The following is a 135916-nucleotide window of genomic DNA, read 5'->3' on the forward strand; positions in this document are numbered from 1 at the left end:
CAGACAACCGCGAGGGATGGAGGAGGCTGGTTGTGTGGTGCCCCCACGGTCTACGAGACTACGGGATAGATAGATAAAAAGACCAAATAAACGACGTCTCGTTCAGACCACACAGACTTTAAATCGGTTCATGATCATGGTGAATAAGCGTCAAGGTTGGTAAATGTGACTTGAATATTATAAAATGTACTTGTGACTCATGCACAGATACGTCATTATCGTATATGGGCAACACAATTAATAACTGTGACTTAAGCCGATGTCACAACACGGCAAAAACGTGACAACTCCTTTATTTGACTACACTGCAAGAACCATACTGAAAGCAAAACAATTCATCTTTGTGTTTCTTCGGGTTATACACACTATCCAATAAACTATTTGTATAAAAAGCAGAAAAAATAATTATTTTGACCTTGGAATTTGACTTTATTGTGGTTAATTTATGATTTCATGAAAAAAAAACCCAGCTTATCTCACCATGAAATTCTTAATGCGGATCTTTTCAAGCAAATATTCCATCATAAGTTTCAATGATCAGGCACCCAACCAAAGTCACTGAAATCACTGTGCACAGAGATTTGCCAGATTGGCGGACAGGCAGACGGACAAACGTACAAACAGTTGGTCATACTCCAATGGGTGTATGCAAGATTTTGTTGCACACGAACATTTTCAAGACAAAAAAGAATCAGGACACAACCAACAAATGGAGTCGTCTTTCATTACACAGAAGACGGTAAACTAAACAACAGTGTTAAATTCCTTTCATACGTCCGTTGGCAAAAGGGAGACCAGACGGAAATAACTGACACTGGTATACTTAATCTGTCTATGGATTAAACCGTTCCGCCCCATCCACCCCTTTCTCTGTCTTTCTCTTCCGGCCGACCCCAACCACCACCCGGCCACCCCCAACCACCACCCGGCCACCCCCAACCATCACCCCTTGTTCCTGTCCTGTGCGTTTCAGTCAGGTCTGTTTTGCTTGTTCAAAATGTGCACGCCTGACTGAGCGAAAGCACACAATTCTGCGGCACTGTCCATTATGTTTTCCTTGTTACATAGGTGGATTGCTTTTATACGTGGATCTACATCACACACACACACACACACACACACACACACACACACACACACACACACACACACACACACACACACACACACAGAACGTAAGCACGCACACAGCACTCATAAACAAGTACACATACACACGCGCGCACTCGTACGCACACAGACAGACACAGACACGCGTGTGCGCGCTCGCACACACACACACATCTCAAGCTCGCACACCACACTCACACATGCATGCACACATACGCGCGTGCGCGCACGTTCGCAAGCACACGCGCACACACACACCTTCAGAGCGCACTTTTCAAACAGCACTATCGTCCCATTTGCTTAGAATGAAATGGATCCATACACATCATGTTTTAATTGCTACCCTTTGTATCACATACCATAATTGTTCTATTGGTGATCAAATCAAGCATTAAAAGAATTACCTGCAAGCTTATCCAGGACCTGACCATGTCATCCCTCACTCACCAATGATTGTGCCTACAATCAGCGCGATTCCAGACACCAGTCCCACACTTTTCTTCATCTGCACGCCGCCATCTTGCTCTGAGTGAGTGCTGTCCACGTGCACCTGATCATCCTGATTTGGGTCAGTCTGTCAGACACACAGCACGTGATTTGGGTCAGTCTGTCAGACACACAGCACGTGATTTGGGCCAGTCTGTCAGACACACAGCACGTGATTTGGGCCAGTCTGTGAGACACACAGCACGTGATTTGGGCCAGTCTGTCAGACACACAGCACGTGATTTGGGCCAGTCTGTCAGACACACAGCACGTGATTTGGGTCAGTCTGTCAGACACACAGCACGTGATTTGGGCCAGTCTGTCAGACACACAGCACGTGATTTGGGCCAGTCTGTCAGACACACAGCACGTGATTTGGGTCAGTCTGTCAGACACACAGCACGTGATTTGGGCCAGTCTGTCAGACACACATCACGTGATTTGGGCTAGTCTGTCAGACACACAGCACGTGATTTGGGCCAGTCTGTCAGACACACATCACGTGATTTGGGTCAGTCTGTCAGACACACAGCACGTGATTTGGGCCAGTCTGTCAGACAAAGCACGTGATTTGGGTCAGTCTGTCAGACACACAGCACGTGATTTGGATCAGTCTGTCAGACACACAGCACGTGATTTGGGCTAGTCTGTCAGACACACAGCACGTGATTTGGGCTAGTCTGTCAGACACACAGCACGTGATTTGGGCTAGTCTGTCAGACACACAGCACGTGATTTGGGCTAGTCTGTCAGACACACAGCACGTGATTTGGGCTAGTCTGTCAGACACACAGCACGTGATTTGGGCTAGTCTGTCAGACACACATCACGTGATTTGGGCTAGTCTGTCAGACACACAGCACGTGATTTGGGTCAGTCTGTCAGACAAAGCACGTGATTTGGGTCAGTCTGTCAGACAAAGCACGTGATTTGGGTCAGTCTGTCAGACAAAGCACGTGATTTGGGTCAGTCTGTCAGACACACAGCACGTGATTTGGGCCAGTCTGTCAGACACACAGCACGTGATTTGGGTCAGTCTGTCAGACACACAGCACGTGATTTGGGTCAGTCTGTCAGACACACAGCACGTGATTTGGGTCAGTCTGTCAGACACACAGCACGTGATTTGGGTCAGTCTGTCCGACACACAGCACGTGATTTGGGTCAGTCTGTCAGACACACAGCACGTGATTTGGGTCAGTCTGTCAGACACACAGCACGTGATTTGGGTCAGTCTGTCAGACACACAGCACGTGATTTGGGTCAGTCTGTCAGACACACAGCACGTGATTTGGATCAGTCTGTCAGACACACAGCACGTGATTTGGGTCAGTCTGTCAGACACACAGCACGTGATTTGGGTCAGTCTGTCAGACACACAGCACGTGATTTGGGCCAGTCTTTCAATCTTGCAAACACATAATACATGACGTGACTATTATCAGTCGTTCAGCTTGGAGAGATGCTGTGTTTTTGCCCTGTGGTGCAGTCAGTGTTCGTCGTGTCGTGTCGTGTCGTGTCGTGTCGTGTCGTGTCGGTGTCGTGTCGGTGTCGTGTCGTGTCGTGTGGTGTGGTGTGGTGTGGTGTGGTGTGGTGTCGGTGTCGTGTCGTGTCGTGTCGTGTCGTGTCGGTGTCGTGTGTCGTGTCGTGTGGTGTGGTGTGGTGTGGTGTGGTGTCGTGTCGTGTCCGTGTCCGTGCCCGTGTCGTGTCGGTGTCGTGTCGGTGTCGCCCACTGGGAAAAGGATCAGGCGACAACGTGGAAACCCATCAAACAATTATATCAAACTTAAAGGAACAGTACATTCAGAGGTCATCAGGGACGAAGGCATGGTTGGCTGGGTGGTTTGGGAGTGGAGGTGCAGGGTGTTGGTGTTCTTTTTTTTTTTCTTTTTTTTTTTTTTACTGAGGCAATTAGCCACAAAACGTACAGACGTCTTAACCGTATTTCTCTGTAGGTCGTTAACTGCAGTCATCTTCACGAAAGTGTCAACTGAAGGTCGCTACCACACAAAGGGCATGCCTGAGATATCTTTTTCACACGGGTTGCGTTTCCATCTTTCCTCCTTTCCTTCCTTTCTTTCCTATTTTTTTCTTTTTTTTTTTTCTTTCGTTTTCTTTCATTCCTTCTTTTCCCCCAAGCTGGTTGTAATCCACAGGTGGTGGACCGTTGTTGTCAACAAGCCAGGTCGTCTTCATGGCCCGTTGTTTGTGTGTGCGTGCGGTGTGTATGTATAATGTGTTTTCGTGTGTGTGTGTGTGTGTGTGTGTGTGTGTGTGTGTGTGTGTGTGTGTGTGTGTTCGTGTGTCATTTTGTATAAGTTGTATATGTGTGCGCATCTTTCCGTTTTATCAGCTCCCAAGTTCTGTTACACCCCTCAGTCCTCCGGCCCGCTTAACAACATTTAAAAAAATCTACTTTTTAAAATTTGCCGCTAAACGTACATTTTAATATATGTTATTCTACCCGTCAGTGAAGTTTGATACTGAAACTTCCCCGACCCTACTCCCATAAACACGTGCGGGCTTAATGGGCACACACACACACACACACACACACACACACACACACACACACACACACACACACACACACACACACACACACTATTAATTATATCAAAATAACCTCTGCTTTCTTCCGTATAAAACTTGATGCGCTGAAGACAAAGTATAGTAAAAATGTTACATGCATCGAGCGGTTCAGCTTGCATCATTGTTTGTTTCACTGTCAGCAATTACGTACCTTCTTGCCCAAGTATTTCAAAGAGAATAACTATTCTGCAGATAATTTTTGGAAAGTTATTTCTTACGAGGTTCTTATGGTCGAACTTTCACAGGCATTAGTTCATAGCGCTATTTCTACATTCCTTTAATGTACTTCAGAATTATGTTAATGGTTTCTGATTATTATTATCATTATTGAATTGTTACTGTTAAATGTAATTGCATGTTATTTATGCATTTTTGGTAGTTTTCTAACCTTTTCTGTTTTCCTCTTCCCTCTCTCCTCCACCGCCCACCGTGTGTGTGTGTGTGTGTGTGTGTGTGTGTGTGTGTGTGTGTGTGTGTGTTTAGTTCTGGCAATGATCGGTGTACCCCACCCCAACCGCCTCCAGAAGACGCACTGTATCGGTTACAGCGTGGAGCTCTGTGCAGTTCGCCCTGGCTGCATGATGTCCCGTGTTCAGTACAAGGTGAATGAAAGTGGGTGGGAAGGTCGGAGAGAAGAGAGAGGGAAGGGGAGTGGGCAGAGACCGAGAAGGAAGAAACAGAAGACCACACACACACACACACACACACACACACACTTGCATACGCTCGCATGTCTAAGAGAGACAGACAGACAGACAGACAGATCGAGACAGAGACAGAGAGACGGACTGTGACAGCCAAGATAGAAATAGAGAGGCACAAACGTAAATCAGGGAGACGGAATTGTATATAATAATATGTTGTCAACACACACTATGTTGTTTCCTTCACTGGCCAGGTTTCCAATGTGGGTGGAAAAGACAGAGCGCGGTGTGATGTTTCCACACTACACAGTGCTCACGCTGCATCAACACTCAATTCATTAGGTAAACACTTTCCGCGGACGGTTTTTGTTTGTTTTGTTTTTCTATCAACCAGTGCGGACTTTATCCTGATCGGCTCAACTTCATTCTGAACATCGTTGTCCGTACAACCGCCACCACTTCTACTACTACTACAACCACCACCACCACTACTCCTGCTGATAGTGCTGCTGCTGCTGCTGATGATGATGATTATGACAATGACGATGATGATCATGTGATGATGATGATGATGATGATGATGACGATGATGGTGATGATGATTCTACTGCTTCTTTTGCTGCAAGACTATGACAACTCGACCATCTTGTAGTGGTGGTGGTGGTGGTAGTTGGTGGGGGGTTGTGGCTATGGTGGTAGTGGGTTTGTTTTTTTTGTTTGTTTTTTTGTGTGTTTTTTTTTCTTTCTTCCTTTTTATCAACTAACAAGAGTTTCTGAACTGAAACATTCAAAATGACAGCATCAGATCTCACTGCGCGATTCCTGCTTCCAACGACTGTCATCCATACCAGACAACAATAACAACAACAAAAATAATGGGGGCAATACCCAGCATGCAAACTCTGCTTTCAAGACAACGTGACACACCTTGACTTTCTCACAACCAGAGGCGATGAACGAGCAGTGCACAGTACAGACGTCATGAGTGTCAAACAAGAAACTACATCAGGCATGCCAAGAGCAGCCAACCTCTTGTGGGCCGTGTTCCTGACAGAGCACTTCCCTTCGACATGTGCAGTGACCCCATCAATCACATGCATCGGAACAGTCTTCTGTCTCTCGCTCACTGATTTTTGTATTTGTTATCAGTTGCATTCAGAATCTAAAAAGCTACACAGCAGTGGTGAAATAAATAACCCTTTCTGGATCCGATGCACGCGTTTGAAAAGGAACAGTATCCCCCCCTCCCTCCCCCAACCCCCCTCTTCCTGGCAAGTGATATGGAGACAAAACAATCCTACTAGTATTTGGCATCAGCCAGTCTGTTCCGGCCAGGAGGCGAACAGTTGCACAGCATCATTGCCACACGACTTCTCAGTAAAGTTCTCATGAAGGAAAATCGCTATTGGGCGTAAACACACACGCGCGCCCCGCACGCACACACTAACACACACGCCCCGCACACACACACACACACACACACACACACATCAAAACACAACCCAACACAACACCACACACGCGCGCGCGTTCATCTCATGTTGGGAGAGGGAGCACGGAAGTGTGGGTCAGCAGTCATATGTACGACCCTAGACCTCCTCCACTGTCACGATCCACATACGGATGATTCAACTTCAAGTTTCTGCCATGTTATAACACATACCTTGTACCTTTTAGTTTTTGTTTTTGTTGTGTCTATAAATCCTTTATTGATGGTTTTCATGAAAATAGATAATTATTCTGGTTCTTCTTCAGATTCACACATATTTACACATCCACACACCCAAACATTCACACACACGCGCGCGCGCGTGCGCGCGCGTTTGCTTGTATTCTCGATTGCACACTTGCTTGAAACTATCCTGTAACTGATTTCAGTATCATCGATGTGGACGAAGGAGGGAGGGGAGGGGGGACCTGACGAGTGAACGTACCATACATAGAACACATTTCAGACTGTTTTCTTCTTTCCATTTGGCTTGTTCTGGTGTGAACTGAACTGGCCCGTGCTAACTATCTGAATGGATGATCAAAGGAAGGCATAAATGAACAAGAAAAGAAGCGAATGAATGAAGGAATTAGTGTTATGCAACATCAGCATGTAGTCAAATTAACAACTTCATAGCTGTTCAGATCAAACACGTCCTCCAACTGTAGCCGCCCCCACGTGCACCATTCTTGTGGTCCCTCCCTGTTGTCCACATCACCTCTCATTAGCCAGTTTGAGGAACAACCGTCGGTAAAGGGTCAATGATTTGGACAGGATCCCAAATCTACTGCGAAGTACACAGATGTTGCACGTGCACATCCAGGCTGTAAGAAGATACAGAGGGAGGGTGGGGGGAAACTACGTCTGTTTTTTGTGATCTTCAAAGTTCCTTCACAACCACAGGCTTTGGAAGACAAATCCGAGCTGCTGCTCTCTGGTTGATACAATAATGATACGGGGTTTTGTTGAGCGCGGTATGCCTCTCCTTTCGCCGCGCTTTACATTGTAGTGTGAAACGACGTAAAAAATAAATAAGTAAATGTGTGTGTGTGTGTGTGTGTGTGTGTGTGTGTGTGTGTGTGTCTGCATTTGTTTTTTCTCTCCTCTCTTGCCCAAACATCACACACACACGCACGCACGCACGCACGCACACACACACACATCGACACATCAACACACACACATCAACACACACAAACACGCACGCACGCCCGCACACACACACACACACACACGCACGCACGCACACACACATACACACGTGCGCGCGCGCGCATCAACACACACAAACACACATACGTACGAATACGCATACACACACGCGCGCTCGCGCGTGCGCGAACGAACGAACGAACAAGGGGAAACGAAGACAGACCAAGGGGGGAGGAGTGGGGTAGGGGGTCATAGCAGATAGACCGAGATGCAGAGATCAATACGCGATGGCCTGAATATTCCACGTCAATATCCTTTTCCGGCAAGTATACCAACTGCGCACATCTGAACTGAGGGGAGGGGAGAGAGGGGGAAAGGGGGTCGGGGGGACATTTCTAACAACATTCTGCTGACGATGACCAACAATCACGATGAGGATGGAGATGACAGTGTTTATCATCATCATCGTTGTCGACATCGTTGTCAACATCATCATCACTACTATGACCACCATTTTCATCATCAGGGTCCCATGAAACAAACATAATGGAATGCACACAATATTCTGAGATGCAGGCCTGCAAAACATGTGTTCACGTTGCATTCTGTTGACACTATTGTGTATTGTATTCCATGTGGGGCGTGAACACGGCAAACTATCCGTTGACTGTTCCAGTGGTTGGCCATCGTTTCACTTTGATGTGTTGTTGACGGCAACATCACCAGAAAATCCGCGTGCGCCGAACGACACTGCATTAAATAAAATTCAAAGAAAACGTTTGGCGCTTTATGAAACCAGAGAACCAACAGAAACTGGCTTGTCTAGTTTTCCAGAACTGACAGACCGACCAATATTTGCGTGGGTTGTCTTTCTGAAAATGTGTGTGTGTGTGTGTGTGTGTGTGCGCACACGCGAGTGTGTGCAAGTGTGTGTGTGTATGCGTGCACGCATGTGTATGTGTGTGCGTGCGTGCGATTGCAAGCAAGCGCGTGTGTGTACTCTCTCGTGAGTCGAGGACAAACTGGGACTCTTCAAGCCAGAAGCAGAACGGTCCTGAAATGCGGAGAAGAGGAAGACAAAGGGAAAGACGATGTGAGGTTGGTGACTGCGGAGATTACGGGAAGACGTGTCGTGAAGTGCCGAGTCCCAGCAAAGGACTTCTAAAAAGAACTCAAGGAGACAAAACAAAAGACTCATCATGTAGAAAAACATGATCCGATTTACGGCCATTACACTGCATCGTCAACTTGCAAAGTCTCTCTCTCTCAATCTCTCTCTCTCTCTCTTGAATTTGTGTTCAGTTTAATTATTGTGTTCTCCGCACTTTATGCTATAATGTATTATGAACTGTTCACATACCCCTTCATTAGGGACCATGGCCTGAAATGAATAAATCATTCGTATCTGAAGTACGTGTCATTCGTTGGTTTGAACGTTCCATACACTCTGGGTTTGAGTTGTTGCTCAGAGCAATGGAAGGCTGTATAAAAAATAAAACGAAAATCGAGCGACAGAAGAGAGGCTGAGACAGGGGAAGACCGAAAGAGAAAACACGGGGACACTGCCGAGAGACAGAAGGTATAGAGAGACAGAAGGTAGAGAGACAGAAGGTAGAGAGACAGAAGAGAGAGACAGAAGAGAGAGACAGATGGTAGAGAGACAGAAGGTAGAGAGACAGAAGGTAGAGAGACAGAAGAGAGAGACAGAAGGTAGAGAGACAGAAGAGAGAGACAGAAGGTAGAGAGACAGAAGGTAGAGAGACAGAAGAGAGAGAGACAGAAGGTAGAGAGATAGAAGAGAGAGACAGAAGGTAGAGAGACAGAAAGTAGAGAAACAGAAGAGAGAGACAAAAGAGAGAGACAGAAGGTAGAGAGACAGAAGAGAGAGACAGAAGGTAGAGAGATAGAAGAGAAAGACAGAAGGTAGAGAGACAGAAGAGAAAGACAGAACGTAGAGAGACAGAAGGTATAGAGACAGAAGGTAGAGAGACAGAAGAGAGAGACAGAAGGTAGAGAGACAGAAGGTATAGGGAGACAGAAGGTAGAGAGACAGAAGGTAGAGAGACAGAAGAGAGAGAGAGACAGAAGAGAGAGACAGAAGGTAGAGAGATAGAAGAGAGAGACAGAAGGTAGATAGACAGAAGAGAGACAGAAGGTAGAGAGACAGAAGGTATAGAGAGACAGAAGGTAGAGAGACAGAAGGTAGAGAGACAGAAGAGAGAGACAGAAGAGAGAGACAGATGGTAGAGAGACAGAAGGTAGAGAGACAGAAGGTAGAGAGACAGAAGAGAGAGACAGAAGGTAGAGAGACAGAAGAGAGAGACAGAAGGTAGAGAGACAGAAGGTAGAGAGACAGAAGAGAGAGAGACAGAAGGTAGAGAGATAGAAGAGAGAGACAGAAGGTAGAGAGACAGAAAGTAGAGAAACAGAAGAGAGAGACAAAAGAGAGAGACAGAAGGTAGAGAGACAGAAGAGAGAGACAGAAGGTAGAGAGACAGAAGAGAGAGACAGAAGGTAGAGAGACAGAAGGTAGAGAGACAGAAGAGAGAGACAGAAGGTAGAGAGACAGAAGGTAGAGAGACAGAAGGTAGAGACAGAAGAGAGAGACAGAAGAGAGAGACAGAAGAGAGAGACAGAAGGTAGAGAGACAGAAGAGAGAGACAGAAGAGAGAGACAGAAGAGAAAGACAGAACGTAGAGAGACAGAAGGTATAGAGACAGAAGGTAGAGAGACAGAAGAGAGAGACAGAAGGTAGAGAGACAGAAGGTATAGGGAGACAGAAGGTAGAGAGACAGAAGGTAGAGAGACAGAAGAGAGAGAGAGACAGAAGAGAGAGACAGAAGGTAGAGAGATAGAAGAGAGAGACAGAAGGTAGATAGACAGAAGAGAGACAGAAGGTAGAGAGACAGAAGGTATAGAGAGACAGAAGGTAGAGAGACAGAAGGTAGAGAGACAGAAGAGAGAGACAGAAGGTAGAGAGACAGAAGGTAGAGAGACAGAAGGTAGAGAGACAGAAGGTAGAGACAGAAGAGAGAGACAGAAGGTAGAGAGACAGAAGGTAGAGAGACAGAAGGTAGAGAGACAGAAGAGAGAGACAGAAGGTAGAGAGACAGAAGGTAGAGAGACAGAAGGTAGAGACAGAAGAGAGAGACAGAAGAGAGAGACAGAAGAGAGAGACAGAAGAGAGAGACAGAAGGTAGAGAGACAGAAGAGAGAGACAGAAGAGAGAGACAGAAGAGAGAGACAGAAGAGAGAGAGACAGAAGAGAGAGACAGAAGAGAGAGACAGAAGGTAGAGAGACAGAAGAGAGAGACAGAAGAGAGAGACAGAAGAGAGAGACAGAAGGTAGAGAGACAGAAGAGAGAGACAGAAGAGAGAGACAGAAGGTAGAGAGACAGAAGAGAGAGACAGAAGGTAGAGAGACAGAAGGTAGAGAGACAGAAGGTAGAGACAGAAGGTAGAGAGACAGAAGAGAGAGACAGAAGGTAGAGAGACAGAAGGTAGAGAGACAGAAGGTAGAGAGACAGAAGAGAGAGACAGAAGGTAGAGAGACAGAAGGTAGAGAGACAGAAGAGAGAGACAGAAGGTAGAGAGACAGAAGGTAGAGAGACAGAAGGTAGAGACAGAAGAGAGAGACAGAAGAGAGAGACAGAAGAGAGAGACAGAAGGTAGAGAGACAGAAGAGAGAGACAGAAGAGAGAGACAGAAGAGAGAGACAGAAGGTAGAGAGACAGAAGGTAGAGAGACAGAAGAGAGAGACAGAAGGTAGAGAGACAGAAGGTAGAGAGACAGAAGGTAGAGACAGAAGAGAGAGACAGAAGAGAGAGACAGAAGGTAGAGAGACAGAAGAGAGAGACAGAAGAGAGAGACAGAAGGTAGAGAGACAGAAGAGAGAGACAGAAGAGAGAGACAGAAGGTAGAGAGACAGAAGAGAGAGACAGAAGAGAGAGACAGAAGAGAGAGACAGAAGGTAGAGAGACAGAAGAGAGAGACAGAAGAGAGAGACAGAAGAGAGAGACAGAAGGTAGAGAGACAGAAGAGAGAGACAGAAGGTAGAGAGACAGAAGGTAGAGACAGAAGAGAGAGACAGAAGAGAGAGACAGAAGGTAGAGAGACAGAAGAGAGAGACAGAAGAGAGAGAGACAGAAGAGAGAGACAGAAGGTAGAGAGACAGAAGAGAGAGACAGAAGAGAGAGACAGAAGAGAGAGACAGAAGGTAGAGAGACAGAAGGTAGAGAGACAGAAGAGAGAGACAGAAGGTAGAGAGACAGAAGGTAGAGAGACAGAAGGTAGAGACAGAAGAGAGAGACAGAAGAGAGAGACAGAAGAGAGAGACAGAAGGTAGAGAGACAGAAGAGAGAGACAGAAGAGAGAGACAGAAGGTAGAGAGACAGAAGAGAGAGACAGAAGAGAGAGACAGAAGGTAGAGAGACAGAAGAGAGAGACAGAAGAGAGAGACAGAAGAGAGAGACAGAAGGTAGAGAGACAGAAGGTAGAGACAGAAGAGAGAGACAGAAGAGAGAGACAGAAGGTAGAGAGACAGAAGAGAGAGACAGAAGGTAGAGAGACAGAAGGTAGAGACAGAAGAGAGAGACAGAAGAGAGAGACAGAAGGTAGAGAGACAGAAGAGAGAGACAGAAGAGAGAGAGAGACAGAAGAGAGAGACAGAAGGTAGAGAGACAGAAGAGAGAGACAGAAGGTAGAGAGACAAAAGGTAGAGAGACAGAAGAGAGAGACAGAAGGTAGATAGACAGGAGAGAGAGACAGAAGAGAGAGACAGAAGGTAGAGAGACAGAAGAGAGAGACAGAAGAGAGAGACAGAAGGTAGAGAGACAGAAGAGAGAGACAGAAGGTAGAGAGACAGAAGAGAGAGACAGAAGAGAGAGACAGAAGGTAGAGAGACAGAAGGTAGAGAGACAGAAGAGAGAGACAGAAGAGAGAGACAGAAGGTAGAGAGACAGAAGGTAGAGACAGAAGAGAGAGACAGAAGGTAGAGAGATAGAAGCTAGGGAGACAGAAGAGAGAGACAGAAGGTAGAGAGACAGAAGGTAGAGAGACAGAAGGTAGAGAGACAGAAGGTAGACAGAAGGTAGAGAGACAAAAGGTAGAGAGACAGAAGGTAGAGACAGAAGAGAGAGACAGAAGGTAGAGACAGAAGGTAGAGAGATAGAAGCTAGAGAGACAGAAGAGAGAGACAGAAGGTAGAGAGACAGAAGGTAGAAAGACAGAAGGTAGAGAGACGGAAGGTAGAAAGACAGAAGCTAGAGAGACAGAAGGTAGAGAGACAGAAGGTAGAGAGACAGAAGGTAGAGAGACAGAAAACAAGGCGGTGGGGTGGACCGAACAATGTCTAGCTGACGAATGATTAAACTGATTATCTACATTTTACAATCTTTCCGTTGCAAATGCAAAACAACCCAGAAATTATGGAGTCAGTACCACTCATAGTACTACGGAATGGGGCGTTATAAAAAGCCGAGCTGAACCAAGATAATGACAGCAAAAGCAAAGGAAACAGTGACTGAGAGAGAGAGAGAGAGAGAGAGAGAGAGAGAGAGAGAGAGAGAGAGAGAGAGAGAGTGAGTTAATATATATATATTTTTTTTTTATATAGCAAACCCAGTTCTGGTTTCATTCAAACAGCAGAAACCAGTACAAATGCAGACTTACACTGGGATCAGCCCGGAGCGGTGATGAATCCCCCACTCCTGTCCCCTGCTTCATGCTGTCGGAACTAATCGCTCAGGACTCAGCTTGTCACTCAGCGAGCTGGTCAACACTCGATCTCCAAAAGGAGGTGAAAGTATTCCGAATCGTTAAAAACCTGGAAGGTGATGCAGTTCATCCATCCATGATCACTCAGCTCTGAAGTTAGTTACTCAGCCATGATTCCCTTCTTCAGTACTACCATTAACTTAACGTAGGACGATAAACTTTTCGACAAACGATGTGACTGTTGTCATTACTGGAATCCAGTGGACAGTTATGTTGCAGGTTGCTGTCACACCACGTGTTTTACACGGCTCACCCACTGACGGCGACACTCACTATGAATGAAAGCTGTGAAACACGTTCCCCTCAATGAGCATTGACCTCTTCCACATGCCTCACCTGGCCAGCCAGCCAGCCAGCCGTCTAACACACACACACACACACACACACACACACACACACACACACATTCTGGGAGAAAAATATCAGTGTAAAAAAACAAAGTGTCCACGGAGATTTCCTATGCCTATAAACAAATAAATATTTATATGTCAATAAATAAGCAGAAAGCAAACGAAAAGAAGCACTAGGTGCAAACAGTGATGAGGATGGTGAGGTCCCACCACTCCATTCTCGCGTGCGACGCTGTGCTTCACAGACTTAAGCCTACAGTGCACGGCAGAGGGCATGACGTGCTGCACACTGCGGGCTGTGTGACGAGGAAGTCATTGTAGAGAACCAACCTGTCTGTCACCCCCAGCAAGCACGCGGCGCGGGACAACACAGATTTGGACCTTACCAATGTTCTCTTTTCCTTTGGGTTATTCAGTGTGTGTGTGTGTGGGGGGGGGGGGGGGGGGGGGGGGGGGGGGGGATGAGTGTGTGTGAGTATATTGCAATGCAGGCATGAAGTATAACTTAAATAACAATCATTTGAATTTTGTCATCCATTCGGAGTAGGTAAACTGTGGTGTAAATTGCCTGAAAAACCACCGTCATAACCCCTTACTAACGCAATAACGACATCACACGCTCTCCCGTAACTGCAATTTTGGCTCCAGGAATTTAGGATGCTAAAATTGGATATTACCGTGTGTCTGTTTGTCTGTGTCTGTGTGTACGATCTGCATACCGTATCCCTTCCTGCAAAGAGGGAGGTCCGCATACTACATCTCTCATACCGTAGCTATTCCTACAGACGAAAACGGAATAGTGTTACCTACATGGCAGGTAAAAACGGTTGTACACATAAAAACCCACTCAAGTTGTACACACTAGTAATCGTGGAGTTGCAGCCCACGAACTGGACGTGTAAGGACAAGAGGAACCAAGAGGATATCAATACTGTATCTTTCATGCAAACAAGTGGATCTGCATACCGTGTCCCTCATACCATATCCATTTCTGTAAACAGGAGGGTTTACATACCATAACGTTAATGCCGTATCCATTTATGCAAACAGAAAGATCCGCATACCGTATCCATCATACCGTATCCCTTCCTGTATATATGAGTCTGTATTCCGTATACCTCATGCCGAATCAATTCATGCAATGACGACAACTGGAAAACAACCTTTTACTTGGTCACCTGTATCACTAAAACAGAATGAAAAGAGAACACGATTTCGTGACGTGAAGCTGTATGGCGGATTACACATTGGTAGACAGAACAATGATGAATCCAATCCAGTGAGCCACAAAGGAGGACAAAGGGAAAAGGAGACACAAAATGAGGCAGAGAAGGAGCAAGAGGAGAAGAATTAGTGGAAGAAGAACAGTGTGATGATGATGATCATGATGATGGATTCGAGAAAGAAGAGTCAGAGGAGACAGATTCGGAAACACACACACACACACACACACACACACACACACACACACTCATTCATTCCAAGAAAGCTTATTGTCAATTAACACATTACTTGAAACTGCACTCTGTCCACAAATTCCACCACACAGTCAGTTTCTTTATGCCAGCAGAAAGGAATCAGGATGAAGGATTTCTGCAACTACTGACGTAATTAGGCCCTGTGTTACAATAGTATATGTGTTGTATATGTAGCATTGTACCCCTAGGCTGCCTATATGACGAGATAACTCGTCATGGAAAGCATGTACGCTTCGTTGCCACAATGACGAGATAACTCGTCATCGAAATATTCTGACTTTTCCCTGCTTTGCATTCAGTTTGTTGACAAAAATGCTGGTAGCTTTAGCTTGGGGAATCTTTCTAGATTCTATTCATAGCTAGAAACACCATCTGCGTCATAAGGCAGTCTTTTATTTGAACGTTTTGGTTGGGTTACTGGCCGCAGTCTTTGCCTGGCTCCTCTCCTCGCTCGCTCAACAAAATGTCGGACTGACTCCGTGCTCAAGACATGCGATCGTGGCGAACTAAATCAACCAAGATTATTTTCTTTAGCTGATGCTCAGAAAGAATTGGAGCATAAATTCGAAGGAGAAGAGAGTGGTGAACATTTATAGGACGATCTGATAGAAAATAAAGGGAGCAATCAAGAGAGTGGCCAAGATACGACTATCTGTGAGTGATGCCAGCTGTTCAGCTCCAGCAGACGACAGAAGTCACCGTAGTTTTAGCAGTGTGAGCTATTTTCTTGGCACTCAGCCAACGCGGTCTGATGAGAACTAGATGAAGTGACCGTGTGAAAGGGGTGAAGAGGAGGGGGGTGGAGACTGAGGGGGCGTGGCCTCACATCCATATTATCACTTGCAGAAATCACAATGCATTATGTATCTATTTCTTTTTCAGTTTTTTTTATATTGTGGTTGTTCTAGTATGATTTTGTGTGTGCAGATATCCATTTGTCCAGAAAATATGATATTTTGTGCAAATTACCTGACTAATGTTTGTACTGAACAAGTTGAAAATGTGACAAAAAACAAAACACTGATTTCAAAACAACAGCATGTCACTAAAAATACATAAAATGGGAACACATCATGTGTTTTGTATTATTTATTCATTTCCCTTTCAGAAAATATATGCTTTTATGGGTCTTTCTCCAATAACAAAGAGTACAGAATCTTTTGAAAATTTATACCCGTTTTTTGTGAACAAACCCTGGCAAATAGATTTCACTTAAATCTTATTTCCTGGCAGCAACAGTCTAATTGAAATGGTTTATGGCGCAGCCCACCGCAAGGGCCATATTGTAAGTGAAAAGGAGTGTGTTTTTTTTTGGGGGGGGGTTCCCTTTGCCAATACAATTTTTATATTTCCTTCCTTCAAACGATATATACCTAAATGAACTCCGGGTTGCAACCTGGTTACTATACCACGATATCCACAATATGAACTTACATTCGTTTTGTTTTTTGTTTTGTTTTTTACTTTTTTTCGTTTTGTTGTTCTTTTTACACTCGTTTCCTTTGCATAGACACATTCTACATTATTCACAAGAAGGATAACTGGAATCATACATCAATGTAGTGACCAAACAAAGGAATGCTAAGACTGAGAAATATGATATTCGATGTGTTCACAAAACCCGTACAAATTTTGAAGATTACATGATAAAATTTGCAAGAAAGTAGACATTGTACATATTTCACGGACCCTGTTACAAAGACTTTACAAAGGTCAGGCGTATTCTTAAGTGCATACACAGTGAAACATTGACATCGGGACAGAAAGCTGAACAGAGAAAGGATACCAAAACAGTTCCCAAGAAAAAAGACAAATTCCATTGCAAGCTTCAGCTGTTTTATTTCCAAACGATTGCTGCATCATATGTGACAAAGCGAGGAAATGGAACCCAGTTTCTATAGACCACAGCTATCAAATGGGGTAAGGTGCGACAAAAATTGCTGAAGACTCGATCAGACAGGGAACTATTCTAACCGTACGTGACAGATCTTGTGGCAAGGGAAGCACACAAGCACAAAGTCTTTCGGAAGTGACTTGGTTCTGTGGCATGTGGATAGACATGGAAGAAGAGACAAATTGTTTACAGAGCAAAAGGGAAGCCCACAAGGACGCTTTAACCATGTGTATGAGTAATTGGAAAGAGCATCACAGACGAAGACGAAGTAAAATGTGTATGCATCAATTCTGCCGAGAGACGTATCACCGGTCAGTTACTACACTCATCAGGCCTACACACAGGCCAAACCATTGAACGTGCTTTTGCTGCTTCTGCATCAGAGGATAGAAGCTTGAAATAGGCAGTCCTCACTCGTTGTCTCATCATCATTCAGGGTCACAGAGAAGCTCTAATGAATCCATTGCCACAACAGTGGCAAACGATTTGACTGAAAAACAAGAAGCTTCTGATTCTGCAAAGGACTTTCTGGAAAGTGTTCTGACTGGAAAGAAACATGCTTCTGAAAGGAAATACAAAATCACTGCCTCAAATTCGGAAGATATATGTATTGCTGTCCCAAGTGGAAAGTGGAAAAGCCAAGACACATCGTTCGAGGCACTGCAATCCGCCACCTAAGAGGAAGCGATAAACCTGTCAGCATATATATTTTGAAATACTGTGGCCGTCATCCTGTTATTGTCATGTTTCCTTGTTTCTCTATGACTCAAAAGAGTCACGGTAATGGGAATGAAATTAAGACAAGCTCAATTTCAAACCGTCATAAATCATATTTATATGAAGGAAACCACCACATATTATATGTTTTTCAATAGGGTCATTTCTATTCGAATAAATATCCAGATTCAAAATATCTTCATTCTTTCACAGTTAACTTGAGGTTTGTATTGGCCAACTATCAAATCTTCGACGAATTAACGTAACATTTTTCGGTTGTTTTATTTCATCACTTCAATATCACTCTTTCCGAAATTATTTTTTTATACAGAGACCTGCAGGGGTTTTCTAGAAATTATTTCAGTACGTTTGGATGAACATTTGACCCTTTCAAGTTAGGGATTCACACTGGTCGAGTTGCTTCCCCTACATCCAAAATGCTGTTTTGCCAGGAATCGCCTTTGAGTCTCAAAATCGTGTTGTCTTTTTGGCTAACGCTCACATACGTCATGTTTCTCTACTTCAGTATACAATGAATACTGATTTGAAGAATTTTCGTTCAAAATACATTATGTATATCGTGCAAATAAGCGATAGTTGTCAGGACAATGAACTTTACCCACCGAGCACCTACCACTCCCCCCACCCCTTACACTCACAGGACTAAAGCAGACTGATTTTAAACGTGTTTAGAGTGTTCTGTGATTATGTCACAATTGTTTTCCTTAAGAAGCCACACGATTTAGCATCTTGAAGGTAATTGTGAGGCCATCGTGGGGCCAACCTGATCACTGATGTGTTCTGATGAATGTAACAAGATCTTGTCTATCTCTCCAAACCTCAAACAGCAAATATTCAAAGAATGTATTTTATGGGTCATCACACATATTAAACCATAACATTGAGAACGTGAATACCCCTCCTCACCCTACCACTCAAAAACAAAACAAAGAACACACATGCAATACTGACATTGACCTAAGCAATGAAATAAATGCTGGCATAAGTTTGCTGTAGCATTAAAAAAACAAAACAAAAACGGTTGCACAGTTTGGGTATCAAAGAAAAATAACAAGGAACAATCGTTTCCCCGTATATTTGATCACACATGCCCATCAGTGCCACTGATGGCTCACTGGATTGTGAGATGATGATTATTTCGTGTATACAGCAACTACACTGAACACCAAACACTTAATACATGGCAGGCAAACAGAACACACACACACACACACACACACACACACACACACACACACACACACACACACACACACATTCTCTTGCCGCCTTCTTGTCACCCTTTTCCAACTTCAATTTTGTGTTCCTAACGATATGATCAGGGGAGGAAACCCCACTGGTGTTCTCGCAAACCCACCCTCAATAATTATCTTTCTTTTCTCTGGCCTGATCCTACTTTGTGCTAAATACACCGGCCGGGCTGGATGTTTAAAATATGTAACTACTTAATTCCGAGCAAATCTGAAATAGTATTTCATCATTATAGATATAGAGCATGTAATGATAATAATCTAATTTGTCCATTTGCATGTCACCGTCACCGTCACCGATCCCTCAGATTCCGAATCCTTTGGGGCGCCTTTGAAGCTTTGTCATGAAGCATTTGCATGTACTCGCAAGAAAATCAGTGACTACCACTGAATGGCTCAACTTGACATCGGGACTGAATAATCGAGGGGTAAAATATTAAGCATATTAGAAACAACCGCCTCTGTGTAAATCTAGCTAAATCGAGATTTCATCCTCTTCCGAAATCAGTCGCTTGAAAGCTATCTTTGTACTTGGATAGAATCTCAGCCAGTCACTGATATTCCGAGAACCGCCGGTTTACTAATCAGTGATTTTTCTACATGGCCTGTCGCACAAAGCGCAAGAGAGTCTACATTCGTGTTTGATGTTGTAACACTACTATTTTTCACAAACATTTTGTTTGATGATTTCATTATATCAGAAGTTCCGGCACACGTCCCTTCATAAGGGACCCTTCTATATAGTGGGCTGCTTGATGGTGCCAAAGATTGGGAATGCACAGTTGACCTACCAGAGGGGAAGAAACACCCAGAAATCATCAGCAAGAGCAGCATGAGACCTGACATAGTACTCCACTCCAAGGCAACGAAACAAGCGATTCTGATTGAGCTCACTGTGCCATTCTACGAAAGCACAATGGACTCGGAGGAAGCCCACATCTACAAGACCGAGAAGTATGCTGATCTAGTCAGCAGCCTGAGAGAATCTGGCTTCCAAGCCAAAGTCCTCGCCATAGAGATTGGTGCAAGAGGGTCTGTGGGCGAATCTGCCTACAGCCTCCTGAAACAGCTGTCTATTTCTGGCAGAGAGAGGACATGGCCGCTCTCAAGGCAATGGCAGAAGCAGCAGAAAAGAGTTCCAGCTGGATCTGGTCGAGGAGGAATTTCCCTACTGAAACTAGGCGTACGATTACTCAGTCACGGTGGTTAAAACGTCTGCCAGAAAAGGTGACTCAGTCCTGAAGTGGCGACCACCCTGGAGGCGCGGGTTCGAAGATGCTGAGGACCAGGAAAAAATAAACTTGAAAACAAAAGGCGGCAATACAAGGGCATCCAGGAGTCATGACCTGGGTGCGGCCCAGCCCCCTTAGAGCGTAAGGAGTTAAGGGCCGAAACACTTGACTGAGGGGGGGCTTCTTCTCTGAAGACCTTGTACTGTCCAGCTCTCCCTAGAGTTTCTTAGCACTTAAAACGGCAATCTGTGAGTCTCCGAGCTCCCGCTCTCTCTCTTCTAACAGACAGTGCCGCGCATACCACAAGATCGAGACGTGACCATCTCTAATACTGCAGTTAAAAAAAAGCCTTCCCGGGTCCCCACTGCAGAAGCGGCGTGGCGACAAGATTTCAGTTTGCATCGATCAACTGAGTGTCTCATCCCGGATGAGAAAAATACCACTTCTCAAATCAGACATTTCATATTATGTTGATGTATTTGTATATCCGGCTATATCGTGTGATTGGTGATATAAGGAGTATGTGTCGGCTTAGGTGATTTTGTATTTGGTAGGTGTATATCTATCTATATACTGATATACTGATATATACTATATATATATATATATATATATATATATATATATATATATATATATATATATATATAAACACAAACTAATTTACCATGCATTCACTTCTAAAAAATTACAGAATAATAACTTCATCACTCTGTTCTCAGTGCTTCACAGTATTCTTTTGTATCTTTTTATTTTTTCCAGATGTTTACTGACTCTTCCAAGAACAATTACCCGGGGCCTGAAGTGACTGCATGGTCTGCCGGCTGCAGATGTTGAGTTTGTTGTAGCAATTACAGTCTCAGTATCGTATCGGCGACACAGAGCCGCAGTGTCTCATCCCGGGCAGACAATAGAACATCTGCTGCAGTCCTGCCCGCGCCACCAAGCGCTCCGAGAGAAAACCTGGCCCGACCCAATCCCAGCGGCCCGCCGGGAAGCTCTACGGAGGACTGGAGGACCTGCGCAGTCGAGGAGACGGGGGAATCCATCTGATAAATGACGAACGAGACAACAAATTATTGAAGTTCTCACTGCAGTACCGGGGCAGAAGACGCTGCATGAGATTCAGAATCGTCAGACCTGTCGACTGATATATTGTTTTGCTCCTTAGTCTTTTACTGGACTCGTCTTCACCAGTTTGCCGGCTTCTCATTATTATTTATTGTCATGTCCCTATCAGTATCAGTATCAGCCTGAGTAGCTCAATGAGGAGGCGCCGTCACTGCGTTCGGTCAAATCCACTGATATCCGCTACACCACATCTGCCAAGCAGATGCCTGACCATCGCGCTTAGTCAGGCCTTCAGAAAAAAGAAAAAGAAAAAGTAAAATAAAACAAATAAAGTAAAAAAATAACAAAAAATGAAAAATAAATAAATAAAGTAAAATAGAACAAATAAATAAATAAATGTAAAACATGCAGACACACGTTCACGACACACACACACACACACACCGTCACACACCGTGGCACACACACATGCATAACAGATATGCAACAAACATGCAGTTTCACAGATATGAAATCACGATCAAATACACTGCATAGACGTACATGAACACCAACACAACACACACACACACATTACCATGCCCCCCCCCCCCCCCCCCCCCCCCCCACCCCCACCCCCAGCCCGCGTCCTCCACACACTCATTTCTGAGCTACACATCGCAGCTCGGCCACGGCACACACATGTCCCAAATTTTATTGTAACTCAAACTTGAAAAGCTCGCCGGCAGTCCGAGGCTATGTAGACTTGTGCTCTTTGGTAACGTGCAGCCGACACTGGAAATCTAAGTTGTAGGTTTCTTCCAGATTGAGTTACTGTTTCATCTAAAAATAAGTTTACTTTTGAAGCTTAATCCTATAGGTGGCTGCAAAGGAAATGTAGTTGACAACCGGTGAGAATGATGCCGGTCCCCCTCCACCCCCAACACCGTATGATCTTATTTTTGCATTTCCGAAAAAAAAAAGAGAAAAAAAGAAGAAAAAAAGTTCCCTTCTATCCTGCCATGTCGGGGAAAATCTTATTTCTTTCATTCTTCTTTACAGACGTACTCAGCAACGCATGGAAAAGTTGTGTGGCGGAGCACAAAGTTACGTTAGCCTGTGGTCAGTAAATACAGGGGCTGACCCCACTGATCTAAAAATATAAAACTTTCAGATCAGTGAGCTTACCCGCAGTCTGTGGGTCTGACCACTGAAATATATATATTATATATATATATATATATATATATACTATATATAATTATGTCTATGGGGTTGACGATCATAAGGCAGAGTGGAGTTTAACGACCTATCGGCTTTACGCCCTTAAGGTCAATGGATCATAAATACAATGGATCTATTTATAGGTGCGTGGAGCTGTCTGAACTGCAGAAACCTGGGGATTGAACTCACTTCCGCGAGGAAATAAACTTTGACCTTTCGCGATTTTCACGCACGTTTCAGTTGAATAACATAATGGGTATAATGATTATTGATGCAGTTCGTCCACTATAATACGACAGATTCGTCTTGTATAATGATTTTCATGCTTTACCGTTTTCCAGTATTACCTCTCGACGGACCGAGACAGGGTTTGCCGCCATATTTAGAACTTCTCAGAACGAGTTTCGATTCTTGCGTTGGGCATGATCTGAATGTAGGCTTTTGGCATTTTTTTTTTCTACATGGTAAATTGAGGTAATTTAAAAACTCTTTTTAGCATATGAGCCTCGACCAGGTTTATCAATGCAGTCATGAACAACGAAGATGGAGTTGGTTCGTCAATGAATAGCACCGATACAAGTCGGCTCTTGCGAGAACTTGAGTATCTGAACAATAGTGGTGAGTTTTTCGAAATCATATTGTCTTTTGATGTAATGTGACGTCCTGGGAAAAGGATTGGGGGGGGGGGGGGGGGGGGGGGGGATTATCCAAACATGATGTATAATGTATCTGCTTATAAAGACCTGTTTTGTCTATATGTATACCGTTTAGAATAAAGTGAGTAGACTAGTGAGTAAGAAACAAGTTTCTTCTTCCTTGGCATGGATTGGGTTCTGACGAACGTGTAGGGTAGGTATGGGTAAGCGCGAACAGCGTATCGCCCCACCTCGAAGCGTTATTAACGGTTGCATTTCACAATTTAACGTCTGCTTCTACCTTTATCTGTAGCCTTATCCATTTCCAGGAAGAAGAACCAGTCAAATGATATATATGATAATTTTGATATGATATCGTTGCAGACCTATATTTAGGCTTCTCAGCCTTTAGTCTGGTCTTAGTACTCGGAGTCTTTTTATCATAACGTCCAATACACTTTTTCTTGTTTCTTTTTTCTTTGTACATGTGGTCTGCCCAGTGATTGTCCAGCCTAGCTTTGACAGCGTTGAGAGAGGGGGCACTGACCACAGAATCTGGTAGGGCGTTCCACAGGTTCACCGCCCAGAAGGAGAAGTAATGCTGGCGCATTTGTCCGTTGCCTGGCCTCTCCTTGAGCCTCAGGTTATGCCCACAGGTCTGTCTGTCACTGTTTTCTAGGACCAGGGGGCTTTCCACTTTATACAGTCCATGGGTAAACTTGTACTTGTAGGCCTCAGTCATGTCTCCTCAGTCCCTACGGTACTGCATGCTGGGTATTTTCATTCTGGCTAGGCGCTCCTCATATGTACTATTTGCCAGCCCGGGGACCATTTTTGTTGCTCTCCTGAGAACAACCTTGATGAGGTCTTTGTCTTTCTGGTAACGGGGTGACCACGCAACATTGGCAAATTCCAGGTGAGGGCGTATCAGTGCAACGAAGAGCTGTCTCATTGTGTCCATGTTTTGGTACTGGTATGACCTTCTGATCAGCCCTAAGATCCTGTTGGCCTTGTTGACTTGTGTCTCAATGTGCTGTCTGAACTTGAGTTCCTGGTCCATCAGTAATCCCAGATCCTTCTCGCCTTTTGATGATTCCAACACCACTCTCTCATCGCTGTTGTGTAGTCTCATGTTGTACTCAGCTTTGGGGTTATTGCGTCCTGGATGTAGGACCTTGCACTTTGATGCATTGAAGCGCAGTTGCCAGAGATCGGTCCAGCTAACAAGGTTGTCAAGGTCCTATTGGATCCTATCTCTCTTACTTTCCATTTCCACCGAGTCGTACACTTTCGTGTCGTCTGCGTACATTTCACAGAAGCAGCTGACCATTTCCGGCAAATATCAGCTATATTTGGCTATAATCCACGCTCTTTCTTCTCTTCGCACACTACTGCTGACCAAGATTACAAACGTGCTCTCGAAGTCCTAAAATCAAGGGAAGCAAGTTATAGGACTTGAAGTTGTTGAACTTTAAGTTTGACACAGTTTGAAATAGTTGATTTGATCAGATATGTTGAAGCGCATTACCAGTGCTGGGAGAATTTTAAAGAGCATATCGGGGACAGATCAGAACGTCAGTATTGAACCTGCAAAATAGTGTTGTTTGCAATTAGACCATATGATATTTTGACGTGAGTCTGTTTGCGAAAGATGCTGCACAGTTTGCTTTGCACTCTCAAAAGCCTGTGTTTGTGTGCAGTATGGGGTGTGTTTGTTTAAATGTCTGTGTGCATGTGTGATCAAACCAACAATATATACAACAGTTTGGTGTGATGTTCTGATAATATGTCTATTGAGTTAAAGATCTGCTTCTGTTTTAATTATTAACATGTACCCAAAGCCATAGTTCGCAATTAAGACTTGCCTGTTTGCATTTACCCACAGGCACCCCTGCTATTTCAAACATAGACAAAATGTTGAAAAGAGTGAGCAGACAAACTTTTCCTGGTTCAACCAGTTGGAGAAAGCTTTCAAAAACAAAAGAAGTACATTTGACTATCGTACAACATTTTATCTTTACAGCATACACGTTGAGCTGCTCGCTTTGACTTGATCGTTCGCAATTAGGCATACCTACCCTATAGTCCAGCTGTGGAGTCAGCTGAGCTAAGTGGCTATGATAAATGGGTGACCCATAGCTTAGAATAATTTGTCTAAAAGGTAAAGGCTAGTTGAGCAGTCTTGATATGGCCCTGTGCAGTTTGCTGGACTATGAGCAACAACTGTCGGTTCTTTTTTTTTAATGTACAAGTGTGGATATGCAACGTGTACAGATGTGACCATTGGCCTCTCATGGAAATAGGACATAACTCATAATAATCATTATCCATGTGTATGACTGAATTTAAAATGTGTCACAGAAGAGTATTAGTGTCATAAAAATATATGAATTAAGTCTGCCATTGATGGCATAATGGAGCATTGGAGAGTTCCATGCTTATGTGACTTATAGAGGCATGGCATATGATCTGTGCTCTTGAAGTTGATTGGCTTTCCGAAATTTCTAGCAACAAAGGTGATCGAGAGAGGCAGAACGTGCGAAACAGCAGGCTTCATTTGGTTTTTTTTGCTCTGTTTTGTGTGTGCATATGATGACACTTCATTGACCAGAGTTTAGTTATAGCAATGGAGGCTATCAACTGAAGAAACAGCAGGCTTCATTTGTTTTTTTGCTGTTTTGTGTGTGCATATGATGACACTTCATTGACCAGAGTTTAGTTGTAGCAATGGAGGCTATCAACTGAAGAAATGGACAGCACATGTTTGCTGCTTCAGTCTATGTTGATCACCTTTGGCATTGCTTGAATTTCAAGTAAAAGTTTGATGCGTATGCGCAAGATCCAAGATAGCCGCAGAAATTTTCAGAGGTCTATTTTTGAGAGATAATTATATTTTTTCTTTATTCAGGTTCATCAGCCACATTACAGGGAACAGTGAATTCTTCTGAAATGTAAGTGTGTGTGTGTGTGTGTGTGTGTTTGTGTGTCCCTGAAGACAAGCTCTGTGTGCTTTGTCCACTTGCATTTTGATAATTACCATAGTAAATAGCAGTATTTATCTTTATTTACAGAACTAAAAATTTATTAATTTTATCTTTTCAGAATTTGATATTTCATTATTTGTTTTTTTTAAATTGAGTGGAACTGCATTGTAATTACAAAATACAATGCATTTGGCAATGGATGAATGGTTATTTCATTTCTGACCTTTGGACGACACAAAATTACTGCATTTGCCCTATCATCTACCCCTATGTATATAAACAGCTCTTGATGAAAAATTCCATCCTGTCAGCAAACTGTGCTTGTCAAACATGAAACTGAATAGCTTTTGTATGTGTAATTTGTTTTTGTATCATTGTACACTCGTTTTTTTGGGTTTTTTCCCAGATAATTTGTATGCAGTCATGAGATAGAGATATGTGTGTGTGCAGAACCAAGTTTAGAGGTTTTTGTTTTTGTTTTCATGCTTTTTTGTTTGTTCGTTTTACCATCAGATGTTAAGAATTTTTTTTTTTTTTTAAAAGGTTAGGTTTGTGTTGACTTGAGAGGGAGCGAGAGACTCAACAGTCATTTATACTGGAAAACTGTGCAAAACCCCCCAAAAAAACAACAACAAAAAACGAAGAAAAAATGTGATTTTTTTGTTGATAACTTCTTTCTTGTCTTTTAATTTTTAACAGTGATGAGACATGACTTAAAATCTGTTTACCTTTTTTTTTTTTATCTCTGTTTTCTTGACAGTGGTGGTTCTGGAGATGCAACAATAACTCAGCTGATGCAAACCATGTATAATCCTCAACCAAAACAAAAGATGTAAGAAAACATTCTTACTATGTTGATAATATGGATGCTGCCATTTCTTTTGTTTGTGTTTTTTTTCCTTTCTTGCTAGCATTATGGCTAAATCTAGCAGGATACTTAACATGAAGTACAATTTTGTAGTTTTGCTTGTTTGTCATATAATCCGTTTGTATGTGAACAGTAAAGACAGGAAAATTAACACATGGAAAAAACTTCCACTGCAAAGGTTTGTGAAATGTTAAAACTGGGTGACTGGAAAGCAAAGAAGATGTGCACTGTCCTCTCCAAATGAAATTTTGTGTGAGCTTTTTTAGTGTGCTGTCCTACAGGCAGTGCACAGGTAGACAGTGGTGTTGTATTGTCAGTGTGTACCTGATTGAGTGATTTATTTGACATGCTCCATGAAGTGCTCCTTTTGCTGTGACTGTCATTGTCTCCCTTGCCTGTAACACTTTCCTTGCATAGGATTTCAATTTTCTATTTCTAATTGACTTCCACCCTTTTTTTCTTTTAAATTTTTTGAACAATGCATTTTATGTTGATGATATGCATTTTAGTAAAACTCAATAGTAATAGTGTATGTACCAAGTTTGGTGTTATATCATCTATTTTGATTTGAAATTTCCATTTTGTTACTCTGATAACAAAAACATTCCTTTTATTTTTTACTCACTTGTGTAAACAAAGTGAGTCTATGTTTTAACCCGGTGTTCGGTTGTCTGTGTGTGTGTTTGTGTGTGTGTGTGTGTCCGTCCGTGTGTCTGTGTGTCCATGGTAAACTTTAACATTGACATTTTCTCTGCAAATACTTAAACTTTAACATTGACATTTTCTCTGCAAATACTTTGTCAGTTGACACCAAATTTGGCATAAAAATAGGAAAAATTCAGTTCTTTCCAGTCATCTTGTTTAAAACAATATTGCACCTCTGGGATGGGCAGAAAAAAAAGAAGCCTAATTATATGCAAACTGCATTTACTTATATATTTATATTTTTTGTATTCTCTAAACTTGGCACTTTGACCTCTTATTCTGACACAACAACAAGAGGAGTCATTATTATCATTTTTTGTTCAAACAGGAACTTCTTTTGCTAAGCATGGAATTTTTATTTATTTTGCAAACGTTTTGGTGCAGATAGTAAAAAAGGGAAATTACTCTGTAATTAATGCTAGGGGACTTAATTTATCACAAGTGAGTCTTGAAGTGAATGACGGTGCCAGATCTCCTCACGACAGCTGCCAACAGAACGGCGTGGCGAGCTATGACATCTTCCTCATGTCCCCCCAACGACCCCAGCGGTCAAGGGAATGAAGAAGAAGAAGAAGAGTCTTGAAGGCCTTGCCTCTCTTGTATGGTTTTATTTTTCTAGCACTGTAAAAGAAAAAGAGAAACAGCCATGTTTTTTGTACAGTGTTGTGTACTTCATGGAAAATAATTACTATGATCTGCACCATGTATGCTATGCTTTGTTCATATAAATTGATTTTGTATGCTGTTGTTTTATGTTTGTGGTATTGTTGCAGGGATGAAAACATTTATCAGAAAAATGTTCTAGCTCCAGCACTAGAATTTAAGAAAGTAGAATGTCCTTTCCTGAACACAGCCTTCAAGATGATTATGTTCACCAGCTGTTTAATAAAATGATTAAATGCATGTTGATGGTTTGATGTTTCTCGTAGAGTATTCACAGGCAATGATGAAGAGGAGAACAGTTTTGGAGTGTATGGCCAGGAGGTGGACATTTATGTGGCACCGTCTGAGAATGAGGACAATCTGCGTGCAGGCAGCAACAAGGTGAAGGTCATATACAGGCATCTGTTGAGTCAAAGAAGCCTTTAGTGGGACACTCATTTTTCTAAGATTCAGAGTTCAAAACATTCTTCAAGGGGAATATAAAAAGCTCTGAGTCATACCTTCATTTTGAATTTATTCCATGAGAAAAATAGTACCATTCTGGTCAGTAAGACATTTCTGTATGCATATAAATTCTTAGGCTTACCCCATGAATTCTTCAAAATTTTATGAAAAAAATCAAGAACAAGGCACACTCATGTACTAGGCACAGTTAAATTATGATCAATCTTATGAAACTTGAAAGCAGCTTAAAGGACTAAAAAAAAAACAACAAACCATGACTGAATGAAACATAAACTTTCAGTTGTCATGTCTTGTCTGTCTGGCTCTCTCTCTCTCTCTCTCTCTCTCTCTCTCTCTCTCTCTCTCTCTCTCTCTCTCTCTCTCTCTCTCTCTCAACAAGAATGGCCCAGTTATTATTTCTCTCTGTTTCATAACTCTTGTTCCTATTAAAACTTCTTATTAAGATACATATATATATTTCCCATTTTGCGTTCAGGAAGTGACATACATTGACAGGGTAGGTGATGGAGTTGCAGGTAAAGTTGTTCAATGTGAACTGTAATGTAGCATGTATTTGATAGGTTTTTGAAAGATAAACAGCTCAGACCATTCACAGTCACTTGTTTTCAACAGGTCAAGATCAAGACAGTGGTGACACACATGTGGGAACAGCGTTATTACTATGGCAACCTGGTGGCAGTCCATCAGGACGGGGACTTTGTCGCTTTCTCCATCAAAAGTAAGTTTAAGGACAGTGTTCCAGTCCTTTTTGTTTGGCTGTACATTGATCTGCAGATAAGTTGTCTGGTTCTTGAGAATTTCAGAAAGAAAAATTTACAATTTTTTATTGGCAAATAGAGATAAAATTCTGTTCTGATGCGTAAGAGCTGTCCATATTGAGTTTCAGAAGTACACATATTACAAATTATAAATGTCTTTCTCCTGGGATTTCTGATGTGTGTAGTGTTTTTGTTTGTTTTGAATTGTGACTGGTCTTTCATGTGTTACACATTTCTGTTCAGTTTATTACTTTTCTTCAACAGAGTTGGGAAATGTGATTCTACATTTTTCTGTTTTTATTATTTCATGTTCCCACTATATAGTATATGCATGTGTGTAATGAATAAAAGAAGAGAGATTTCAACATAAACATACTTTCTTCCTGTAGTTTTGTTATTTTGTTGTTGTTGTTGGTAAAAGACCTAACTGCAAGAAAATCAACAAGAACCTCCACCATACAAGATAAAGCGGGAAAGTGCTTGACAGAAGAGGAGGACATAATGAACAGATGGACGGAATACTGTGATGAGTTATACTCCCATAGAGCAACTGGAGATTCTGAAGTGCTGAATGTCCCACCGTCATCTGAAACAGCCTCATGTAGTTTACTGAGAGAGGAAGTTGTAAAAGCAGTCTTATCTCTAAAATTGGGAAAATCTGCAGGTGTTGATAATGTCCCAGCTGAAATGGTGCAAGCAGGAGGTGATCCATGTATAGACGTACTCCATCGAATCTGCAACAAGATCTGGCAGACTGGAGTATGGCCAAAAGCGTGGACACAATCCCTTATAATAACACTTCCTAAAAAAGGCAACCTCCAACAATGCCAGAACTACCGCACCATTAGTCTCATCAGTCACCCAAGCAAAGTGATGCTGAAGATCTTACTGAACAGGCTTAAACCACAGGCTGAAAGAATCATCGCAGAAGAACAAGCTGGATTCAGACCTGGACGCAGTACAACAGAGCAGATCTTCAACATCAGACTCATAATGGAAAAATATCTCCAGCATCAACAGGACCTCTATCATGTCTTTATCGATTTTAAGAAAGCATTCGACAGAGTTTGGCACGCTGCACTGTGGGCAACTATGAATCTCTACAACATCAATGCCAACCTAATCAGAGTCGTACAGAGCCTCTATGAGAATGCAACAAGTGCAGTGTTTCACAACAACAACATAGGTGATTGGTTTCGGACGACGGTCGGTGTGCGCCATGGCTGCCTGCTCTCCCCTACTCTCTTTAATCTATTTCTTGAGAGAATCATGGAAGAAGCACTAGAAGAACATGTAGGAACAGTGAGCATTGGAGGGCGAACAATCACAAACTTGCGCTTCGCTGATGATATTGACGGATTAGCTGGTCACAAGCAAGAGCTAACAGACTTAGTGAACCGCTTAGAAGAAAAATCAACAAAATTTGGTATGGAAATCAGCGGGGGAAAAAACAAAAGTGATGACAAACAGCAACTTCACATCAGAAATCAAAATCAAAGACCAGAAACTTGAAAGTGTTCAAAGATTCAAATATTTGGGATCTATCGTGACAGACGAGGGATCAAAACCAGAAATACTGTCAAGAATTGCCCAGACCACAGCCGCAATGACCAAGCTCAAACCCATCTGGAGAAACAGAAAAATCGCCATCAGTTCCAAAATCAGACTGATGCGTTCTCTGGTCATGTCAATCTTTTTATATGCATGTGAATCATGGACCCTCACAGCGGACTTAGAGAGAAGAATAAGAGCTGTAGAAATGAGGTGCTTCCGAAGACTCTTAGGTATCTCATACAAAGACCACATCACGAATGAAGAAGTCAAGAGACGCATCCGCAATGAAATCGGGCCCTATACTGACCTTCAAACACTCGCCAGACAACGAAAACTGAAGTGGTTTGGTCATGTCACACGCTCCTCTGGTCTTGCTAAAACAATCTTACAAGGCACAGTGAGGGGAGGAAGAAGAAGAGGCAGACAAAGGAAGAGATGGGAGGACAACATCCGAGAGTGGACAGGTATGGAGCTGAGAGACACCCTGAGAGCGGCCGAGAGACGCGAGGACTGGAGAAAGGTGGTTGACAAAGCTTCAAAGGCGCCCCAAAGGATTCGGAATCTGAGGGATCGGTGACGGTGACGGTTGTTGTTTTGACTTGTTTGTTTTGATATAATTCCTCATTCAGTTTAAATGCATGTTTTATGACAGTGACCATAAAGGACAAACTTACGATTAGTCTCTGGATTGTTGCTTCAAAATTTAAGTTCTTTGTCTTGTATTAGAATGGTAGGAGGACTGTGGGAATGGTTGCAAGAGAAAACACCAAGGCATGTAATATTCCTCTTACATTTTAATGCTTTGCGAAATAAATGCTTTGTTCAGAAAGATATATAATATTGTAAAAACGTATGTTTTAACACATGACAGTATACCAGGAAAAGCTTTTGTTCTTGTGTACAGCCAAAGATGGAAGTGCCATACGAATTATGCACAACACGGCTACAGATAGAAAGCTGATCAAGGGGTTTGCTGGCAACGTGGTGGATGTTTCCTTTGCACACAGCCCTGAAGCCATTGTGGCTGCTGTAGATGACCTGGGCAGCCTGCTGGTCTTCTCCTGCAAGTTGAGCCAGCAGGGGGTCATCATGTATCCTTCAGCAGTGTCAGGAATTAAAGCAACTGGACTTATGACAAAAGGACTACATGGACAACTGGAGGACAGTTTGGGAGCTCTTTCAGTTATACTCCCTATCTTCTGGAAAATATGTGCTAGAAATTTCCTCTTTCCTATCACTCACTTTGTTTTAGCCTTTTCCATTTTTCTTTACTCTCTTTCTGGTCCGCCAGCTATATTTTTCCTTGAAAGTCTTTATTATTTTTGGTCTGCTTCTTGACTTGTATTCGTTTATGTGCTGAGAATGCTAAGTAAACTTGCCCAGTGGTTTTGTGTTTTTTTAATAGTTTAAAAAAAAAAAAATTTTGTAAGGCTGTTTTTACATTACTTTTGTGTTTTATGTGAACTTGTTTTTGTGTTCATATTCCATTCTTTTAAAATTGACAGATTGGTTCACATCAGAGGCATTTCCTAGTTTCCGTGCCTGAATATCACTGTGCTCATCATAGTGGGGTGTTTTCTGGTATGGCCCAAAGGAGTCAGGTTGGCTATAATCTACAATGATCTGAGGATGTGGTTAGAAGGTATGTGAATGGGTGTGGTTTGACTTTGTGATGATTGATTGTTCAAACAAGAGTGTTTGAAGGATGAACTTTCCATTTTGACAGTTAATGGATTGGGGAGATCTGTTTTTCAGGTTTGACTTCAGGAGGCTAAAGATTAAATTGAATTTTAGATTTGTTTGTTTGGCAGATGGTTTAAAAGTACTGGGTGATTGGTTTTGTTTACTTTCCTTTTGTGGTTTTGTTTACTTTCCTTTTGTGCAGTTTTATTTTCATTTCATTTAGTGGTTTTATTCACAAGGAGCTACATTTGATTAAAAGTTATATTGACGTTGCAAGAAAGGCTATAGTTTACCTTGTATCAAAGGACTATTTAGAATACTTCTTAACTAGTTTGAAGCCCCACACCACTTCTGCATATCAAGCCAGCTGATGACAAAACATGTCAATACAACCGAGTGATCTGGTGTCCATACTGGCCGGAAGAGGTGGATGAAAATGATACTGACATGCAGGACTCTTCAAAGGTCTTGGCTTGCACCCATGGAGGACAGGTGAATGATATTTTACTTGACCTTTTGACGGGTTACCATCTTGTTTTGGTCCACAGGACTGTGGAACATCAAATACAACCATCAGTGTAATATTTGTGAAACATTTAACTTCTTGACAGCTGAACCTTGATGTAGTTACTGCATATTGAAATGGAACAGGCAAATGATTCAAGTCATTGTCACTGGTAGTTTTCATTACCTGCAGAGTATTCTATATTGATAGATCTACCTAGTGAAATGATTCCTTGGAAGTCTTAATGGGTTAACATCAGTGTCAAACATGTTTCTGATATGACTCAGTGGCAAAAGGTGTACATGATGACAGTGACTCTTTTAAAATGAAAATGAGAAATGTTTATTTTTAATGACTTTTGTGTTTTTCTTTGTGGAATGGGTGTGAAATTGAATAAAGACATCAGTGAATTTAAAGCGCTGCCTAAACCTGTGTTTGATTTATATCAATAACTGTTGAATTTTTTTATTTCCAGATAGGAAAAGCAGACACCACGATACCGGTATTCCTTGGTTAAACTGATTGTGAATGCAGTACATGTAAACAAGATTGAAAATATGGATTATCATTATGCTTGTCAAACCTTAATTTCAGGTGGAGAATACTTGAAGGGACCACAGTAAACATGCATTTGCATTAACTCTCTTACATTTTAGCCTGCTGTATCCTGCTGCTTCTTTAATCTCGCTGCAGCCCGCTGCTTGGGAGTCAAGCATGGTGGGTAATTTCCATCATGGACTGACCACGGCCTTGAACACACACATAAGCCATGACTGAAGATTCCCGTGAAAGTCCGGATAAACCAATCAGGGCTTGACATTAGCAGTTGCCCGACTGCCTGGGGCAAGCAGATCATACTGTTGGGCAAGTAATGCCCTTTTTTTCATTTCGCGTCTAGCAGACGATGTTTTGAGTCAGGTTTTGACAGGTATCACCGGAAAAAAGAGAGAGATCATGCAGCTCTAAAAGGTGATTCGCCATTGGTTGCTATTTTTAAAGAACCAATAGTGATTTTTCTTACAGCATAGATCATCTTCCGCCCACCACACGTCACATAACTCAAAACCACAATGCAGTGGACTCATTAGTCATGCCACTTTAACCCCTAGGCTGCCTATATGATGAGATAAATCGTCAGCACAAGCATGTACGCTTCGCTGCCACAATGACTAGATAACTCGTCATCGAAATATTCTGACATTTCCCTGGTTTGCATTGAGTTCGTTGACAAAAATACTGGTAGCTTTAGCTTGGGGAATATTTCTAGATTCTACATCAAGAGGCAGAAGAATATTTGAATGTTTTGGTTGGATTGCTGCTGCAGTGTTTGCCTGGCTCTTCTCGCTCACTCAACAAAATGTCGGACACCATGCTCAAGACATGCGATCATGATCATCAACCAAGATTGCTTTCTTTAGCTGGTGCTTAGAAAGAATTGAAGCGTAGATTCGAAGAAGACAGTGATGAACTTTTGTAGGACGATTTCATAGAAAATAAAGGGAGCAATAAAGAGACTGGTCATGATGCGTCTACCAGTCAGTGATGCAGACTGTACAGCTCTAGCAGATGACAGAAAGTGACCAGATTTTTGGCAGGACACTGAGTGATTTTCTTGGTACTCAGCCAACACGCTCTAATAAGAACTGGATGAAGTGACCGTGTGTGAGAGGGGTGAAGAGGAGGGGGGTGGAGACCGAGGGGGCATGGACCACATCCATATTATCACTTGGAGAAGTCACAGTGCATTGTGTGTGTCTTTTTTTTTTTTTTTGTGTGTGTGTGTGTGTGGTTGTTCTTGTATAATTTGTGTGTGCAGGTATTATCCATTTGTCCAGAAAATATGATATTTTAGTGCAAGTTACCTGATTAATGTTTGTAATGAACAAGTTGAAAATGTGACAAAAAACAAAACACTGATTTCAAATCAACAGTTTGTCACTGAAAATACATAACATGGGAAAACATGGACCACGTCCATATTATCACTTGGAGAAGTCACAGTGCATTGTGTGTCTTTTGTGTGTGTGTGTGTGTGTGTGTGGTTGTTCTTGTATAATTTGTGTGTGCCGGTATTATCCATTTGTCCAGAAATATAATAATAATAATAATAATGGTATTTATATAGCGCTGGATCTTGTGCAGAGACAAAGCGCTTTCGCACCAGTCATTCACATGCATGCATAACTCTAATACTGTAGAAACTAAAGACAAGGAAGGGCAGGCAAGGGAGGCTATTTTGGGAAGAGGTGGGTTTTAAGGCCAGACTTGAAAGAGCTGAGTGTGGAGACTTGACGAAGCGAAAAAGGAAGTTCATTCCAATCGCAAGGTCCAGAAACAGAGAAAGAATGGCGGCCAACAGTCGAGTGTTTGAATCTGGGTATGCGTAAACAGAGTGGATCCGAGGCCGATCGTAGTGAGCGAGATGGAGTGTAGAGGTGAAGGCAGCCGCAGACATAGGAAGGGGCAGTTTTGTGAATGCATCTATAACATAGAGTGCTGATCTTGTACTTTATTCGGTGTGAGACAGGGAGCCAGTGGAGATGTTGCAAAAGAGGAGTGATGTGCTCAGATCTTTTCCTTCTGAGGACGAGTCGGGCAGCAGAGTTTTGTATGCGCTGAAGGGACTGAATGGATGAAGCAGGCATACCAGACAATAGTTACAGTAGTGAAGGCGAGGAGAATGAGAGAAACGACAAGCAAATTACCTGATTAATGTTTGTAATGAACAAGTTGAAAATGTGACAGAAAACAAAACACTGATTTCAAATCAACAGTTTGTCACTGAAAGTACATAAAATGGGAAAACATCATGTCTTTTTATATTCTTTATTTATTTATCTTGCAGAAAATATATACTTTTATGGGTCTTTTTTCCATTATCAAAGAGCACAGAATTTTTTGAAAATATATACCCGTTGTTTGTGAAAAAAACCTGGCAAATAGATTTCACTTAAATCTTATTTTCTTGGCAGCAAAAGGGTTAAAAACAACAACAAAAAAAGTTTCTATGAGACAGTCGATCGCCATGGATGAAGAGCCAAAACAGAAACGTCATAAACAGTGGAAGACTGTCTACAGAGAGGAGAGAAAATGCAGTTTTCAGCAGAAATGGGCGAGAGAATTTCCAAGGCTGACAGTCAGCTGCGAAAACTTATAGCTGTTCAAAACAACATTGATTTTTTGTGAAAAACAATAAAACAAACATAGTTAAAGGAAAGGGTCCGACAGCTTCTTTCTGTGTGTGTACACGTGTGTGTGTGCATGCACATATGTAAGTTTCTGAAAACAGGGCCAATGCAAAATCTGTTTATGCAAATGAATTTTCCAGTGACTTGCCTGACTGGACAAGTGGGGAAAAAGGTAAATGTTGAGCCCTGTCAATGAAAGAATGGTGCTACTTGAGGCACTAAACAGCCACCCCATTGATAAGAATTTGGCTCTCATCTTGCCGTTTCATTTACATACTTTCTCGGAGCTGAAAATGGTGGCCAGTACAGAAAACTAAATGTGGGAGGATTACACAAAAGAAGAAGTTGAAGCTACTGTGCGTCAACTGGAGGAGTTTTTCTGAAAAAGACGCATCTGATTGTGACATAGATGTAGTTGAAGACGGAGATGAAATAGGAGAAGATAGTGAAGTGGAAAGTGATCCTGAAGATAATGTTCCACTGGCATCATTGCAGATCACATGGCAAAGCACAACTGCACAAACACTTGCAAGGTTCGTAGGGTCCTTTCAAGTCCTTTTAAGTCCTTAGGAATTGGATTTTGGTCAAAAGGCCTTTTAAGTGCTTTGATTCAGCAAGTTGGTCCTTTTAACTCATCAGGAGGTCCTTTTAATTTTTGAAAGGTACTGTTAAGTCCTGTTTTATGAAGAGAAAGAGACTTGAGAACGAAACTGAAACACCTTCGACACCAAAACCGCAAGTTGCAAAGCGCGTTGAAAGATGCCGACGCGATCGTCTGAAACTCAGTACTTACTGTAGGAGGATACAGCCTATAGGCCTAGGCCCTAACGGTAGTGCGCTTTCTGCTTGGTGGCAGACGTGAAGCGTGGTACAGTGGCTGTGAGTCACGCCTGCTGCTGCTGCTTTGCTTAGGCCTAGCCTACAGTGACATGAATTGCAAAGACTAAATACGACAGTCAAATGGGATTAGCTGTTCTTCCGTTTATGAGAGGTAAGTGTCTGCTGTTCTGCATGTCAAATAGATTGGGGTGTACTGTAAAGTCATGTTGGCAAAGGTCCTTTTAAACTGATTTGAGGTCCTTATAAAGTCCTTTAAAGGTCCTTTTTTGGCTTCATGCCCACCACCTGGGAACCCTGACTTGTCAAGGAATTTGTACAGCCAATTGGTCCTGTTCATACTCTTCTGTTGAACGCAAAGCCATTGGATTATTTCTTTTTATTTGTGACTGATTTTTTTTTCAAAGTGAGGTGAATGAAACTAGCAGTTGTGCAAACAAAAGATGGCTGCGAAAGGCTTAGCCACAGATAATTTGTGGACTGACACGACAGCTGATAAAATTAGGGCTTACACGTCCCGTCATCGATCCTTACTATGATGGGAATCAAGCATCTGCCTAAGATGCACATCTACTGGTCTACTGAACCGAGTTTTTCCAATTCGTGGATCAGTGGTGTCATGATTAAAACAAGATGATTTTGTAAGCTCAACCAATACTTTAACATGAAAGACACCACCGACACACCTGGAAGTGACTCCTGACTATGACCCCCTGTACAAGATTAGGCCCTTCCTTGACATGATCCAGTCCCTGTTCAAGACACATGTAACCCAAGCCATGTCTTGTGCATTGACAAATCCATGACAGGCTTCAAGGGGAAGCTGTATTTCAAATAGTGCATGCCAGCAAAGCCGACGAAATGGAGGATAAAGGTGTGGCAAATGTGTGACGCAGAATTCATGATCCAGAAGTATCTTTGGAACCAGTCAGTGCCATTCAGCATGAGGTGAGATTTCAGTTGGTGGAAAACGTGTCAAGCCAGCACAACCAGTATTTCATTGCCTCTAAATAGATGGTCATCTGCTTTTTCATTTTCTTTCTCGTTTGCTTTTTCATTTTCATCTTTGTGTGTGTTGACTTGAAATGATTACATATTGAGGGGTGTTGGTATTGTGGGTTGACAGGCATTGTGATGGCTGTTCATTGTGCTGTGTAGATTGACCTGTTAGCAGTGGATGTTGTGACCCGTGACTGTGGGCCTGGGCCTCTCAACCCAGCAGACATTGAATCGGGCAAGATCACACTTGTGCCTCATACAGAGGTACTGTCTACTTCTATTCTAAAGGAGAAGTTTTTAATTGCAAATTTATGTGATCACCAGATAGTGATTGTCAGTGCATCCGTTCGTCTGTGCTTATGGGCATGTCTTTAATAAACATTAAATGTTGGCATTTGTTTTTGGCTATCACAGATGGTATAGGAACCAGAATTGCCAGAACTGGTTGGATGATAGGTGTAGATAAGACCACTTCAGTCATCATAATATTCATATTTATGGTGGGTAAGGGTATGAGAGATTGAAGTCATTATTTGACAATATAGAGCTCATGTCTTAGATCCAGTGCTGTCAGACTTCATGCTGTGGTTGGCCATGGTGATAGCATAATCCTCTTCAGTTTCAAGTTCAAATATCAAGGTGGTGACATTGCATATGATTATAGGAAAAGCTTGTAATTGGAAATAGTCTCGCAATTTTCATCAAACTTAGAAATAAAACCCTATTGAATATTGGGGTTAGAGTTTGCGGTCACAACATGGCATAATGGAAAAATGTTAAAGTGTGATAAAGCTTGGGTGTTTAATCTGGTTATTTTTTTGTTTTTTTAATGAAATTTGTTACTGTTACTGGTTATGGACAAAGCAGGGTCACCGGCATTTGTGATTTACAATTTGTTTAGAGATGTTAGGCTTTAGAGTGCCATTTTTTTTCTCTGTGTTAATCTTGAAGGCATTTCTTCTCTTGTTAACATTTTATATATAATACTGGTTTGCACAGCTGATAGAAAACTGAAAACACATTCAGATTTAGAGATCAGTGGGAAACATATGGACTTGAATTTATCAACTTGTTTTCCTTTGCTCTTCCACAGAGGTGGTGAGAGAAAAATAACTTTTGTCTTTGCAAAAACCATGCAAAATCTGACCTGTGTTTTTGATTACACAAGATGTTTGTGATTTTTATTCACTTAAGAATACTTTCAGTGTAATGTTTTGAGTTTACAACTATAAAAATATGACACTTCTAGAGGTGTTACTGTGTTGTTATGGTGGTGTTATAACTGTGAAAAAACTGTTTGCACAGCCTGTGGTAGAGGCTGTGTTCTCACCTGATGGTTCAGCATTGGCCTCAGCATCACTGGATGGAGAAGTCAAGTTTTTCCAAATCAACTGGACTGGCAGTGCGGATGCCGCTGAGTATGTTTGTGTGTTGCATTCATGTGTGCGTTTGTGTGTGTGTGTGTGTCCATGGGACATTCGGTTGAGGCAATAAACAAAGGTCCTATGTGCAGCACACATTTTGCGCACTGAAATAGAACCCATGGCTACATAAAGGTTGTCCTCTTGCAAAATTATGTAGACTAAATCCACTCTGATAGGTACACAAATATACATGCATGCACTCTAGGCTTTCATACATTGGGTCATGCTGCTGGTCAGGCATCTGACGTGGTGTAGCATATATGGATTTGTTCGAACACAGTGGCACCTCCTTGAGAAACTGAAACTATACATGCGTGTGTGCGCTCCATACAGATGTATTCGCGTAAAAAAAAAAAAAAAAAATTATCGTAAGAAAGAAAGACAGTTTTGTTGAAAATTTGCCCCAATATTTTTTGTAGACTGTTCTGTTCAAGAACATAACAAATGCAGTCAAGGAATAGCTGCATGCTGCCTGAAAATGGAATTGCATTTTGGGAAAATGTTTTTGTACAAGATTCTGTCTGTGGCTAAGAGGTTTCAGATTTGATAAACTGCAATAAATAAAAGTATGTGTGTTTGCACACTTGTACATGTTTGAGAGAGACAAGACAGAGTACATAATTCATTTCTTTTTGCATTTGTGATAACTGTTGATATAAATTTGCCTGCCTTTCTCTCAAACATGCAAGTTTACATTTGTGTGCATGGTGTTTCCATTGTTTCGACATTTGTTGTCTGACAGATGCGCATGTATGAAACTCTGTTGGATTGTAAAAATGAATATATAGGTTTTGATTGTGCTGGAATTGTAGACTGGGAGAATGTTTGTGCTTAATTTCTTTCATAATTGAATGATTTGGAAACATTGTGTCCATCACCACCACATTTTTGTAAAGATTGAATGAGCCATCCTGTGAACAGTGTCATTAGTATTGTGTGTATTAGCCATGTTATTCCCTCTAGTTAACTGGTACCCAAGTAATGTGGTTGCTGACCAAGTTACCTTGATGTGGTTGTTGGTCAGGTGTCTCCACGAGTGGAAGCCTCACGGTGGTCAGCCCCTGTCCTTCTTCACCTTTCTGGATGATCTCAAGAACATGAGTCCAGAGTGAGTTGTTTTATGTAGTGGAAAAACCTGTCTTGTTTGCTCCCCCCTTTTTTTTTGTTTTTTGTTGTTTTTTTTTGCTTTTTTTGTTTTTGTTTCTTTCTTATTTTTTTGACAGTATACACTCAGATTCCTATCTTTTGTTGTGTTTTTTCCACCTCCAGCTTGCCATTGTAGTCTTGTGTGTGTGTGTGTGGAGCCTCACTTTTTGACTCACTTGTGTAAACAAAGTGAGTCTATGTTTTAACCTGGTGTTCGGTTGTCTCTGTGTGTCTGTATCTGTGTCTGTGTGTCCATGGTAAACTTTAACATTGTCATTTTCTCTGCAAATACTTTGTCATTGGCATAAAAATAATAAAAATTCAGTTCTTTCCAGTCATCTTCTTTAAAACAATATTGTACCTCTGGGTTGGGCACACACACAAAAAAAGAAGCCAGAATATTTGCACAATAAATTTACTGTTTTTTATTCACTATACTTGGCACTTTCATCTGATATTCTGACACAGCATCAATAGCAGTCATTTTTATCATTTTTTGTTCAAACAGGAACTTCTTTTGCTAAACATGGAAGTTATATTTCTGGTGCATCTCTTTGGTGCAGCTAGTAAAAAAGGGAAATTAGTCTGTAATTAATGCTAGGGGGTTCAGTTTGTTTTAAACTGATCTTTTTTATCTTAAACATTACATTTTAAAATTATGCTCAATACATAAAAAGCTTGTGTGTTTTACTCTGTGTACAGGGCTTTCACTATATTCATTCGCCCAAGTGGTCTTTTTTGGAAAACACTAAAATCAATACTACAATTGGACTTTATAGACATATTGGCTGAGCCCTGAAGGTCATGGCCAAAAACCAATTGCGTACACATATTTATACATATTCAAAGCGCGTGCTCATATTCCTCACGACCACAAAGGACATTTTGTTTCAAGTAGTTGACCTGCCCGTTCAATCCAATATTCAGTCGACAATACATGATAACATGTGATGGAAAGCTGGAGAAAGAGACCGTTAAATATTTATTCAGAGAAAGATTTGTGAACACCTCATCACTTAATGGATTATGTCCCAAACTGCCATAAAAACATCAACAAAATCAGTCGGAATCGCCAATTCTTTTTCAGTTAAAGATATTAAACCATGAGAGTTAATACACTTGTTGAAACGTGAAAAATTTGCAGTTTTGACTTTTCTCAAAATTAAGTCCTTTTCACTTCATACGATGTTTAGAAGTACTTGTACTTGGCTCTACATGTTATTAGTTTAACAAAATACTCAATTTTCATATCAACTTTAAAACTATAAAACTAGATGGTAAAATGGGGCGTCATTTACCCCGAGACTGATGGCACCTAAGTTTGTCATGCCAGTAGCAGACGATGCTTATTACACACACTGTGTTCGACAACAACGGCAGAGACAGCAACCACTGATGAAGTCAGTCAGCCATCCACCATAAAAACTGACCAGTCTGACAACTCCCTACTGGCTCAGCTTCTGCAACAGCAGCAGACTATCGCCTGCACTGTGACAACAACACACCGAAGTTCAAAATACTACAATAATTCACACACACCATACATTCTCATTCTGCGAACTGCATTACGTTATTCAGTGTATAATTATATATATCAGATCTGTGCAGATCTGCATATGTGTACATGTGCAGCAACGTGCGTGCACACATACACACACACACACACACACACACACACACACATCTCTCTCTCCCTCCATCTATCTCTCTCTCTCTGTGTCTCTGTCTCAGTCTCTCTCTCTCTCTATATATATATATATACAAAGAGAAAGGTGGACATTTAATAACGCTGTGATGCCTGTTGTAAATGCTTATAAATATTTAGTTATAATCTTCTCTACTAGACTTAGTTTCATAGCAGCATGTGATGATCTTACGAGTAAGGCAAAGAATGCTTCACTGGGTATAATGAAAAAACTTAATCTACTTAAAAATAACAGCTTAGATTTATTATTGAAACTGTTTGATTATCAAATTCAGCCAATTGTTCAGTATGGTTCAGAACTATGGGGCCTTGACGATGCATGCTGTCAATGTGAAAAAGTTCACTTATTTGCTCTGAAGAAATTTTTAGGGGTTGACACACGCACGCCCAATGATTTAATTTATGGCGAAACCAATAGATATCCTATTTACATAAACTGTATTATACGCTGTATCCGTTACTGGCTGAAATTGACTAGGTTGGAGGAATATAGGTTGCCACGTAGAGCTTATGGAATGTTACTTGACCTAGATGCAAGAAATAAGAGAAATTGGGTCTTGAATGTCCGTTGTAAATTGTTTCAGTTTGGTTTTGGATATGTATGGGAAAATCAAGGGGTTCAAGATGTTAGATCGTTTATAAATGAGTTTAAAGACAGATTTATTGTATGCAGATGGCAAGAGTGGGACTCTCATATTAAAAGTAGCGATAGATTTGAAATATATCGGAACGTTTTGTACTGTTCATGATATTAAATTGTACCTGCGAATGGATTTAGATAGACATTTGAAATTTGTCATGACTAAGTTTAGATTTGGTATCTCTGAAATTGCTCAACATCGATTACGTTATAGTAAGCATACCGAAAAAGATTTAGTTTGTCCATTATGCAAAACTGGAAAAGAAGATGAGATGCATTTTGTTTTATATTGTCCAGTATTGACTGATGTGAGAACACGATATATTCCATCAAAATTCTATAGGTATCCAAGTCAACTACGGTTAAGCTTACTTATGGCTTCTTCTTGTATATATACATTTTTACCAGTCTGGGTATTTACCAGTGTTTTTTACATGGAGCAGAGCCCAAAATACCAAGAGAGTGTGACCAAATTGTGTATGTGTGTGTGTGTGTGTGTGTGTGCGTGTGTGTACTATGATTATGTTCATGGATGCATGATATGAAATTTGCAATCACCACATTAGAAACTATAGATCAGACGTATTTTATTGTGTTTGAATTCTCTCTCTCTCTCTCTCTCTCTCTCTCTCTCTCTCTCTCTCTGTCTATATATATATATATATATTGTGTGTGTACCAGTCATAAACTTTTAAGTTGGCATAGGAAGCGAACTTGACAGGATGAGGATGGCAGGTATGAATAAGACCCTTAAAGTCATGATTATATGGTAGACAAGATGAAATGGTCAAGGTCACTACTTGGCAAAACAGAAAAATGTAAAATAGAGAGCGTGATATGAATTCAATTTTAATCAACGTTGGTCTTGTGACTGGTTATGGGTGCAGCATAATCTCTTAGGAAATTCAAAATCAGAGGTTAAGGGTCAAGGTATACCTGGCATATGATATTGATTGGAAACATTTCTGCGTGCAAGAGAGAGGTCTTTTGTATTCTTCAGCAAACTTGGTACAATGATTGGTCATGGTGACACCTATGAAAAGAAGCAAAGTCAAAGATCAAGGTCACAACATAGCCTATTGGGAAAAAGGATAATAGAACTTTGTTTCTTCCATCCAGTTTTCATTGGTATGCTGCAAGAATTACAGAGGCATCTCGCTTCTCAGCATTGTAGGCAAAGTCTACGCTCGGGTCCTTCTAATCTGCCTGCAGAAACTGGCCGAACACGTTTACCCGGAATCACAGTATGGTTTCTGAGCAGAGAGATCCACGGTAGACATGATCTTCTCCCTTCGCCAAATTCAGAAGAAGTGCAGAGAGCAGAGGATGCCCCTGTATGTTGCATTCATTGACCTCACCAAGGCCTTTGACCTAGTCAGCAGAGACAGCCTTTTCAGGGCTCTTTGAAAAATCGGCTGCCCCCCCACCCCCCCCCACCCCCCCCCGAACTGCACAGCCTGATCGAGTCCTTCCACTCCATGAAAGGGACGGTGCGGTTTAATGTTTAATGGTAACCTCTCAAAGCCCTTTGACGTACGCAGCGGTGTCAAACAAGGCTGTGTCCTCACCCCCACCCTATTTGTAATCTTCTTTGCTCTTCTCCTGAGGCATGCGTTCAGCACAGCACAAGAAGGGATCTTCCTGCGGACCAGATCAGATGGCAGGCTCTTCAATCTCGCCCGCCTCAGAGCAAGGACAAAAGTCCACGAAGCCCTCATCAGAGACATGCTCTTTGCAGACAATGCTGCAGTTGTGACCCACACCCAGTGGGACTTGCGGTCACTAATGGACCGCTTCTTCCAGGCCTGCAAAGATTTCGGTCTGACCATCACCACTACCACTGACAACCTCTCCCTTGACACTGAGATCGCCAAGAGGATCGGGAAGGCAGCCACAACACTAGCCCGCTTCACACAAAGAGTGTGGACAAATCCCAAGCTGCCCACAAAGACAAAGATGGCTGTATACAATGCCTGCGTCCTCAGCACCTTGCTGTATGGCAGTGAGGCGTGGACCACACATGCTCGTCAGGAGAAAAGGCTCAATGCCTTCCACCTGAGAAGCCTATGGCGCATACTTGGCATCTCCTGGCAAGACAAGGTGACAAACACCGAAGTCCTGACTTGCGCTGGCCTCCCGACCATGTATATCATGCTGAGACAGCGTTGGCTGCACTGGCTGGGCCACATCCCAAAAGACATCCTTTATGGAGAGCTTGCCACAGCTGAGATACAAAGACGTTTGCAAATGTGACATGAAGGCGCTTGAGATCACCACTGAGTCCTGGGAGGACCTTGCAGATGACCGCAACAGCTGGAGAAACACTCTCAAGAATCAGCTACGGATTGGTGAGGACAAACTGTGAGCTGCTGCAGCAGAAAAGCGAGCTCGGCAGCCAACAGACCAGCATCAGCTTACAGATGTGACCACTGCGACAGAGACTGTCTCGCATCGGTCTCTACTGTCTACAGTCACAGGTGACGCTGCTTGGTCCTGCAGACAGCCCAATTAGACATTAGGTTGGATATACTCTATCCATGGTCAGCCATGACCGAAGGAGGCCTACCTACCATGTTGTTGTTTGTTTTGGCCAGAACATCAATGCAATGCAAATTTAGATGTCTAAGGTCAATGTCACATCAATGAGTCTTTTTGCCAGATTATCCCTTTTGCATGTTTTTCTCTCTCCATAATTCCTCTGTTTGATAAAGTGGGTATCACAAGTGAATCTTGAAGGCCTTGCCTCTCTTGTGTTTATCATATCATTGCCACGAATTTTCAAGACTGATTGTGAAGTGCAGAAATACAGTCATGTGTGCAAACAAAATTAAGCAAGAGACTTTTGTATGATTTTGTTTACATATATGCCATGAATCGGTATTTCTTTCAAACTGTGTTGTTTTAAAAAAAAAATTGCCATTGGAATTTAAATATTATCAGGATATGTAGTGGTGAACTGATTGTTATTGTGTCATTTGTTCCAGTGCTCAGTTCTGGAAGTTTGCCATCACAGGCTGCAACAAGAACCAAGAGCTGAAAGTGTGGAGTTGTGAAACCTGGAACTGCTTGCAGACTGTCAGGTCAGTCCATTGATCTGATTGCACCGTCTTGTCATGGGAAGTGTTGGCCATGTTGAACTACCTTCACTACCTGCACATTATTCTAAATAAACTGATTTCGCTTTAACTCATGTTCACTTTAACTCAGTCTGGATGAATAGTTTTCTCCACTTGCTTTCCCCTGCATATGACCCATTTGTTAGGGTTAGGAAAAAAAATCACAAAAAATACAAAACACAAAGTAACTGAATGAAACTCCTTGCACTTGACCCACTGATCCCTCTCCTCATGTCGTGTGTATGCCCACCCCCCTCCCTCTCTTCACAGCCCTCAGAAACTGAGTCACTGTCAATACCTTCTTGCTGGTAGCTTTCTTCACTGCAGATACTTTATTCTACATCTTCATCATCATCATTGATGTCAAAACCTTCAGTTTGCAGTATTTCAATCACTTCAGCAGCAGTAAAAAGCCGCTGTTGTGATCTAGTTTGCTCCAAAACTTACCACTTGTATCGCCTGCGATGCCATTTTTGATATGTATGCAGATTAGCTTGTCATGTGGGGTGCTGAACTCAAAGACTCAAATGTCATGGAAGCTCACGAAGAAACTTTCCATTCGACCCTTGACACGTTCACAATGCCCGGCGTAGCTGCGATTTTGATGCTTCCCCATGAGGAAAACTTGAAAAAAAAATTTAATTGCGCAACTGTTATAGCATTCTGTCGTCCGGAATGCTACCTTAAGTCATATAGCGTTCATCGTCCAGAGTGAGTTAAGATAAGAGAGAGAAACACACACATATGAGAGGTTGTTAGTAATCTGTCATGCCATTTAGGTAGCTGAAGATTGGACTGTCTGCTTGTTCTAAATAGACTGACTTCGCTTTGACATATTTTCAATTTAACTCTTAGTACTGCCATTTAGCTTCCCTGACTTTCCACACAGATGACCCATTTGTATAGGTAAGAAATAAAATCAACAAAAAACAAATGTTCATGGGTGCAACTCTTCCATCCTGAGATGGATCTCAGTTTTTAGGTTTTTGTCATAAACAGAACATCTGTTTTCTGGAGAGAAAACACACACACACGCACACACACACACACACACACACACACACAAATGCCTATCGGTTAGTGCAGTCAGTCAAAGAGAGCAACGTACCGAATGGCTGTGCCCACCTTTCTCCAACCTTCCTCCACCTCCACCTCAACCTTCCTCTCCCACTGGCAGAGCTGTCAAAATCACTGCAGTGCTTCCCCCCTCCCCTCACCACCGTCCCTCCCCTCCTGTACTTCGACTGCAATCTCTCTCTATCTCTTCCCATGTCTCTCTCTCTCTCCCCATCTCTCTCTGTGTCTCTCACCTCTCACTCCCCCTCATCTCAGTGTTAAGCGTTCACATTGTATGAATATATGTATGTATTTGTGTATAAATATTTGTGTGTGTGTGTGTGTGTATGTAAAAAATGGTGAAGGGTCACATTACCTGAGAGGGTAGTTGGTACAGACAGCTGTTACATAATCTACACGAAGGTAGCTTAGATAAGGGACTTGAGTGTAGAGTTTAACAACCTATTGACATTATGCCAAACAGGCCACTATTTCCACAGTGTCGTTCATATGTGTGATTCCTTCATCAGAACCGGACTCTGACCCCCCAACCCATCCCCACCCCCAACTCTGCCCTCATCCTTTCTGCCTTTCCCGTTTATTCCATGTAAAGGAGGGGAGGAGGGGGCTGAGGGGAGAATATGGGAGGTAGTGTCTGGTGGAGGGCAGCAAAAGGAATGAGTGAGGGGTGTAGGTAGTCTAGTGAGCAGACGAGAAGGAAAGGAGAAAAATTGAGGTTTCCTTTTTTTTATCAGTACACGGGACCTTAAAGGATTTTGGACCTAACCCATTTGCATTTTAGCAGCTATTTGATCTGCATTCATTGTTAATGTGAGATATTTTCCACCATTTGTGTATTTGATCTTAATTCATGGTTAAGATGAGTTATTTTCCACCATTTAAGGTATTTAGTTTGTGTTCATGGTTTTATCACTTTATGTCTATGTTTGTTTGTATAAATTGTATTTCTTTTTATCACAACAGATTTCTCTGTGTGAAATTCGGGCTGCTCTCCCCAGGGAGAGCACGTCGCTACACTATAGCGCCACCCATTTTTTAATATTTTTTTCTGCGTGCAGTTTTTGTTTTTGTTTTTCTCTATTGAAGTGGATTTTTCTACAAGATTTTGCCAGGAACAACCCTTTTGTTGCCATGGGTTCTTTTGCGTGCGCGAAGTGCATGCTGCACACAGGACTTCAGTTTATCGTCTCATCCGTATGACTAGCGTCCAGACCACCACTCAAGGTCTAGTGGAGGGGGAGAAAATATCGGCGGCTGAGCTGTGATTCAAACCAGCGTGCTCAGATTCTCTATTCAAAACTATCTACAGCCCCAGTCAGGGTCCTTGGTCTGAAAAGGTTGTAAATAGTAGATCAGGGCCCTTCATCCGGAGTGAGTTAAGATGTGAGAGGGAGAGAGAGAGACAAGTACAAGAGGTTGTCAGTAACCTATAATACCATTTAGGTAGCTGAAGATTGAAGTCATAGAGCTGTTTTCCAATTTTCTTTGTTGGCAATAATTGTTATGAAACTTCAGTCAGTCATGTTCAATGCATTTTCTACCTTATTGTAACAGGTGTCAGGTCAGGGGCATAGCCCTTGCTACTGGTACCATGTAACCCAGTACTACCTGCCACATGTGAAGTCTGCCAATGACTGACCAGGCAAAGGAGGAAACCTTTCCCAACGGCTGTGAAGGCGGAAGAGGATGACCAAAGGGCAGGGGGAGCTCTTATCCTTGGCTGGAAGTCCTCCTAGGAGACGGAGCTCCGAAGAAAAACCCTGCACCTGCTGAGGCCGTCCTACATGTGGCAGTATCTGCACCTATGGGACTGAGCGTCGGTAGGCGAGAGAGTGGGGAAGGGACTGCACAACTCTTCCTCACTAAAAAATGTCACCTGTGCTGGGCAGGCAACCAGGCCAATGTCGGAATGACGAGCTAGCCTTCAACACCCAGCTTTCCCAAGCCCTGCGGCGATGGAGAAGTGGTAACAGGGACAGGCAGAGGATGCTGTTGGCAGTTCCTAGTCACGACTCAGCATGCAGGCGGCTGTGGGGTGATGGTCGTCCGCCTTAGACTGGGGCAGATGCGGCGCCTGTATCCTCCCACAGTGTCAGATCAGCCCTTTTTAGGGACAGCACTGCTCTCCCCACATGGGAAAGGGGAGATAAAAGGATCCCTGAACAAAGCCTGCCTCACCTAGTACCTAGTAGGAAACCACACCTACTTGGACATCCAACACTATTTGTTGAAAACAACAGAAGAAAAGAACCAGGAGTCATGCCCTGACTCTGGGTGCCTGGAATGTTCGCACCCTACTCGACAGAGATGACAGACCAGAAAGACACACAGTGCTCATTGCTAGAATACTTGATTCGCTACCAGGTGGACATAGCAGCCCTGAGTGAAACCAGGTTTGCCGGTGAAACCCAGCTGGAGAAAGTTGGAGGGGGCTACACCTTCTACTGCATTGGGAAGCCAGATGGCGCCCCAAGAACCTCAGGAGTGGGCTTTGCCATACGAACCAAACTTGCATGACAGCTTGACAGCCTTCTACGTTGGATAAACGATAGGCTGATGACCCTGCGTCTGAAGCTGTCCAAGGATCGCTTTTCCAGTCATCAGCTGCTATTCCCCGACGATGACCAACCCTGATGACATCAAAGAAGCTTTCTACGAGGAGCTCAGCCGCACCATTTCAGCGGCAGACAGAAAGGACAGGCTGATCATCCTTGGGGATTTCAATGCCTGCGTCGGTGTGGACTTCTCCTCATGGCCAAAAGTCCTGGGAGAGCACGGCACTGGCAAGTGCAACTCCAATGGACTGCTTTTGCTCTTGCTCTGCGCGCAGCATGGACTGACCATCATCAACACCCTCTTCCAACAAGCGGACAAGTACAAGAACACATGGATGCACCCCCGCTCCAAGCAGTGGCACATGCTGGACTATGTGATTGTCCGGCAGAGGGACAGAGGTGATGTTTCCATTACACGCTGCATGAGAGGAGCAGTCTTTGGTTGGACCATCACCTGGTGCGCAGCAAGATGAACATCAGACTTGCATGCAAGCTCCAACCAGCCAGGCAGAAACCCCCTAGGAAGCTGAACATCCACCGCCTCCCTATCAGTATCACCAAGGATGTGCTGCAGCAGCAAATACAAGCAGCTCTCCAAGACATTCCTGCATCAGCTGATGTAGAAGAGGTATGGAGCACCTTTAGAGATGCTGTGTACACAGACCACCTTCCTGACGGACAAGAAAGACATCCTTGCCCGCTGGGCAGAGCACTGCAACACCCTCCTCAACAGGGACTCGTCTGTATCTGACGAGGCAATTGCAGCCCTCCCACAGCTACCAGTCAGTCTATCAGGGAGAGAGGGGAGGTCCCCCAGGATTTCTGGGATGCTTCAATTGTCCACATTTACAAGTGGAAGGGAGATAAAACATCCTGCGATAACCACTGTGGAATCTCTCTCCTCTGCATCGCCGGCAATATGTTCGCCCGCATCATACTGAACAGAATGGTTGACCATGTCTCCAACAATCATCCCTGAAGCACGGTGCGGCTTCCGCTCAGGCAGGGGAACATGTGACATGGTGTTTGCCATACGCCAGATGCAAGAGAAGTGCCGTGAGCAGAACAAGGAGCTCCACGTGGTCTTTGTAGACCTGACTAAGGCCTTCAACATGGTGAACCGCCGTGGTCTGTGGAAGATCCTGCTAAAGTTCGGCTGCCCAGTGAGCCTAATCCAGCTGATTGCGTCATTCCACGATGGCATGCAGGAAAATACTGACATGTCGGATCCATTCCCTGTGGTAAATGGAGTGAAGCAGGGCTGCGTCCTGGCACTCAAACTGTTCTCCATTCTCTTCTCTGCCATGCTGATTGACGCCTTCCAAGACTGACCGGGGCATCTACATTCAGTTTCGCACAGATGGTAAACTTTTCAACTTGTGACAACTCCATGCCAGGTCCAGGGTGTTTGAGGCACTGTTGAGAGAGTTCCTCTTCGCTGATGACTGTGCTTGCTGCACACACCCATGAAGATGACACAGAGATCAAGTCAGTCGACCAGTTTTGCTACCTGGGCAGCACCATATGCAGCAACGGAACCCTTGATACAGAAGTGATGCTGCGCATCGCCAAGGCCAGCTCCGCTTTTGGCAGACTCAACAGGCTGTGGAACAATAAAGGCATCAGGCTCAGCACCAAAATCAAAACCTACAGAGCTGTTGTGCTGACCACCTTGTTGTACTGCTGTGAAACATGGACGACGTATCGATGTCACATTCAACAACTTGAGCAGTTTCACCAGAGATGCCTACGAAAGATCCTCAGCATAAAGTGGCAAGACAGGGTCTCCGACTCCAGGTCCTAGAGAGGACCAGCATCGAAAGCCTGCTGATCCAGTGCCAGCTACGCTGGACAGCACACGTTATCCGCATGACAGACAGCAGGATCCCGAAGATCCTTTTGTATGGCCAGCTGAAGGAAGGCCACCGTGAACTTGGAAGACCCTGCAAGTGCTTCAAGGACACCTTGAAGACAAACCGCAAAGCCTGTGACATAGACATCACTTCCTGGGAAACTGATGCCCTTGACTGCTCTCGCTGGAGGATACTGTGCTCTAGTGGCATAAAGACGTTTGAAAACAAGAGAACATTGGCCATTAACTCTTTCATCCCTGCAGCACGGTTTTCCGGTTTAAAGGATTTTTACCCTTCATTCCTGGAGGCCGGAAAACCGTGCATCAGAGAATTCCCCCTTTCCTTCCTGCAGCCCGGAAAATCGGTTCTCGCTGTAAGCGCTTTGAACTTCCCGTGAGTCGCGTCATCAGTGCGCGTCATCTATCCTTGACCGGGTCACTAGCAGGGTAGTGTTTATGAGTGGAATGGATGCCAGACACCCCCTTCCCCCTTCCTAGGCCGTGGGAAAGTGGGCGCCGCTACATTCTTGCTGATGTGCTGTGTAGACACACGGACACAGAAAAACGGAATGTGTAGAAAGTTCGGACTGTGACCAGTTTTCTGATGATGAGTTTTGCAACGCTCTAACAGATAATGATTTCGATCTGTTTCAAATGAATGACAAGGAGAGAGTGCAATTAGCTGTTGCTACAGAAGCGCAGATAGCGGGTGATGAAAAGTAAAAAAAAAAAGTAAGAAGTGTGAAAATTGTGGTGTACACTTGTGCAGTAACTGGCATGACTGCTTCAAGGCATATCACACACGTGTCACCTTTGTGTGGCATATTACGTAATGATTGTGACATAGACGTGCGTATTTAGAGACAGTATCGTTTCTGAATAGTTTTTGTTCAATAATTGTGTAGATAATGATCTGATTCTGGCTCAGTGACTGCTAGTGTAGTAAAAGGCATATATTCTCTTTGAGACAAAGTTCAAATCATTCATGTGATAAGGACAATAGTAGTGACAATTGTGACAGTTTTTCATGGATATGACTAGCAGTGTGGCACTGAGATACATATGAGGCACTACTTGGTGAGTACCTGCATGATGTGCATACTCTTTAAGCAAAACACTGTCCTGCATGTGGTACGTACTTGTATGCATTGTGTTTGACCCCAAAGTCACCTGTTTTACACCTGAGTGTCACCAGAGATGTCACCCTAGTGTCAACAGGGTCTCAGACAACTTCTCACATCAATTCTGAACACAACAGTATATGACAATCTTAGTGTACTGTAATGAGCCGCGTTACCGTAAGCCTCCAAAATAAGTACCCTGCTTCATACTTTCTTTCTGTTCTCTAAATCCAGGAATGAAGGGAATATGCGAATGGTAGGGATCTCGGAACAAGGGGAAGTAATGGTTCATAGAAAAATAGGAACGAAAGAGTTAAGGAGAAGCATTAGCAAAGGAAGCAGGGCTCAATTTCTGGAGACGTTTTCCCTTACAACACCTGTGGGAGGTGCAGCGCATCCAGAATCGGCCTCGTCTCCCATATGAGGATACACACCGACAGATAAGCCTACCTGCCTACTCATCTGCCAGATGTCCAGCTGTTTTTATTAATTGAACAAATAAATCTCTGCCAAGCACTTTATATGCTAGGGTTTGAACATGATTTATTTACTATGTGTGTGAAGGTTTATGTGTGTGCATTATTAGTTTTTGTTTTATTGATAAAGATATGTGGCATTCCTTCTTAGTATGTGTGACTAATTATACAAAAAATTACTTTGTTGGTATTTGTATTTATTTACAAGTCTTTATGTCTTGAACGTTGATCATTTGCTTCAGAAATACTAATAGTGCTTTGGATTTTTCTTTCCTTTTCAGTAAAGAAGTGTTCTGTTTGGTTGGTTTTTTGACTCACTTGTGTAAACAAAGTGAGTCTATGTTTTATCCCGGTGTTCGGTTGTCTGTGTGTGTGTGTGTGTCCGTGGTAAACTTTAACATTGACATTTTCTCTGCAAATACTTTGTCAGTTGACACCAAATTAGGCATAAAAATATTAAAAATTCAGTTCTTTCCTGTCATCTTGTTTAAAACAATATTGCACCTCTGGGATGGGCACAAAAAAATAATAAATGAAGCCTAATCATATGCAAACTGCATTTACAGTTATATTTATATTTTTTGTATTCTCTAAACTTGGCACTTTGATCTGATATTCTGACCCAACAACAAGAGCAGTCATTATTATCATTTTTTGTTCAAACAGGAACTTCTTTTGCAAAGCATGGAAGTTTATTTATTTTGCAAATGTTTTGGTGCAGATAGTAAAGAAGGGAGATTACTCTGTAATTAATGCTAGGGGAATTAATTTACTTTAAACTGATCTTTCTCATCTTAAACATTACATTTCGAAATTATACTCAGTAGATAAAAAGCTTGGATTTTTTTTAAAGTGTATCACAAGTGAGTCTTGAAGGCCTTGCCTCTCTTGTTTTTTATTTGATTGACTCACTTGTGTAAACAAAGTGAGTCTATGTTTTAACCCGGTGTTCGGTTGTCTGTGTGTGTGTGTCCGTGGTAAACTTAAACATTGACATTTTCTCTGCAAATACTGTCAGTTGACACCAAATTAGGCATAAAAATAGGAAAAATTCAGTTCTTTCCAGTCATCTTGTTTAAAACAATATTGCACCTCAGGGATGGGCACAAAAAAATTAAAAAAGAAGCCTAATTATATGCAAACTGCATTTACTGTTATATTTATATTTTTTGTATTCTCTAAACTTGGCACTTTGATCTGATATTCTGACCCAACAACAAGAGCAGTCATTATTATCATTTTTTGTTCAAACAGGAACTTCTTTTGCAAAGCATGGAAGTTTTATTTATTTTGCAAACATTTTGGTGCAGACAGTAAAAAAGGGAAATTAATCTGTAATTAATGCCAGGGGACTTAATTTGCTTCAAACTGATCTTTCTCATCTTAAACATTACATTTTGAAATTATACTCAATATATAAAAAGCTTGTGTTTTACTCTCAGTATACAGGGCTTTCACTGTGTTCATTCGCCCAAGTGGTCTTTTTCGGAAAATACTAAAATCAATACGACGAGTGGACTTTATAGATCTATTGGCGGAGCCCTGAAGGTCATGGGCAAAAATCAGTTGCGTACACATATTTATACACAATCAAAGCGCATGCTTATATTCTTCGTGAACGCGAACAACACCATTTTGTTTCAAGTCGTTGACCTGCCCGTTCAATCCTATATTCAATGGACAATACACGATAACATGTAATGGTAAGTTGGAGAAGGAGACTGTTAAATATTTATTCAGAGAAAGATTTGTGAACGTCTCATTAGTTACTGGATTATGCCCCAAACTGCCATAAAAATATCCACAGAATCCGTCGGAATTCACAGTTAAAAATTGTAAACCATGCGAGTTAATACCCTTGAATTGATGAAACGAAAAAATTTCCAGTCTTGACTTTTCTCAAAATGAAGTCCTTTTCACTTCATACGACGTTTAGAAGTACTTGGCTCTACATGTTATTAGTTTAACAAAATACTCAATTTTCATATCAACTTTAAAACTATAAAACTAGAATGAACATAAAATAGAAATTGAATCGACTGTGTCGTACTACATTCCCGGCGGGTGTAACTAAACTTGTACATCTATCTAGATTTAGAGAAAACAGCTAAATGTTGCAGTGTGATTGCAGCGATAGCCACGTCTCCTTTACCGCAGACTTGAAAAGAATTTTTTATTGCCCTTAAAGATTTTTTGAATGCCCAAGATACACCAGAATAATATGATTTAAACAGCCTTCTCACTGCGAATACCGCAATTGATTTATTGCCCTTTAAAAAAGTATGTTAAAATATTAAATTTTAGAACGTCAGCTAAGGAGCTATGATAGTGTAATGGGTAAGACAGTAGGGTAAGACCGTTTCTTCTCACCCAAACACGCGGGGTTCGAATCTGGTTAGGGCTTCTTTTTTTTTCTTTTTTTTTTTTTATTTACCCGAAGCTTTATAATAACAAATACAGAACACATTTTAACGATTACATTTTTTTAATTTTTTTAAGTGTATCACAAGTGAGTCTTGAAGGCCTTGCCTCTCTTGTTTATTTGTGAAGTGTCCTGTTTGGTTGGTTTTTTTATTTGAGAAGTACTCTGTTTAGCTGCAGGTTCACTTCGCAGAAAGACTGACCATTGAAAATGAAAGCATACAAATAGAATTATATAGAATACCAGTCTGGAGTCAGTTCCCTGATCAGAAATGGAAATTGTATGTGGGGAACAGGAAAAATCTCCAGCAGTCAAATAGAATGGAAAAAAAAAATGTGGGGGTGGGGTGTGGGGGGGGGGGTGGGGAGCCAATGTCAGAGGTCAAAGAATTGAAAAAGGGTTTCAAATGCAACTGTCAGGTTTTTTCAAAATTGATAAATTGGATGGTTATGTCTAGAGCATTGAGCCTGTTAAAAGTTAAGATCAGATTGCAAAGGTCATAATGTCACAATGAAAATGTCCCATTGTGATGGTATGTTTTGCTTTATTGGGTTCCCCAGTTCGCTCCCTTACCATCTCGCCTCCCCTACCCACACTTCCTTTAGGGTTGCGTTTTTCATTTCTTATTACTGAATTTATTAGATATGTGAACTGTGCTTGACTATGTGTGTATACATATGTATGTGTACATAGCTACATGCCTGTATATGAATGTGTATTTGTGTGTGTGTGTGTGTCTGTATGTGTTTACCTATGTGTGCGTATGTGTTGAGGGTAGCTGTTAGGTACACATGTATGTTAAAATGTATGTATGCAGTGTGTGTGTGTGTGTGCGTGTGTGTGTGTATGTGTGTGTGTGTGTGTGCGTGTGTGTGTGTATGTGTGTGTGTGTGTGTGTGTGTGTTTAGTCACTTTTTGGTGTGTGAATGTAACATTGATGTAATGTGTTATGTAAATAAATGTGTTTTTGTAAAGCACTTGGAGCTGATTTCTGGATATTATTATTATTATTATATTATTATTCATGAGACTTGGAGGTGGAGATTGACATGTGTATGTGGATGTGAAATAGGTTTCTGGCCCCTCCTGATGGCCTGGAAATGGAGTCCATCACATTGAAGGCCTGCATTGACCTCAGTGCCCGGTACATCGTACTGTCCGACAAAGCCAACATGGTGAGTGGCTGTCCATTGTTGATTAAGGTGTGAACATAGCTGTTAGCCAGTGTCTACAACACGAGTTTTCACTTGTCATTTTCGCTTGCCCAAAACATCTCTGTCTTACCGTGTTAGTCACAGTGGCAGAAGATAATTTTTTTTTACTTACTTGTGTGAACAATGTGAGTCTGTGTAATAACCTGGTGTTTGTGTGTATGTGTCTGTGGTAAACTTGTATGGGTGTGTGTGTGTGTGTATGTCTGTGGTAAACTTTAACATTGTCATTTTCTCTGGAAATACTTTGCCTGTCAGTTTCAATACCAAATTTGGATTGAAAATAGTTGGGCGGGAAATTCTTCACAGTCTTACCTTTTATAGGTTGTAAGTCTTCCAGGTTAAACTGTATCTCGCAGGGCTTGACATTGACTTCTTTTTTTTTTACCATTTTCCCAGTCGGGCAAGTCACTGGAAAATTCACTTGCCCTGACAGAATTTGCACTTGCCCAACTTTCAGAAACTTACATGCATCACCAAATGCTCACATGTGCGTGTGTGCGAGCGCGTGCGTACACACACACACACACACAGAAGTAGTTAAACCCTCTTCTTTAACTGATGTTTGTTTTGTTGGGTTTCACCAAAGATAACTGTTGTTTTGAACAGCCAAGACAAGTTTTATCTCAGTCTCACTTGACAAAAACTGCCTTTGGCATGTTTTTTCAGTTGACTGTCAGCCACAGAAATTATTTCTTTTTTTAACCTCCACTGCAAACAGCAACATGCAGAGTTAAAAAGAAAAACCAGCATTTGCACTGTGAGACAGTGTCAGGATTTACAGATCCAAGTACAATTCTGTTGGTTTTCCTTTGGCCCCCGGCATTTCTGTCTGTCTACTATGGCCACGGCGTCAACAGTCAACCCGGTCTTTTTAAGACAAAAAGACATCCCAGATGTTGACAACAATCGGCCGACAGTGCTAGAAATGGGTCTGTCTTGTGTGTGTGTGTGTACGTAATTGCTTAGGTTCACTGTATCCTTTTTGTTGCTGTTATTTTGTTCCTTTTTTTTTTTTTTAAATATTTATAAATAAAACAATGGTCAACCCAAGAAAGTCCGGGTAAAAAAAAAAAAATTAAAAAAAAAAAAAAGTACAATTCTGTTAGATGGGGTCAACGGTTACTGTTTCTCACTTGCCTGGTCGGGCAACTCTGTTGAAAATTCACGGAGTCACAGTTCCAGAGAGGGAAGGTGGTACAGCTATCGACATGGAGGTTGCTTAGCAACAGAGCTTTCCACAGTGTCCTTTGATATGTGTCCATCCCCTCAGCGAAACAGGACTTTGACCCCCTACCCTGCCTCCATCCTTTCTGCTGTTCCCAGTCTGACCATGTAAAAGAGGGGGTTGGGGGGGTAAGGATAAGTGATATGGGAGGTGGTGTCTGGAGGTGGGGACAAAGAGAAAGTCAGGGGGAAGGGGGGGGGTGAAAGAATGAGAAGGGGGAAGGATTATGGAAGTCATGTCCGTGTTGACTTGGTTTAAGTTATGATTCCACAGAATGGCTGTTTCCTTTTTGATAAACCAACTGGACCTTAACATTGAGATGCAAGGGAGAGAGAGATGAGAGAAAGAGATACTGAATGAGGCAGAAACTGAGAAGGCAGACAGATCACGGTCAAAGAAATGGAGGGGAGGGTGGTGAAGGGATAGCGCAGCAGTGATTTTGACAACCTTGCCAGTGGAGGGGTGAGGTATAGGTGGAGGAAAAGTGGGGGTAGGTGGAGGAAGAGTGGGGGTGGGTGGGGGGGAGGAAGATGGATACAGCCATCCATGTAGGTTGCCCTCTTGGACTTCTACTGTTGTTATTTTGTTTGGCAAGATTAGTTTGATTACTTTGTTTCTTTTCTTGTCTTTGACACCCTTTAGAAACATATTCATCACATTTTCTTCAGAAACCAGACTGATGTCCTGTTTCATAGAATGACTTATATTTTTTGTGTTTTAGCTCATTGGTAAAAGAACAGATTAAAGGTATTTTGAAGCTTATATAATTTAGTAATGACAATGTATTCTTATAAGCTATAATACAACCAGAAGCAAGCTCTAAGCGCTTTAAAAATCAATGGATAATTGAATAAGTACTATACAGTAAAATAGAAATTGAAAAAAATTGTAAAAGCAATAGAAACACATTCACTGGTTCTATAAACGTACAGTTGACAAGACCGACTAGTACTTCCTAATTGCAGCAACTCTTACACTCCATCACACGAACACAAAAACCTAAGTAAACAACTGATATAAAATCAATCATAGTGAAAATGTCTATACATATATTAAAGAATGGTTATATCTTCTCTTTTTTTTATAATTTAAAAATCATCTGTCATTAACCATTCAGATCACACCACAACCCCTTTCCCAGACCCTCTCCCCTCCCCTTTCATGCCCATTCTCTTGAATCCATCATCTTTCACACTCATATTGCCATGAACTAAGACAGTGATACAGGTAAGTTATGGCAGATATTTTTTGAAGAGATAAGTTTTCAGATTTGCTTTGAAGGTGGAAAGATTAGATGTTTGTCTGAAAGCAGTGGGCGGAGGGTTCCAGGTTGTTGGACTGAAGACAGAATGACCTCTTTCTACTGGGGTTTAGGAAGTATCGGGGGGAACAGTTAGCTGGAAGGAGTCAAGTTTAAGTGTGATACCCTGTAATAAATGTTCTGATGTGTTGAACAGGTGATGTACGTGCTCCAAGTGTACCAGGATGCGATGACATGCCGGGCACACATCAGCTCTGTGGCCTATTTCCCTCTCACCCAGTCCTGTCTCAGTTTCGCCATCATTGACGCCTCAACCAAGAAGTTCAAAACTTCTCTCAATGACTCTCACCTGGATGACATAACAACAGGTAACTTAGATTGTTTACCCTTAAGTGGTCCCGTTAAAGGAGGTGTGGGGGTGTGCGTATGTTTAGTCTTTTTATTTTGATTGAGCATTGCATTGGTGTAATGCATACAACTAGGGCAAGTCTATTTTTTCTTCTGTAATCTGTTTTTTTCTTCTTCAGACTAAGATATTGAGGCAAAAGAAAAATTGTGTTGTCTGCATTTATAATTAACATATATTAGTGATTTTGAAAAGATATAAGGAAATGGATGAAATGCACGAGGCATTTGTCAGTTACACACATGCATGCACACACAGTGTACACACAGTACATACCCATGCTTTCAAAGATGCACACATAAACATACTCATGCAAATGCATTTTTTTAATTGAGTGATATGTTCTGACTGCAGGTGAGCTGGACCAAGAAGAAGGTGACCAGTCTCAGAACAACACTGAGGACGATGCAAGGGAGACAATGATTGGAGTACAGATCCGCCTGTATGCTATCCACCCAAGGTCAGCCGTGAGAAATGGAAGAAATGACATTTCTCTTTTTTAACAAAGTGGTATTTTAACTTCTTGTTTTTTAACCAGTTTTCAGATGTAACTCTCGATAGTTTGTTTAAAATCATGCTAGATGGCAGTATAAATTAGCAATTTTTCATGCATGTTACAAACCTGCACATATGTAGATGTTCACATGACTTCAACAGACAGATGCAGGTGTATGCAGGTATATTAGTCACTCTTTTGGCTGAATGACAGAGAGGAAAACCTGGTCTTAGTTTGCTTTCTTTGACTCGCCAATGTAGGAGCTTGCACCAGTGGGATTACTGTCTCATATGAAATATTACTTCTGTTGTTATAGTGTCAGGTTATGGTTTACCACCTCCCCCTACACGGCTGCTCAGCCGAGCACAAAATCCGGCTCTTTAGTTGGCCGAGCAGCGTCTAGCGTCTTGGGTCAAACATTTTTTAATGCCAGACTTTCCCACCGCACTCTGCACTGACCGGCACATTCGCCGCGGTATTTCTGGCCCCGCGCGCCAAACTGGGACACTGCCTTCTTTGTTTCACTCAGCCCCGCAGCCCCGCCCCACTTTTCCCACCTTTTCACAGCATCCACACATTTCCTGCAGCGATTACAGAAAGTTGAATTATTGCTATTCCTGGTTGTATTATTGGAGTGCAGTTTGATTTGATTTACACAATTTCATTATTTTATCAACATCATCGTTTCATTTTTTTTTTTACCTTAAAAATCTTCGTCTTTCTCGTGGAATGAAGGGCACGGCAGTGCCATAAGCCGACAGACACTCACCCCGCTCTTCATCCCCCTGCTGCTCACTCTCACCATGCTACAGTGTGTTCATTTAAACATTTGTTGTGCTGCCAAGAAAAATCACACAACTCAAAAGGTAAGCTGATCTGCATGCAGGCATGCTATATGTTCTGTGTGTATTTACGATGTTATTGTGATAAACGCCTGTTTGGTGTCATATACTGTACCATGTCAAACTGATGCAAACTAGGCCTATTGGTTTGCTCTGCTTGGCCAAATTTCGCGCGGCTAACAGTGAAAAGATGGGCCCACCCGCTCTCAGCCAATCAAACGCCTCTAAAAACTATAAGCGCTTAATCATTCCTTTGGCCAAGGCTCTCCACGCCATCTTGTCAGGTTTACGCTCTGTCTCGTCTTACGCTTTTTTCGGCTATTCAGCGTATCCTTTTGGCCTTATTTTGTTGCATGCGGCCCCTCCTTTTTCTTAGAGAGGGATTTAAACTTAACGATTTTTGCGATCATGTTTCTGCTTATCCTTCTCTTCTCTTTTTTCATTTATGTTTCAGCCGTTGCCGCAACAACCGCTATGTAAGAAAACATATTGTGTTTGGAGTCAATGGAAAGCTTATTTTGTGTTCTTTTTAGAAAACCATTTCTTTAGTCGTTATTTCTGATCCATCCGAGGAGATGATGCGCAAAAGAAACAAAGCAGATTTACCGCCGAACAAGCGTACAGCGAGTGCCGCTGGTGCGGCCTGTTTGTCAGCCGCGTTTATTTATATCCATGCCCTACTTCCTGGGTTCATGAACTTTCACAGGGCCAACTAAAGTGCCAGCACTGAACACCCGTGCCTACTCACACCCTCTTCCCCACCTCCTCCCCCACTTGAGACTGTTGGTCACAGGAAGTCCTTTCCCTCTCCACCACCCCACCCCCCCTCCACCCCTCTCTCCCAGCCCTGTTCTCCCTTGCTAAGCCCACCTGCCTGCTCTGTTGTTAAGCCAATTGCAGGCACCTCACAGTCTAACATAGCCAGAACAATTAGCCTCGCAGACACCATTTCAACTCCCTCCTCCCCCACTCTCCTCATTTCTCTCCCCACCCTTTCCCAGCTGAAGTGGTTGTCGGGATTAGGACAGTGTGTGTGTGTGTGTGTAATGCATCCCTGCCATCAGTCATCTTCTTGTGACCAACCAGAGGTGTCCGTTTGCAACATTTTATACACATGGCGTGTTTACAATCAATCAGGTGATGTTGTGCCTCTAAATCCTAGACACAGACTAGAGTGTGTTGGGACCATTGTTACGTTGGTTTGTACCAGTTGGGAAAGCATGAATATAAACAGCAAGCTCACATGGCTACAGCCTTTTCCCTGCCGTTAGCAAACTAGGGAGCCAGAGTGAAAGACTGAGGCTCCACTGAAAAAGACACCTGTTGACCAGGATGGCTGTGTGCTGCTAACTGCTAAGTTAGGATGTGTTGCTAAGTGCTGTTTTAGTTAGAGAAAATAAAACACATCAAATCATCTTACTAAAAGACCCTGCTTGTGGTATGAGGAGAGAGTAGAGTGTGCACCTGTCCTCTACCTGCAATCCTACCATTGTGATACCGTACTTCCTTCTACAGTTACTCCACACTCCTTTTACACTGTAAAGGAAACAAAACCTACAATTTGAAAACATACAAGTGAATCTGGTTTACTCTAACAAAAAATGTTTTGAATGATAAGCCTGCCAGTGCACATAATCAGTGTCTTTGGTATTGATTGGCAAGTGGGAAACTTTGTACAAAACATTCACACAATACAGCAATGTTTTGGTCTGTCAATCACACTTCAGGCAGTTAGGTTTACCGGTGCACTGAGTGTTTGTCCTTACATTCATGTTGTGTGTATGACTGCAGAGTGTTACAGAAGCTGGTGATCCACTATCGACCTGAGTCCACTGTTTCCATCCAGGGGTCAGCTGCATCCTTGTCTCATGATGCCTTGAGTGAGCTTTTTGATAATGTATTTCTGTATACAAGTTTGAATGAAATAGTTATACAAGTTTGTGAGGCAATCTTAAACATTAATAAACATTAATATTCTACAACAAAACCTGACTGAAGACAGATGGAAGTGCTCAAGACTGAGAGAGCACTGACTGGCTAAGGTGATGCTTTGCCTTGGGTGTCTTAGTACTGCATCAGCCAAAAAAAAAAAGTGCCTGGGAAGGGCTAACTTACTGGCCCTTACTTGCAGTATGAATATGTCAGATTTGTATAAGGTTATATTTTAACATTTTTCCTTGTCACAATGATCAATGTCAGACTTACTGTGTTTTACAAACTGTCAAACTCTGCAAGCAACAAATAGTTATTTGACTCAATGAGCAAATGAAAATTGATTTCATGTTGCTTATTAACCTGTCGAGTGCCAGAGAATTTTGTTTAAAAGAATAGTGCTTTCCCCTTGCCATGGAATTTTTAGGATTCAGGGGAAATAAGTTATTTTAAAAAATCCATTACAAAAACTATAGGAGACACAGAAAAAGGTAAATGTTTTTGTGAAGGAAAATGAATGTAGATTCTGCATCTGGGCTTTGTTCCCAATTAGGTTGACTGTAGATAACTGTTCAGGCATTAAAAGTCATGATAATAGTTTTTTTGCAGCAAAAAACTCTTATTTCAACCTCTACGTAATGACATCCATGAAGAAAAGAAACAAAATACATCTAGAAATAGCATGCCCATTGTCAGATTATACCTGTAGAAGAAATTAAAAAACAGGATAAATTTTCACATTCATAGCGGAAGCCTCATATTTGCAAATATTTGAAAGAGTGCAATAAAGGAAGAAGCCACACCAAATTTCAAAGCAATATCTCAAATAGTTTTTGAGATATAGAGTTTTAAATTTTCAAAAAATTCCACAATTTTAGCCAATCTCACTAAATGGCATTTTAGAACCCATGTAGAATTGCCACTAATACATTCTCATAGTCGAAACTCTTCATATATGATCTGCATAGTATACAGAAGACCTCAGGGTTTTTTTGTTGGTTTTTTTTAGTTGGCTGTTAATGTTATTGGCTGAATGCCAGTGTCATACATTCTGAGGAAAATGCTTATTTTCTGCATGTCCGATCCTGCAGTTTTGATGGTAGCATTACTAAAATGACTGAAACTAAAAAACTGTTGCAGCTACTTAAACATTTAAGATTTTTTCAGGTTCAAGAAAGACTAGACTTATAAGACAGCAAATGTTAATAATAAATCTTGATAAATGACAGCTTTTGATCAGATTATATGAAAAAAACAAGCTTTATTCAAGATGATCGGGGATAATGTGCTCCATTAATGCTAAAAATGATTCTCCTTTTAGATATTTTTCAGGATTTGTGTGTATGTGTGTGTGTGTGTGTGGTTTTCAAAATCAATATGTATGCATCACTTTATGAACTGTTTTCTTGTTTATACATCATTATTATTAACTATTTATCAGCACAGCTGATTGTACTAATTCTAAAGTACAGACATCCAGCTGAACTAATACATGCTCCGTATCAGTGCTGAAGTATAAAAAGGTTGAAAGGAAAAAAAGTCTTACAATACAGCATCAAAGGTACCCCTGGTAGTGTTATTTTGATTAGGTTTTCTTCTCTCTCACTCTTTCTGTCTCTCTGTCTGTCTCTCTCCCTCTCTCTCTCTCTCTCTCTCTCTCTCTCTCTCTCTCTGTGTGTGTGTGTGTGTGTGTGTGTGTGTGTGTGTGTGTGTGTGAGTGATGTATACTCTCTGTGTTATATATATATATATATATATATATATATATATATATATATACATACAGAGAGGGAGATCTCTCTCTCTCTCTCTCTCTCTCTCTCTCTCTCTCTCTATATATATATATATACACACACATACATATATATGTGTGTGTATATATGTATATAGACATATATATGTGTGTGTGTAAAATAAAACAGAAGTAAGAAAATAGAGTAAGTATATTGTGTGATCACAAAGTTGAACAAGACCAATTGAACTTCTCACTGAAAAATTTGTTTGCTATTTTGACAGTGTTCTTGGCTGTCTTTCATTGTCAGAGAGAAAATTGTTTCACAACAGAAAACCATGATTTTAACTAAAATATGAAACCTATCATTCAAATACTTAATAAAATAAGTAATGTAAAGTTGGTTTCCTCTTCTTTTTTTTTCTTTTTTTTTTTAAATTTCCCCCCATATTTGAATCAAAACCTCAACTACATTGAGCTATGCGACAAGACTTCCACTAAGCCGGGCATTAAAACCTCAGATCTAAAAATAGATCTAGTCGATCAGTGGTATAAAAAATACGAGGTCTCCACTTTTTGGTTAAACGGACGCTGCTCCTTAAAAGTTTTCCGGTCATTTTACAAAGCATTTAAAGGTGAAAGAATGAATTTTTCAGTGGTGTGTTTGACTAGAAGATTTATTTTGTCTGGAAGCGCAGTAGAGCATCAAGAAAAATAGGTAAATTTTGAGCCACGTTTTTTGTAAATCGAGTAAAATAGATCAACTGGAAACTTAGCCCACGTAAAGTAGAGAACGTGATCTTTTGTTTGATAGGTCTCCTAAGTCAATTGGTTGTAAGAGCAATGTCCGTAACCTATTTTTGTCATCAACCCTCTCAGATCAGAAGCAGACGTCGACAAACTTGTTTACTGCGTTGCATTTTGAAGAGCAAAGGATAATCCACTTCGGGCGATCAGTTTCACTCACACTTGTCTTGCACACACAAAAAAAGAAACACTAACAGGAAAGAACAAAGACTGTTTTATTTTCTGATATATCTTTCAGCTCCATGTATGCAGAATTGTGCTTGCTAGGGCAAAGTGAAAGATTATAAAAATATGATCTGTCAGCCATAGTTACACAGCATTACATAAGATAAGGGCCGGACCTACCTGCTGTCGTGTGGACATGTAAGTGAATCACTGTCCCAACAATGACAAATGTGGTTACAGTCAATGTAGAATGTCAGTCACAGTCTCACAAACTGAGCTGGCAAGCTTTTTGACAGCTAAGAGCTTTCGCAAGTGAGAGGGTGAAGTTCTTTGTTGACATTCACTCCCTTCCAGTTGCATGTGGGCTGATTAAAGTGTCTTTTGTGCATCCGGTTTGCCACCTCTTCAAACAAGTCAACCATCTGATTCAGTGAAAAAAAGCGTTAAAAACAAAAAGCATGTGTTTAGCATCCAGTTCAGGTTCAGCCTTGCGTTTTGTGAAAATTGTTGAGCATTGTTGTCAATTTCACCTTCGTGTTCAAACCAATCATCAGACAAGAGACATCCTTCTTCATCGTTATAGCTGTCCATAATCACAAGCACAACTTTCAGAATTGTGTAAATCCACTGACTGTGACCACCTCCTTTACTGGACAGTTTTGATGCCTTTTTTTGTATATGATGCAACTCCCTTTTACACGCACGTATCACGTGGCCAGTTAGCAAATCATTATCGACTAGAAAGGGGTCTTCTACCTGATTTATGTTCATTTAAATAGTATTTTTATAATCCAGACACATCAAACTAACCGTTCAGAGTCTGTTTATGTGAATTGAACCAAACTCCAATGAAGGAGAAGTCGGAACATACGCAGGACGTCAGTGGATGTCTTATAGGCACTATGGCAACACTTTTTTTGTAGGACGTCAGCTGACGTCTTATAGGCACTCAAGTAGTTAAGTAAACAACAAAATAATCCTTTCTTATAATGTATATAGATTTTTATTGTTTTCAAATGTTCACATAGCAACACATAGCCAATGCCACAACTATGCATATCAATGGTATTTAAAGTGAATTTTGTGAAGACGGTGGAAGTTTTACAAACATTTTATCACTTCTGCAGTGGCCATATAACTTTTTGTTTGTATAAATAGCGTGATTGTTGTTTTTCTAAAAGTAATCCCAGGTAAATTGCAGAAGTCATAGCCTCTTGTTTCAGGTTTGCGAGATGGCTTGTCAGATGTGAGTGTTGGTGGGGAAGCAAGTTTTATGGAGAGTGAAGAAACTCTTGTGGAAGATGAGGTGGCAAAGCCGTTGGTCTCTCCCCAGCCCAAACTGATATCACCTGATGCCTTCACTGTGTCCTCATCAAGGTGTGACATTTTCTTATGACATTACCACAGTCATATGTTATGGGTCCACTATTAGTATAGAGTACACACAGAAAAAATGAAACAAACAAAAAAAAACCTTTCAAAAAGTATTCTGTCCTTTGAATATTCTTGGCATGTCTGTGAACTCGAAATCAATGCTGTTGTAAGAAAAATGCAGTAAGATACAGTGCAGCATTAATTACACACAACACTTCTGTTCTGATTGCAGCCTATATTGATAGTGGAGAAGAGAACTCTGGATTGAAAAGAGAAATTGCCATACTGTGCAAGTCCAGCAGTCTTGTGTGGAGTGTTGAAAGGCATAAAGGAAACTGGCAGCAAGGGTTTCCAGTGAAATGTGTGTGAGAATTGATGACAGGGAGCAAGATAGCGGTAGTGAGTGTCCACCGGAGATTATAGAACTTCAAGCCAGTTCTTGTGCTGTCTGGTGATTCTTCAAGCACATGTTGCATCAACTTATACTTGGATCATGATTTTTGCCACCCCAAAGCCATCCCATAAGAAGTATTTAAGCAGTTGCACTCCTGTTTCTATGCTGGTTGGGTGGACGTTTCCTCTATATATTTCACTCACATCAGTAAATTGTTCTCTCTCTCTCTCTCTCTCTCTCTCTCTCTCTCTCTCTCTTCTTGGTGTCTCTCCCTGCACTCACTTTTATCAGTATTGATATTTTATGTTTCAAGCACAGAGAATTGAGAGATAGTGAAACAACAGTGCCAGCCTCAAGGGTTATGCTCATTGCTGATTTAAACATTTGTGTACTGTAAACATTGCATTGTTCCTTTGGCTTGTTGGTGACCATTGACTTGTCGCTGGGTCCCTGCAGCAAACTGGTGTCCCCGTCAACAGCAGCCAGAGCTAACACAACCACAGACGAGGTGTTGTCCAGCACCAGCAGTTTCACCCACGTCACTGGCCTGACCGGTCAGAACGCTGAGGATCTCCTCCTGTCCCCAGCCAGCTCTGCTGACCAGTCCACCTCTGTTGCTGCTGTGCTCAGCCCCAAGTCCGCTCCTGCCATGTCTCCCAAGTCTGTGTTGTCACCCAAGTCACCAGGTTCAGTATTGACCCCTACATCCACCTTGTCCCCAAAGTCCATGTTCTCCACTCCACAGGCTGACCAGAAGGACATTGACCAGGAACTTACCCCTTCCAACATCCCTCTGCCGCCTGAAGAAGAGGGAGAGCTGGCCACACCAAAGGGTTCTCACCACAGTGATGAGTCTTTACAGGTGGGTGTGTTTGGGAATGTGGTGTCATGTTATAGAGTATGCAGGATGGTCCTTTTTTTTCTCTTCCCTGAAGGATTGTATGAAAGATAAGATAAGAAAAACTTTATTATCTCCAACTGGAGAAATTTGGTCAGGTGCATTATCACAACATAGACAAGTAAACAACATGGGGACTGTAACTGTAAAAGTCAACAACAGCTTTTACGAATATTACGAAGATACAAATGTAACAAAAATATCACATACACCGTTTCATACATACATCCACACACTGCAAGTAGTAACTAGTATTCTCAATGTAAAAACAGAAAGAATTAAGAAACATTATTTGAATATAATTATAAACATAGCCTACTATACTGCACATTGATTATAATAGACAGATAAGATAAGAATAAAGATAAATTGCGGAAAACCGCAACCAGATAATCAGCACCCCCCCCCCCCCACACACACACACACACACACCCACCCACCCCACACACGCGGATTACTTGATTAAACAAGAGTAATAAACATATGTTCTCAAATAAAAGCATTTCACATATTCGCTTTTAAAAACATTGCAATTAATTATTACATCGTAATTATTAAACAGAAATATATTTAGAATATGGACATTAGCATTAGACATATTCCATTGTACATTCCTCCTGCATATTGCACATTATTCCTCCTACATATTGCACATTCATTATAACCAATTGTCACGTTTTTAAGCTCAGTAAACACACACACACACACACACACACACACACACACACAGTTCTCAAGAATTTAAAAGGTGGATTGAACGTGGAATAAAAGTCTTCAGAGCTCTGGATTTCAACTTAAAAGTTCTGTAGCGTCGTCCTGATGGCAATAGCTCATAATACTTTGCTAAAATATGGGTGTCGTCAGTTGCTATCTGCCTGCTTTTTTTAACCACTCGACTTTCATACAGCTCTTGCATACTAGCTTGTTTCACTCCCACAATTTTACTGCATACACTCATGACATCATTCAAAACACGCTTACTCCTCACTCCCAAACTTCCATACCAGCACATAAATGAAACTGTGAGCACAGACTCGATACAACATCGATAATAACTTTGAAGAATATTTGAATTTATACCAACATTTCTAAGCTTCTGTAAACAAAAAATTCTAGATTGACATTTCTTATGAATGGAATCAACATTTCTGTCAAAAGTCAGCTTATTGTCTAAGATGGTCCTTAAATATCTATATTCATTGACCCTCTCCACTGTTTGACCATCAATAACAAGGTTAGCTACAGGCAAGGGGTCTTTCCGAAAATCTATTAACATTTCTTTTGTTTTCAATACGTTGAGATCCAGATAGTTTTTCTCACACCAGGAACAGAACTTTTTAATTTCACTGAAACAAATAGCATCAGAGTTGGACAGATCTTCAGTTGCTGAATCATCAGAATATTTTATGACAGGAGTTTCCTCCGTGCCTCTGCAGTCATTTGTGTACAGTGTAAAAAGAACAGGGGACAGCACTGTACCTTGGGGTGCACCAGTAGAAGTAGATTTTAGAGAAGAGTGGGCAGAATGAAAGCAGACGGACTGAGTTCTGTCGAGAAGAAAACTTACTATCCAAAGAGTAAGCTTCGGATCAACATCCATGCCTAGCAGTTTGAGGGCAAGGAGATGAGGTTGTATTGTGTTAAAAGCAGAAGAGAAGTCAACAAAAAGGATACGAACAAAAGATCCCGTGTTATTCAAATGAAGGAAAGCATTATGAAGGAGAGTTAGGATAGCATCGTCAGTACTTCTGTGTGCTTTATAAGCAAACTGAAGAGAGTCAAGCTGCTGTTCAGTGAAAGAAAGAAGATGTCGGAGAATAATTTTTTCAAAGCATTTCATCACTACTGAAGTCAGGGCAACAGGACGGTAATCATTTAGTGCGGCTGGGTTCTTTTTCTTGGGGATAGGACAGATAGTAGATTTTTTCGAGATGCTGGGGACAGAGCAGTCCTTCAGAGACCAGTTGAAAATTTTACAGAACAAATATGAAATTATGCAGTAGCATGAAAAAACATCTTTGGGAATGGGTGATACACTACTAGAATATGTATGGGACATACATTGTGAAAGTGTTGGCTGACAGTTCATTTACTTTAGCGTCTTTTCACTATCAGTGATATGAGTAGTTCAGTTACTTCTGAAGTCTGGTGTCTCAAGTGTTGGAGCAGGACATGGTCATTAGTAAAGGGTTTTTAATTACATATTCTTGACAGTGATATAGCTTGACTTTCCTTTTTCCTCCGAAGTAAATTGTGTGTGTGTGTCTGGCATGGAGACAGAGAGAGTACAACACCAAAGAAGATGGCCAAACCACACCAGTGTCCTCTCTTCTAGAAGTTATCTTGACTTCTTGATCTTGTCAGTTTTGCTCAACATAGTTTGTTCACACAACACTTGGCTGACATAAGCTTACAAGTTGGGCCAACAGCAAAAAGTGGTTTCTCCACTGCAATGGGAAGCCATTTACAGCTTAGTCTTTTGTGAATTACTGGCTAAGTAGTTGGCAAGACTCTAAAACCCTCTTGGCTAAGAGAGTGGGAATGTAACTTGGCAAGACACTCTCCACTATGATCAAATTCAAGCCCAGATAGTCTGGATAGCAGATGCCTCCTCTGCTGTTCTGTTGGTTATGGTTGGACATGACTATAATAGAGTTTGACCATTTACTGAAAATGATCTGCTTGACACTTGGTTTGTATCACATAGGAAAAGGGTGTTTGTGAAGGTATGACATGCAGCATTTGCTCAACAATTCATGTTACTATCTTTCAGCTGGATGCACTGGAAGCATTCTTCAAACCCACCACCTCCACCTCTTCCCAGCCCCCGGGAGAGCCGTCTATCAATACGGGCGCCTTTGAGGTGGACGCCTTGCCCAAGGAATCCACAGGGGCAGCAAACACCAGTGCCACATCTGTTGCCTCCACAGGGGCCACTGATGCTTACGATGAAAACGACCAAGAGGTGAAATTCCCTTCTATGGTGGAAGTTCTGTTGTTTTTTCTGGAAGTCTGATTTAGTATTAACGTATGAGTAACAGCAACGGTGAATAGTTACAGGAAATGTAATATTGTATAGAGGAAATCTTGACTGCAGGACTTGAGACAGGCGAAAAAACGGTTCAGACTGACCTGTAGGTGGTGACTTGTCCTATGATGAGAGTTTCCCGACTGATGTCGGCATGCGTTCGGTCCTACACACAACGCATTGAAAGCACGTCTCATCTGATAGGTCATTTAAGAGCCCAGATATACAGCCTCCTTGACCGGAAGATGTCAAATTTCATCATCAACACTGTGAGGACCGCCAACCAACAACTCCACCAGAGCATGAATGAAAGAAAAATACGGAAAATGGAACGTCTTCAACCCCAGCCCACACACAGCCCACCGACCTTTGATCATGCATCCATAATCTGGTAGTCACCATTCCCCAGGACCTGGACTTGCCCAACGATCAGCGCCTGGTTCTTTCCAGGGGACTGAAGTTCATTCACCTCCAACCTACCACCAACCGCATGCATGTCCTTTTCCTTTGCCAGCGATTTTTCCGGAGACTGAGGCTTGCTGCCCACTTCCCCAGGACATCTCTGCCAGAATCCGCTCCTCTCACTGAAGACAAGGACCTTGCCAGATTCTTTCCGAGACAGCCGAGTTCCTGGACTCCTGCAGCTGGGGAATTCCCGGCACTGGACCATTACACCAAGGTCTGTCAGGAACAGATTTCCAGGATATGCCCCAAACCACTCATGCACTCCAACTTGACCCCCCTTGAACTCAAAGCCCTGGAGGACCTCCGCCGACGCACGGACATTGTGGTCAAGCCTTCAGACAAGGGAGGGGCTGTCGTTGTGTGGAGAAAAGACCTGTACCTCCAGGAAACCAGAAGACAACTAGCTGACACAGACTCTTACAGCCAAATCACCAAACCACCGACGAAAGCAGACAACACACTGGTTCGAAAAACCATCAAAACTGCTATCAACACAGGTCACCTCCCTCCAGAGGCCACCAATGCTGTCTGTAATGAACCCAGAGAGCCTAACTTTCACCTCCTGCCGAAAATCCACAAACCCAAACACACCAGGCAGACCCTTAGTCTCTGCATGCTCCTGCCCAACTGTGATGATTTCGGACACTCTCGACAGGATCTTCCAGCCTATTGTGGCTGAACTACCAATCTACATCAAAGACACAAACCATGCACTGCGGCTACTTGATGGTTTCTCATTCCAGGATGGGGACAACTCCGAAAGGTTTGTGTTCACAATGGACATAGTGTCTCTGTACACGAGTATCCCTCATGGAGATGGCCTGCAGGCTCTGACACACTTTCTGCAGAACAAAAGCAGTGGACTTCACGTGCCCACCATTCTATGACTGGCAGAGCTCGTGCTCACCTTGAACTCCTTTGGTTTTGGAGAAAACCACCACCAGCAGACCAGAGGTGTGGCCATGGGGACGAAAATGGTACCAAGCTACGCCTGTTTGTTCGTCGGCCATGTTGAGCAACAAGCCCTCAGTACGTATGAAGGAACAGTGCCCGCCCTGTTCAAGTGATACATCGACAATTGCTTGGGAGTCGCCACCTGCTCGAGAGATGATCTCTTCCACTTCATCAACCACCTGTCCACATACCATCCCGCCCTTCAGTACACCTTTGAAGTCTCTACCACTTCAGCCAACTTCCTCGACCTCACCATCTCCATAGAGCCTAACAGACCCACACTCTCCACGTCCATCTTCTACAAACCTACTGACTCTCATTCCTACCTACTATTCACTTCCAGTCACCCACCAGCCACCAAAAACAGCATTCCGTACTCCCAGTTCCTCCGACTCAAGCGCATTTGCAGTAGCAGTTCGGACTTCGAGGAACGGGCTCTGAGGATGCATACCTTCTTTGAGGAATGGCAGTACCCCAGGCAGACAGTTCAGAGAGCCTTGGAGAGGGCACGCATGGTGCCCAGACAAGAAGCCCTCACCCCAGTCAAGAGGGAGGAACAAGAGGACTGACCAGTGTCAGTCATCCCCTACCACCCTCACAACCTTACCATCTGTGACATCATCCAGAGAAACTTCCACATCATCCAGAATGACCTGTACCTAGGACAGGTTTTTCACAGACCCTCCCTGATAGCGTTCCTGAGAGAAGAAAACCTCCATGACTTACTTGTGAGGACAGAATCAGCCACCAAACAAGTAACCCCGCTCCCCCTGGATGTAGCCCGTGTGGCGAGGCCTGTGCCCATATCGATGCCTCCACAACCTTTGTGGGCCCCCAAGGCCAGTTCATCCCTCGGTCGAGTTATACTTGCAAGTCAACAGACATTGTGTATATTTTGACCTGCACTCTGTGCCACAAGCTCTATGTGGGTGAGACCTGGTGATCATTAAATGAGCTTTTCTCAGAGCACCTTCGCTCAATGCGGCTGAACTACAGTGACCCTATAGGTCAACACTTCAACAGCCCATTGCACAACTACATGCAGGCAAAGGTGGCAGCTGTATGGCAGAAGCCGAGCAACAGAGCATACCGCAAGCATATGGAGTCCCACGTGATCAGCTGCCTGAGGACCATCCAGCCTGCAGGCATCAACACCAGAGTGATGGACCCCTAGTGGCCCTGGGCCCTCTTCTCTCTCTTTTCTCCTCTCTTTTCGCTGCTCCTGTCCCCCTGCAATCTACCTTCAGACACACACACACTCTTTCTCTCTCTCCCTCCCCCCTTCCTCTCTCCCACACTTTTCTCTCCTCCCCCCCCTCTCCTCCACTCTCTCTCCCTCTCCCCCTCCCTCTCTCCCTCCCTCCCTGTCTCTCACTCCCTCTCTCTCTCTCTCTCCCTCCCCCCTTTTCTTTCTCTCCCTTTACACACACAGGCACACACACACACACACACTGACCAGCACACATATTCTTACACCTTTTCATCTTTTGGCGAACCACAACCCTCTTTTTCCCCCCCTCCACCCTCCCCCCCCCTCCAGTGTTTAACCATCCCCCCTTCTTTTCCTTTGTAAATATTGCTCACCTTTTTTGTCCTTTTTTTCTTTTTGATTACTCCTCACAGTTCTTAGTTTTACCTCTGTCTTGGTTTTGCCCTCTCTTTTCTTCTCCATTCTCTATTTTTCTCCCCATGAAGAAGGGTATAGGGCCCGAAACTTCAGGAAACTCTCATCATAGGACAAGTCACCACCTACAGGTCAGTCTGAACCGTTTTTTCGCCTGTAATATTGTATATTGATGAAAACATGAAAAATTTGAGCAGATCTGAACCCTTTTAATATTTTTACTGTAATCTGAGTTTTACTACCATTTTACAATTGTGTTAAAAATTTCAGAAAAGTTCTCACAGCTGTTCAAGCACTTTCTGATTGACCAGATTGATCACATTGTTAACTCTCTGACATGGTTGTGTAAAATGAAAACATTTTCAACACTCCCCCTTCATTTGCATACCCAGTTGTAGTCCAGTGTCTAACACAGATCTCTTTATATAACAGAGCAGAACTTTTCTGCAAAAAGAGAATCTTAAAAGAAATAATTTTGGGGACAAGGTATTGATTGTAGTTTGTTCATTTGAAGCACCACTTGGACAAGCTATAGACTGTAAAGCGTGTGACTGACCAGGTGGCTGAAGTTCTGGGTGAAGACATGGACAAGTCCTTCTCCAGTACAGGAAGCGCTGCAGCAGTGGCAGCATCAACTGACTTTGGGGAGGCTCACGGAGAGGAGGAGGACCGTCCACACAAACCCTGGCCACGTCCACCGGATGTTCCCACTTCTGACCAGACAGTACCTGTTGTATCTGACCCTTTGCCTCAGACGTAAGAAGTGTATTGTTGAAAGTAATTCATATTGATCCTTCCATTTCAGAGTTTCAGTTGAAACACACATACACATACATACACTTGCAATCATACTTTAAAGTGTTTCTTCCTTGTTATTTCATTTTTCAGTTTAAAAGCAAGTAATTGGAAAGCAGGCAGCATATACGATACACCCGCAGGCATGCCTGGAGATATGCTTGCTCACACACACAGATATACAGACAACATGCTTTTTTTTCTTTTTTTTTTTCTTTTTTGTTTCAGATCTTTTGTTGAAACACATGTACACAAATGCACACATGTGAGCATGCATGTACAGACCTGCCTACCATTACTAGTTTTCTGCAGTTTTTTCAGAAGTCAGTAAAAAAAAAAAAAATGTACAGGTCATGGGTTTAAAAATATGGTTTTGTGTGATGGAAAATAATATTTTCAAATAATAGTCTTGTGCCTTCTGACTTAAGCACGACTGGGCTGTGTATAACCGTAGTTACTAAAACATTCTCTTCTGGCACTCAAGATGGCATCTAATAAAGCGAAGTTTGTCCATGAGGACTGATAGTGAAGACAGTGATGAAGAAAATGGAAAAATTAATTTGACTTTCAAGTAGAAGGCTGGACAGAACTTCCAAGCTAGGTATTTGGAGATAGATCCTGTGTTCAAAGCGAGTGGGAAAGGCCCGGAGTTTGCACGCTGTATAGCTTGTCAGTGTGATTTTAGTGTTACACACGGTGGACTTGATCAGCTGATGACTGCTGATGATACATGAAGATAATGAAACACATCAGTGCAGCAACTGTACCAAAGTCAGCCAATCAATCAGTCAATCCCAAACTTTTTGGGGGAAAGAAAGCAGATCACAAGCCTTCTGTTGAAAATGCAGCACAATTGGAAAAGACCATGGTAAAATACAACATTCCATCGACAGTTACTGACGAAATGACTTGAGGTACTCAAGTTCATTTTTTTTTGTTCTTGACCTTGCATATAGGTTGTTGGCCTTGCAGTTGAATTATGAATTATCTCTCCTTCCCTTTGTCTTGTGCAATGCGCGTGCATGCATGTAGCTTATTCTGAGACATGCACACTTTGAAATAGATATAAGTTGATCATGGTTGAAAAGATATAGCGCAAGTTAAGTACCACTGACAGAAGTCTTAAAACTACTGAAAATTGGCATTTGTGGCATTGAAAATTACTGAAAGGCATTTTACAGTGTAAGCAGGTCTATCTCAAGCAGTGCGATGAGAAAGCTCTCAGTGGGTGTTTTGCTCTCTCTGTTTCTCCCTCCTATGCCGAGCCCCCTCTTCCACTGAAGGAGGGAAGCCCTTGCTTCATGGGGGCAGCTGTCCTTTGCCACCCCAGTATATCAACAGGAGGGGAGGAGGCTCGTGCATATCAGGCAGTTCTGGGCTGTCAATCCGCCGGTGGGTCTGACAGCCAAGTCGGACTGGACCTCTCTCCGACGACCATGTTTCTTCCTGGAGGTCCAGATGCCTTGGGAATTGGATCATAGGATGGGTGGTGTCCATGGGTGGATTGGGGTTCACCTGTGGTGCATGCTTGGCCCCTGGACTCAGCCAAGCACCTCTTGCATGGCAGCCCCCACTGCCTCCACTGGTGGGATCAACCATTTGTTGGTCAGGACAACCCACACGGTCCCCTCTTTCAGGACCTTTTGTCTCTGGTCCCTCTATGTGACCTCCATGGTCACTAGTGCCTTCCTTTCAGGACCACCCACCTCTGGGTCTCCCACCTAGATTGGGGAAGCCTGCTGTCCTCCCCCCCACACCTCCTCAGTTGGTCCTCCTGGGAGATGAATGGGTGTTCGTGCCCCCCCAGCACGCATGGGGCCCCTATTTCCATGCAGGAAGCACCAAGTGAGAAGGTTTGGCACCCACCCTCTCAAGCTTGACTGGACCAGCGGTCCAAGCGCTTTTCACCCACATGTGGAAAGGGTGACAAGGGGCCTTCACCAGCCATCAGATCGGCCCAGCTCTTCTTCCTGCTGGGTTGACCACCAAAATCAGGAGGCCCCCTCAGTGTGCCCACATGGGAAGGAACCAAGCCCATGATGGACTTGGAAGAATTGGAACCGGTTTACTCAGAAGAGGAGGAGAGTACAGATGCTGATTCCTCCCCTGCTCCCAGGGTAACAGATTGAGTCCATATTTGCCTTGAGATTAGGCTGAACCAAAGTTGGACCTGGGGGAGCTGGAGCTTACCCTTCCCACCGTGCAGAATCTGCCCACAAGCCACACTGTCACCCTTAGACAGCACAATGCCACCTCCAGGACCACGTCTCAAGGTCCCAGAGATGGCACAGGAGTGGCTCAATAAGCCAACCCATACTGTTAGGGGTGCTGCTTCCATTCATTTTCCTGGTAAGGAGTCCATTTCAGTCCCTGGAGCCTTTCCACCAGGAAGTACCTTGTAGACTTATCCAAGGGTGGGGTGTGGTCTTCATACACCCCTGACCTTGCAGGACAGGATACTTGTCCCACAATGCTTTCTCTTCCCTAACTCGGTCAATATTTCATTCAACACGTTGGTTGAGTGGGACAAACAGGCCCGTTGATGCCTGTTGAAGGTTTCCACAGCACACATTTTCTTCAGTGCTTTCCTCTCCATGGCCTACCAGTTGTGGGAAGAGTTTCCAGTTCTCAGGGTATAGGGTCACTTTACGACCCTCAAGACTTCTTCAGCGACCTTTTGGGGGGGCACACTCAGAGAACCTCTCCCTACAGGCTGAGGCTCTTATCTGTTGGTGCCACGACAAGGCACTATGCTCTTAGTGAGATGCACAGCAGGCAAAGCCAACATTTTGGCTAACACTCTTAGCAGGTACAAGAGTATCCTCCACACAGAGTGGACCCAAGACAAAGACACCTTTTATGGGGCCTGGGATTTGTGGTTTTGACAGATGGTGGACATCTTTGCAAAGACTCCCGATTTATATCTCACTTGTCTGCGACCTGGAAGCATGGGCAGTAGATGATGTCTTCCTTTCTGATCCTGACCAAGGTGGTTCGGAGAGCCCACAGCCCATCCTGATCATACCCTAGTGGTCCGCTCAACCTTGGTACCCAGACTTGCTGGCTGTGACACATGTTCCTCCTCTGGAACTCCAAGTCAAACCACATCTGCTGCGACACCCCAGTTTAGAAATCCATCGTTTGAACCAGCAGTTGCTTCACCTCCACATGTGGCTGCTCTGTGGCCCAAACTGCCTTCATTGAAATAGAAGCTGCTGTGTTTGAGGCCCTTTGTAGGGAGAGGGTGTTGGAGGGTTGGCATGTCCTCTGACCTCCAGTCCATAGTTACTGGGGCGAGGCAGCCGGGGACTGAGTCCACATGACTTTCGATGGAGAATATGGTTGGAGTGGTGTACGGCTCATGACATCCCCCCTACCAATCCTAGCATGCAGCTTTCAAACTTTCTGGCGCACTGCTCCTTGGCACTCAACCTGTCAGCTAGTATAGTGCATGGGTACAAATCAACTATCTGCACCACTGTCTGGCAGCTTGAAGGCCCTTCTGTTGAAGCAGATATCCTTCTGAGACGTCTCTATGGATGCTTCACTTAAGGAATCTAGAAACCCAAGGAGAGTTCCCCTGTGGGTCTTGTTCCTTGTGCTAAATTTCATTTGAAACTGAAAGGCACTGTTTGAGCCTTTGGCCTCAATTCTTTTTGACTTGCTCTTCCTCAAGACTGCTTTTCTCATTTTGCTGGCCACAGGCCAAAGTAGGTGTGATATTCATGGTCAGAGGACATGGCCTTCCACAGAGATATTTCCATCACATTCTGTTTCCTTCCGGAGTTTTTAGCTAAGAACCATGCCCTCTCCCTCACTGAGGATCAGACCCTTATATTAAGATAGGCATCTTTGTTCAATTAGGTGCCTTTAGTACTACTGGGATAGGTCTTGTAGTTGACATTCTCCTCAAAGATGCCTTCTCATTTCCATTAATAAGAATGAAAAGAAAGACATTGCTGCGGGTACCATTTCTCAGTGGATTTCCAAGGTCATTGTCCGCCTGTTTTCGGGCTCACAGAGATCTTGGCTGTTTGAATCCCAGACCACAAGAGTTGCGGACCATTGCCACTTCAGCTGCTTTTCAGCACTCTGTGCCTCTGCGGCATGTGTTGGAGGCAGCCTTCTGGTGGTCAGAGAATCCCTTCATCAATTTCTACCTCAGGGATTTCTGTATGACCAGGATGGATGGTACCAAGGGGATTTCTTTTGTCACAGCTAACACAGCTGTTACTGTAACAAATACTCCCCATGCAAACCAGTGTGCATTGCCATCTTCCATTTGCTCTGATTTCTGCATCAGTTTGACATGATACAGTATATTTTAGTTTAGGTTTGGTTTAGGACACCATGAGTCATATGACCAGTTCACCACAAAACCAATTGGTCATTTTAAAGATTAATGGTAAGAAAAAACAACCATGTATTCATGCCCACTGGCAACCCCATGGGGCCATGCCGTACCAAAGATTTTTAATTGAATTTCTGCTTTGTCCATCACACTTGGTATGTGAAATGATTTATATATATATATATATATATATATATATATATATATATGTATATATATATATATATATATGTATATATATCTACACACACATTATATATCTATAGGTATATAATGTGTGTGTATGTTTGCTGTGTCATGATGAACATGGAAAATGCAACATAGTCATTATTGAACTTTTTTTTTGGACTGAAAAAAGACACACATAACACAGACTGCATTGACTCTCTCTCTCTCTCTCTCTCTCTCTCTCTCTCTCTCTTCCAGTCAGAAAAATACATTTCTATAATTACAAATAAATGGCAACGGTGTCTCCTTGCTCGATTTCGATCCAGGACCTTAGGGCTAAATGCAGATAGAGCATTGTATATTCAGAATAGTGAAAGTGATAGTGTATGTCAGTTGTATCATCAGGATCTAGAAAATGAGGATCATTTTGTTTTCCATTGTAAGGAATACAATGTTATTAGAAATGATTATACATTCTTTACACATCCGTTTGCTTTGAGACATGATCTAGTAGCTAACCTTTCATCAAATAATGAAGACATCCTATTTTCACTCACCAAATATATTGTAGACGCATATAACATTCGAAGGAAAAGATTAACCAAACGATCGTCTTAACAGGATAGAAACATAATGCAGAAAAAGTGATAAGATCCATAACTCAGTTTAGATTGGTAAATAACCAAAAATAGGCTTTATAACAGGACTATTAAAGAAACATGAACTCACTACACTCCAGGAAAGACGACTCCAACTACGGCTAGGTTTCTTCTACAGGGTGGTTGTGGGTCTGGTGCCAGCATTCACTCTGAGTGATTTTATCACACTGCAGAAACTGGGACGACGCATCCGCTCCACGAGAGGCAAGAGCACATACCTGTCGCAAAACCCTGTGGAGAACTATATTCGAAACAACGATAGATGCTACTGTGTCCCTGAAACAAACACCGACCAGTACCGATACTCTTACTTCCCAAAGACAATAATTGAGTGGAACCATCTAGATGATACCATCGTCCACAAAAAGTCAGTGGATGGCTTCAAATCGGCTCTGGCAAAAGCCAGAAGCCAGTAACAACAACATGCTGCACACCCCCACCGTCGCGTTTATGCCAGTAAATGGATGTAAGCGACATATTGATCCAGATCCAGATCCAGAATAGGCTCAGCTGCAAAGTTGGTCATATGCTCGAATTAATTACTTAGTATTATGCATGAGTAATATGGAATATGTTGTATTAATGTTGTGGGTGTGAATGTATGTTTGTGCGTTTATGAATATGTACTTATTTGCTTGTTATTTCCCCTTATTTTTCGTTTTGCTTTTTCTTTTCTTTGTTTGCTAAAATAAGCTGAATAATCCCCCTTGGCACTAGAGCTGTAAAACGCTGTTTGCCAATAAAAAAAAATTGTCATTGTCATTCTCTCTCTCTCTCTCTATCTCTCTCTCTCTCTCTCTTAGATTTTTATTTAGATTATAATCTAACTGAGGAGTTCATTGAGAGAACCAATTTATATGCACAGCAGACACTCCGACAGGTACAGACAAATCCAGGCAGGCAGAAAAAGTACTCCAGACTATCAGTATTAAAGATACAACTGTGTTTGAAATGAAACAGCTCTTGGGTCTGACTTTACTGCTGGATGGGCATGATGATTTTTTCAGGAAAACTGATTTGACTGAAAGGACCGAACAGTCATATCTGTGTTGTTATCACTTACAATAGTCGCAATAAATTGTCTATGTATCTTTTTTTATATTGGTTGTTCTGGTATAATTTGTGTTTACATGTATTATCCATTTGTCAAGAATATGTATTACTGTGCAAATTAATTACCTGACTAATGTTTGTAATGAACAAGTTGAAAATTTGACAAAAAACAAAATGCTGATTTCAAAACAATAGCATGTCATTGAAAATATACAAAATTGGGAAGTGTTTTTTTGTATTGTTTATTCATTTACCTTTCAGAAAATGTATACTTTTGTGGGTCTCTGTCCAATAACAAAGAGCACAGAATTTTTGAAAATATGTACCTGTTTTTTGTGTGTGAAAAAACCCTGGCAGATAGATTTCACTTAAATCTTATTTCCCTGGTAGCAAAAAGGTTAAAACATGAACAAAGGCAGTTTTATCAAAACATTATTTGCCTTTCTTTTTAGTTCAAGTTCCTTTAATTCTTGTATTTTGCTTTTGCATTTCTGTTCTTTAAAAAAAAAAAAAAAAATTTAAGAGCTTTGTTGTGTTGGTGATGATTTGCTTCAGACAGGTAGATGTGCATTGCTGTCTGTCACAGTGGCAGTAATTTGAATTCATGATTTACTTTGGTATATATGCACACTTTGTAGGTTAGATTAGGGTTATATATATATGAACATTTTCCTGAAGGTTAAGATTATGGTTTAACCTATTCAGTACTTTTTTTTGTTGACAATTTAGAGTTTTAACCGAAACTGCTTGATCACATTTGCAGGATGGATGAAGCCATCATCACACATGGAACAGGTGATGGTGAAGATGATGATTCTGAAGATCAGAATGAAGCAGAGGTGGAAGAGGAAATCGAGGAAGTGTTAGAAGAGGCTGATGACGATGAGGAAGAGGAAGAAGATGAAGGGGAGGACTTCAGGAAAACCTACCAGGAGGTGGTGCAGGATAGTGCGGGTTCAGCGACTGTGAAAGTGATCCGTGAAGGGGTGGACCCCAGCATATTGGTGGTGGTGAGTTGGAAGGGATAAAAGCTGTGTGAAGTGGTCACAAGACACTTAAATGAGGCCAAAGGCTGTTTGCAACAACATGAAGTTTTCAGGTTATCATTTAGATCAGAATGTGACTGACAGACAATTTTGCTTTTTGTCACATCCAAGCCCTCTGTGCCCATCAAGAAATGTTTTATGTTTAAGATTTCAGTTTGAGTTGAAGATGAAGCATGTCTCATCAGTGCTTGTTAGCTGTTGTTTTGATGTTTTGACAATTACCTGTTTGGTGACAGTTATCAATGTGTTGATAGTTACCTGTGCGTTGACATTTATCTTTGTCTTGAATGTTACCTGTGTGTTGACAGTTACTTATGTGTTGATAGTTACCTGTGTGTTGACAGTTACTTGTGTGTTGATGTGTTGATAGTTACCTGTGTGTTGATGTGTTGACAGTTACTTGTGTGTTGATGTGTTGATAGTTACCTGTGTGTTGATGTGTTGATAGTTACCTGTGTGTTGATGTGTTGATAGTTACCTGTGTGTTGACATTTATCTTTGTCTTGAATGTTACCTGTGTGTTGACAGTTACCTGTGTGTTGGCTTTTACCTGTACCTTGACAGTCACCCATGTGTGAATGTGTTGACAGTTGCCTGTGTACTGACAGTTACCTGTCTGTTGACAGTTACCTATGTGTGCTAACAGTTACCTGTCTGTTGACAGTTACCTATGTGTGCTAACAGTTACCTGTCTGTTGATAGTTCCCTGTGTGCTTATGTTTACCTGTGTGTGTTGACAGTTGCAAGAGAGCATCCAGAAGCTGAGCATGGAAGTCAGCCGGCAACAGGAGCACCTGTGTCGTCTACAGCAACAAATTGTGGAACAGCATGAGCTGCAAGTGGACCTTCAGCGCCAACAGCTGGAGCAAGCCTCACTGCGCAGTGCTGCACAACCCACCAAGGACCTGGAGCAGCAGTTAGGGCGTGTGCAGAACGTTGTGGCCTCCAGGGTTGAGCGAGCTCTGTCCACAACGCTGCAGAAAGAGAGTATCCTTTAACCCCTTCACTGCTAGTACGTTTTGCTATGGCCTATGCTGAGAAAATTTTCAGAAAAACAAGAAAAACACGCCAATGATTTTAATTTGCTTATATTTCAAAAAGTACTGAAGATAAGTGCATAAAAGTATATATCAAATGAAAGGAAAATGAACCAAGATTTTGTTTTTGATACTCACATGTTCAAATAATGAGTCAATCTGACAGAAAATTTCCATCAAATGCATTAATAAAAAAAAAATTGGGACTGTCATTCCATCACGTAGGTGCTACAATATCAACCAGGTTATCAACCTGTCTTTCTTGTGACTATTGTGATCAACCACACACACTGTCAAGGCTGAGCAACAGTGTCCAGGTGCATAAGACTCCAACACTGTCCACACAAAGAATGAAAAGGGTGTACTCACCCAGGATCTACCGCCAGTAAAAACGCTGTGTGGGGTACTTGCAGAAACAGTCTTCAAGACACAGTGCTGGTTTGCTGGGGCAGTCTGGGCAGTAGAACCCCACACCCTTTCTTTGTCCTTTCTTCCAGCAGACTCTGCACCTCCTTTGTGGCCAGGCCTTCTGTGGGGTAGGTGGGATGAAGTGTCGTCCACACAAGACAAACAGCGTGGTCATCTTTAGCAGTGTCTTGGTCACCAAAAATCATGGCACTAATTACATCCTTCTGAAGTCCAGGAGTGTAGTGCTGTTGCCTGCTTTTTTGCAGAGGATGTGTGCATTCAGCATGGCAGTTTGTAGAAAATGCACACACAGCTATTTGTACCACTTCAAGGTTTTCCTTGTGACATCGTAGGGCTGCAACTGTTGGTCATGATGGTCCATGGCACCCATGTTTTTGTTGTAATCCAGAATTGCTGGAGGCTTGTTTACTGCCCTTTGGTCTTGCTGCTGCTGGTCTTCAGTTGTAGGTTTGTGGCAAGTTGTCAACTCCAGATGGTCCAGGATGAACATCATGATCATCAGCGTGCTGCATACCTGAAACACATTGCATAAAAGACTAAGTCTGTTGGGTTTGGGGTTTGTTTGTTTTGTTTTTTTTTGTTTTTTTTACATATAAAAAGATCATGAAATGGTACCATTTTATTTCTGACTGTTTTCAGAAGCTGAAATACAAACACACACATACCTACCCCTCCCCCCACCCCAACCCCCCAAAACACACACACACTAAAACTGGTTCATGGTATGCCACACCCCCTTCATTTTCTCTTTCTCATACAAAACAAAATGACAACACATCACACACACACACACACACGCACACACACACACTTCTACAAGTGTTGCATTTACAAAGTAATTTAGGCATACAGTTCTGTGTATCATTCTCTGATTTCAGTTTTATAAACATCTCTCTCTCTCTCTCTCTCACACACACACACACACACACACAACAACAACAACAATAACAACAACAACAAACCAATACACACTCAGGAACGAACACACAGAAAGCTGCAGGCGAGCGACACACGCTGTCATCAACAATGAGCCAGCCAGCAAGCCACGGCCCCCTGGGCTGTGATGGTCAGAAACAGTACCCACGTGACTGACTCTCACACACACACACTGATCAGTGACTGACGAAGCCACTTACCACAGCTGACACATTCAAAACACACACAATGCAGTCATATTCATTGTTACAACAAACGGAGAGCAAATAATAAACTGACAAACCTCGAAAACACCCACCTGCATCTTGAATCAGCTGAGCTTGTCTGTCTTCAGTTTCGTCAAACAACGCGAGTTCCCACCCCCCTCCACTGTCAAAATCAGCGTCTTCGGCATCAACTTCACGCAGTTCTGTCTCATTCAGTCCACAATCTTCATCTCTACTGTTTGCATCGCGAAAGAATTCTTTCAATACAAGTGCAAGTGTTGGGGTTTGTCTGCGTTCAGCCATGGCTTTGCAAACACAACTTGAGCTTCGCACAAACTTGCAAAACTTTCGCCATAAATATGACAATCCAATGAATAATTTTAGCTTATGGAACTCAGGAGATAAAGAGCTCTCAGGGGAGCTAATTTAATGGTTAGCAGACTGTATTTTCTGCAATGCGGGACTCGAAACATAGAACGTTGTAACATGACGTACGGCGCACGTCAATACAGCATTGCTGAGCGACATTTCATGACGTACGCCGTACGTCAACAGCGCAGTCAAGAGGTTAAGTGGACCTTACATACTGATAGTATTTATTTTCGTTTGGGTGTCACCTCAGAGAATCGTTTTCAGTTCCTGAAGGAAATTAGTGATTTGAATTTTATGATGATTTAGCGAGACATAGCTGAAATGTTCTTTCTTTGTAAACATTGTTTTAACTGATCAGTTATTGTTTTAAGAACTTTGCATTTGGCTGGGCGATAAGCAACATGCTTTGATTTTCTTTTCTTTTTGGTGTTTTTTTGTCCAGTGTACAAAGAAAACATAGTTAATTGGACTTTCACAGTCTCGCTTAACTTTTTCAGTGCCCCATGACATAGATGTACATCCACAAAAATGGACATGGAACAGCAACCACCGTACCCTCATGTCTTTAAATATCAGTGTGTTACAGTGACAAAAAAGAGATTTTGCCATCCAAGATGTTGCAGAAGCTTTATAAGTCGTTGACAATGATGAATTGAGCATTAGATGTGGCAAAATCTTACCGGATGGTTCACTTGAAGTGACAAAGTTCAAATGTTGATTTGCAGAAAGGAGCGTGGGGGTAGTTAAAGAGCTAGATGTCACCAGCATAGGAGAAAAAGCGGAGTAGGAGGTTGAGTATAGCTCTGTGGCTGACCTAGAGTTGACTTCAAAGGCAAACCTTCCACTTATTCATGACGGAAGGAGACAGAGAGAAGGATGAAGGGTGTGATCAGTTTTGTGCAAGTCATGAATTACATGTCCAGCATAGCTTTAGAAAAAGCACGCTGGCATTGATCAAACATCTGTCAGCTGCAAGCAAGCTTGTGAACAGTGCGCACCCCCCTCCCTCCTGCACTGTGAGCCAACTGGGTCACTATCTCTGATACTGTCTGAAAGTGATCATGGCACAGACGGGGGATGCAATTGAAGGACATGTAGATATATATATATACAATCATTGTATAAGATAAATTTCTAAATATAAGACTTTGAAAGACCAGCTGCTGTGGTGAAGTGGTTAGTGTCGCAGACTGACGGCTGGGAGGACGCGGGTTCAGATTCTAGTGGAGGTGGGTTCTTCAGCACGTGGCCGGCCCCTGCCCAGAGTTGAGTGTGCTATGGGCTTAAATGGGAAGACTGGGACCTCACAGTCAAGTATCATCCACTTCACAGAATATGTCTTTGGTTGTGTTGCTCTAATTTCCTGACCAACACTTCAAGTATCTTATCTCTTGGGCCTGGTAAACCCTGGGATATCATTATGACTGGAAGCATAGAGTTTAGCTTTGCCACATAATTCAAAACCTAAATGGGCCTTCATAGCAGCATCTTCACCATCATCATCACAGTCATCCTCCTCCTCCTCCATCATCAATAATAGAAAGGAAAAAATGTCCAAAATTATGTGTCCTTTCATGCCCTGCTCTCATGGTAACCACAGTTTTGATATCCCTCTGCTTCAGTGCTTCAGATGAGTCCTGTCAGGGTTTTTGGCGTTGGCAATTTCATGGGGGGCTGTAGTTTGAGGGGTGTTGTGGCAGTCTCCACATTAAGGGAGACACTCACTCAGTCTGGCTCTGTGATTAAGCCATTATTGTCTTCAGTTAGGGGCTTAGTAGGTAGTGTCCTAACGTTAATCAGAAAGGCACTACTAAACACCACTGAAGTGACTCAGCAGTAGTGCAGGGTCTCCTCTGGTGGGTGGCCTCCTGGCAGTCTAACATCAATGATTCCCTGTGGACAGCCATTGCTGGGACTACAACAGACAAACCCGGGTGTGGCCGTGTATTGGGGACTCGGAATGAGCAGTGTGTGAGTAATGCCACTGAAACAGGGCAGCAAAAAAAGAAGAAAAAAAGAATTTGATTGTCATTCATTTTCCTTTCAGGAAAGTATGGGTTATGTATGCTTTCTTGCAGTAGTTAATTATTACCCTCTGCAACCCAAACCTGCATGGCAAACAGGAAGGACAAGTCAAGATATTCCCGGGCACTGAAGAGGTTAATATATAGACCCCAGTTTATCTTGTTTCTTCTCGTTCATCAGATGGATGGATATCAGTGCATAAAGTATAGGATTTTGTTAGGAATTGATTTCATTAGACATTCAGACTCTAAAACTTTGGGACAAAGTTGCTGAAGTATAGTCTACAGACCAAACTGATCAGATTTAAATATTTTTGATAGAGCAACTTATTTCCTGTTTTCCTTTTCTTGTTGATATGTGTTCAGAGCGGGTGAGCACAGTGCCTTGTCTATCAAACCAAAAGCAATATCCACTCAAATGGAGTTTGAATAAGATTTATGGCAATTTTTAAATCCAATTCATATATGGAGAATACCTCCCTGAAGCAGGCAAAGGACTTGCTATTCCATAACTGACAAAAGAAAAAAACTTTTTATATCCTCAGCGTTGTTAAAAGGTTAATATCAGCTCAAGTTTGCTAAGAATTTGTTTCCACACACAAAAAAAACCAAACCAAAAAAAGAGACCTTAAAACAGTGATCCACAGTAACTTTGCCACATGTTGCTTTGTATCACTGGTTTTCCTTATCATGTTGCTTTGTATCACTGGTTTTCCTTATCATGTTGCTTTGTATCACTGGTTTTCCTTAACTGTGTTTAGCTAAACTGCTTCATGACCGACTGACTGCCAGTGATTCCAGACAGACAAGCTATCTGGACTCATTGCAAAAGGCAGTGACCCAAACTCTCACTGCAAACATTCATAAGTCAATGGAAACACTGGTCAAAAATGAATTCAAACAGTCCATTACTCCAGGTGAGTTGCAGTTTGATGACAGCTGTTTTGTTAGAGTCATTGACTATTTTGTTTACATTTTTTTTAAAGCAGTGAAGCCTCAGGAGAGAGTGAGGAAACAAACGTTTGGATGTTTCAAAATATTTGGACTGAATCTGATCTGTTGACAACTTCCCTTCCTTCCTGTTTTTGTCTCTGGGCTTCACCACCATGTTCTGAAACAATAGTCGCTAAGATAAAGATATAATTAAGATAAAGTCAATCTTTCCCATTATGCACTATAGCAAATCCTTCACGCACAAAATTTGAAAAGGACCCCCATATCCCAGTACATCCCTTGAATGCACACAATCTTCTTAACAAGGTTTTGATTTTTCAGTCAATCTTCGAGACCGCCGACTTGGCACTAACGCTTTCTCTGCAGAGCGGACAGTTCAAGTGTTTGGAGTTGCATCCCTTGTTTCTTGTCATCAGGAACTACAAGGAGTGGTTTCATGATTTTGCAGACCTGGCGAGCATTTCCCTTGTCATACCATTAGTACCATGTGAGAGGGCATTCTCTCTTCAGAATGCATTGATGAACTCAAAGAGAAACAGATTGGTGATGATACCCTCAACAACAAAATGCTGGTCATTTCAGGGATGAGACAGCATGATGGTGATATGTCATGTCTTACAGATGATGCTGTGGGCAAATTTCAACAAGCTGTTAAAAGAAGGAAGTAGGAGGAAACTGGAGTGTCTAAGACTATTGTGAGAAATGTGTACTGAACTGGGCAGAGAACATATAAGTAAAATTAAACCACACACATGCCAAAGAAGTAAAGAACTGAATTTATATTAGCTTTACTTATGATTTGCTTCAGTTATCTGTTAGATTACTCATCTAATTTAAGTAATGTTTCACATTTGTCAGTCATAGACAGCAGATACCTGATTGTACAAATGAAAAGTAACAGTGAAGAATATTGATTATTTGCTTTATGGGTTCAAATGATTTTGCTTGTCATTTTCTTGACACATCAAAACCAGCAGAGAGGCTGCCTGAGTGAAAGCAAGTGGCAGTGAAGTTTATTTAAATGACAAAGAGATTAATGGTGTGGCTGACGTGATAATATTGATAATAATAGATAGAAAGTCCCCATGTAATGGGCTCTAAGCGCCTTACATGAAACAACACATACACAGTAGTGCATAATAACATACCTCTGCACATGAAAAAACAACACATGTAATGTGTGGCTTTACACCAATACTACAAATTGCAGGTATGAACACACACACACACACACACACACACACACACAACAACAACAACAACAAATAATACCCTACACTCTCTCACACACACACACACGCTTACACACACACAAACATCCACCCTCAGACACACACACACTATTTGATGACCAGTAGAGGGCAGTGTGGGGTGGGTAGGAGGAGGAAGAATGCAGACAATCAGGTATGCTGCATCACACCCAAAGGCCTGTTTGAATAGATGAGTTTTCAAGTTTGTTTTGAAAGAGGATGGAGGTGGTAAGTGATAGAGATCCAGAGGAAGAGAATTCCTTTTAGAAGATGCTTGATACTGAAAGGCCCTTCGGCCAAATGTCTTTGAAGAGGTTTTGGGGTCTGGAAGAAGCTTTTTTGCAGAAGACCTGAGAGAATATGAAAGTGTTAAGTATAAAGGACAGTAGATAAGTAAGAAGGGGGAGACCCTTTAATATGGCAATTTTGTATTGAATTCTGTACTGGATGGGTAACCAATGAAGTTGATGTAAGAGTGGGGTAACATGATCCTTTTTTGACTTTCTAAAAATGTAAAGTGACAGTTCACAATGATATAAAATGACTGAGAGCAAGAAAATGTCTTCAATTTGACAAATTATTGTCCCATTTTTGGGGTTTTTTTTGTGTGTGTGTGATTGTTGAAGGGGTTATTTTTTATTTAACATGGGGACCCTTCAAAACCTGAAAGGACCCAAAAACATTAACACAGAGGATCCCTGGGACCCTTATATTTTGTCTGTACAGGAAACACTGAAAGGTGAATTTAGGCTAGTATTGATAACCAGCCCAGATCAGGTAACCCATTCAGTGCCTGTAAGTCGTCAGCTGACGACCTGCACAGAGTGTTGCCATGGTGCCTGTAAGGTGTCCACTGACATCCTGCATATATTCCAGTTCTTCCTTCATCAGAGTTTTGTTCAGTGAACAAAAACATGCTCTTGAATTAATTGTGATGATAATAAATACTGTTTAGAAAGGGTATTGGCTCATATGCAAGAGAAAAGGAGTCAAAACTTCGCCTGACAAAGACAGTTGTCTCAGTCAGCGGATTTACATAACTTTGCAGGTTGTGCAAATGACCATGGACAAGAATAATGATAGAGATCTCTCTTGTCTGATAGTGGTTTGAACACCAAGATTATTACAGCAATTCTGACAAAACTGACATCAACATTTAATGACTGGTCAACCTCATCTGTCGTAGCAGACATCAGTTTTAAGCAGGTGACAGTGATAGAGATGTGGGTGGATATGTGGTGTAGTTGGGGAGGGGGGGGGAGGACTGGTGTAAGACAATAGGTCTAAGCCAGTCAGAGGGTGTGGAAGTGTGGCAATGGGCATCAGAGAACTGTTGTCATTGATTGCTGCTTTGGTTTGGACAACAGCCAACAATCCCCGATTTTCATGAAACCCAGGGTTGAAGATGAGAAAAACATGATTTTTTACTTTTTCGTTTTTTGTTTTTGTTGTTTTTTTGTCAATGATTAGAGGACAGAACTGGCCGCAGAGGAAGCAAATTGTCACATACATCAGATTATTTTTGTCAGCCCACATGCAGGAGCGTCATCAGAGAACTTCTCCCTCAGTAGGGAAAGTTCTTTGGTGTTACAAAGCTTGGCTGTGTAGTTTCTGATGATATGATTGACAGTTCATGTTGATAGAACTCACATTTGCCATTGTCAGGACAGTTATTCACCTACATATCTTCAGGAGTTGTGGTTAGTATCACAAACATATAATCTGTTTTATTTTCATCTGTGGGTTTAAACTGACAACATCGCCATTCACAGCTGTATTATGTTTGTCATTGTGGTGTCTATGGCGGTGGAAACAAACTTTTGTTGCGCATAAATTGTTTTCTTCACTTTGAAATGCCTGAACAGTTATCTGCAAACAAAATAATTTGGAAAATAGCTTCGATTAAGAATCCTCATTCATTTTCCTACACAAAATACATTGTTTCTTTCAGTATCTCCTATAGTTTTTGTGCTAGATGTTTTGATTATTTTTTCATTACCCCTGGTGATCTCCTTCTAGAGCACTTTTTTTGACTCGCTTGTGTAAACAAAGTGAGTCTATGTTTTAACCCGGTGTTCGGTTGTCTGTGTGTGTGTATGTCCGTGGTAAACTTTAACATTGACATTTTCTCTGCAAATACTTTGTCAGTTGACACCAAATTAGGCATAAAAATAGGAAAAATTCAGTTCTTTTCAGTCATCTTGTTTAAAACAATATTGCACCTTTGGGATGGGCACCAAAAAAAATTTAAAAAAAGAAGCCAAATTATATGCAAACTGCATTTACTGTTATGTTTATATTTTTTGTATTCTCTAAACTTGGCACTTTGATCTGATATTCTGACCCAACAACAAGAGCAGTCATTATTATCATTTTTTGTTCAAACAGGAACTTCTTTTGCTCAGCATGGAAGTTTTATTTATTTTGCAAACGTTTTGGTGCAGATAGTAAAAAAGGGAAATTAATCTGTAATTAATGCTAGGGGGCTTAATTTGCTTTAAACTGATCTTTCTCATCTTAAACATTACATTTTGAAATTATACTCAATACATAAAAAGCTTGTGTGTTTTACTCTCAGTGTACAGGGTTTTCACTATGTTCATTCGCCCAAGTGGTCTTTTTCGGAAAATACTAAAATCAATACGACGAGTGGATTTACAGATCTATTGGCTGAGCCCTGAAGGTCATGGGCAAAAATCAGTTGCGTACACATATTTATACACATTCAAAGCGTGAGCTCATATTCTTCGCGAACGCGAACAACGCCATTTTGTTTCAAGTTGTTGACCTGCCCGTTCAGTCCTATATTCAATCAACAATACACGATAACATGTGATGGAAAGTTGGAGAAGGAGACCGTTAAATATTTATTCAGAGAAAGATTTGTGAACGCCTCATCAGTTACTGGATTATGCCCCAAACTGCCATAAAAATATCCACAGAATCCGTCGGAATTCACAGTTAAAAATTGTAAACCATGCGAGTTGATACCCTTGAATTGATCACGATGAACAAAAAAATTTCCAGTCTTGACTTTTCTCAAACTGAAGTCCTTTTCACTTCTTACGACGTTTAGAAGTACTTGTACTTGGCTCTACATGTTATTAGTTTAACAAAATACTAAATTTTCATATCAACTTTAAAACTATAAAACTAGAATGAACATAAAAGAGAAATTGAATCGACCATGTCATACTACATTCCCGGTGGGTGTAACTAAACTTGTAGATCTATCTAGATAAGATAAGATAAGATAAGATAAGAATAACTTTATTATCTCCAACTGGAGAAATTTGGTCAGGTGCATTATCACAACATAGACAAGTAAACAACATGGGGACCATAACTGTAAAAGCCAACAACAGCCCCAACAAATATTACGAAGATACAAATGTAAAAAATATCACGTACATCGTTTCATACATACATCCACACACTGCAGGTAATAACTAGTATTCTTAATGTAAAAACAGAAAGAATTAAGAAACATTATTTGAATATAATTATAAACATAGCCTACTATACTGCACATTGATTATAATAGACAGATAAGATAAGAATAAAGATGAATTGCGGAAAACCACAACCAGATAATCAGCACACACCCGCACCGCACCCCCCCCCCCTCCCCCCACAGACACACACACGTGGATAACTTGATCAAACAAGAGTAATAAACATATTTTCTCAAATAAAAGCATTTCACATATTCACTTTTAAAAACATTGCAATTAATTATTACATCGTAATTATTAAACAGAAATATATTTAGAATATGGACGTTAGCATTAGACATATTCATTGTACATTCATCCTGCATATTGCACATTATTCTTCCTACATATTGCACATTCATTATAACCAATTGTCACGTTTTAAGCTCAGTAAACACACACACACACACACACACACACACACACACACACACACCCCCACAACTAGAACAAGGTACAGCCTATCATGTACGGACTTTCACACGTCTCACATGAGAGTGCGCGCGCGCACACACACACACAGTTCTCAAGAATTTAAAAGGTGGATTGAACGTGGAATAAAAGTCTTCAGAGCTCTGGATTTCAACTTAAAAGTTCTGTAGCGTTGTCCTGATGGCAATAGCTCATAATACTTTGCTAAAATATGGGTGTCGTCAGTTGCTATCTGCCTGCTTTTTTTAACCACTCGACTTTCATACAGCTCTTGCATACTAGCTTGTTTCACTCCCACAATTTTACTGCATACACTCATGACATCGTTCAAAACACGCTTACTCCTCACTCCCAAACTTCCATACCAGCACATAAATGAAACTGTAAGCACAGACTCGATACAACATCGATAATAACTTTGAAGAATATTTGAATTTATACCAACATTTCTAAGCTTCTGTAAACAAAAAATTCTAGATTGACATTTCTTATGAATGGAATCAACATTTCTGTCAAAAGTTAGCTTATTGTCTAAGATGGTCCCTAAATATCTATATTCATTGACCCTCTCCACTGTTTGACCATCAATAACAAGGTCAGCTACAGGCAAGGGGTCTTTCCGAAAATCTATTAACATTTCTTTTGTTTTCAATACGTTGAGATCCAGATAGTTTTTCTCACACCAGGAACAGAACTTTTTAATTTCACTGAAATAAATAGCATCAGAGTTGGACAGATCTTCAATTGCTGAATCATCAGAATATTTTATGACAGGAGTTTCCTCCGTGCCTCTGCAGTCATTTGTGTACAGTGTAAAAAGAACAGGGGACAGCACTGTACCTTGGGGTGCACCAGTAGAAGTAGATTTTAGAGAAGAGTGGGCAGAATGAAAGCGGACGGACTGAGTTCTATTGAGAAGAAAACTTATTATCCAAAGAGTAAGCTTCGGATCAACATCCATGCCTAGCAGTTTGAGGGCAAGGAGATGAGGTTGTATTGTGTTAAAAGCAGAAGAGAAGTCAACAAAAAGGATACGAACAAAAGATCCCGTGTTATTCAAATGAAGGAAAGCATTATGAAGGAGAGTTAGGATAGCATCGTCAGTACTTCTGTGTGCTTTATAAGCAAACTGAAGAGAGTCAAGCTGCTGTTCAGTGAAAGAAAGAAGATGTCGGAGAATAATTTTTTCAAAGCATTTCATCACTACTGAAGTCAGGGCAACAGGACGGTAATCATTTAGTGCGGCTGGGTTCTTTTTCTTGGGGATAGGACAGATAGTAGATTTTTTCCAGATGCTGGGGACAGAGCAGTCCTTCAGAGACCAGTTGAAAATTTTACAGAACACGTCACACAACTGGGAAGCACATGTTTTCAGTAAGTTTCCGCAGATATTGTCGGGGCCAATTGCCTTCGTGACATTCAGTTTTAAAAATAAAGATTCAACAACTTTTGCATCGATCTCAAAGTCTTCACCTGTGTTCCTATCTTTGATCTTTTCCTGCAACTGTGAGATAACACTATCCAGTTCCCTTCCCAGATCATTCCTTTCAAAGCGACAGTAGAAATCATTCAGTTTATTTGAAAAATCAATCTGTTCATCCTTTTCCATTTTACAAGCTACTGTTTTCCTTTTCGTTTCTCCAGTGATAATTTTTAACCCATCCCATGCATCTGCCATTCTTCCCGTCTGAAACTGTTGCTCTACTTTTGACTTGAATTCCCTCTGTCCCCTTCATAATTCACCTCTAAGCTTCTTTTGTATCAATTTCCTATCCTTCTTGTTCCCTGACTGAAACGCTACCTTTTTCTCGTTTAAAATTGTTTTGAGAGACTTTGAGATCCATGGTTTGTTGTTGGGGAAAAGTTTAATTATTTTTGTCGGAATTATCATGTCTTCACAGAAACTGATATAAGATGTAATAACATCAGCTGCTTCGTGAACATTCTCACATGGGTCAGTCAACACACTCCAATCAGTACAATCAAAACATTCTCTCAGTTCATCCACACTCTCTGACGTCCAAACTTTCACATTCTTTTTCACAGTCGGCTCTGTCTGTATCTTTGGTCTGTAGGCTGGGATTAAATGAACAACATCATGATCAGATACACCCACTGGTGCAAGGGGAACAGATTTGTAGGCATTAGGAATGTTCCCGTAACACAGATCGATTGTCTTGTCCAGTCTGGTCCGGCAGGTAACATATTGTTTAAAAGAAGGTAAGGCTTTCTTTAAATCACAATGATTAAAATCTCCAACAATAAAACACGGGGCGTCGGCAGAGATGAGTTGAAGGTCGCGAACAACACCTGCGATCGTCCTTCCTGCACGTGCAGCAAATGCCTGGTCAAAGACTGGGGCGTACACAACAGTCAAGAAAATACGGCCGAACTCACGTGGCAGGTATCGAGGCCTCAGCGACACTGATATGAGTTCAAGTTCCTGTGTACACAGTTGCTTCTTCACACACACATTCGCACTGTCACACCACTTCTCATTGACATACAGGCACACGCCACCACCCATTTTCTTCCCCACTTTCTTGCAGTCTCTGTCCATTCTGTACGGAGTGTTAAAACCATCAATCGCAACACATTCATTCGACACTTTCTCACTAAACCAGGTTTTGGTAAAACGAAGCACACACGAGTTTCTAAAATCATTTAAAAATCGACAGTTTGCTCGTACTGTTAGCAGATCTAGAGAAAACGGCTAAATGTTGCAGTGTGATTGCCGCGATAGCCACGTCTCCTTTACCGCGGACTTAAAAGAATTTTTTATTGCCCTTAAAGATTTTTTGAAGCCCAAGATACACCAGAATAATATGATTTAAATAGTGTTCTCACTGCCAATTGATTTATCGCCCTTTAAAAAAGTATGTTCAAATATTAAATTTTAGAACGATGAAACGATTTTTGAAACGATGGTCGACCCAAGAAAGTCCGGGTAAAAAAAAGAAAAAAAAAAAGAACGTCAGTTAAGGAGCCACGATAGTGTAATGGGTAAGACGGTTTCTTCTCACCCGAACACGCGGGGTTCGAATCTGGTTAGGACTTCTTTTTTTTTTTAACCCGAAGCTTTATAATAACAAATACAGAACACATTTTAACGATTAGATTTTTTTTTTTTTTTTTTAAGTGTATCACAAGTGAGTCTTGAAGGCCTTGCCTCTCTTGTTTCTTTTCTTTTCATACAAAATTCTCTTGCACTGATCTGGTTCAGCTTGCATTGTGATTGAAATGATTATTACAGATTATAAACATGTTAATGTAAGTACACAAAATTATACGATAGGAAGATGTAGTTTAATTAGGATCATTTTAATTGCTTTAAAGGAAGAGAAATTTTGTGAGATGTGTGTTGGTACTGGCATTTAAGTCAGAAGGTTACTGTTGAATGTCCACTAAACTTCCAACCAGAAGAGCACAATGGGATCATCCTGAATCACAAGGAAGGGTGCATAATTTAATATTTTGCCTTTCTAACTCATTGATCAGTATTTTTGTTTTAAAAAAGAGAAGACAGATGAATCCATCCCAGTGCCATAGACAAAGGTCACTATCATGTGACAGATAAATCAGGAAAGAGTTCCCATCCTTGACTGGTTACATTCTGCTTGTCACACTGTTTACATTGTGTTAGTCATGTACATGTGTGTACCTACCCATTCCTGTTATCTCTGTCCTGTGTTGCTCTGTGCTCAGTGATTACCAGTGTGCTAGTCATGTACATGTGTGTACCTACCCATTCCTGTTACCTCTGTCCTGTGTTGCGCTGTGCTCAGTGATTACCAGTGTGTTAGTCATGTACATGTGTGTACCTACCCATTCCTGTTACCTCTGTCCTGTGTTGCTCTGTGCTCAGTGATGTCAAAAGCAGCAGAGCAGATAAAGACCCAGCTCCATACGGACACTGCTCAGAAACTGGCTGCTATGGAAACCGTGGTCAAAGATCAAATCAGTAAACTTGTGCGCTCACGGGTGAGTTGACAGTTAGCAGGGAGTAAATGGTATAAAACTGAGGCATTTTCCCTTGTGGCACTGAACATAGTCATTGTGTGTGTTTATGTATTGGTTCTTTTTTTTTAATTCAGTTTTATTACACATTTGCAGGTGTATTTCATGTGTGGGTGGGGTGGGGGATATTTGTTTTAGATACAGTTCATACTATCAGCATCTTAGTAACTCTCCAGTAAGTTGACTATAAATTTTTCCATTCAAATTAGAGAGTTGGAAGCCACCACATAATATAAACTGGATCTGCAGTTAGCATTTGGTCTGCAATGTTTCTGACGGCATGCTCTCAAAAGGTGCCTTTCTGTTGCTTAAAATTAAAAGCAGAATTTGTTAAAGTGTGTGTGTTTTTTTGTTTTTTTTTGGGGTGGGTTTTTTTGGTTTTTTTGTTTGTTTGGTGGTTGTTTTTTTCGGTTGCATGTTAATAACACAGAGGAGATGTCGTCTAATTGACTAATGGTTTTTTTCTGTAAAAGTGTCATATTTCTTCTTTTTTACTTTTCAAAAGTTTTATTCATAAATGCTTCCATTCTCTTTTTCTTTTCTGTTTTTAATTCAAAATATGACTAAATACTGAACCCCTGACACCCCCAAAAAACAAAAAGCAACAACAAAAAACAGGTATTCTGTGCTTGGTGGGTATATAATATCCTCAGCTGATCCATTTTGAATAATGAAATGATTTTGTCACTAAAGTCATCTGATTCTCATGAATCAGTGAAGTCATATCTTCCACTACAAACTGAAAAAAAATTATTAAAAAGTCACTTCAGTAGAGGAATATGCATCACAAAATCGTACAGATACATCACTTGGAGAAAAAAAATCTATACATGTGTTTAGATATTTCTGCTGCAATATTCTTTGATTAAGTCCTCGGCTGTGTGGAACACTCAAAAGCCTGGAACAGCGCAGAGGTTAATTTTCATTGTTTGCATATTATTGTGTTTTTTTTTCTTTTGTTTTTTTCTAATTTAGTTCTTGGTGTGATGCTCCTGTTGCTACCTCTTTGCATATGACAACATGTACATCTTCAGTCCCCACATGACTGGCTTGTCCTGTATGTAGACCCAGAATGCAGCGTGCCTCTCCATAGACACATGGCCTTGTCGTTGCTGACCTCCTCAGGGTTGTACTTGTATAATGTGATGTGGGCAGCAAACAACAGAGGCAATTAGCCAGGCAGTATAGTGTTTACTGTGTGTGATGTGGGCAGCAAACAACAGACGCAATTAGCCAGGCAACCAGCAACGCGCTCCACAGCCAAGGTCAGGGGATGATGAGGGACCTGATTGAAAGCCGCATCATCCCTTCCTTCACTCTCACAGCAGACAATATGATGACACAGATGAATGCCCTCTACCAACAGGGCACCTCAGAATGTTAGTTTTTAAACTGTTTTGCGTGTGACTGTCACTGCTGTTTTCGTTAATGGTAGATGTATGATAATATGACTGAAGCAAAAAATCTTGGGATGATTTTGTTTTTAATACACGTGTGCAACTCTTCCTTCTTGGCACGAAAATCTGTTTTCAGATTTACATAAAATAACGGACCATCTGACTGTCCCTCTGTCTGTCTCTCTTTGTCTGTCTGTCTGTCTGTGTCTTTCTGTCGGTCTCTCTCTCTCTCACTCTCTCTCTCTTTCCCACTTACACACATTTGTTGCATTGAACACACACACACACACACACACACACACACATGTATTGAAAACAGAAAGAGAGACAGACAAACAGATACAAAGAGTTGTATTGAAAACAGACAACAGAACACACACGCACGCACGCTCGCTCACTCACTCACAGAGAGAGTTTAAAACAGAGTTGAATAAAAAGCAATACACACACTGTATACATGCACACATACAAACTTGCACTCTTTTCTCCCATGTTTCCCCCACCCCTTCTCTCTCTATTGAAAACACACACACACACACACACACACACACACACACACATGCAGAAATGAGTTTAACACACACAGAGTTGTATTGAAAGCAATGCACATACATGAACACATACAAACCTGCACTCTTGCCTGCTGCCTCCCCCCCTCTGTCTGTCTGTCTGTCTGTCTGTCTCTCTGTCTGTCTGTCTCTCTCTCTCTCTCTGTCTCTCTCTCTCTCTCTCTCTCTCTCTCTCCCTCCCTCTCAGCACACAGGTTGGATGGAACACACACACACACACACACACACACACACACACACACAGAGTCACACACACACACACACACACACACACACACAGAGTCACACACACACACACACACACACACACACACACACACACACACACACACACACACACACACTTGCATTGAAATTTGAAAGCAATACACTTGCATGCACACCATTTAAGATCTTAATAAACTTCATGTTTGGGTTGTTTTTCAGTTTATATGTGTCATATTATAGATGTACCAATGCAGTGATTTACCATGCACCTTGTTAAATTCTTTTTTTGTTTAAATGAATTTGTTTTAAAAATTTTATTGCTGGAGATCCTTCCGAATGTGTTTTAAACCATCTTTTTGGTTCAGCTTAGGGGGGCATGCCCTCCACGCCCCTCTCAGTTCCTCCCCCCTTCTTCCCTCCGCTAACAGGGCTCTGCCCATGTTTCCCACCTGGACCCCGACTTTTCAGTTTTTTGATTTTCTGCCATGTTAATATAAGATTGAACTTTTTTTCTTTTTTTTTTTTTTAGTCATGATCATTTCTAATACTGATGATCTTCATTATTCAAAAACCTGATTACAGAAGGCTGTCCAGTATTGCTCACACAGCCAAGGGAGTAGATCATGACTTTTCTCCAGGATTGTGGAGCTCTCATGTGTTTTGAATAGGACAACAGTTGGGTTGTACATGGCTATGTTCACTGTTCACCCTTTATGGCTTTCCCTAGCAGGAGTAAAAAAAATTGTACTGAGAAGCACTGATTTATTTTGACGAAATTTTCAAATTATACTGTTGCCTTGGGTATTACCATGGCTTGTCAACTGACAATAAGATCTGAAACTCAGTGATCATCAAGCACTTTTGAACTCTAGTCTAGACCAGGTGTGTGCCTGCAGAAGGCTCATATTTTTCAGGTTCTAAATGTGTAAGACTGAAAAACCAAAAGGAACTTTATAATTTATTTTCACTTCTAAATTTTATTGTGTTTTCTGATTTCTTGAGACAGGTTCATTTGTATAGCACAATGGCTAATACTGAACATACTTAGGGTGTGTTTCATGAGGGAAAGCCATCACAAGGTAAATATGTTAAAAACCATCTGTCAGGTCAGGGGCATAACCTTTGCTACTGGTACAATGTAACCCAGTACTACCTGCCGCATGTGAAGTCTCCCAACGACGGACCAGGCGGAGGAGGTAACCTTTCCCAACAGCTGTGAAGGCAGAAGAGGATGACCAAAAGGCAGGGGGAGCTCTTATCCTTGGCTGGAAGTCCTCCTAGGAGATGGAACTCCGAAGAAAAAACCTGCACCTGCCAAAGCCGTTCTCCACATGGCAGTGTCTGCACCTGTGGGACTGTGAGTTTCGGTAGGCGAGAGAGTGGGGAAGAGACTGCACAACTCCTCTTCACTAAAAAAAAAAGTCACCTGTGCTGGTCAGGCAACCAGGCTAATGTCAGAACAAGCTAGCCCTTCAACACCCAGCTTTCCCAAGCCCTGCAGCGATGGAGAAGTGGTAACTGGGACAGGCAGAGGATGCTGCTGGCAGTTCCTAGTCACGACTCTGCACGCAGGTGGCTGTGGGGTGATGGTCGTCCGCCGTAGACTGGGGCAGATGCAGCACCCGTATCCTCCCACAGTGTCAGAGCAGCCCTTTTCAGGGACAGCACTGCTCTCCCCACATAGGGAAGGGGAGATAAAAGGATCCCTAAACAAAGCCTGCTTCATACCTAGTAGGAAACCGTACCTACTTGGACATCACACTAGCGGTCGAAAACAGAAGAAAAGAACCAGAAATCAAGCCCAGACTCTGGGTGCCTGGAATGTTTGCACCCTTTTAGACAGAGACGACAGACCAGAAAGGCGCACAACGCTCATTGCTAGAATGCTTGATCGCTACCAGGTGGACATAGCAGCCCTGAGCGAAACCAGGTTTGCAGGTGAAACCCAGCTGGATGAAGTTGAAGGGGGCTATACACCTTCTACTGCATTGGGAAGCCAGATGGCACCCCAAGAACTTCAGGCATGGGCTTTGCCATACAAACCAAACTTGCACAACCCTGATGACATCTAAGAAGCTTTCTACGAGGAGCTCAGCAGTAGACAGAAAGGACGGACTGATCATCCTTGGAGATTTCAGTGCCCGCGTTGGCGTGGACTTCTCCTCATGGCCAAAAGTCCTGGGACAGCACGACACTGGCAAGTGCAGCTCCAACGGACTGCTTTTGCTCTTGCTCTGCGCGCAGCATGGACTGACCATCATCAACACCCTCTTCCAACAAGCGGACAAGTAACACATGGATGCACCCCCGCTCCAAGTAATGGCACATGCTGGACTATGTGATTGTCCGGCAGAGGGACAGAGGTGATGTTTCCATTACACGCTGCATGAGAGGAGCAGTCTGTTGATTGGACCATCGCCTTGTGCGCAGCAAGATGAACATCAGACTTGCACGCAAGCTCCAACCAGCCAGGCAGAAACCCCCTAGGAAGCTGAACATCCACCGCCTCCCTGTCACCAAGGACGTGCTGCAGCAGCAAATCCAAGCAGCTCTCCAAGACATTCCTGCATCAGCTGATGTAGAAGAGGTATGGAGCACCTTTGGAGATGCTGTGTACACAGACCACCTTCCTGACAGACAAGAAAGACATCCTTGACCGCTGGGCAGAGCACTTCAGCACACTCCTCAACAGGGACTCGTCCGTATCTGACAAGGTAATTGCAGCCCTCCCACAGCTACCAGTCAGTGACTCGCTAGCTGCCCCTCCCACCAAGGCTGAGACCCAGAAGGCCCTGAAGCTGACTACATCAGGAAAAGCACCAGGAGTGGATGGAATCCAGGCTGACATCTACAAGTATGGAGGCGAGGTGCTGACAGACAAGCTGACTGCCCTGTTCCATCTATCTGGGAGAGAGGGGAGGTCCCCCAGGATTTCAAGGATGCTTCAATTGTCCACATTTACAAACAGAAGGGAGACAAAACATCCTGCGATAACCACCGTGGAATCTCTCTCCTCTGCATCGCGGCAAGATCTTCGCCCGCATCATACTGAACAGACTGGTTGACCATGTCTCCAACACAGTCATCCCTGAAGCACAGTGCGGCTTCCGCTTTGGCAGGGGAACATGTGGCATGGTGTTTGCTGTACGCCAGATGCAAGAGAAGTGCCGTGAGCAGAACAAGGAGCTCCACATGGTCTTTGTAGACCTGACTAAGGCCTTCGACACGGTGAACCGCCGTGGTCTGTGGAAGATACTCCTAAAGTTCGGCTGCCCAGAGAGCCTAATCCAGCTGATTGCGTCATTCCATGATGGCATGCAGGCGAGAGTACAGGAAAATACTGACATACCAGATCCGTTCCCTGTGGTAAATGGAGTAAAGCAGGGCTGCATCCTGGCACCCACACTGTTCTCTGCCATGCTGATTCAGTTTCGCACAGATGGCAAACTTTTCAACTTGTGGCGACTCCACGCCAGGTCCAGGGTATTTGAGGCACTGTTGAGAGAGTTCCTCTTCGCTGAAGACTGCGCACTTGCTGCACACACCCATGAGGACATGCAGTTCATTATGGACAGGTTCTCAACCTCTGCAAGAGCTTTGGACTCACCATCAGCCTCAGCAAGACCGAGTCCATACACCAACCAGCTAGCTCACAGAATGCCAGTGCCTTCCCCCCACCTGCAATCAAGATCGATGATACAGAGATCAAGTCATTCAACAAGTTTTGCTACCTGAGCAGCACCCTATGCAGCAATGGAGCCCTTGATGCAGTAGTGATGCTGCGCATCGCCAAGGCCAGCTCGCCTTTGGCAGACTGAACAACAGGCTGTGGAACAACAAAGGCATCAGGCTCAGCACCAAAATCAAAACCTACAGAGCTATTGTGCTGACCACCTTGTTGTACTGCAGTGAAACATGGACAACGTATCGCCGTCACATTCAAGAACTTGGGCAGTTTCACCAGAGATGCCTATGAAAGATCCTTGACATAAAGTGGCAAGACAGGGTCACCAGCCTCCAGGTCCTAGAGAGGAGTGGCCTGTCCAGCATCGAATGCCTACTGATCCAGTGCTGGCTACGCTGGACAGGACACGTTGTCCACATGACAGACAGCAGGATCCCGAAGATGCTCTTGTATGGCCAGCTGAAGGAAGGCCACCGCGAACTTGGAAGACCCTGCAAGCGCTTCAAGGACACCTTGAAGACAAACCTCAAAGCCTGTGACATAGACATTGCTTCCTGGGAAACTGATGCCCTTGACCGCTCTCGCTGGAGGATGCTGTGCTCTAGTGGCATAAAGACATTTGAAAACAAGAGAATGCTGGCCATTAAGGAGAAGCGTGAGCAAAGGAAGCAGGGCTCAACTTCTGAAGATGTTTTCCCTTGCAACACCTGTGGGAAGTGCTGCGCATCCAAAATCAGCCTCTTCTCCCATATGAGGACACACACTGACAGATAAGCCTACCTGCCTACTCGTCCGTCGGTCCAGTGGGAGACTCCATCACGTTAAAAACCATTCTGTGCTCTTTAGAACAACAGTTCTTTTCCTAACTGCTGCATTCTGTGCAGCAAAGTTTCAGCGCATAAGCAATTTAGTCTCATTTCATATTTCATTCTGGAACAGTCAGTGATATTGTAAAGCATCATGAAAAACCTCAGAATGGAAGATAGTAGATGTGTGTGTGTGTTTGCATTGTGTGACAACAGACTTCAACCACCTACGTAAACAGCTGGAGAAGGTTCGTCAGGAGCATGAGTCAGGGCAGGACCCTCTGATCCAGCAGCTGACCAGCATGGTGGGGTCCTTCCAGCAGCAGAGCCAGCACATCCACGAACAGCTGGCCCAGTCCATGCGCCATGAGATCAGCCATCAGATCAAAACATCGTTCACCAGGTAACTCACATTCATCACCTCATGACTCACTACTGGTCACTGAATTCTGGACGCTTTTGCAATTCGCAATCAGTTTGGAAAGATTTTAGAATTGTTTAGGTTTGTCTCCAGACAGCTGATGTTGAGTGGAAAGATTTTAGAAATATTACATTTTTCTTCAGATAGCAGATTTTGATTGTCTTCTTCAGGTAGTGGATACAAACATGGATGAAAGATTTAAGTGTATGTACATTTCAAGAGCAGCTGAATGAAGAACTTGAATCATAAGAAAAGATACATGATGTGTGCATGTCCAGTTTAAAGAGTATCTTGAGTGTCATACTTTGGTGGAAAGAAACTTGGTGTCCTATACAGTGCGTCTGCTTGGCAGTTTTCAAGAGCAGCTGATTGGGGGACTGAGATCAACGATCCGTGAGGAAGTGGGGACAGCTCTGAGGGAACAGGGGAACAAAATGACAGACAGTTTGGCCTCCTACCTGCGGTCCGGAGCGGCCACACCTATTCCCGGGTCACACCCTACTGACCTGAACACCATACAGTCACTGCAGGAACAGATCAAACAGCTGGTCAACAGGGGCAAGCACGACAAAGCATTTCAGCTGGTCAGTGGCTTGTAGTCAGCTGTGATGAGTTGCCTTGACATTTGTCTTGTCTGTGTGGCTGTCATTGAGTATATTGAGGGAAGAAGGGGGAGCAGGGGGTTCACTTAAACAAACAGAGAAAAAGGGACATGTACAGCTTCAAAGGTGGGAGGGGATAAAAAATGATGCCAACTTGTGCACACATACATGCTTTGTCTTACACCCACTCACACTTAGACACATCTGTGCATTCACAAGAATATGGAAGCACACAGCAAGTTTCGAATGACTGATCTGATTCTGTTGCCACTGTCGTTTCAGTCATCCAGCAAATGGCTGCCGAGTTGTCCTCCTTTGCAACTGAAATCATATCAGTCGTTTGGTACTGGCTTTTTTGTTTCCTTGTTCACCAAACTGAAGAAGGTACATAACTTTCTCTCTCTTTTTTTTCTGGTCCAACAATATGTTTGTAAAGTATGTGTTTGGTGTGCAGGCTCTGTCAGCGTCAAACCTGGAACTGGTGCTGTATGTGTGTGAGTTGGTGGACCCTGGAGAGTTGTTTGGCTCCACACCCTGCCTGCTCAGTCAGCCCGTTCTGCTGTCACTCATTCAACAGCTGTCTGCAGAGTTGTCCTCCTCCACCACCACCAAGATCAGGTCAGTCATGGGGATCCTGGTGGTTGTGGCCATCTGCCTTTTGTCATTATCCTTTGTTTCCATCTGTGGTTGGTGTGACTGTGGTTGATCAGGTTGCTGTTGTTGTTTTTGTCGTTGTTTTGTCATCGATTTTTCAGTGAACAAACATTGATAATACAGGACAACATCAGGAATACTTCAAGAATGCACAGATAACATCAGGAATACATAGATAACATCTATTCCAGAACAGAACTTACATAATCATTTATTAATATGTTAACTCACTCCATGCCAAGAGTTTTTGCCCTTGCGAATCCCAGAAAACCCAGGGTTTGTATAGGATGGGAAAAAAAATCTCAAAAAAACAAACACCCAGACAACTGAAATTTAGTATGTGTATTCAGTGAATGTTGTTTTCATATTTGTGCAAAAAATTAAATTATTTACTCACCATCTTGTTGTTGATCGGGTATCCATTTTTTGTATATATTGTAGCATTTTTGCACCCATCAGAAAGGTATACCAAGTGTCCTTGAACAGCTTACAACATCCTAACACTATTTGAGGAACTGAAGACCTAGTATATGCAATGAAGTATGAACAGGTGGTGGAGAAAGTTGAAATTCATTCACACACAAAAAAATATTGTCTCTGTAAAAAAAGAGGAGTTCACTGTACACAAAAACCTGATGTGTTATCACTGACAAAAGTCTTGTCTGGAGTGAAAAAGCTCATGGCAGGTGATGTTGAGTCCTGGGCACAGCTTCACACACAGTGGAACTCCACATTTTGGACACCGGTTGGCAGTTTGGCATCTTGGTGTGTTGTGGCGCTTGAACAGGTCTTCACAGACCTTGCACCTGTGGTAGCTGGTCACTCATGTCCATTCCAGCCATGTTGGTGATGTAGTCTTGTACTGCAGCTGGCTTCTGTCTTTCAGGACAGTGTCGTGTTGTGACACTGACCATGGTGGTTGGCAGCATGACTGTTGTCAGCACGTGAACTGGCTTTTTGTCCTGCCACTTCAGCACAGCAACATGACCTGCAACCATACACGCACACAAATGATCATGCAGGTCTAACTCTTTCTTCTTATTGATGTTTAAATTATTTACATCGCTGCAGGCACCATTTCCCGCTGGGTTTCCCAAGTCATTCGTAGAGCCTACTCTTATGCACACAGGGATATCAGCTGTCTTCATCCCAGAGCACACGAAGTGCGGGCCATAGCTACTTCGGCTGCTTTCCAGCACTCAGTGCCAACGCAGCATGTCTAGGAGGCAGCCTTCTGGCGGTCTGAGAATCCCTTCATCAACTTCTACCTCAAGAATTTCCGTATGACCAGGGCTGACGGTTCCAAGGGGATTTCCTTTGTCGCGGCTAACACTGCCGTCTCAGTTACAAGGGCTCCCCATATGAACCAGTAGGCGTTGCCCTCCTCCATTTGCTTTAAATTCTGCATCAGTTTGACATGGTACAGTATATGACACCAAAAGGAGGAGTTTGTATTATACTCCATGTTTGGTGTTAAATATACTTACCATGTCAAACTCGAATGCCCGCCCGTCCGTCCCCGTGTCTCCGCCGTGGTTCTCATGGGGCATTTTTGTTCATGGCCACGGAATGATTAAGCGCTTATAGTTTTTAGAGGCGTTTGATTGGCTGAGAGCGGGTGGGCCCGTCTTTTCACTGTTAGCCGCGCGAAATTTGGCCAAGCAGAGCAAACCAACAGGCCTAGTTTGCATCAGTTTGACATGGTAAGTATATTTAACACCAAACATGGAGTATAATACAAACTCCTCCTGTTTATTCTAAATATTTATGTGAATGGAAGCATAATGTAAGTTTTTTACATGTAGTCAAAGAAAACCACCTTAGATTTTTTTTGATTTTTTTTTTTATAATATTACAAACAATAATGACAGTATCATCAGTATTAGAACTATTACTGTCATTTCTATAGCACCTTGTTCAACAAATAAACTCCATGTTATTGTAAAACAGAAAATAAGTAAACATATGCATGCAATCACACACACACACACACACACACACCAGTTGTACACCTGAGCATGTGGCACTGTTTTCTTTCTTACACACACACACACACACACACACACACACACACACACATATATATATATATATATATATATATATATATAACACATACACACTCATCATTTTCAGTCCAATCACTGGTAAAAACACCAGCAAAGTCGTCTGTTTCCTCAGTGATTTCGTTGTCAGTGTCGGTCAGCTGGCACATGTTCAGGACTCACTTTCCTCTCCACTGTAAACACCCTCTTCAGCGGCTGAATCTGTTTCTAGTTCATCGGGATATGGTTCAAAATCTCTGTCCAACAAATCAACATTATCTCCTTCAACATCGGAGCCTTCAGTTTGGATCATTTCCAAAGCAATGCTGTGTTGCATTTGACCTCTCCTACCATGTCAAGCACTTCAACACGACGCCATCTTGTCAAACAACTTGCAGAGCTGACCGAGGGTATGCTTCGTTGTCAGCTGCTAATGAGCATGTCATTACACACATGCAGTGTGTGTGAATGAAAAGTTGGCCAGAGATAACTTAAGAATCACCTCTGCTTTTGAGTTTTGTATCCGACATGTCACTCCATCAGCGCGAATTTACAAAATCCAAATCCACATATGCGGACATTGGCATCTTCTGCTTCATCCGACGGCATCCGCACATGCGGACAATGGCAGCGAGTGAGTTCAGGATCCTGCAGAGTTAAGTCACAAGTCAAAGTGTATATTTTTGTTTCAAACTGGCTGAATCTTGCTGTGTTCTTCAGCTACAAATCAAGGCATATTCATTATCATACAAATGAAATATGACATTACATGTTGCATTGCAAAGAGAGGGAATATGCTGTTCTGTTCTCACTCCCTGATTATCAGCTGATTGCTTAAGTAATCAAGGGCACATATAACTGCCATGCTAAACAGAACTGTTGATATTTCCCAAGAGATAAGTATTTTTCTAACCAGAATCTTATTTTCAAACAATTAATAAATGGTCCAGTGTAGGTGTTGTGCCTTGTACTTTACACTAATTGATGAATAATTTTGCAGTTAATATTCTGAAATCTACATGGGTGCAACTCTTCTGGCCTGAGACGGTTTTCAGTTTTTAGGTTTTTGTCATAACGGAACATCTTGTTTTCTAGAGGAGAAGAGAAAAAAAGCACCTACCTGTTTGTGTCAGCTAATTGATGGCCAGTGAGACCTGTCTGTAGTCAGTTCAAGAGAGCTACATACTGAATGGTGTGCCCAACTTCCTCCTTTCCCAACCTTCCTCCACCTGCCCCTCACCCTTCCATTCACACTGGCAGAGCTGTCAAAATCACTACAGTGCTATCCTGGTTCCCTCACCACCCTCCCTCCCTTCTGTACTTTGACTGCGATCTCTCTCTCTCTCTCTCTCTCTCTCTCTCTCTCTCTCTCTCTCTTTTCCCAAGTCTCTGTCTCTCTCTCCATGTTTCTCTGTCTCTCACCTCTCACTGCCCCTCATCTCAGTGTTAAGGTCCGGTGTGCTGATAAAAAAGGAAACTGCCATTCTGTAGAATCATATTCATAAAAAAATAAAATAAATCTAGTCAACACAGACATTACCTCAATTTTCCTCCTTTCCTTCTTATCCCCTGACTTGACTACACCCCTCACTCGCTCCTCTTGCTTCCTTCCACCAGACACCACATCCCATATGCATACTTGCTTTTCCACTAGCACAGGTTGATTTTCTTCATTATCACTGCTAAAATATTCGATTCCCAATAGTTTGTCACCACCATAGTTCTCTGTCACTGCTTCAGTGAGTTCTGGGGAGGTGAAATCTGCCGTTTACGAGAGCAGTTAGGAGAACTGTGTGCCTGTCCTTTCAGTTCAAGTTCACCCTGGCAACACTCGTCCATATTTTCAGACCTGTTTACTTTATATTTATATTTGTTGTATTCTTGTCAAAATTGGTGTACTCTTCCTCAAAATAGTGTACCAAGCAAACATGTCCAAGGCTGTGATTCAGCTTCCTCATATATGCCTGTATTATTTATCTATTACAGTTTTCACATTAATATTATCACTGTTAGTACTAATGATTTCAGTTTAGCCCATTTGACCATACAGAACCAACTCAAGAGTAGGTATTCTTAGTTTTCTTTAAATACATTTACAAGTTCTCTTACTCAATTACTGTTTTATAAAGCAAGCTGTTAAGTTTTTATCACTTCATATTTTAATTCAATCTTTTCACTTTTAAGTCAAAATTTTGCAACGTTCATATATATGTTAGACTTAACTTTCGGCTGAGAGACCAATTGGTGTGAGTGACGAGCCTTTGAACGCACATGTAATTTCCAGTCAGATTAATAAAGATGTATTGTAATAGTATTGTATTTATTGTATCATATCTTCTTTATTTTTTAACCTTCACTGTAACAGCAACATGCAGAGTTGAAAAGTAATGCCAGTGTTTGCACTGTGAGACAGTGTCAGGAATTGACAGGTCCAAGTAAGATTCTGTTGGCTGGGATCAACATTTACTGTTTTTCTCTTGTCCAGTAGGGCAATTTGGTGGAACATTCACTTACCAGGATGGCTTCCAGAAACATTAATGCACCAAAGCACCAAACCTGAACACACACACACACACACACACACACACACACATATATACACACACAAGAACAATGATTAATATAGGTCTAAAATCTGACAGTTATCGTGGCCTTCTGTCTAGAAGTTGAGGGGATGGTGGGGGGGTTAGGGGTGAAATTTCAAAGGATTGTTTGGGGGAAAAAACAAAAAACAACCACCCAAAACAAGCTGTCTGAAACTATTTAATTTGTCTTCATAAACTATCACACACACACACACACAAAGTGAGAGACAGAGAGAGACAGTGTGTGTGTGTGTATGTATGTATGTGTGTGTGCATGCTGTGTGTATGTGTATGTTGTTATTTGGATAGGATGAAGAAAGACGTTTTTCCACTCAAGTTCTGTGTATAGGGTATTCCATTTTCTCACAGCTGTGGGAATAGTTTCAGATTTAAGTCATATGGTCTTTACTGCCTTGTTGCCCTTTCGGGTATGACACCATGCTTTGTTTTCTTGATCAGCCCCGTTATTTGTATTTTGCATGTAAATAAATCTTTCTTAATATTTTCTGACTGCTCTAATAATTTCAGTAAATGTTAAGAAGTTTGTTCTTATGACAGTAGTGTCTTTTTTTCTTTTCTTTTTTTCGGTAGCATATCTTTATTCAACACATCAGAAGAAAGATTTCCATTTACACCCTTCAAATTGAAGATGTTAGTTATCCCTGCAGCAGTCCATTCTTTTATGTAAACTGCTTTGTTGTCTCTTGTAATGTTAGCATTATAATGTATCTTTTAAGATAAAAATTCCTTCCAGTCCTCAGTTTTACATTTTGAACAGCAGTTTTTATAGTGTTTGATCAGTTTTCTCTTATTCTTTTTGTGGGGTGGGGGTGGTGGGGGACTGCATGTTTTTTAAACTCTTGACTATTCAAAATTGAATACTGTTTTTACGATTGTTTAAAACTGAAATGTTTGCTTTTTTATATTTCAGTGTGACTGGTATAACGCAGAGTAGCTATTGTGTAATGACACATTGGCTGTAAAGATTGTTTACAAGTTGCAATTATTTTTCTAGTTTTGAAACACCTTCAGCATCTTATTCTCACAGTGTTGTGGTGAGCAAAAGATATGATTTGATGTACTTAGCTCTGTTTTTTTCTTATGTGAAATGTGTAAGATTTTCATATTTCGTAAAACTTCTCCTTCCAGCTCCCCAAACCCCATGAACTCATTTGCACCTCTGCATTTAATAAACTGGTCTTTTCGCTTTGTACTTTGATTGCATTATATTGATGAGAAATGTATTGCATATTCTTTAACATTATTGCTTTGGTATAGCAAGAGTTGGTGCTGCAAACTTTTGCTGCTCTCTGTAAATGAAAATACTGCTGTGATGTGTAGTTAGGGTTGTCAGGTATGGTGTTAGTATTAGAGGTTGTCAGGTGTGGTGTCAGTGTTCGGGGTTGTCAGGTATGGTGTTAGTATTAGAGGTTGTCAGGTGTGGTGTCAGTGTTAGAGGTTGTCGTGTGTGGTGTCAGTGTTAGGGGTTGTCAGGTTTGGTGTTAAGGGTTGTCAGGTGTGGTGTCAGTATTAGGGGTTATCAGGTGTGGTGTTAGGGGGTGTCAGGTGCGGTGTCAGTGTTAGGGGTTGTCAGGTTTGGTGTTAGGGGTTGTCAGGTGTGGTGTCAGTGTTAGGGGTTGTCAGGTGTGGTGTCAGTGTTAGGGGTTGTCAGGTGTGGTGTCAGTGTTAGGGGTTGTCAGGTTAGGTGTTAGGGGTTGTCAGGTGTGGTGTCAGTGTTAGGGGTTGTCAGGTTTGGTGTTAGGGGTTGTCAGGTGTGGTGTCAGTGTTAGGGGTTGTCAGGTGCGGTGTCAGTGTTAGGGGGTGTCAGGTGCAGTGTCAGTGTTAGAGGTTGTCAGGTGTGGTGCCAGTGTTAGGGGTTGTCAGGTGTGGTGTCAGTGTTAGGGGTTGTCAGGTGTGGTGTCAGTGTTAGGGGTTATCAGGTGTGGTGTTAGGGGTTGTCAGGTGTGGTGTCAGTGTTAGGGGGTGTCAGGTGTGGTGTCAGTGTTAGGGGTTGTCAGGTGTGGTGTTAGGGGGTGTCAGGTGTGGTGTCAGTGTTAGGGGGTGTCAGGTGTGGTGTCAGTGTTAGGGGTTATCAGGTGTGGTGTTAGGGGGTGTCAGGTGTGGTGTCAGTGTTAGGGGTTGTCAGGTGTGGTGTCAGTGTTAGGGGTTGTCAGGTGCGGTGTCAGTGTTAGGGGTTGTCAGGTGTGGTGCCAGTGTTAAGGGTTGTCATTTGGGGTGTCAGTGTTAGGGGTTGTCAGGTGTGGTATTAGGAGTTGTCCAGTGCGGTGTCAGTGTTAGGGATTGTCAGGTGTGGTGTCAGTGTTAGGGGTTGTCAGGTGTGGTATTAGGGGTTGTCAGGTGTGGTGTCAGTACTGGTGACATGGTGTGTGCAGGTATTTGACGGAGGCAATGACAATCCTGGACCCCAAAGACCCGGTGACCCAGGAACACATCCCCGTGGTGCTGGAAGGGCTTGTAGGCAAACTGAGGACCTACCACCCTCAGAACAGAGACATCCGCTTGCTCCTCATGGCCACGAACTCTCTGCTTTCTGCCCAGTAGTGCACATGGACACCTGTGCGTGTGTTTGAGGGAAGGGGGGCAGAGGTGTAGGGAGGAGGGGTGGGGAGTGAGTGGACATCAGGGTGTATCCGTTGTTGTGTTGCCCTGTCTCTTGTCACTGTTGTTGCTAAACCACTTTGAAAGGGTGAAGGGAGAGTGGGGAGGGGGGGGGGGATTGTTCATTTCACCAGTTTGTGTGTATGATTAGTCATCAGCACGCATTAATACACAATGCACTGTTGTGACAAGCTGAGATAGCACTATTTTGTCCGAACAGCAGTCTATTTTCTTTAGGCACAAAAGTGATTGATACAAAGACTACAGCATGACTCAGTGAAACAATAGGCACAGTAACTGAGTGATTGGAGCATTTAGTATAATGTTAGGGTCAGTCTTAGGGTCCTTGGTTTGATCCCAGTTGGGACTGGTGGGTAAACGTTAACAGAATGTGCACATCTGAAAACCTTTCATAGTTCATGTGTCTATGCACATGGAGATCAATTACACATATTAATAATGTATGTCAGTTTGCAGGTTAGTGGAAATGCATCAATTCCAAGCATACATCAGTTATAAAACCCCCAGCAAGTAGGTTTGGGTTATGTTGCAGAAGAAGGAAGACTGTCTTAAAATCTATCTTTGGTGCTTTAAATGTCAACTGTCGGGTTCAGTTGTCTTATGAATAGAGGTGGTACGGATTTAGCTTAAAAAAAAAAAAAAAATTTTTGAAAAAAGGTTGTAAGAGTACCCAGGAATAACTGATACAAGGTCATCTTTGGCTGCAACAGACTTTCTGCTTGAAAGTGGACTGCTGTCAGTGGGAAGTGTTTCAGCACAGTGCATGAAAGTGGACTGCTGTCAGTGGGAAGTGTTTCAGCACAGTGCATGAAAGTGGACTGCTGTCAGTGGGAAGTGTTTCAGCACAGTGCATGAAAGTGGACTGCTGTCAGTGGGAAGTGTTTCAGCACAGTGCATGAAAGTGGACTGCTGTCAGTGGGAAGTGTTTCAGCACAGTGCATGAAAGTGGACTGCTGTCAGTGGGAAGTGTTTCAGCACAGTGCATGAAAGTGGACTGCTGTCAGTGGGAAGTGTTTCAGCACAGTGCATGAAAGTGGACTGCTGTCAGTAGGAAGTGTTTCAGCACAGTGCATGAAAGTGGACTGCTGTCAGTAGGAAGTGTTTCAGCACAGTGCATGAAAGTGGACTGCTGTCAGTAGGAAGTGTTTCAGCACAGTGCATGACTCACTGTTTTGTTCACACTTTGGGCTTATCTTCACTGTTTTATCTCCTGGTTTTGTTTTTTGTTGTTTTTTCATTTGTATTTCTTTAAGGAGTGGGGGGGGGGGGGGGGGTTATCATTTTACGGAGGTGTTTTATTTGTTTACTTATTTTTTTTAATATTGAGGTTCAAATATGATTTGGTACATTTCACTATTTTGTGAATCACTGTGTTCTGAAACATACTGGGTAATGATTTGTATTTAGAACTGTCATAGTATATTTAGTGATTAATTATGATATTACAGACATAAAAATCTTGGATTCAGTGCACACTGGAGAATGAGGCAAAACTGAGCAGTGTGTATTCCCATGAGGTTCAGAGTTACAGATCTAATTAGAATGTTCTTGTTCAATCGTAGGTTGCACATTTGTTACAGCTTGAAGTATGGATGAATGCCTTCAATAAGGGTTAGACAAACATCCTTGATGAGTCCTTTGCTTTAAAACAAATGGAAGGAAAAAAGGACAAGTGGGAAGAGTTGCTGTTTCTTTGTGCTTCTTGAAAAATGTATAAGGAGATTTATCCACCACGCATACATCTGGACCCATCATAGCCCTTCTGATTTAAAGCGTCTCTGTTTGTTTTAAGAATCACAATTCCCAAAATAGCATTCTGAAAAATATGACATGAAGCCACAAAATCTGCAAACTTAAACATGAGAAAAGCGGAAACAAATTGTGCTAATTTTTTCCTGAGTTCATTTTGCCTCAGACTGGAAACACACAAGGAGAGATTCGAGTATAGGCTTTGTGTTTTAACCCAAGGTTGCCCTGCTGAGTCCACATATCAGAAATATTATTGTCTCTACATTCAGTCTTGTTCCTCACATTCCGTCAAAATTGTGGATAATTTGTACTGCATAAATGATTGACAAAAGTACCTTAGGTTGCAGATATGTGTTCAACATTGCAGATTAAACACTCTGAAGTGTGTTGAAACCAAGAACTGGATCTTCCCCTCCCTTCCCACTACCCTTTTCCCTTAAAAGTAGTATTTGTTGACAAACTGGCAGTATCAGATGCTGGTGGGTGACAGTTATTGTGGTAGGTTCATTCAGATGCACTCATGCAGATCCGTATTTTTTTGTCTTACAAACCGTTTTTCATTTCCCACTGATAAAGTGATACACTGTATTGGTCCAAGTTTGATCAAACCATTACAGTTATTTCTATTATGGTAGTCGTTTCCAGAACTTGGCACTATTTTCTTCCTTTTTTTTTCTATGCATTGAGAACATGAACAAGTTTTCAGTTGTTCATTCATCCAGCTTTGGGACATTTGGCAGTTGATGTCTGATCACTACTTTGTCTTCACAGCTACACCATCAGTCCATCTCTGGCAGTGAATGAGGTCATTTTCTCCAGCTATCTGATCACTTGTTAATCATACTACTATATTTCATCCACCCTTTAATAGCTAATACAAGCAGTATGTCCACTTTTCTGTGTCAGGTGTGCATAAAGGGCAATGATGAATTTGTATTAACTTTTGATTCCTTTTTTTTTCTTTTCTTTTCTTGGCATATTTATGGTACTCAGTATTTGTGTGCATGTCATTCATTGAAACTGTGTGAGAGAGAGAGACATACACTGCACATTTGAATCATTGAAATTTTATGCGTGTGTGTGAAAGAGAGGTGACAGACACAATATGTTTGTGTGTGCAGAAAACTTTTTTTTTCGTGATTTGCCTGTGCCTTCTCATAAGTGTGTATGTGCTCTTTGGGTGATAATGTGAATACAGATCTGTCCAAGTAGTGAGCAGCTGTATAGACCAGCATATTTCGATCATGGTCTGGTTGGTGCTACTCACTCTGGTGTGAAAGGAGAGGTGGAGCACTGGCTGTTGTTTTTGGGTTTGTTCTTTTCCTCTGAGATCTGGATGTTGTATTAAAAATTCAGTTAATATGATGTCTGTGTATGTGGCTAGCTTTACATTGGCTTTTCTTTTTAATCCCAGAACATATTCCTGAAATATGACACTAGTACATTAATGTGTAAATTACATCAATGACCCAATGAAACAAACTTTTTTGTTGTTGTTCTATAACACTTACAGCTAACATTTCTTTCCTTTTTGTGTCATTTTCTTATTTCACAATTTTAAATTCCAAATCTTGTATTTGATTTTAAGCTATTTAATTTTTATCATTGTGACTGCCCAAATAAATGTTAATAGTTAACAACGAAGGAAGACTGTCACTCACATGACTTTGAAGCCTTCGTGGTTTTTTATCATTCATTGAATTTTACAGTAGCGTGGCTCGTCTTACATTTTGTGCAGAAATTCTGTTCATGTGAATATCATCAGTGCCCTTTCTCTACTTTCAGTGTGTGTTTTGGAAACTTGCTTTCAGAGTTGGCAGAGCTTAAGGCAGTCAAGTATGAATAAAGAAAGAGTTTGGAAGAACGTGATTTTATGTTTTTCTTTTCAGACAGCATTGCTGAGCTGCACCATTTTGGTACTGCTCTTAGATTATTGCTTGTTTGTTTTGGTGAAAGAATGAAGTGGCTTATTTAAATCGTTAATTGTATTTGTCATATTTTGGGATCTGTAAGGTTCATCATGACTTTTACATCCATACATAGGTTTACCGGACCGTAATGCACAGTTCTAAATAGACTGCAAGCAGGAAAACCATATGTAGACTCACATGGTGGTTGAAAATGTAATGCAGATGTGGAAAACAAATTGAAATCCTCAGATTTCTACAAACACATAATTACTGCAACCAGAAGATGTTCTTTTCTAAGTCTGATGCTGAAACTTGTGAAAATTGATAGCTTAAAATATTATCCACATTTTGATATCAGACATGGTAGGAATATTTCTCTTTTTTTTTTCCATAGAAGTTGTTTTCCATCATTCTGATTCTTTATAATGATGACTTTCTGTTCATGTAGCTGAAGAAAAATGTTTTTTTGGGCATTCCACATCAGCTTAGCATAGATAAATCATAATGGTGAGCTTTGACATACACCTATTTTGTCTAAATAAAATAAGAGATGAGATTTTTCCATAAATTTTAATCCGAGAGCCATGGATTCTGAGATAAGTGTAAATCTGTCGAGAAAATCAAGGGATATATATGTATGTGTGATGAGTTCGTTTTCTATTGATTGGGCTCACATGTTGATCTGTTTTCCCAAACTGTCTCCATTCTTGTTTGATTCAAAATGCAGCAAACTGTATACTTGAGAGAATCTGTTTGAAAATGCCACTTAATGCCCTTGGCTACATTTGTTGGTGCACACACACATGTTGATCTGAATTAGATACACTCAAAATGGAAAAGTTCTTCACAGACCAAAGATGCGTTTGCGTTACATGCATACAATATTATATTTTTGTTCAAACAAGTATGCAGTGTGTCACTCATTTTAGACATCCGTACATGTGTTTCTCTGTCACTGTTCCCTTCGTTTTCTAATGGTTGTATTTCTGTATTGCTTGACATTACTCCTTCGGCTTTCTACCAATTGTATAACAGTGTGTGTGTTTATGTGTGGCCATGGGATGAAGGAATGGCAGGAACAATCCCATACCTCTCTCTATTCTTTCTCTCTGCCCTCTTACAGTGGCACACACCACACACATACTCGCACACATAGTCATACACACACATGCAGATCTTTTTATACTCACAGGGACATACACAACACTCACGCGCATGCATATATGCATGAATTTACACACACACACATAATTCATTCACATACACATGCAAATCTTATCTTCTCACTCATTCACATCAAGTCTTACCATCTCCCTCTCTGACAGTCCCGATATGGCCGTGCGCGATCGGATAGACTATGAGCAACAATGAACAATGAACTCTCCCTCTCTTTTTACGCACACATACGTGCGCGGCACGCACGCACACACACACACACACACATAGATATGTCTACACACACATACACAGGATTCACACACACATGCAAATCTTACTACCTCACTCACACATCAAGTCTTGTCATCTCCCTCTCTCTTTACAGACACAAATGGAAATCTTCTCACGCACATCAAGTCTTACTATCTCTCTCCATCTCTCTTTTTACACACAAACATGCGTGTGTATGTGCACGCACACACTGGCACGTAGGCAAGCATTAGTTATTACTATTACCTGATTATAGTGTGGTTCTTCTTATTTTTTCTTTCACCTAGTTGTTTTTAAATTTTCTTCACTAAATCAGCTTCAACCCTTGACGTTTTTTTGACAAAGCAAGTATGTAGGAGCTTGTTACACATTTTTGTTAAAATGAAGACTTTTTTTCTTTTTCTTTTTTTAGATCCCTTCATCCGTGAACATTTTCTTGAGATAGAAACTGGAGGAAGAGAAACATGGATGGCAAATCCCTGATGCTTGAATAGTGAGAAGCAAGCATTCTCATTACATGTTTGGCCCATGGATTTTCAGATGTTCTCCAGCTTCAGGGGCAAAGTTTTTCAGGATCCAAACATTTCCAGTCCCTTTCCGTGGAAACATAAGATTCTGCCTGTGGTAGGGTTTTCTTGTGGTCATGGACTGCAACCACCTCGTTCACAAAGCCTAAAGTGTATGTCTAATGTAATATCAATGGTTGTTTGTTCCATTTTTTTTAAGCCTGTCATGAACACTTCCACACTCCATTTTAGCACATGTGTGTTGGGTATGTTTATGTTTCCATAAACCACTAAACGCTTACATGTAGGTGGATTGAGTTTTTTCACCAGGTGCACTCAGTCAGTTGACAGGTTGGAAGTCTGATCCTGCACGTATCCAGTAGGGGGTCATCCAGGTCTCTGCTGGGCATTCACTGTATCTCCTCAACATCAACCAATAAAGAAAATATTGCTCACCAGTGTTGACTCCGTAGTCCACTATTCTTCTTCTTCTTCTGCGTTCGTGGGCTGCAACTCTCACATTCACTATGTACACGAGTGGGCTTTTACATGTATGACTTTACCCCGCCATGTAAGCAGCCACACTCCGCTTTCGGGGGTGTGCATGCAGGGTATGCACTTGTTTCCATAACCCACTCTGATATGGATTACAATATCTTTAACGTGCGTATTTGATCTTTCTGCTTGCATATACACATGAAGGGGGTTCAGGCACAAGCAGGTCTGCACATATGTTGACCTGGGAGATCGGAAAAATCTCCATCCTTTACCCACCAGGCGCCGTCACCGAGATTCGAACCCCGGACCCTCAGATTGAAAGTCCAACGCTTTAACCACTAGGCTATTGCGCCCGTCAGTCCACTATTCACTGAAGACTCCATGTACCACAACGTTACTGTCACCCCAGAAGACCAGTGCCAGCTGCAAGACCTGGATCTTCAAGGAGGAGAAAAAGAAAATGACTTGTCCAGAGAAATGCAACACAACACATGACCTGGAGAAGGCCTGCATCCTTCATGGACATTGTCTGAAACCAAATGCCTTGGCACCAACACTCTGCTGACCTAACAAGGGATGCCCACCTCAACATAGTGACCAAGACCAACAGGACCCTAGGCTTCATACGCAGGTATCATACGACCCTCAACAGTAAAACCTAGAAGAGCAGCTTCATGGCTCGAGCCAGACAACTTCTGGAGTATGCTAACCTAATCTTGGATCCCCACACCAACTCCAGCAGTAATTCAGTCGGTTCAGAGACGTGCTGTGGAATGGGTACCATCAGACCTTAAGATCAGAGGAACTGTTGATCAAGTTCAGTTGGCCCTTCCTGCAGATCCAGCACATGGAGACCCGCCGAGCCGCTATGTACAAGTTCCACCATGCACTAGTGATGATAACACCTGCAGTGTTCCAACCCACTGTCGGAAAGAACCGATTTCCACCATTTACCCATCAGATGCCAGTCCCGGGATCAAACCTAAGACCATCATATTGAACCAACGCTCTGACAACTCGGCTTTTGTGCATGTCATTTGTTTGTTTTTGGTTTGTTTTTTGTTTGTTTGTTTGTTTTGTTTATGGACAAGTTTGAACGAAGTCCGAAACATGTACAATCTTATGAAATACGTTATCGTCGTCTCCAAAATGAGGGCATTGACACTGGTAACTTAACAAAACTTCCTAACAATTCCACTGTACACTTCAACTTTTCTTCAATTATTTTTTTAATTTTTTTTATTTATTTTTTTAAACTTTTCGTTTTCTTCTTCTTGCAGCTAGCAATGAGAGGTGATTGGCAGTGCAAGTGTTGATATGAGTATGCCTCTGGAAAAAAGACACACACGCACGCACGCACGCACGCACGCACACAAACGTGTGCGCGCGCGTTCGGTGTATTCCACATTTCGACGAGAAGCTCGACGTCAAAAATCAAAAAGTAGGTGATAAAGAGATGGCAACGTAATGCATTCGATTAAAAGTTAACGTTCAAAACAGTGATTTAAATCGTCGTAATAGTTACGGCAGTTTATGTTTACATTATGTTGCCCTTGTTTGCTTCCAGAAATAACAATACAAGTAACCTGCGCGCAGTGTGTGTGTGTGTGTGTGTGAAGTTAGTCAAAATTATTTCACAAATTTGTCAGGCTTTTGGCCCGCGTGTGGTGTGATGGGGAAAAAAATGCATGCACTATTAAAACCAAGCAAAAATCTTTTTAGGAGTATACAGAAAATAGTTTATTTGAATATTTAGCTGAATTTATTAATAAGCTAAAAAGTAGGAGGTTCCTTGGATAAAGAGAGTGGTTTTACGATTTTATTCCCCGTATCTTTGCATTGAGAGACCATATGGCGACAGTGTTGACTTTGTTCACCGTTATCTTCAGCCACACACAGGAGTGGCTGCTGTGTGTGTGCGCGTGCAAAAACAGCTGCACTTTTCCTTGCTGTCGTCATGCGGACTTTTTCACCATTTAAACCAGTCTGATAATGTGTGAGTCATGGGGTAACACTGTGTTATCACGCCGTCCTCCTTTGACACTCTTCTCAAGAATAACAGAAACCGACATCTCGAAAAAAGTTTGCTCGTCTCAAAACAGGACAGTACTGGAGAGGGGGGCGATAGGGGGAGGTGTTCCTGGACACTCGTCTCAAGAGTTTCTTCATGAAGGAAAAACTTAAAACAAACAAAACACGCTTATTTCAAAAAGGGTCAATATGTTGTTGGTTAATTGACAACACCAGTAAGAGAAAGACCTTATACGTAATATATGTCATATATATATAATTATAGGGTCTTTAGATGTTGACTGAACGAGAAGATAAAAAAACAAAACAAACAACAACAAAAACAAAAACGGCTGTACAGTGTCAATTGACGGCCTGGATAAGCATGGTCTGGATGAAGAAAAATTAACCCTGTTCAGTGTGTGTTGATTATTGCCCGTCTGATGACTAAGGTCGGTCCAGAGCTTGAAGCTCTGTCGGCATAATTACGTTATGTCAACTCTCAACTGACGGCTGTGTCGATCTGACATCCAGTTTTCGTCGCTTTCTTCTTCTTCGTCTTCTTCTTCTTCTTCTTCTTCTTCTTCTCTCTCTCTCTCTCTCTCTCTCTCTCTCTCTCTCTCTCATTCATTCATTCATTCATTCTGTCTCAATATATATATCATGGTATCAAGAAAAGATCTCATGATCAATGGTGATTACTGAACAGATGTTTCTACATTAATTTTGTACCTTATATAATGTTTGTGATGTTGGTGAATGTGTAAGATTAAAATGACACTACAAACATGATGTTAAAATGCTAAGAATGTCAAATGTACATTATAAGCACGTTTATTATTATCATTATTATTATTATTATCAACGTGTGTGAGTGTGTGTGTGTGTGTGTGTGATCATTAAAGAAGTTTGTCAACCCTTGATTTTTTGCAGGCTGAACGACAATCAGTGATAACCAAAACATCCTTTTCGACTTTTATCAGCTTGTCTGATTCTGTTGAGATTTGCCAGCACGCAAGTTCATATATTGTAACAATGTTTATCCAGATTGTACCCCATTTAGCAATGGCGTCACACACAAGTTCACGCACGCACGCACGCACACACACACACACCACACACACACACACCATTACCACATTCAAAACAGCATCATTACATGCATTATTACATTCCTTAGATTTGATTAAATGGGTTATGTTACATTCCATTACTGAAATACATGATGATAAATCAGTAAATAATTCGGAACACGGAAAAAAATATTAATAAGGACACGAATCTTTATGAGCGGCAACAAAACACTTGGGTAAAGCAATAGACTGGTAATAAAACTCGCCTGCGGCGTTTTGGCGAGATGCCCATTGTTGTCAGTGGGCCCGAGGGGTGTGGGGCACGGGGCAGGTTCTGCAAACAACCTGTTACCTGTGGGACACGTGGACCTGTAGGCACAATGTTCCTTGGCTGTGCACTCCGATGTAGCTGCTGGCTCCTTTGACAGGTGAAGAAAGGAGTGATCCTGGGGACGGCAACCTGCTGAGAACCTAAATCTCCTTCCATCAATTCGCCAGGCAACACATTTTGCCGCCATTAATCAGCCAGCAGCCACAATTGGCAGTCTTCACCGCAGTCTGTGCAAGAACACACTCTCTCTCTCTCTCTCTCTCTCTCATACAGAGCGTACAAAATGTTATCCCGCTTAGATGCCAATGGTAAGAAAAAGTGGGTTTCAAATATGCGCATTTGTTTATTTTAAAAATGGATTTAGACATGTTTGGTTAGATCAGTGTGTTGGTTGCTCTAAAAGTTTTATGTATACCTACACTTTTCGTCGACGTCTGATTGATTGCAGGTGGCAAACTTAGAATGTAAATACTAATATGCATACTGAAAGGCCCGGTTTAGTCTTTATATATTGGCCAGTACTCATGATTCGAACCCTTATCTGTTGTTAAATATTGATAGACATACCACGTTATTATTTAGACTCGGTATAACTTATTTGACTGTTCATCGTTTAAGGTATAAACTATCTAAGGAATCTGATTCAGTATGTCCATTATGACAGAAATCAAAAGATGTACATCTCGTCCGTTGTGAAGCACTGAGCAAAGTTAAAGACTCATTCGACCTAAACATCATAAACAGTCACGTGTGTTCAGTTTATGTGTGTTGAGTTTATCATCGTCAAGTACTGGTATTGCTGTTCAACGTAACATCTCTGAAGTGCGTTTATGTTAAAAAGAAATAGCTACTCCATGATGTTGTGTTACTCCCATGGGTGTGTATGTGTGTGTTTAATTGTTAAAATGTTCTCGCATTTTATGTTGCATATATCACGAACTGTTCGCACACCCCTTCATTAGCGACCTTGGCCTGTAATCATCCATATCCATATCCATCTCTCTCTCTCTCTGGTAGTGGTGGCAGTGATGTAGTCCTTCAGCCAGCCCCTCAAATTAAGGGGGTCGGTACCACTCATAGTGGCAAGTGTTATCATATATTTTTGGAATCGTTTATGTCCCTAGATGTCAGAAAATCATGATAATGTTGTGAACGTGGCAGCTGTCTGCATGTTATCACGTGATTTCTAACCCCATCCTACCGCTTCGAGAACGCGCACCGTGATCAAGCTCTGTTCTCCCAGAGCCTAAACCATTGAAGATAGAAAAACCATTATTGAACAAAAAAGATGTATAATAGCATGCTAAACAACTTTTGTTCTTATAAGTATATCAAATTATTATTTGTTCGTGAAATGTAGTGGCGTTTTGAGGATTTCATGACATATTCACACAAAATTCGGCATGTCGTCTTTTGTCAAAGCTAAATCGTTAGATATAGGAAGACACTTTATGAAGCAAAACGAAGCGCATGGGACTTGTGAACAACTTTTATTCTCATAACACTATCAAAATGTTGATCGTTTTGGAAAAGCAATCACTTTTGTGAGTGTCATCAAAGATTACGCAACACGACAAAATTCTCAGTTTGTGTTCTGCTCTGCCTAAATGGTTGCAAAGAAAAAAGTATTACTATACAAGAAGATGTAAAATAGCACGCAAAACAACTTTTGTTCTCATACATTTATCAAAATATTAATTCGTTCATGAAATGTAGTGCCGTTTTGAGGATTTCATGACAAAATTCACACAAAATGCGGCACTTCGTCTTTTGTAAAGGCTACCTAGTAAGATATAGGAAGACATATTTAGAAGCAAAACGAAGTGCAAGGGACTTGTGAACAACTTTTATTCTCATAAAACTATAAAAATTGTTAATCGTTTCGGAAAAATCATGGCTTTTGTGAGTTTCATCAAAAATTACGCAACACAACAAAATGCTCAGTTTGTCCAAGTCGGTGTAATGCTCTGCCTAAATGGTTGTAGATGTAAATATACAAGTAACGCTAAACAACCAGATGTAGAATAACACGCTAAAGAAAAATTGAGCAGAAATAAATTAAAGTCAAAGTAAAAGATATTGCATTTTGACCGTGGGCACACATGCAAACTGGGGGAGGGGCAAAACAGATACAATACAATACAGCTAAATCTATTAAAGGTAAATCAAACAGCAACGTTTGTTTTTATCATTTGATATGTGAAATTATCGCACATTCTTATGATATAGGGATTAACATAAAGAAAGTAAAATCTATGTTTTTCCTATGTTTGTGTCTGTTTCAGACGGCGTCAGAGGGCAGTACTGACCACCAGAAGTACTTCTGATTGATAAGGATCCAGTAACCATCATGACAGAAGCTCCGCCTGAAGGAAGACCCGGATTAAAGTCTTCAGCTGACCAGTGTATCATCCACTAACAGACTTACAAATGTGATGAAAATGAGTCTGATTTTATCTCCAAATTCATTCCAATCATGGGAAACTGCTTGAAGCGGCTAAAATAAGGAATCATGCACCTGTGCTGGATGCTGCCAAGACGGTAGTTGGTATGGAAGTACCAAAAATAAAATGCCATTTATACTGCAGAACTGTCTTCACTGTGAAACATACTTTGAACAGCCTGAAAAGAAAAGCAGAGGAACCAGTTCAACCACGTGAGGAAGCTTCGCAGACAAAGTGGCAAAGTCGAGGACCATCTTCTACTTCAAGAGTTCTTCCAAAACAATGTATATTTTGTGAAAAGTCTTCGAAGTGTTTGTAAAAATCTAACACAAGAGAACAGTTAAATACAGGCAAAAGAACTTCGTGTGGGCAAAACCCTACGTGACATTGCTGTGAAAAAATGTGACACCAAAATAACTGCTGTGACAAGCAGGGACGTGGTAGCAGCTGAGGCACAATACCGTCGGACATGCTACAAATTATACACTAAAGAAACATATATAAGAAACATGTAAAGACAGGTTGCCAACTCAGAAAGAGGCTGATGAGGAAATGCCAGATAATGAAGAAAGGGTATGTCAGAACGCAGAAGATGCATCGTATGCCTTGCTTTTCAAGCACATCAAAGAACTAATGGCACAGCCAGACGTCATTCCTCTAGTGTCTCTTACTGAGAAGTTGAAGATGTTCATGTCAGTGAATGGTATCAAAGACGTCAAAGATTCCACAACTAGACACATCCGTAGAAAGCTTGAGATTAGATTTGGTGAGGAGCTGATTATGTTTCCAGATGAAAATGGAAAGATTTTAGTGATGCCAGTCACTCTCAGTCCCCACGAACTTGGCCCAATGTATCAGGCACTCAAAATACAGCTGGCCTTGTGGAAATCAGACAGCTCATCGACTGACAAAGTGTTGGATAAAGCATCTCTGCATCTTTGACAAGCAGTGAAAAATTCGCAGAACAAGTCACTATGGCACATCAACCCCTCAGATTTGGACACAATGGAATCTGTTGGACCCGCTGATCGGAAACGCTTCCTTCTGGCACTCATTACCGGTGATCCAAACAACGAGAACCCATCAACCAGGAATCGAATCCTTATCGACTCGTTTAACCAAGACAATGTGTTTGCTGTAAATCATGGGCAACAGAAGACTCCAAAACACATCCTTTTGTAATATGGTCTGAAAAGTCTTACTTGAAACGTGGAGCTGATCAGAACGTTGAACAGGCTAGGACATGGAGTATCATATGCACAGCTTGAAGAGAACGACACAGCATTGTGTCTACAAAAGATAGCAGATTCCATCAACAAGAGAGTGATTCTTCGCAGGAGCAATGTCACGTAGGGTTTTACCCACACGAAGTTCTTTTGCCTGTATTAACTGTTCTCTTGTGTTGGATTTTTTCAAATACTTCGAAGACTTTTCACAAAATATACATTGTTTTGGAAGAACTCTTGAAGTAGAAGATGGTCCTCGACTTTGCCACTTTGTCTGCGAAGCTTCCTCACGTGGTTGAACTGGTTCCTCTGCTTTTCTTTTCAGGCTGCTCAAAGTATGTTTCACAGTGAAGACAGTTCTGCAGTATAAATGGCATTTTATTTTTGGTACTTCCATACCAACTACCGTCTTGGCAGCATCCAGCACAGGTGCATGATTCCTTATTTTAGCCGCTTCAAGCAGTTTCCCATGATTGGAATGAATTTGGAGATAAAATCAGACTCATTTTCATCACATTTGTAAGCATCCAGCACAGGTGCATGATTCCTTCATTTTCATCACATTTGTAAGTCTGTTAGTGGATGATACACTGGTCAGCTGAAGACTTTAATCCGGAGCTTCTGCCATGATGGTACTGGATCCTTATCAATCAGAAGTACTTCTGGTGGTCAGTACTGCTCTCTGACGCCGTCTGAAACAGACACAAACACAGGAAAATATAGATTTTACTTTCTTTATGTTAATCCCTATATCATAAGAATGTGCGATAATTTCACATATCATACCTGTATATTTACAACTGCAACCATTTAGGCAGAGCATTACACCGACGTGGACAAACTGAGTATTTTGTCGTGTTGCGTAATTTTTGATGAAACTCACAAAAGCCATGATTTTTCCGAAACGATTAACATTTTTATAGTCTTATGAGAATAAAAGTTGTTCACAAGTCCCTTGCACTTCGTTTTGCTTCTAAATATGTCTTCCTATATCTTACTAGGTAGCCTTTACAAAAGACGAAGTGCCGCATTTTGTGTGAATTTTGTCATGAAATCCTCAAAACGGCACTACATTTCATGAACGAATTAATATTTTGATAAATGTATGAGAACAAAAGTTGTTTTGCGTGCTATTCTACATCTTCTTGTATAGTAATACTTTTTTCTTTGCAACCATTTAGGCAGAGCAGAACACAAACTGAGAATTTTGTCGTGTTGCGTAATCTTTGATGACACTCACAAAAGTGATTGCTTTTCCAAAACGATCAACATTTTGATAGTGTTATGAGAATAAAAGTTGTTCACAAGTCCCATGCGCTTCGTTTTGCTTCATAAAGTGTCTTCCTATATCTAACGATTTAGCTTTGACAAAAGACGACATGCCGAATTTTGTGTGAATATGCCATGAAATCCTCAAAACGCCACTTCATTTCACGAACAAATAATAATTTGATATACTTATAAGAACAAAAGTTGTTTAGCATGCTATTATACATCTTTTTTGTTCAATAATGGTTTTTCTATCTTCAATGGTTTAGGCTCTGGGAGAACAGAGCTTGATCACGGTGCGCGTTCTCGACGCGGTAGGGTGGGGTTAGAAATCACGTGAAAACATGCAGACAGCTGCCACGTTCACAACATTATCATGATTTTCTGACATCTAGGGACATAGACGATTCCAAAAATATATGATAACTCTTGCCACTATGAGTGGTACCGATTAACCTGCTGGCTGATGGACTAATGGTAGTAGTAGTAGTAGTAGCAGTGGCACTGTATCTTTAATTTGTTTTGTCTGCTTGTTGAATTTCTTTGCCCTAAGGGCTGGATGAAAAAAAGCATGTCCTTGCTCCACTTCCCTCATTAAAGAAAATTCCTTCCTTCATTTATTCATTCTCTCTCAGCGTGTTATATTTTCATCACGCGTGCTCCATTGTGGCGAACTGTTCATGTGCTGTCGTTGTGCGCCATCAGCAGCAGTGTGTGCACTGACTTCAGGACCGACACCACGTGATGTACAAACAGCTTCACTGGTACGGAGCGGCCATGCACTTCACAGCACGCTGGATTATCTGTTTGTTTCCCCTGCGGGAGCTACTGTTCACCAGCAAGTCCCTATCGACTGCTACAACCTGTTGCATGCGTGCGCTTCTTGAAGCGCGTGCTCACTGTGAAGTTGTTTGCGGGCTGGCGGGTGGAGTGGGTTGGGGGGTTGCCTCTGTTTTCGTGGGAGGTAAGTGAAACTGTCACCAAACTGGGCAGACTGTTCAATAGACTGGATCAATAGCTTGTGAACAACGCTATCTAAGACCAAAGCCTGTGCCAGGCTTGGAATAAATTCGCATCCCAGTCGGTGTTTGGATCTTTCTTTGTGCTGTTGTCGCTGTATGTACATGTCAAATGATTGACTGAACAGTGACGGACTGAAAGCTTCCATTCAAAGGAAGCCCCCTCCCTCTCCCGAATCCCGCCCCCTCTTTTGTTATGCTACTGTTACTATTATGTTCCATCAGTTGTTTGAAAACAAATGTGTACACACACACACACACACACACACACACACACACACACACACACAGAGAGAGAAAGAGAGAGACAGACAGACACAGACACACATATATGTATATATATATGTGTGTGTGTGTGTGTGTGTGTGTGTGCGAATTTCATCCTCAGATTAATACCAGTGGGCTTTCATCACAGTTAAAGATTTGTTGAAGATTAATAACAACGACCTGTATTCGATAAGCAGGTTATATGGGTCATGGGTTTCGGTCAGATTTGTTTTGGTTTTATTTTTGTTTTGTTTTTTTACAAATGCCCATGAGCATACATATATACACATCTGCTAGATCTTATGCATAAAACAACAACACCAACTGTTATAATACCAGAATATAACACAATGTAATGACAAAACCACGGCCCTCCAATTAATAAAGAAGTGAATACAGAAGCATTTATACTAATGTTATGACGGAAGCATAATATCAACTTATGATATTACCCGACTGATGGGTACAACGTTTTGAATTCAGAATAACACAGACCAGTCAAACCCTGTGCTCTGAGTCCTGTGGACGGACTGTAGCTGGAGGGTCGTGGTTGTGGTCCTCTCACCCACTCTGGCTCCGCGACTAAAAGCAACAACTGTCGTCAGTGAGAGGCTCAACTGGTGGTGCATTTGTCATTTGTCTGTGCTGCTCGAGAACAGAACAACACTGAACAACGCCCAAGTGACGTGCAGCCCCGCCCCCCCCCCCCCCGACCCCCAATCCCCCTCCGCCCCCTCTCTGGTAGGTGGTTTCACATTGATGGCGCCCTGTGGACTGCTGGCCCAGGGACAGAGGCACAGCGAACCTAGGCGTGGCTGTGTGAATGTGAATATAGAGGCAGTGGAGGCAGAGGTGTGGGCGGAACCCATGATGAGTGGCTTGAGAGTAACACGACTAGGGGGACATGGAAGACGGGACGGCAGGAAAATGATAATAATAATAACAACAACGATAATAATAATACAATATTTATAACCTACATATAAAGTGTCTCGTTTAATATGGAAATCGTAGCCTTCAATGACACTGTAGATAACGGAAAACGTAATCTTAGCATTGTAAGCAGGTTTGGGTGGAAACTAACACACATTTCGAAAATGACGTACTTGGAACTAGCACTGTATGAAAATTAAAAAAAAAAATGTATTCATGTGTGTTCCGTCCTGCTTCCTCTCTCTCGCATGACTATATATATATATATATATATATATATATATATATATATATATGTATATATATGTGTGTGTGTGTGTGTGTGTTATAGTACTGTTTCTTTGTTGCTGTTGCTGTTTGTTTTGTGCAGATACCGCCAGCAAGCTGCAGACACGATACTCTCTTCGTCGTCATGTTAAGGTCCTACATCTCATTGTCGCACACCACCGACGTGTGTATCCAAGGCTTGGCTGGCTTCCAAGGACGGAGGCAGTAAATCAGATGTCAATCAGCCAGTCGCGGTCCGCGGGACGGCAGAGAGGGCGGGATGGCCGTGGTGTAATTACCTCGTTGGAACCTCGGACAGTTATCGCCTAATGGCGATCAGGAAGCCAGGATCTCAAGAGGAGGTAAATCCTGCTTGCACTACACAACGGATGTTGATTTTACGACGGCGAGTTGGGCTGAAGGGCGTTGTCAGTGATGGATGGCATGGATTAGGACAGTCACAGCTGCTTGATCCAACTGGTTCAGCGCTGCCATACACGCCACTTCCACACCAACAGTGGTGAAATGGTAGCTAGGGAAGGGTGTGTGTGAGTGTGTCTGTGTGTATGTTTGACTTACATCTTAACTAATTTCTCATGGAGATGAGCAATATGTAAAGTGGTCACGGCCACTGATACCAAACATTTACCTCCAATCGACGGAGTGTGAAAATTAGATAAAACTAAAAAATAATAACTTTAATTTATAATCTTCAAGGAAAAAAAGAGAAAATTCGTTCTGGTCGCTAAGATACTTGTTTAAGTCAGCTTGAGGCCACAGACGAGCAATGGTCAGCGTGTTATGTGAGCGAGTGTCTGATCCCTGATCGACATTCTTGTGACTGTTTCCAAAGGACTGTTGCAGTTGTGTGACATGGAGCGTTGATAGCCACTATGTGAGCGGGTGTTGATGTCGGTCACAACGTCACGAAATTTTCTCAGAACTGACAAAAAAAAAAAAAAAAAAAAAAAAAAAGGCGAAGCGCTCCATTATGAACCAGTCACTGAAACGAGAGAAGAGTATTTACTGCACACGGACACTCTAGTCTTTTTTTTATTTTATTTTTTTTATTATTATTTGTTTTTTTAAAAATCATTGTTATTTTCGTTGCTGCTGCGGAGGGAAGAAATGGAAGTGATAGTGGTGTCAGAGAGACGTCCACTACGTCCTGATTCTCTTTTAAAGGCAACCAGAGTCCGCACAATGCAACGCTCGTTCAGGAGCAGCTGTAACATCCAAAGCATGAAAACATGGGCTGCTGGATGGTGCCGAAGATTGGGAATGCACAGTTGACCTACCAGAGGGGAAGAAACACCCGAAAATCATCAGCAAGAGCAGCATGAGACCTGACATAGTACTCTACTCCTTGGCAACAAAAAAAAAAAAAAAAAAGAAAGAAAAGATTTTGATTGAGCTCACTGTGCCTTACGAAAGCAGAATGGAGGAAGCCCACATCTACAAGACCGAGAAGTATGCTAGTCTAGCCAGCAAACTGAGAGAATCTGGCTTCCAAGCCAAAGTCCTCACCATTAGAGATTGGTGCAAGAGGGTTTGTGAGCGTATCTGCCTACAGCCTCATGCAGCTGTCGATTTCTGGCAGAGAGAAGACAAGGGCTGTCAAGGCAATGGCAGAAGCAGCAGAAAAGAGTCCCAGCTGGATCTGGTCGAGGAGGAATGAAACTATACTAAATAAGCATTAAATTTCCCAACTCAAACTAGGCGTACGATGGCTCCGTGGTTAAAACGTCTGCCAGAAAGGTGATTCAGTCCTGAAGTGGCGACCACCCTGGAGGCGCAGGTTCGAACCTGTTGAGGACCAGGTTAGAAGAAAAAAAAGGCGGCAATACAAGGGCATCCAGGATTCATGACCTGGGTGCAGCCGGGCCCCCTTAGAGTGTAAGGAGTTAAGGGCCGAAACATTTGACTGAGAGGGGCTTCTCTGAAGACCTTGTACTGTCCAGCTCTCCCAATAGTTTCTTATCAATGTCAAAAAGAAGTCCACCATGTCCTGATTCTCTGTTAAAGGCAACCAGAGTCCGCACAATGAAACGCTCTTTCACACACACACACACACACACACACACAAACACACACACATTACAAATATTAACGAAAACATAGGAACACACATTACCAAATCGTCGTATGTCGCACCCACATTATGCCAGCGTGAGTCTTGAGTCTAGAGTCTCATTATGCAAGCATGGAGAGAGAACGAACGAACGAAAATGTTTAATGAACTTTGGCCATGGACCACAATTCAAAACCGGGGGACTGCGGTGGGCATGGGAAGGGGTGTTATAACACTTGAATAGATGACACAATATCATAATGTTCATAGACTTGACATTAATTCTACTTAATTAGGTCTGAGTATATGATTTCTCCTTTTGATCGCATGGAAAATAAATTTTGATACATGGCAATTTCTCTGCTTGTCGTTTGATCGAAGAAGTGTACTAAGAGACATATTTAAACAGTCTTGAAGAAATATTGTCCGTAAATCAGTATATACAGAACAAACGAACAACAAATGGTACTCATCTTCTAGTTCACCTTGGTAAAAAGGACAATGCCTTAAAACATCATTTTCAGTGTACCTGTTAACATTATTATTTAAAGGAAGCACATTAAATCTGGCTTGAGACAATGCCACTCATCAGCATTTGTTATGTATTTTTCTTTTTCAAATATAACTTTAAATGATCTGTAGCATTAATATCTGTCTCTATTACTAATAGTACCCGACCATTCTTGAATGAAGATATCTATGTCTTTGTTTGAAAGCAAATAAGAAATCTTTTCCCATCACCATCACCTTGTTGCAACCACACAAAATTATATAACCTGTTGTACATAATATTTCTCTAACTTGAGAAGCCCAACACTGTTTTCCATTTAAATCTAATCTAAGCAACATCTGATAAGCCATGTATGGCAGTCTATTTTGATCCATCTGTAGTGTTCTAAACCAGTACCTTATAATATTAAGAACGAGTTTACAAATAACGGATATCTACCAAGATCACCATAAACCACTCTGTTTGGCGTTTTTACTGGCACACCCAAGAATCGCTTGCATGCTAATAAATGAATTTTTTCTACATTCTCTAGTCTGTTCATACCCCAAATTTCAGATGCATACAACAGAACAGGCTGTACCTTTGCGTCAAATATTTGGAAAAATACTGCATATGACTGACATTTCTTCATACTTTTGAAAAGCCTTCACAAGGCTCATGGTTGCCCTTTTGACTTTCACAACAGGATGTTCGGTCCCCCTTTGGGGACTTTGATGTGAATGTATACCCTAAATAATAGTATTCATTTACTACTTCTATTTCTTCATCTTCAAAAAAACACTTCTCATGCCTACCTAAAAACCCGCCTTTTCTGAACACCATTATTTTTGTCTTCTGCACATTAATTTTCAACTTCATCACCTGACAGCATGATTTAAGAATATTCAATTGATTCTGAAGTCCTATGGGAGTTGTTGATAATAAAGCAGTATCATCGGCAAAAAGCAATATGAACAGTTCCATGCTACCTGGTATGAACTGAACCCCATGTCTACCTGACAAAGACATATGTTCAGCAATCTGATTGATGAATGTACAAAATAAAGTAGGGCTCATGACAAATCCCTGTCGTACACCAAGTGGACATTAAAAAAATTCAGAACATTGTGAATTAACCCTGACACATGCTAACAATGAATCATACATCGCTTTCAGAGACTTAAAGAATTTACCAGATACACCCTGTTTTCTTAAATGTTGTAACAACATATTATGTCTTACAGAATCGAATGCTTTTCTAAAATCAACTAAAGCAACGTATAATTTCTTATTTTGACACAATCATTTCTGAATACAAGTATACAGGTTAATTTAAAGATCTGATCAATAGTTGATCAATAGCTGAGTAGTTTTTTTTCGGAAACCAGCTTGACCTTCTGTAATCATTTCGTTGTTTTCTAACCATTTATATAATCGATTATTCAACACCGTTGTAAAGCATTTAGAAATAATACTTAAGAGAAATACCCCTTTATAATTATCAACATTATCTATATCGCCTTTCTTAAAAACGGGAATGATAATAGCTTTGGACCATTCTTTTAGGTACAGTCCTTTATCGAACAGAGCATTAAATAACTTTGTCAGAAATGGTACATTAATTTTATTACCAGTTTTTAACATTTCAGCAGAAACACCATCAAGTCCACATGCTTTTCCCGACTTCAGCTTGTGAAGAGCGAACGAAACCTCGTTTTCTGAAATTTCATTATTAAGTTCACATTCTTCATCATTGATCACAGAATTATCAAAATTGTCCATATCATTATCCAAGGAAAATACACTTTTGAAGTGCTGGTGCCACCCTTCCATACTGACATTATTACTGATGTTACGTTTTGTTTTTCCACATCCATTAAAGAGGAAGAGAGACAGAGAACAAGAACAAGAACAAAAACTTTAATCTCCAGGCCTCCGACCCCAAGAAAGAGGTCAAAAATACATAATATGGTGATCACGCAGCGACAACAAAATGTAAAATACATACTAACTTAAACCTGTAGAACAATAGTGCTTCTTGTGCATAATAAATTAATTCTAACTTTCTTCATTGTCACAGAATTCCTGTCGTATCTTCAGGGCGTTAAATATATAAACGGAGTTTACGAATACTGTAAACAGAACCAGTTTTCAGCAAGTGAATATACGATTGACCTTCAGAGTTCAGATGTTTTGGTCGCAGGTTATTGTAAAGGACACAATTGTTTATAAAATGGCTTTCATCTTCGACCACGTTACAACGTTTACATACATAATTTTAATTACATTTGAATGTTCTCCTGAAAAATTAGCCATTTATTGGGAGCAAACCAAGCCGTAATTTTACCAAACAGTCCCTGAAACACTTTTTATCCACAAAGTCAAAATATTGCTCACACTGAAAACCAGTTTTAAACAGTATGTAGTCATAATATACATCTTTAGACATTACTGACTTGTTCCACTCTTGCATAAATATATCTTTCATTCTTTGCTTAAATAATGACAAAAAAGTTTGCACACAACCAACGCCTTAATGCAACCAGACATATCCAAACCCAAGTCTAAATAAAGTTGTTGTTTTTGTTGTTGTTGCTGTTGTTGTTTTTTTACTAAAGACACCCAGCATTTTTTCTCCCTTTCGTCCAGGTTAAACAACATTAAATATGCCAGTCTGGGTAATCGGTGCACATTCATATTCAACAACCTTAACCAGTACTTGATATACCTTATAGCACTATTTATGTACAGTGGATAACGTCATAGTTCGCAGTATGCAAACTTGTTTGGTACTATAAGTGGTATGTTCAAAAAACGTTTACACGCAAAGGAACGAACCTTCTCGATAATATCAAGTCTGTTAAGACCCCACATCTCAGAAGCGTACAAAAGAATGGGTTGTACCTGAGCATCAAATATTTTGAAAAAAAAA

General features: G+C 41.8%; 2 protein-coding genes across 3 annotated transcripts in view; one reads left to right on the top strand and one right to left on the bottom strand.

Annotated features, from left to right (window-relative positions):
• Positions 1 to 13938, bottom strand: part of LOC143286052 (b(0,+)-type amino acid transporter 1-like) — a 44605-nt gene extending 30667 nt beyond the window's left edge. Inside the window, exons 1-3 of one of the 2 annotated variants that reach the window (XM_076593589.1) lie at positions 13809 to 13938; positions 13144 to 13533; positions 1558 to 1684 (exon numbers count right to left, since the gene is read on the bottom strand). In XM_076593589.1, coding sequence (XP_076449704.1) covers positions 1558 to 1684; positions 13144 to 13197 — 181 coding nt within the window. In that variant the 5' untranslated portion in view covers positions 13198 to 13533; positions 13809 to 13938. Of the gene's footprint in view, positions 1 to 1557; positions 1685 to 13143 lie in introns of both variants that reach the window. The other variant, XM_076593590.1, reaches the window with a different exon arrangement.
• An 8869-nt stretch (positions 13939 to 22807) lies between these two features.
• Positions 22808 to 119523, top strand: LOC143286053 (enhancer of mRNA-decapping protein 4-like). The gene is made up of 28 exons (XM_076593592.1): positions 22808 to 23082; positions 26008 to 26050; positions 26844 to 26915; positions 28586 to 28700; positions 29397 to 29502; positions 32001 to 32187; positions 33118 to 33271; positions 38468 to 38572; positions 39614 to 39726; positions 40757 to 40840; positions 46208 to 46303; positions 56915 to 57017; positions 59739 to 59910; positions 60303 to 60408; positions 63078 to 63166; positions 67146 to 67299; positions 68147 to 68552; positions 71362 to 71553; positions 75219 to 75415; positions 82449 to 82695; positions 83472 to 83718; positions 88497 to 88652; positions 97731 to 97846; positions 99096 to 99261; positions 104763 to 104949; positions 105320 to 105551; positions 106024 to 106187; positions 113247 to 119523. Exons 1-28 carry the CDS (start codon positions 22995 to 22997, stop codon positions 113413 to 113415), a joined length of 4266 nt encoding a protein of 1421 aa, XP_076449707.1. The 5' UTR covers positions 22808 to 22994; the 3' UTR covers positions 113416 to 119523.
• Positions 119524 to 135916: the final 16393 nt, after the last annotated feature.

Source organism: Babylonia areolata, chromosome 9, assembly GCF_041734735.1.
Source record: "Babylonia areolata isolate BAREFJ2019XMU chromosome 9, ASM4173473v1, whole genome shotgun sequence".
NCBI classification, from domain to species: Eukaryota; Metazoa; Mollusca; class Gastropoda; order Neogastropoda; family Buccinidae; genus Babylonia; species Babylonia areolata.

Excerpts from the sequence above, each read along its gene's own strand:
- LOC143286053 (XM_076593592.1), top strand. The coding sequence starts at position 22,995 with ATGAACAACGAAGATGGAGTTGGTTCGTCAATGAATAGCACCGATACA. Across the intron at positions 28,701-29,396 it reads TGCGTGCAGGCAGCAACAAG|GTCAAGATCAAGACAGTGGT; the intron begins GTGAAGGTCATA and ends TGTTTTCAACAG. Across the intron at positions 83,719-88,496 it reads CACAACGCTGCAGAAAGAGA|CTAAACTGCTTCATGACCGA; the intron begins GTATCCTTTAAC and ends AACTGTGTTTAG.